At 35.7% G+C, this 144,179-nt stretch overlaps 8 protein-coding genes, 1 long non-coding RNA gene and 4 pseudogenes across 12 annotated transcripts; 5 read left to right on the top strand and 8 right to left on the bottom strand.

The window, feature by feature from the left end:
• Positions 1-10,549: 10,549 nt before the first annotated feature.
• Positions 10,550-10,673, bottom strand: LOC120133241 (annotated as a pseudogene).
• Positions 10,674-10,973: 300 nt separating this feature from the next.
• LOC120133095 (inhibitor of trypsin and hageman factor-like) lies at positions 10,974-11,493 on the bottom strand. 2 transcript variants are annotated; one of them, XM_039149744.1, is made up of 2 exons: positions 11,353-11,493; positions 10,974-11,268 (listed from the first exon to the last, which is right to left on the bottom strand). In XM_039149744.1, the coding sequence occupies exons 1-2, from the start codon at positions 11,369-11,371 to the stop codon at positions 11,075-11,077; spliced, it is 213 nt and encodes a 70-aa protein (XP_039005675.1). In that variant the 5' UTR covers positions 11,372-11,493; the 3' UTR covers positions 10,974-11,074. The 2 variants fall into 2 exon arrangements, with proteins under 2 accessions (XP_039005675.1, XP_039005676.1); XM_039149745.1 differs by having other exon boundaries at positions 10,974-11,269; positions 11,357-11,488.
• An 11,269-nt stretch (positions 11,494-22,762) lies between these two features.
• Positions 22,763-25,477, bottom strand: LOC120133118 (putative pentatricopeptide repeat-containing protein At1g12700, mitochondrial). The gene is made up of 2 exons (XM_039149768.1): positions 25,280-25,477; positions 22,763-25,003 (listed from the first exon to the last, which is right to left on the bottom strand). The coding sequence occupies exon 2, from the start codon at positions 24,950-24,952 to the stop codon at positions 23,093-23,095; it is 1,860 nt and encodes a 619-aa protein (XP_039005699.1). The 5' UTR covers positions 24,953-25,003; positions 25,280-25,477; the 3' UTR covers positions 22,763-23,092.
• A 12,760-nt stretch (positions 25,478-38,237) lies between these two features.
• On the bottom strand, positions 38,238-43,240 carry LOC120133136 (E3 ubiquitin protein ligase DRIP2-like). Its single transcript, XM_039149787.1, has 7 exons — positions 42,942-43,240; positions 42,164-42,263; positions 41,069-41,402; positions 40,462-40,904; positions 40,309-40,359; positions 38,774-38,846; positions 38,238-38,632 (listed from the first exon to the last, which is right to left on the bottom strand). The coding sequence occupies exons 1-7, from the start codon at positions 43,054-43,056 to the stop codon at positions 38,459-38,461; spliced, it is 1,290 nt and encodes a 429-aa protein (XP_039005718.1). The 5' UTR covers positions 43,057-43,240; the 3' UTR covers positions 38,238-38,458.
• A 29,198-nt stretch (positions 43,241-72,438) lies between these two features.
• On the top strand, positions 72,439-76,289 carry LOC120133089 (annotated as a pseudogene).
• Positions 76,290-77,337: 1,048 nt separating this feature from the next.
• On the bottom strand, positions 77,338-81,092 carry LOC120133198 (annotated as a pseudogene).
• A 400-nt stretch (positions 81,093-81,492) lies between these two features.
• Positions 81,493-101,360, top strand: LOC120133091. The gene is made up of 3 exons (XR_005517070.1): positions 81,493-81,636; positions 84,017-84,021; positions 101,351-101,360. It is a non-coding gene; the product is annotated as an uncharacterized LOC120133091 (long non-coding RNA).
• Positions 101,361-102,919: 1,559 nt separating this feature from the next.
• Positions 102,920-104,132, bottom strand: LOC120133090 (splicing factor U2af small subunit B-like). Its single transcript, XM_039149740.1, has one exon. It carries the CDS (start codon positions 103,986-103,988, stop codon positions 103,164-103,166), a length of 825 nt encoding a protein of 274 aa, XP_039005671.1. The 5' UTR covers positions 103,989-104,132; the 3' UTR covers positions 102,920-103,163.
• A 739-nt stretch (positions 104,133-104,871) lies between these two features.
• Positions 104,872-106,398, top strand: LOC120133197 (annotated as a pseudogene).
• Positions 106,399-110,475: 4,077 nt separating this feature from the next.
• Positions 110,476-117,297, bottom strand: LOC120133099 (histone acetyltransferase GCN5-like). Of its 2 annotated transcripts, none has more exons than XM_039149749.1 (14): positions 116,686-117,297; positions 116,510-116,574; positions 116,259-116,339; positions 115,988-116,059; positions 115,442-115,610; positions 114,991-115,034; positions 114,535-114,634; positions 113,217-113,285; positions 112,668-112,722; positions 112,237-112,355; positions 111,699-111,792; positions 110,784-110,993; positions 110,621-110,717; positions 110,476-110,563 (listed from the first exon to the last, which is right to left on the bottom strand). In XM_039149749.1, exons 1-14 carry the CDS (start codon positions 117,280-117,282, stop codon positions 110,491-110,493), a joined length of 1,845 nt encoding a protein of 614 aa, XP_039005680.1. In that variant the 5' UTR covers positions 117,283-117,297; the 3' UTR covers positions 110,476-110,490. The 2 variants fall into 2 exon arrangements, with proteins under 2 accessions (XP_039005680.1, XP_039005681.1); XM_039149750.1 differs by having other exon boundaries at positions 110,483-110,563; positions 110,852-110,993.
• Positions 117,298-125,396: 8,099 nt separating this feature from the next.
• On the bottom strand, positions 125,397-128,903 carry LOC120133113 (protein LONGIFOLIA 2-like). The gene is made up of 4 exons (XM_039149762.1): positions 128,625-128,903; positions 127,091-128,545; positions 126,832-127,009; positions 125,397-126,110 (listed from the first exon to the last, which is right to left on the bottom strand). Exons 1-4 carry the CDS (start codon positions 128,781-128,783, stop codon positions 125,527-125,529), a joined length of 2,376 nt encoding a protein of 791 aa, XP_039005693.1. The 5' UTR covers positions 128,784-128,903; the 3' UTR covers positions 125,397-125,526.
• Positions 128,904-139,730: 10,827 nt separating this feature from the next.
• LOC120133133 (2-methyl-6-phytyl-1,4-hydroquinone methyltransferase, chloroplastic-like) lies at positions 139,731-141,631 on the top strand. Of its 2 annotated transcripts, none has more exons than XM_039149783.1 (3): positions 139,731-140,564; positions 140,752-141,113; positions 141,164-141,255. In XM_039149783.1, exons 1-3 carry the CDS (start codon positions 140,002-140,004, stop codon positions 141,238-141,240), a joined length of 1,002 nt encoding a protein of 333 aa, XP_039005714.1. In that variant the 5' UTR covers positions 139,731-140,001; the 3' UTR covers positions 141,241-141,255. The 2 variants fall into 2 exon arrangements, with proteins under 2 accessions (XP_039005714.1, XP_039005713.1); XM_039149782.1 differs by lacking the exon at positions 141,164-141,255 and adding an exon at positions 141,345-141,631 and having other exon boundaries at positions 139,733-140,564; positions 140,752-141,058.
• A 561-nt stretch (positions 141,632-142,192) lies between these two features.
• LOC120133134 (calmodulin-like) lies at positions 142,193-143,117 on the top strand. The gene is made up of 4 exons (XM_039149784.1): positions 142,193-142,388; positions 142,471-142,628; positions 142,713-142,790; positions 142,885-143,117. The coding sequence occupies exons 1-4, from the start codon at positions 142,223-142,225 to the stop codon at positions 143,017-143,019; spliced, it is 537 nt and encodes a 178-aa protein (XP_039005715.1). The 5' UTR covers positions 142,193-142,222; the 3' UTR covers positions 143,020-143,117.
• Positions 143,118-144,179: the final 1,062 nt, after the last annotated feature.

Raw genomic sequence — 144,179 nt, 5'->3', positions numbered from 1 at the left:
TATCCCAGATTGTCTGATTGCACCAAGATGACGGTACAACAAACTTTAGGCATCGGAGCTAAAGTTGGGAGAGGTCTAGGAAAGAATCTTCAAGGAATTTCAGTTCCTATCAGTATAAAGATGAAAAAAGACCGTTTTGGGCTAGGGTTTAAGCCCAATCTTCAGCAAAAGAACAAAGAGATGAAAAGAAGATGTGAAGACAGAAAGGCAAAATTGAAAGGGGAAGAAATCCTTTGGAAACACATGTCTTTCCCACAGTTGAAGACCACATTCAGATCAGGGGGAATAATTAATGTAGAACAGCAGCTTGTTGAAGCCTTTAAAGAAGAAAAGTTGACGAAAGATCAAGACATAGTCGAAGAAGCTATGAATGGATTATTTATCAACATGATCATGAATGACAACAAGACTGGCAAATACTTGGATAGGATTCGCCCATGTCTTCCTGGAGAAACCCTCACCAATTGGACCACTGAAGATCTTCCTATAGTTTTTAATATTAATGCAGAGTAATATTCAGAACTAATCTTTATGTTTAGCTCAAAAATATGAAAACTTTTTGTTATCTTGTAAAAGAAATTATGTTAAATATAAGAAATTTTCTTTAAAATTTTCAGATGGCAATCATTCTTTACATTTTCTTACATTTTTACATTTATTTATTTCATAAATTTACTATATTCTTTCGGAAATATGTCCGACTTAAATTTGCAGGTGTCACAGTGTTAATAGCATGTTTATTCCTAGATTTAATCCAGTGATAAATTTAGAGCAGCCTATATGTCTGGAAGAAATCAATGGGTGTGAGGATGAACTGGAATGTGATGTTCCTACTGAACTATTAAGATTGGTAGAAAAAGAAGACAAACAAATTCTACCCCACAAAGAAGAGGTTGAGAATGTGAATTTGGGAACAGATGAAGAAATAAAAGAGGTAAAAATTGGTACTACTCTGACAATCCAGATAAAACAAGAATTGATAAATCTCCTTCAAGAGTTCAAAGATATCTTTGCCTGGTCTTATCAAGATATGCCTGGTTTAAGCACAGATATAGTGATACACAAGCTTCCAATCAATCCAGAATATAAACCGGTCCAACAAAAGCTCAGACGAATGAGGCCAGAAATGTTGTTGCAAATCAAAGAAGAAGTGATGAAACAGATCAATGCAGGTTTCCTACAGGCATCTAAATACCCAGAATGGGTAGCCAACATTGTTCCCGTACCAAAGAAAAATGGGAAAGTTCGAATGTGTGTAGATTACAGAGATCTCAACAAAGCTAGTCCGAAAGATAGCTTTCCATTACCCCACATAGACACATTGGTGGACAATACTGCAGGGCACGCATGGTTTTCATTTATGGATGGATTTTCAGGATATAATCAGATAAAAATGAATCCTGAAGACATGGAAAAAACAACATTTATAACCATGTGGGGCACATTCTGTTATAAAGTGATGCCATTTGGATTGAAAAATGCAGGGGCAACATATCAAAGAGCCATGGTAACTTTGTTTCATGACATGATGCACAAAGAGATTGAAGTATATGTAGATGACATGATTGCCAAGTCCAGGACTGAAGAAGAACATATTCAAAATCTGAGAAAGCTTTTCCAGAGATTGAGGAGATATCAATTAAAGCTTAACCCCGCTAAATGCACTTTTGGGGTAACTTCCGGAAAACTCTTGGGATTTGTGGTCAGCAAAAGAGGAATCGAGATTGATCCAGATAAAGTAAAAGCAATTCAAGATCTTCCACCACCCAATACAAAAAAAGAAGTTTGAGGCTTTTTGGGAAGATTAAATTATATATCTCGGTTCATTTCTCAATTAACTGACAAATGTGATCCAGTGTTCAAATTACTTCGAAAGAACAATCCTGAAGTCTGGAATAAAGAATGTCAAGAAACTTTGGATATTATTAAGAAATATTTATCCAATGCCCCAATTTTAGTATCACCAATGCCTGATAGACCATTAATTCTCTACTTGACGGTCTTCGAAAATTCGATGGGATGTGTACTAGGACAGCATGATGAATCAGGAAGGAAAGAAAAAGCTATTTATTATCTGAGCAAGAAATTTACTGATTGTGAAGTTCGATATCCACCAATACAAAAATTATGTTGTGCCCTGGTGTGGGCTACTCGAAGACTCAGACAATATATGTTATACCATACTACTTGGTTGATATCAAAACTTGACCCTTTGAAATTCTTAATGGAATCACCAGCTTTGACAGGCAGAATGGCTAGATGGCAGATGTTATTATCTGAGTTTGATATTGTATATGTCAACCAAAAAGCAATAAAAGGAAGTGTCATAGCTGATTTTCTGGCCAGTCGTGTATCAAATGATTATCAGCCTTTGAACTTCAATTTTCCTGATGAAGATTTGTTATGCATATCCATGAATGAAGAAGTCAGAACAAATGATGAATTTGCAACTTGGAAGCTTTACTTTGACGGAGCATCTAATGCTTTGGGACGAGGAATCGGGGCAGTGTTAATTTCTCCAGAAAATGTTTATTATCCCTTTACGAGTAGACTGGAGTTCTTTTGCACCAATAACATGGCGGAATATGAAGCTTGTGTCATGGGATTGAAAGCAGTTATCGAAAGAAAAATCAAATTTCTCAAGATATATGGAGATTCATCGTTAGTGGTGTATCAATTGCGAGGAGAATGGGAAACAAAAGATCCCAAATTGCTGGAATATCGAAATTTTACCCTCGAATTAGTAAAACAATTTGAGAGAGTTACCTTCAATTATCTCCCTCGAGAAGAAAATCAAATGGCAGATGCTTTGGCTACATTAGCTGCTATGTTTCAGGCAACTAAGAAAGTTGATATGATGCCAATCAAAATGCAAGTATATGAAATTCCTGCACATTGTTATAGTGTGGAAGAAGAGGTAGATGGTAAACCGTGGTATCATGATATTTTGCAATATATCAAAAATCAAAGTTATCCACCAAATGCATCGGAAATTGATAAAAGAACTTTGAGAAGAATGGCTGCTGGATATTTTCTTGATGGAGAGATTATGTATAGAAGAAGCAATGATCAAATGCTATTGAGATGTTTAAATACCAGCGAAGCTCGAAATGTCATTAAAGAAGTACACAGTGGAATATGTGGAACACATGCAAATGGTCTTTCCATGGCCAGAAAAATAATGAGATATGGATACTATTGGGCTACTATGTACACAGATTGCATTGATTATGCAAGGAAATGTCATAAATGCCAGATATATGCAGACAAGATTCATGTACCCCCATCTCCTTTACATGTAATGACAGCACCCTGGCCATTTTCTATGTGGGGAATAGATGTCATTGGAGCAATCACACCGAAAGCATCGAATGGACATTGCTTCATCCTTGTGGCAATTGATTATTTTATCAAATGGGTTGAAGCTGCTTCATACACTAATATTAAGAGGTCCACAGTCTGCAAATTCATAAAGAAAGAGATAGTTTGCCGATATGGCCTACCAGAGAGGATCATTACAGACAATGCTCTGAACCTGAACAACAAAATGATGACCGAACTTTGTGCACAGTTTAAGATCAAACATGCAAATTCAGTGGCATATCGTCCAAAGATGAATGGGGCAGTTGCAGCAGCAAATAAGAACATCAAGAGAATCATTACAAAGACTACTGAAACTTACAAAGATTGGCACGAAAAATTACCTTTTGCTCTATATGCATACCGAACTACTGTTCGAACATCTACTGGGGCAACGCCTTTTTCTTTAGTCTACGGGATGGAAGCAGTCTTACCAATTGAAGTTGAGATTCCATCGCTTCGAATATTGAGAGAAATAAAATTGGATGAATCTGAATGGATCCAATCTAGATTTGATCAATTGAACCTTATTGAGGAGAAAAGATTGAAAGCTATTTGCCATGGACAGATGTATCAAAAACGGATGATGAAGTCTCATGATAAGAAAGTACATCCAAGAGAATTCCAAGAGGGTGATCTAGTACTAAAAAAGATCTTGCCTATACATAAAGATTTCCGTGGGAAATGGATGCCTAATTGGGAAGGGCCATACGTTGTAAAAAAGGCTTTTTCCGGAGAAGCATTGATCTTGGCAGAAATGGATGGAAAAATTCTGAGAAATCCAATAAACTCGGATTCTGTCAAGAAATATTATGCTTAAAAAAACAAAAAAAAGGGAGAAAAAAAAAGAAAAAAGGAAAAAAGAAAAAGGGGGTCAAGGTGAAAACCCGCAAAGGGCATCTTGTAACCAAAGGAAGGATTTGAGTTGAAAACCTGAAAAGGCGGCTCAAATGCAGGTTGATATTAGGCATCCGGCAATTGAATTCTCTTAAGATTTTGATAGTTTGGGAGAAACTTCACATCTACAAGCATTTTGACAACGTTTGAGATCTTCCAGACAAAAGCTTACATCATTACTCTAAATTGTGTCAACTTGATTAATTTAGAAATATTTATGCTTATAATTTGTTGGGACATTTGAATTTTTATCATTCTTATGCTTGCCATAACTTTGAATACAATTCTATCTATTTCAAGTTCAATTTATTTGAGATTCAATTTATTTTTGAAAATTCAATTTATTCTTTTCTATTGAATTAACATAATTTTGAAATAAGTTAAAGATTTCTGAATATCACTTTATGTTAATACTTTTAAATACATGGAATACAAAGTAAGCAAATCATCACCATCTTAAACAATAAGATTGTTATGCTAGATATAACCGACAACAAGGTCGAATCCGCCAAATCTACTCATCAATTGCTCCAACCGATCACCATTCAGTTCTTGCACATCTGTTTTCAAAAATATACTAAGACAATAGAAGGTGATCTTTGCAGCACTGATTCCAGCAAAAAGAAACAAGACATTGATATCACTGGGAAATATGTCTCTATACAGATCCTTGTATATGGTTTTTTAAGGAAACATAGAAGCATTTCCACCTCATCAGGTTCAAGTGGAGCAACTTTATTCCTTCCAACCCATACTAAATTACATTCTCAGCATTAATCAAGAACATACTTCTGGATACTCGAAGGTGGCTCATTGTCATAAGCTTCAAGAGCCTTACAGATCCTTTCTGTCAATTTGGCACTTCCTGTACATGTTTATAAACAGTTCAACTTTGTTCTTGGATCCCATGAAAGCCATCATTTCTTTGTCAATGGAAAAGCATCAGCACATGGAGGAAGCAGAATAAGAGAAAATCTATTCTTAATTGGCAGAATTATGAATATAGCCCTTTTCAGTGTAGTAGCATGGAAATACTTCGAATCTACAAATTCTGGCTCTACATCAAATAAGTGTTGTGATATCTTAGTCCAAACATTAACTGAAAGATGAATTTACCAATAGCATTTTCTGAAAGTGTTCTTTGAGTTATCTGATCTGATTTGGCAGAACCAATCACTGAATTTGGAAGATGAATTTGCTCAATAGCATTTTCTGGAAGTGTTCTTTGAGTTATCTGATCTGGTTTGGCAGAACCAATCATTGAATTTGGAAGATGAATTTGCTAATAGCATCTTCTGGAAGTGTTCTTTGAGTTATCTGATCTGGTTTGGTAAGAACTACAGAACCAATCATTGGAATTAAAAGATGAATTGCATGATTATCTTCATTAAGAAGCTTCTTTTCAAGCTTCCTCTGCTTCTTCCTTTTCAAAAATCATAGCCCGAGTTTTGCCTTTGCTTGTAATTGGGATCATTGCATAATGACTTCCTATTTTTTACCAGAAGAAGTGCATCAGCAGCCTTAGTCATTTGAGCGGCACATATAAAATTTGCCAATTCTGCAATTGATGAATCTGGACCACATTTCTCCAGGGCTATTGAAGCTTCAACCTTTGAGAATCCCATTTTTGTCAAGTATAACAATTTATTCTCCTCATCAGAATCAGAATTCAAGATTTCTCGATATTAGAAGAACTATCGATATCTGTGAAATCATCTTGAAAGGTCATTTCATAATCAGATGAGTTGTTATCAGAATCAACATGTTGCCTGAATGCAAGCTTTTCAAGAGCTTATACTATTGAGTTTTATTCTCAAGAGGTTTTGTGACATTATATCTACATCCACATTTGTCAAAGATGATAGATTCTCTGATTTGAAGAAGACAGATCTATTGGGTTTTTACAATTGAAGAAATACTCAATTCACCAGTCTGAAATCAAAACAACTTAATATTCATGCATCATATTTAGGCATTTGCAAAAATAGATGCATTTTCATTCATTTTTATTCTTGTTGAATTCTGACAGGAATTCCAAAGATTTTAGCGAAGATTTAAATCCATTATTCAATGGATCAATTTTTCCAGTTCGAGTTCATAATGAGAAGAACTCATCTGAAGAAGGAAGAAGAAGTTCATAATGAGAAGAATTTGTTCAACCTTTTTGCTTAAATCTATCACTTGATGGATTATTTTTTCCAGTTCGAGTTCATAATGAGAAGAACTCATCTGAAGAAGGAAGAAGAAGTTCATAATGAGAAGAATTTGTTCAACCTTTTTGCTTAAATCTATCACTTGATGGATTATCTTTTCCAGAGAAAGTTCATAATGAGAAGAACTCATCTGAAGAAGGAAGAAGAAATTCATAATGAGAAGAATTTGTTCAACCTTTTACCTGAGTCCATCATTTGATGGATCAGCCTTTCCAGAGAAAGTTCATAATGAGAAGAACTCATCTGAAGAAGGAAGAAGAAGTTCATAATGAGAAGAATTTGTTCAACCTTTTACCTGAGTCCATCATTTGATGGATCAGCCTTTCCAGAGAAAGTTCATAATGAGAAGAACTCATCTGAAGAAGGAAGAAGAAGTTCATAATGAGAAGAATTTGTTCAACCTTTTACCTGAGTCCATCATTTGATGGATCAGCCTTTCCAGAGAAAGTTCATAATGAGAAGAACTCATCTGAAGAAGGAAGAAGAAGTTCATAATGAGAAGAATTTGTTCAACCTTTTACTTGAATTCATCAATTGATGGATTATCTTTTCCAGAGAAGTTCATAATAAGAAGAACTCATCTGAAGAAGAAAGAAGAAGTTCATAATAAGAAGAACTTGTTCAACTTTTTGCATAATTCTATCACAGAAGGAGATAGATTAGCATCAGCCTTTCTAGATAAAGTTCATAATGAGAAGAACTCATCAAGAGCTTATTCAACCTTTTGAATGACTCTATCACAGAAGGGAGGTTATCATCATCCCCAGCAGAAAGTTCATAATAAGAAGAACTTATTTGGAGAGAGAGAAGAATTTATTCAATATCTCCATTATGATCAAAGTAAAGTCAAATGGATAAAAAATTTTATTATCTTTTCATCTTTGCCCTATTCTTGTTAACACAAGAATGAGCAAAGAGGGGCAGCTGAAGATATTAATTTTTTATCCATTATTATTATTATTATTATTATTATTATTATTATTATTATTATTATTAATATTATTATTATTATTATTATTATTATTATCATTATTATTATTATTATTATTAATATACATTAAACATATATATATAATAATTACAGACCAATTACAACTGGACCGGCCCGGTTACAAACAAACCAGAACCGGTCCAGATTAAACCTAACCCTAATTTCCTAACCCTAATTTCCTCAGCCGCCATCTTCAATCCCAACCGTTGGATCTGGTTTGATCCAACGGTCCACAGTTTGCCAGAGGAAACCCTAGGGTATCTATACCCTAGGGACACGTCCCAGCGCCGCCGCCGCTGCTTCCAGAAGCTTTCACTGCCGACACTTTCTCGCCGCCTCCGTAGCCGCACACGTCTTCCCCAAACGGTGAGTCACCACTGGGAGTCCGGTGACTCACCAAAGAGCATTCTTCGGACCGGTCTGAGACGAACACCGGTGGTGGCTTTTCCACCACCCCAACCTGAAAAAGAAAAGGACAGAGACAGAGAGACACAGAAAAAAAAAAAGGGGAAAAGAAAAAGAAACAACAGAAACAGAGAGAGATACAAAAACTACCAACGATCCCAGTCCACAACAACAGAGCAAAAACAAAAACAGAAGGAAAAAGAGAGAAGAGAAGCTTACCAAGGAAGCCTTGACCATCGCCGGAAGCACTAAACATCGCCGGAGAACCGAAAATACCGAAGGTATTTTCATAGATTTACTCCGATTAGGAGTCTTTTTGGGGAAACAAAGGTTGGATTCGGTTTTAGGGTGTTTAGATCTACGTTTTAGGTGAATTTGGGGAATTTCCGACCACCGGAGGCGGTGGTCGGCGGCAGAATTCACGGCGGCAGACGGCTGCCGGATTCCCTCCGGTGAGGGAATCTAGAGAGAGGCCAGAGAGAATTCTGGCTCTCTCTCTGCTTGAGAGAGAAAAAAAAAGAAATGAAATGGCTGGCCCGAAGGGCCAGCCGGTTTGGACTATATAGTCCTTCCCGAACGACGTCGTTTCGGGAAGGACTATGCGCGTAATTATGAAATAGTTAAACCCCGTCCGCAGTCCTCCGTATTTGTAAACTTTACATTTTAGTCACTAAATTGAATTTATAATATTTATAATTCAGTCTTCGAATTTTAATTTCTTTTATTTTAGTCCTTCATATTAAAATAATATATTTAGGATAAATAACAGATTTAATCCCTTAATTTTAATAAATAATATTTTAATCCCTAGTTTATATTTTTAATTTATTTTATTCTAATATTCGAATTTTAGATAATTTTATTTTAGTCACTAAAAAATAAAATAATGAAATAACATATTTAATCCCTATAATTTTGATTAATTATAAATTAGATTTTTAATTTTATTTTTATTGTAATTTAGTCAGTTATTTTATATGTTTTCATTTATTTTATTGTTTTAGTAGTATTTGTATTTTTATATTGTTAAATATTTTTATATTCATAAATATATAATAGTATTTTTTAAATATTTATTTTTAATATCGAAGAAAAGGACAGTCTTAATACAACTGGATGTCCTATTCTGATATTTTAAAATTAAAAGTAAATAATATTATTTAAATTAATATTTATCAATATCAAGAAAAGAGCTGTCTTAAGGCACCTAGAAGTTCTTTTCGGATATTTTTAAATAAATAAATATTTTTTATATATATAATTTTGAAATAATAGAATTATAAATTAAATATATTTTTGAATTTTTAAACTTTTAATAATATAGACAATTTATAATTAAAAAGTACCAATTTTGGGCGTTGTAGGGGTGCTAATCATTCCCTAAACGTAACCGACCACGAATCCCTTTTTATTATTAAAAAGAATGAATTTTTGGTTATAAACGCAGATCAGTTTATTTTTTTTATTGGTGTTTTATTTAAAACTCTTTTAAAAAAAATAATTTTTAGGTATTCGACCTACCTAACCCAAAAGGCCGATGGCGACTCCCAAATTATTTTCAAAATTATTTATTCACATCCATTTCCCCGCCAAGTATAATATTTCGTGCCCGGACGAAAACCGGTTACGACAACTCAAATGAAGATCTTTGAATAGAGGAATCTATAACATTAGGATCAGCAATTCTTTTTCAAAGGAATTGCATAATTCACTCTTTATTGATTAGTACCGGAGCAACCCGTTTTTGAATCACAACTTCAATAATTTCAGTTTCAGTTTTAGAAGTATCACCAACGGAAGGTATGTCGCAGGATGATTTAAGACACACCAGTTCAAGTAATTATGCTGCAAAATGTGAGGCGCTTATGTACACTGCTTCTGGTCTCAAATAATTCATTTGCGAATAAAAGAAACGTTTAAAATAAATTGACAAAAGAGTTGAAGTTAATTTATGTGATTTATACACTTCTTCCTCTATGGATTCCAACGAAACACTTGTAAATTTTGTAATGGTGCGTCGTGTCCGAAAATACGAAATTAAGTTAGATTTAAATTTTGTAATGGTCTATGGATTTTATTATTGAATTCTTGTTTTAAAAACAAATGAGTCACGGCAATTTTAAGTATTTAAACCTTTTTTATTTCTGATTTGGACCAAGAGTCGTATTCAATACAAGATTGACCGGTGTCAAAGTATTCCACCTTTATAAGATGGAAGAAGTGAGATGTCAAAGTATTCCGCCTCAATAAGAAGGAAGAATCGAGATGTCGAAGTATTAAAAGATAAATAGAGAGAAGAGGGTTTTATCCCTTTTTCGAGAGTTTCTTAATATTGGTTTCAGTTGTGGAGTTATTAGTACTTATAAGTTAGTTAACAGAATAGGTAATTAGTTGATAATAAAGTTAGTTAACAAAATAGGTAATTAGTTGATAATAGATTGTATTTGGTCTTAATATTGATATCAGTTATAACTACTTATAAGTTAATTACCAAACTAAGTAATTAGTTGATAATAGATTTTACTTCTTGTGACATACTTTCTAAAAATAACTTTTAGCCTATCGCAACAGCAATTTAATACACAGATTAGACAATGTTTCAAATAAAAATGTTTTCAAATCTTTTAAAGATCTGAAGGTGCATAAAAGATTTGGGAGGTACAAAAATGGAAAACTAAATTGGGCAGGGGCCGCGCGAACGCAGGCCCCCTCGATCACAAATTATGATGTACATTCTCCCGCTTGGGAGCTGTTAAGCTAGGCCATGGGCCTCCTTGATCGCCCATACGCCTCATCCAGGTAAGTGAGTTTAACGCTGCTACATACATCTGTTTTATAGATTCTCCTAGCACGCAGCTCGATGTGGGACAAGTAACAATTAACAAAAAAGTTTCTGAGACTTCAACTTGCGGGTTTGTTTTCCAAAAGAAGGGCTTCTGTCAACCCTTTTTGCTGTTAAGATAGTACAAGGTTCTGTTCTTTATATTTCTTTTACTGGTTTCGTTCCAAAGCTTGGTTGAAAAAAGTGTCGTTTTAGGGCTAATCAGAATATGTTTTTATTGGAAACAGGATCGAGAAGAACATAACCACACAATGGTGCTGTTATCTACATTAACATACTTATGATTATTTCAATGAGATCGACAAACAACATTAAGCTATTACATTATGTATTATGTTATGGCAATCCATATATAAGCAAAGGATCTTAGCCAATTCTAGGAGCACGTACAACCTGGCCGTTTCTATCAACCCAAACCCAGACCCTATCACACCTTGAGTCCTTGGTGACTGGAGTTCCATCCAGCAACACTATGGCGCCCACATCGGGATTCTCATTCTCGATCGTCGTCTTCGCACTCTCTCCGTTAGTTCCGACCAACTCCGGCCACGAGCTCTTCCCTATGCATTTCAAACAAGTCATTAATTAAACTCTATCCAACCAAAAATGTAAAGAAAAAACAACCTATATAAACTTAGTATTACCAGGAGGACACCCAGACATATTGCTTTCTCTTTCTCGCTTGGATTTGCTGAGTTGAGTGAGTTTCGAGTTGTTTCAGGCAGGAAATGTGTTTGAACTTTATATAGATGGTTTCGAACATCAAAGTGTGAACATCTCGGAGTAAATGGTACCAGATCCCAGCCGATATATTTGAATGCTCATAAAAAGTTTGGCACCGTCCATTTTTGTTTTCAATGCCTGATATTATGGCTAGCTAGCCCTGATTTGGGATTTGGCAAGTTCTTATCGAATTGAATTAAGGTTTCCCATTTATATCAGACTAGATCAAAGCAGGCTGCCAGTTGTAGTTTTCCTTCTTTTTTTAAAGTTTTATCTCCACGCTAATTCCCAGTGTGAACTGCTTCCATTCACAGACGGGATAATATCATCATTTTATTTAATTTATATATAAAAGCATAATTAGTTAGGGATGGGCATCTAACCCGAACCCGGCGGGTTCCGACCTGACCCGATCGGGTCGAATTTTTCTAAAAAAAATTATGTGGTGTTCGGGTCGGGTTCGGGTTTATGGTGAAAAAAATCCTACCCGACCAGACCTGGAAAAAATATATAATTTTACCCTATATATTTAGGAATAATTACAATAATACCCCTCCATATATTATTTTTTTCAATTTAGTCACTGTTTTTATTGAATAAAAATAATATTTTTATTATTTTGGGTCAGGTCGGGTCGGGTCGGTGAAAAATTAATTTCGTCGGGTCAAATCGGGTCACGGGTGGAGGTCCCCTTCTTCTCGGGTCGGGTCGGGTGGACCAAAAACCCGACTCAACCCGACCCATGCCCATCCCTATAATTAGTGCAAAACTAATGATACATTATGTATAGGTCAATGACATTGGATATAGTTTACCTAATAATTTTCTGCTGGTGCTTATAAGCATTTGTTAAGTGAACCATTATAATATGATTATGTAAAACTAAAGCTTCAAATGAGTACAACATTTGAGAAAAATGTTAGTATTCACAGTTGATAAGTAAATAACTCTTTCCACCATATGTATAGTATATGATTATAGAATATCATTTAAATTAAAATTAAATAATTTCATAATATTATAAATATTTATAATTAAATTTAAATAGAAACTCAAAAATTCGACTCGACTTGAATTTTATAAAACCGACTCGAGTCGAAAAAATTTCAAAGCTTATCTCTAGCCACCATAGATGATCTGTTGAGTTTGAATACTTCAATGCTTATCTCTTACCTTTGATATCAGATCGAATGTCAAAGCTTTCAAAAGTCCAAACTTCAAACAAAAGGGAAGCCCATTCAAAATAATCTCCTCTCCAAAAATTCAACGCCTCGGCAATCTATAAAAGACCTTCCCTCCGGATTTGCTTTCACAAAACAAAGAAAACCTAAGAGGACATTTGTATCAAAGAAAATGACAGATTGCAATGGTAAGCCTTTTGCTTCCCTTAGTAGTAGCTCAAATTAACAAATTGCGGGTTTATTTCTCTCAATAATTGTACCATTCAAAATTTTAAATATTTTTTATACTTTTTATTAATAATATGTTTTCATAAATTTTTATAAGTTTATCTCCTAAAATGAATGTTTACCGATGACAGATACAGGGAAGAGTTCGTGGCCGGAGCTGGTGGGAATCAACAGTCAAGTGGCGGCGCACATCATTGCAAAAGAGAATCCAAAGGTTAGCGTCCAAATCGTGAAAGAAGGAATCATGGTGACCATGGATTTCCGTTGCGATCGTGTGCGTGTTTGGGTGGACAAGTATGGAATTGTGAAGATGATGCCTCAAATTGGCTAAGTTATTAGCAGTACATACGGATCAGTGGATTGCAAAAGGCCAGACTATAATAATAGCCTATAAATAAAATATACATGTTTATTAGTTAATTTGTAAAATATAGTACAATAAATGATTTAATAAGTTGAACACTGTAAAAGATTCGTTGGTTGTTTGAATTTATTATTACTGTGAAATTGAAATTTCGTTTAATTATACTGTTTTGGGAAACAAACTCCCTTCAATACTCGTAAATATTTATAATTTGAGAATTTATAATGTTTTTAATCAATTTGGAATATGATTTTTCCTTGATAAATGTTTTTTTAACTTGAAACGATAATAATTTTTATTGATATATATATATATATATATATATATATATATATAATTCTAATAATGAAACCAATCAAAGAAAGAATTTTTTTTTCTAAAAAAAAAAGATGTCTCACGAAAACCTTAGTGTGCTGGCAAATCTTTTTTAATATACCAGAGGCCGACAGCCGAAAAATACTTACCCGATCAGTGTTTTGATCACATTAGAGAGACATGGATCACCTGTCCCTAATGTCGACCTGTGAGAAAGCAACCATGAAAGTTGAGACGATGGTATGAGTTGAAGAATGGCAATTGTAGGTGTTTGGATTTAGATACAGGAAAATAAGAAAGTGAAAGAGGAAAGCATTGAAGATATTTTTTTATTGTAAATGACTTCTATGAATTACAAACTAAACTTGGGTACTTTATAGCCCAATTATAACAACCTAATAACAACTCAAAATAGATTTAACAAACTAACAACTAATAACAATTTATTTCTAACATTCTCCCTACTTTCTCAATTTTCTTGAGCTTTAGAACTTGACTCGTTCAACATTCTCCACTTGGTTGGTTCAACATTCTCCAAACTGTTATTTTGTTCTTTCCGAAATTCTTTCAAAATTCATTTTCCCTTAACTAGGCGGTCTATCGAGAATCGAAAATATTATTCTTTCTTTCGTGCTACTTACTCACCTTCCTTTTCTTTTTCTAAAAGAAAAATCTTCATCCAGAATTTCATCAAAACTTTTTTTTCTTCTTTAGGACTATACCTCTTCTCACTTATTCAAAGCAAGACAGTTAAGCTTCGAGCTCCCGGATGCAATCTGAAGCTTCTCTTGGGCAAGAAAACACCGTATTTTGTCTGGTTAAGGAAGGCAAAGTTGTTAAACTCTTAACCCTCCCCAGAGATTTTTGTCATGAACACTTGACTGTGAAGCTTTCAAGTCTCATGTTACCTTGTGTGGAAGCAGCAGACCATGAAGAAATTACAACAAAGAGTTCTTGATCAAACAAACCAGTAATGCCCAAATGGAGTAAGAAACTAATACTCATAACTCGGCAAATCACAAGTCTCGCTCAACCAATTGATGCCAAACTCAAAACAATTACGAGAGAATGAACCAAGTGCAGTCGTGAAACAAAGCAATCAAATATCAATGTGAACTAAACTGAAAAAAAATCTGATACTTAAAAAACAGCAACACTATTCTGTGTAGCATACCCTTCTATACTCTCATGATCAACATTGACTTCCAGTAGCAATCAGAAATTGTTGCTTCCTTGAGGGGAATTGTGCAAACAACCAAGACAAATAGACGAGCCTCTTGAATCATTGGAAGCTTTATTCTAAGCGGCTCAGAGTCCCAAAATGGACCAAGATGGGATATAACGGAGGGAGAAGAAAAGCATCTCTTTGTAGCAAACAATCAAGAAGATGGTAGGCACAAACTGTTAAGATAACACTTAAGATAAATTCATGGTGAAATTGCAGCAATCGTGAAAAAAAAACAGAAAAGAACATCCTCCGAGAGCACATGAGATGGAATCATCAAAGGCATGAACACATATATGAATCAACGATCGCCATAGACAATTGATTGATGGGGCAGTAACGGAAACAATAGACATCGGCACACCAAGGAATGAACGATCACAACAAACAAATGGAGATACAATGGACACGATGAACAGACAAGACAATGATAGATCTGAATAAGCGAGCAATTTGTAGCAGTGACGGCGAAGGCATCAACAACAACAAGAGCTGCAACGGCGACATCAACTAGCATCAGATGAAGGCGAAAGAAAAGAAAATGATGAAGTTTCAGATTTAGATCGGCGAGAGAATGGCAGATGAATATGATCATTAACGGCGACGGAAGCAGTCACAAAGGCATCAAGACCGTTTGGCCTCTGATACCATGTGAGAAAGCAGTCATGGAAGTTGAGACGATGGCATGAGTTGAAGAATGGCAACTGTAGGCGTTTAGATTTAGATACAGAAAAATAAGAAAGTGAAAGAGGAAAGCACTGAAGATATTTTTTATTGTAAATGACTTCTATGAATTACAAACTAAACTTGGGTATTTTATAGCCCAATTATAACAACCTAATAACAACTCAAAACAGATTTAACAAACTAACAACTAATTACAATTTAAATTTATTTCTAACACGACCTACGTGTTCAAAAGAAAGTGAAGAATACAATTAGTATTAATGATGGAAGAAGGTCCTTAGATTTAGAGAAGACGGATACTATCGCCATGGAGGAGGAACCTGGTGTGGAGGGTATCGATAAGGATAACGGACATGTTGCTGCCACGGTTAACCCGTCTGAGATGGAGGATTGAATTGAGGAGTCAAACGCTAAAAAGGCAACCTATGCTAGTATGGTGGCTGATCCTTTGAAGACGGGGAAGACTCTGAATAGTGGATGTGGAATTAATGATGATGTAGTGATGGTCGTTGAGGAGGATTATATCATAGATCGATCTGGCGAGTTTCCCACGATCAAGTTTTTTGAGAAAGTCCATGATTAGATTGATAGAAGTATGAGGAATGTTATAATTGTCAGACTTCTGGGTCGTATGATAAAATATAATATAAGGTTCTCTTGATTCGTGTGAACGCGATTTGGAAGCCAATCGGAGAGATACATTTGACGAATCTTGACAACAACTATTTCCTGGTTAAGTTTGCGGAGGAGATTGCTTATGTCAAAGTTCTCACTGAAGGGTCTTGGACAATGAATGGAAGCTACCTAACGGTTTAACCATGGAGCAGATCATTTTCCACATCTGAGAAACACCCATCTCATGTTATTGTTTAGTTTCGATTACTGGGACTACCTTATCGCTATACAAAGGACTTGTTTCGATTAATAGCTACCGTTGTTGGAAATGTAGTTAAAATTGATTATAATACACAAGTGGGTGAAAGGGGAAAATTTGCGAGACTTGAAGTGTTGGTCGACTTAAATAAACCGTTTATTCCATGCATTGGAATAGATGGTTTCGAGCAATGGATATAGCATGGATTACAGCAGATATGTCATCACCGTTGAGTTTACGGGCATATACTAAGGAACAATGTGGTGATTGCCAACCTAAAGTAACCGATAAAGACAATGAGGATAGAAACAAGGAGACGAGCAGCGCTAGTACCGAGGAGGAACAAGGGCTTTATGGACCCTGGATGGTGGTGGATAATCGGAGAAGACAGAATGAGGAGCAAACTAAAAAACGGACAGACAAACAAAATGTCGAACAGGTGGCAGGAGGTTCTCGTTATGCGACGTTGAATGATGGAGAGGATACAAACAAGGATGATGAGATGGAAAGAGCTGTCAGTGAAAAGGGAAGTGATATGTCACCGCCTCAGACCATGCAGGAAGGCATGAGGCCAAACATTCTCAGTCAACACGTGGAAAAAAGAGTGGTGAATCGTACTCCAGCCTTTTTGGCTTCGAATCCAGAAAAGAAGACTAAAGCAAATACCAAGATGAGTAACCTGGTGGACATGATTCCTATAGTGACTGGACAAAACGTGGAAGTAATGGAGCATGCTGTGAAAGTTGGTGGAGGCAAGCATAAGGCGCTAACTATTAAAGAACCAAACATGAGGGTTAAAACCGGACATGGAATTAAAATTTCAAAGGTTCGTGATACTGTGACCAAAACCGGGAAGGAAAATGTGTTCAAAAGTGATAAAGCTAAGAAGAATAAGGAACCACAATCAACCATTCGCCCTACGGTGAATACCTGGGTCCATAACATATCATACCAATTGACCAAGGAGGAGGAAGAAATGCAGCATTCGGTGGTTCAAACAAGTACATCGAGTGTGACAACACAGAATGGGAATAATATGGGGGGTCTCCGAAATGATTATTGACAATGAGGTTGGAACTTTGGGAGGGCTTCCTCGGCCAATCGAGTAGTAAGTCTCTATTTCACCTCTCTTTTTAGTTTTAATGACTGGTTTTATGTGTTGGAATTGTCAGGGTGCTGCTAGCCCGACTTTCAAACGTTATCTTCATTCTTTTGTTCGTGAGCATAAGCCTTCTGTTGTGGCTCTTTTCGAGCCTCGCCAGAGTAGTAGGAAAACTGAAAAGTTATTTCAAAGCTTGGGTTTCTATAGTTCTATAGCGTGGAAGCTCATGGGTTTAGTGGTGGTATTTGGATCATGTGGAAAGTTTGTGGATGTTGTGGTTACGCATATTTCGAATCAATTTATTCATACTATAATTGAGATTAAAGCTAATCAAAGACGGACTCATTTTACATCGATTTATGCTAATCCTAATGGTAGTTAAAGGAAGCATCTTTGGAGTCAGTTGGAGGATTTAAACCCCAGGGATTCTATTCCTTGAGTACTTGGCGGCGATTTTAGTGCTATAGTGAATCCGGATGAACGTATGGGGGAGGTAATGGGCATTTTAATGGCATTCGCCCCTTTGGAAATTTTATCCATTTTAAATACTTGAAGAATCTTGGTTTTGTTGGACCGAAGTTTACTTGGATTCAGGGCAATCTTCACCAAAGACTTGACAGGTGGTCGGTTAATAATTCTTGGTGTTTAGCTTTTGTTGATTCTCGGGTCAAGTATTTGGATAGGTTGGGTTCAGATCATAGATCCATCCTTCTTAATGTAGAGTGTGAGAATCAAGAGTACCATAATAGACCCTTTCGATTTTTGGCAGATAGGCAACAACACCCAAATTTTCAGGAATTCCTTAGATTGTAGTGGAAACATGGAGTTAATATTGAAGAGAGTCTTGAAGGGTTCAAAACTAAAGATATAATTTGGAACTCAGAAGTTTTTGGGCACATCTCGTTCTTTAAGAACTTGTTCACTGGACAGGGTGGAAATAATCGATATTATGAGGTTCATGGTAAGTTTATGCGTATGGAAAATCATAAGGTTAATAGTCTTACGCTTGTTACTACGAATGAGGAAATTCATACTGCTATTTCAAATATGGGATCCTTATAAACGCCAGACATTGATGGTCTTCATGCTCTATTCTATCAACAGAACTAGAGTATTGTAGGGGATTCTGTCTGCTCATTTATTCATCATATTTTCGCTAATGGTCATCTTCCTCGACATATTAATTGTACGTTGATGTTGCTTATACCAAAAGTGTCTGTCCCTTAAGGAGTGCATCAGTTTCAGCCGATCAATCTTTGTAATGTGCTTTACAAAATTGTTACTAAATTATTGTGAATAGACTTAAGCCTTTGTAACATTCTTGGGTGTCGGTTTGTCACTGGTTGTTGTATTACAGATAATATTATTATCTCTCAGGATGTCCTTCATTTTATGCGAAGGAAAAATGGGAAACGGGGATGGATGCCGATAAAGATCAACCTTGAAAAAACTTATGACAGACTGGATTGAGATTTTATTGATGATACTTTGATGGATTTTGGGATTTTTGATGATTTTTGGAAGCTTATGAACAGTATCTCTACGGTTTCGACTCAGGTTCTTTGGAATGGAGCCATGAATGATTTTTATGTATGAAGATGCTATCTCAAGCGATCCAAATTGAAATTGATAATGGTCGTTGGTAACCTTTTCGAACCGATAAGAAGCATCTCCCATTTATTTTTTGCGGATGACATGATTCTTTTTGCCAAGACTTCGATTAAGCAAGTTCAGGTAATTCGCTCTGTTCTAAATCGCTTTTATGTTGTGTCAAGGCATAAAGTTAGTTTGCCAAAAACTAATAATTTCTCCTCCAAGAATGTCCATTTAAACTTCCGGAATCATACTAGTGATTCATTTGGTTATACGATAGTGGAGGACCTTGACAGGTACTTGGGGGTTCCTTTACTGCATTCTCGAGTTATTGCTGGCTCCTATCGCTGCCTTGTCCAAATGATGCAAAATAAGTTGACTGGATGGAAGTCGAGAACTCTCTCTCTTGCGGAGCGTATCACCCTCGCTAAATCAATTCTAGCCGCTTTTCCTACTTATACTATGCAAACGGCGGTCCTCCCTAAAAAGATCTGTTTGGAGTTGGAGCGTTTGATTAGATCCTTTGTTTGGGGTAAAGGATCAGGTAATGGGGGCTTTTCTTTGGTTCGTTGAGACAAGGTGTGTCAACCGGTGGAAGTGGGAGGTATCGGCTTCAGACGCTTAGAAGTGCAAAATGAGGCTTTTATCATGAAACTTGCTTTTTAGCTGATTACTCGGAATGATACCTTATGGGTTCGGTTTCTCCGAGCAAATACAAGTAACATGATGAGCTTTCGATGAATACTCGTAACAATAATTGCTCAAGACTTTGGATAGGTATAGGTATTGTTTGGCAACATGTATGTAGTAATCTCATTCGGGTTGTTGATCATAGACATAATGTTGATTTTTGGAGGGATAATTGGATTCCGGATTTGGGCCCTTTAATTAATTATTTCAACAGCAATAATGCGCATAATTGTATGAATTTCGGTGGCAAATATGGCAAATCTGGTCGGGAACTGGAAGTGGAATCTGTTTGAGCACATGTTACTAGTGAACGTGTTACTACGGTTAGCAGCAATTAAAGGTCCTTGTCATGGCTCAAGTAATGATCATTTTGGGTGGCCAAGAAATGAGGATCGAAGTTTCTCTGTTAGAACGACTTACGAGGTTCGGATGATGCCTAATATAGATGTGGGTGATCCCGTTTGGAGAGTGATTCAGCGGTACAAGGGGTTGCAACGTGTGAGGACCTTTCTTTGGCTTCTTTGCAGGTGAAAACTTATGACAAATGTAGAGCGAGTTAAAAGAAACCTCACTAACGATGGAAGTTGTCCTTTATGTGTTGGCTCGTAGAGGATATCGATCATGTTTTTCGTAAATGTTTGGCGGCTGCCCCCATTTGACTTATTTTAATTAAAAAGGATAAGGTTACAGAATTCATGTCCATGGATTTGAGGAGCTAGATTAAGACCAATCTAGTAAACATGAAGTATTTTGCCACGATAAGTGAGAATTGGGGTATCTCATTCGGGGCAATTTTATTGAATATACGGTGTAATCGGAATTCGATTGTTTTTTATAATTCGTTGGAAGGTACTGCTAGCATTCTTGATCGAAGTAAAAGGCTTCAAAATTTGGCGTGCAAGGCCATTGAGACCAAAACAAGGGTGCGCACAATGCAGAATAATACAATCGTTGGTGATGCGGAATAGTAATGGTATGTCTTCTTGTGGTGGAGCTGTTAGGAATCAGGATGGAATGTGGATTATGGGATTTACTAAAGTCATGGGTATTTGTTCGGTTATAGAAGCTGAATTGTGGGGAGTATATGTTGGGCTCAATTGTGCTTGGAATACCGGGATGCGGAAGGTTGCGGCTGAGACATAGTTTACATGCTATTCGGTTGATTCGAGAGTATAAAACTAAAGGTGGCCAGATCTCTATTTTGGATCATATAGCTATGTTGATCAATCGGCAATGGGAGGTCAAATTCCAGCATGTTCTTCGGTCGGAAAATCGAGTGGCGGATTACCTAACTCGATGTGACAGGTCGAATGAAGTGGAAACTCAATTCCTACATGTTCCACCTGATTCGATTCTTGGGATGATAATGACCAAGGTTGTTAGAGAGGTGGGTTCACCACTAGTTGGTTGTTTGCTCAAATGATTGTTGCTTGATTGTATTGTTACTGTACTCTTTTCTTCCGAATAAGTTAGAGAAGATTTTTTTAACGAGGTATATGATAATAAACTCTTTTTTCATAAAAAATAAAAAAGAAAGAATTTAAAAGACTATGTCCACCAAAAACTCAAACATAAAATAAAAGGAAAAACCTAAAGACGTAGTCGAAACCTTCTTTTAAATCTAATGTCATCATCTATAGTAATTCAGTAATCGTCAAAAATATTCCTTTATCTCTATTGAACTAGATGTTTTAGAGATGATAAAGGGGTGGCGAGCGAACCAAAATAAACGTACAAGTTGTTTTGCCAAATAGATTTTAATACATCGACAACCAATCACAAATGAAAATCTAACCATCGAAAGACCACCAATAATCACAAATCAAATATGGAATGAGATTATTTAATAACAAATATTTTACTTTAAAACATCACTATATTATTGAAATTATAATATTTTATAATTGTAAATATCACCGAATTTCATGAATCTTGGTTTATTTACGGGGGAAAACGTTATGCAAATCTTCTCACGTCTAATCATATCAACATCACCATCTTTACAATAATTAGATTATAATTATATGATCTCTCTCTATCAAATATTTTTGTAGTACAAAAATAGATATAAATGTTTTTTTATTCAATCTTCAAAAATTATTTCATAACATTACTTAAGGAAAAGAAAAGTAAAATATGCTCATTTGGAATTTGACAGGTAGGATTTTTTTTTAATTGGAGATCTTATTGATTATAAAGCCCAACTAAAAATTATGTACACATAGTAGAACATGCTTGAGATGTGGAAACAGAAATGCTATATTCCAAATGATTTGGTTTGACTTTTAAGGCTAAGATTTTATCCTATAGTAAGAGTTATGTATAATCAACATTTAAGAGTAATGTATTATCTCCACAAGTAGCAGATTTCTGGGCCAAGAAGATCCTTCAACTTTTGTTTTTTCCTTGGCTGTATCTCATGGTTATTTTAACTATTATTAGATTGGCTTTTCTTTCTTATCTGATACATCACATCCCTGTGCTAGTTCACAATTCATATCATGTTCGAGTGTAAGTTCAGTATATACGAAAATTATCTATTACACAGATCGTGTATATAAGGACGCCATTGCAGCGAACTTATGCATGGGATAAACAATTACACTAATCCCATCTTCATCTCTTTCTCTCTTTCACTATGTAATTCTACTAACCTACCTGCTTCGTCTACTTGCCATCTTTCTGTTTTGTTTTGGGCGTCTATAACACGAACTGTTGCGGGGAATATTGTCTGGTACGAAGCCATTCATCTGAATCTTTAATGTCTTTTGAATGATTTCGGACCAGGCTTCATTCCCCTCAACTTGGTTTTAGATATATATATATTCTTAGCTTCACTGTCCCAAGGATCAAATTTGCATGTACCTACATTTGCTGCAAATAGGAAGTAGAGTTGGAATCAAGAAATCCTTAGCCAATGGATCAGAGAAGCCAAAATTAGTATCCAGATTTTCATGGTTTTTTATATGTCGTCATAAACAACTCTCTCTCATTATGTGGATATCTCATTATGTTGTCACATACCATGAATGGCATTAGCAACAAATAATCCTTAAAAAATATTTTTGACATATATACATACTGCATTAGCAAGTATCCCTTCCCTAGATTTGAAAGCATAAACTAAACAGAAGATCAACTTTCTTGCTTGGACTCCAAGTAAACTAAAATTGGAGCCTCATACAAGCACGATAGCCACAAATGCATTTGCACTCCCTGTTTTTCTTCCATCAATAAGTCTAACCAGATTACCTCCATTATAGATGGCTTTGCACGGACTCAGAATTAGGAGCAAGCCAACACATTTTGAAACTTCCATTCGGTATGCAAGTTTCAGCATAGACCCGCCAACTCAAGAATTTCGCCTGGTAGTCAAGCACGCAAACAAGTTTCACTCGGGCATCATTTAGATGGCTCCTGGACTGGGAATGTTGGAAGCAATTTCAAAGTTTCAAGATAGGCTTTATCTTTTGAAAGTAAATCTACAACTGCAGCGGCAGTGGATGCATCAGGTGACAATTTTTTCTCCACCATTTTATGAAGAAGTTCCACTATTTTTTCGGTGTTATTCTTCCGAGAGAAACCATGCAAGAGTGTATTAAATGTTACAACATTCGGAGTACAACCCTTTTCCTCCATTTCTATTAGCAAACCATTTGCCTTTTCTAGCTGTCCTTCCTTGCACAGAAAATGGATCATTATAGAATAAGTTACAACTGTTGGTTTCAGGACTTTATTTGGCAATCCATAAAATAGCTCCCAAGCAGTTTCAAGTTTCCCTGTTTTGCACAGCCCATTAATAAGTGAATTGAACATTTTAATACTAAATCCAAACTTGCAGTTTTCTAACTTATGAAACAGTTCCAATGCCTCTGGGACACAACCATTTTTGCAAAGTCCATCCACAAAGGCATTATAGGTGCAAGAATCAACCACAATACCATCAAACTGCATTTTACCAAACAGTTCTCTAGCTTCGTCAACCTTTCCGGCTCGGAAAAGACCAGTCAATAAGGTGTTATATGTGATAGTGGTTGCTTTGATCCCTTTGCCTTTCATTTCCTGATAAAGCCTCATAGCTTCATTAACCTTCCGCTTTTTGCAATAAGCATTGATCATTATATTATAGCTAACCACATCTAGTCCATTCTCCTTACTTTGCAACGAAACAAACAGATCCCCTGCAATATCAAGCTTACCAGCCAAGCAATACCCATCCAACAAAGTGTTATATGTGAATATATCAGGATTGACTCCTCTCTGAATCATTAAATCTAACAATTGGTTTGCTTCTTCCATCTTCTCCATCTTGCATAGTGTATCGATTAACACATTGAAAGTGACCACATTTGGACGCACACCTTGATCCAACATAACAAGAAATAGGCTTTTAGCCTCCTTCAAATTACCTATGCAGCAAAAACCATGAAGTAAAGAGCTACAAACAACCACATCCGGAGAAATTCCCTGACTCTTCATTTCCAAGAAAAGTTCCCTTGCCTTTTCCACCATGCCCTCTTTACACAGGCTATCAATAATAATACCATAAATAATAACATTGGGCTTACACGCCCCATTTCCATTAACCATTTCCTCATATATCCGAAGAGCAACACTCATATTCCCCATTCGACACAGACTATTAATCAAAGTCCCACAACTAAGAACACTAGGCTGGCAACCAAAAACAATCATTTTCCCGAACAAGCTAGTTGCTTCATCAACCTTATCCACAACAATCAGCCCTTTAATCAGAGCTGTAAAAGTTACAGTATCTGGTCTATAACCCCACCTAAAAAGCCTACCTAAAACAGCAAAACCGTCACCAGCTCGACCCATTTGACATAAACAATTAAGCATAATATTAAAGGTAATGAAATTAGGCGAAAACCCAATTGAATCCAATCTCTTGCAAAGAAAAACAACATGACTATATTGCTTAATCTTAGCAATTGCACCTAACAACAGATTAAATGATGACATTGGAGGAGGGGGTTGCATTTGGCTCATTTGATTAAAAATATTCAATGCTTCATCGAGAGTAATGGCACCTGACTTGAGAATTACATAGAGTGGTTCGAGGCTTGCAATAGTATCTTTGCTGTGGTCTGAAGATTTGGGATTCTTAGAAGTGGGCTTTTGGCGCGGATTGAAAAGAGACGAAAGCTTGCCTGATAGAGTAGATTTCGCAGAAGAAGAAATAAATGATAGAGCAGCTCCATTAGCAGCTGAAGAAAAGCGGAGCGTCGTTGTGGCGACCATTTCCCGGGATGTTTTAGAAAAAGAGACTTGTTAAACCCTCCGGAATCACGTCTAATAACATGCAAGTATATTAGTGAATAATCTTGGTTTTCTCGGGTCCCTTGGGCATGGCCCAAGAGCCAATAAAGAGAAAATTGAAATTTAATAATAACAGGCAGTAATAACAAATAAGGGAAATAAAATAAAACAAGCAAAACTCTATTTTCCTAGTTTCTTTCCCAATATTTTTCTCAGAGTTGGCGTACCAAAGAGAATCTAAAAAGGACAAGGAAAATGAAAGTAAAACTTAGTTGATCTAACAGTGAGTGAGCGACAATATGAACTAACCCATCGGAAAATTTAAACTTCTTCTGAGAATAAGAATCCGATCGAAGAGATGAACGGAGTTTCAGTCACCAGCGAACTAAAAAGCGCGTTGAATTTCTCTAATTCTCTTCATTGTCGTTTCACTGTTTCTCGAAGATTTAAATTTAGGATGGCGTTGGAAATTAATGGTGCTTTTAGACAAAGGAGAAGCAGACGGGGGGTTTCAGGTGGAAGAAAGATTTAGGCCGACGGCAGCTAAGATTTTTGGGTTAGGGGGTAAGCTGATTCGGGTGTTTTGTTGCCAACCATTGGGTCGGGTTTTGGATAGTCGGGTGAATTTTCATATTATCTATTTTAAATTCAAAATTAAAATTACACACGATTATTATTATAATTATTTTGTTAAACTATATAGTAACCACCAAATTATATCTCTTTTCATCTTAGTTATTATTTTTTTCAATTAGATCATCTAACTATTTAAATGTATTAAATCAAATCACTTTCTTTAACATTTAACAGATAGAAAGTTGACATGATAATTAATAAAATTGATATAATTATACATTTATCTTTATTATTTATGCAATCTATCAAAAAATTTAAATTAATTTAATATATTTAATTTTCCAATGTAAAAACATGTAAATGACATTATTGAGTTTTTTTCTTATTTTAATTTATATTTTATTTAAATATTTTTTCTCCCAAGATGTAGCAGTGGAAATTCAAACCAAGGTCCCTATGGGAGATAAGCATGCCTCTGCCACTACGCCAACAACAGCCGTTATCTTAAATTTTACAACCTACATTATTTATTTGACACTATAACTAATGCCAGAAAAAATAAAAACAAAAGTAGCAATATAGCGACTTAAATTTAAAATTATAAACATATTAAATTTATTTTTATTTTAAATCTTATTCTAATTATTTTTAAATAAAGATAACATGAACAAAATTATTAACTAATGATTACATTTGCTTTGGTGGCTTAATTTTTTTTTTGTATTTCATAATAGGTAGGAATAGTAAAAATATTTGAATCCGACGAGTCTTGATCCGACTCGGTCCAGTAAGGGCGCTTTTTTTAAAAATTTGGTTCGGCGTGGGACAGGACAAGTTATATAATAGATAATTTTGAGGTGGGACGGACTGAGTTTAAGGTGAAAAATTATTGACTTGACTCAATTTGATATAAATTATTAGTTTACCCCTTATATATGTAAAATTTAAAATCTTAGAAATTTCTATTTATATAGTATTATAAAATATATTATTTTTAACCTAAAAGTATGGGCGGGTTCAAAAGTGAAGAAAAGCTAACAGGGCGAGACATGATGGGGGTATAAATAAGGGAAAATTATGCCAGTAGTCTCTTTTGTTTTCAGTCTGACCGACTTTAGTCACTGATTTTTTAATTAAGTGTGTTTGGTCCCTTACGTCATCAGTCCGTCCAGTTTAAGTCACTCGACCGTTAACTTCCTGTTAACCCATTAATAGAACTCTGAGTTGACAATTAAAAAGTAAAATAAAAAAAATCAAAACCCTCCTCCTCCTCCTCCTCCTCCTCCTCCTCCTCCTCCTCCTCCTCCTCCTCCTCCTCCTCCTCGAGCTGGAGCTATTCACTATTAAATGACACCATAGAGAGTAATAGCTACGTGATGAAGGCACTTGCCGCATGTGGATGGAAGACAGAAAAAATAAACTTAAAAGTATGAGAGAGATAAAACCAGCATATATTGATTATGTGCAATAGGTTTATAACAATAGTAAAACTCAAACGAGAAAAATGGAAAAATGGAAAAATCTGGTTTTCTCATATATGGTCAAATAATGCAAAATTGCTGTATATATACAACCATGCTAACCACCATGACTAACAGTTGAAACTAACAGCTAAGCTAACTTCCATAACAAACTAAAACATCTAACTAACAATATAATATCTTGATAATAAGGTTCCTTGACTTCTGGCAACTTTCTGGCATTTGTATCAACTCCATTCCCATTTTTCCTCTATGATCATATACAGGCCAGTTAGCATAAAAACCAGCTTATTCTAGATTATAGAATACTTAAAGTGATAGCAAAGGATAATAACCTTTCTCCGTGAGTCAAAAGCAAAAATAGCAACATCGTTGTTTTTGAACCGACAACAACATCGTCAAAATTCTGTGTCCAAAACAGTAGAATATCTATCACCATTGCAAACTAAAAGAATATTAAAAGAGAAGGCTGCAAGAAAATCACAAGAGTTATTACCTTGAACACAGAAACATCAGTTGCTTCTTACTATCATAATTAAGGCCATCATCCTTCTCAACATATTTTCTTCTGCCACCCTCAATGTTAATATTCTCTTTGGTTTCGAAACCATCTTCACTATCACTGTGTACAAGGTACCTATGACAGTCATCTTCTTCCGTGGCTTCTTCCTTTCTTTTCTTCATTCCACGTTTCTAAACACATAACAAATGAGGGCTATCTTTGATAATCCAAATGAAAGACACAACAACAAATAGCATGAAAGGTAAAGAAAGAACTCCAGAATTGGGCAATTCTTCATCGTCTTTCAATACTTTCGGTGTTTTATCTTTTTTTGTTAGCAACTCAAATGCCCTATCCTTGTTTGAACCCTCGTCATCCTCGTCACTAATGTTATCATTCCTACTGCTAACAGTGTTAATTTTTCTCGTCAAAAGAGCATGATGGTGAAGCTATTCAGCCAGTATAATGAAGATCTCCTCCCCACATTTATGAACGTTGCTTAATATTAACATATATATATTATGATCACAGCTATATATAGGTGAAGAAAGTATGGATTATAATGAGATATATGGACATTAAAATTTAGTTTGCAGGGTTTTTTTGTTGTTGAAGAAAGTATAAAAAACAATACATTAAATATGTTTTGATTGGTGTATATGACATGTAGTTCGAATTGACTTTGACCACGGCGGTCGATGCAATGATGGTGGCCATAGTATACTTGGCTCACAATGGTATCCTAATACAAAATGTCTAGTTATCTGCCAACAATTCGGTGAATTTTACCAGAAAGTGAGAGAAACCGTGGTAGCACCCTTTGTTATTGTTTCCAAGTATTTTCAAGGATTTCAAAGCACTGAATTTAAAGAAGAAGAAGAAGAACGTGGTGTTTTTGAATTTTTGAAGAAGAAGAAGAAACATGTGGATGTTTTTGAAATTTTTTATTATTTAATTGTGAACTCGGATTTTTGTTAATGTGTTAACAGAAGTTAACGGTCAAGGGACTTAAACCGGATGGACCGATAACGTAAGGGACCAGGTGTATTTAATTAAAAAACCGGTTACAAAAATCGGTCAGACCGAAAATAAATGAGACTATTAGCATAGTTTTCTCTATAAATAATATATTTTCAGGCCGGGATCGGGACGGCAAAAAAATTGGCCTGCTCCACCCGTGCCCATCCCTAGTAAGAGGTCAAGGTTTGAGTCGTTTATTGTTACTTTTATTTTAATTTTTTCTGGCACTCTTTATAGTTTAAAATAAATAACGAATTTGTAAATCTTGTGTCGAGTACTAATTTTACTAACTGTAACGTCAGCACTTCCGTTAAATGTTATTGGCAAGTGACATGATTGAATGCATTTAATTACTTAAATAACCTAATTGATAAAAATTTAAAAATAGAAGTCAAATGAAAAAGGGTTATAGTTTGATGATCACTATTTTTTATTATCAATTTTAAAGATAAATTATAAGAATAATTATTAATATTTAAATAAATTTGGTGTTTTAAAAATTATGATTTAATTATCAATATTCTTAATTTATAATAAACTAATCACTTGTCATTAATAATTATTATTGAGGCAACGAAATAATTAAAACGATTATCTGCTATTGTTTTACCATACGAGATGATGACACATATTGATTATCTGACTTTCTGAGAATTACGTTTAAAGAAAAAAAATTAAATAAAAAGGGTTCTCTTTAAATTCTTGTCACTTCTTTTTTAGATGAATTGGATGTTGTTCGTTGGAGAAAAAAGTTCGATCAAGCTCATACAATAGAAATATGGAGACGACGACCAATTCTGGTGGTGAGTGATGATATGTAAAATAAAGGATTGAAACACAGTGACAAAACTTAACATTATACTTTGAAAGGTCAATTTTGAGGAAAAAAATCATATGTATTAATTAAAATACATTAATTCCTTATTCAATGTCAATTATATATCAAAATATCATACTAATAAAAGAAAAATATAACCCTAAATTATAAGTATCACTGTAAATTATTCCTCAAATTTATGAACATTTTAATTTCATCCCTAAACTATAATCTTTATTCTAAATCATCTCCAAACATTTTGGACATTCCAATTTCACCCCAAACTATACATATATACTAATCACATCCTACGTTAATTAAATTGTTTGTCTAAGTTATATTATTAAATATTTGAAAAAACAAAAAAAAAATATGTTAAACTATGATTGAAATTGATTACATATTTTCGGAAGAATTTGGAGATGAAATTGTAATATTCAAAAGTTTGGGGACCAAATTAGATAGGGGTCATAACTTAGGCTGAAACTAGAATGTACAAAAGTTTAAAGACTAATTTAGAATGAGAGTTGTAGTTTAGGGATCTTTAAATTTTTCCAGGAAAATTCCAATAATCCGAACATTTTCAAACCACTGATAATAAGTTTTCTCTAAAAATTCATCCAGTCCCCATAACGTTTTCTCAAAATCACTTAATCTTATACCTCTACACCTCCAAATCAAGCTATTATTGTTTCCTCCCCCTTCCTTTCTTCACTAGTTAGAAAATCCATATACATGCACTGGTAAATAATAAAGGATATGTAGGAAAACAATTGTGCATAACAAAAAGTAAATAAACTCCATACGACCAACACCATATTTTCATAATCCTATCCAGTTGGATCTTGATTATGGATTTCCTGTATGTCAACGAAACTCCAAGCTATTTTTTACCGCTTTAAATTTCAGATTTTAAAATACATTTTTACCAGCTATTTCCTTATTAAGCTCTTAGAGAGTTTTGAGCTCCACTAATCTTTTCAAGTTTCAAAATCCCATCTTCCAGAAGAGACTGAATAAAATGATATCTCAATTGTATGTGCTTCATCCTGGAATGAAAAGACGGATTCTTTGCTAGATGGATAACACTTTGATTGTTGCAATACAAGACATTTTTTTCTTGTTTCTTACTTAACTCTTCCAAGAAACTTTGGAGCCATACCATCTCCTTGTTGGCTTCCGTAACAGCGACATATTCTGCTTCAGTTGTAGAGAGAGCAACTATCTTCTGTAGTTGAGAAACCCAACTCACTGCAGTTCCTCATAGAGTATAGACATACCCTGTAGTGCTTCTTTTGATATCAACATTTCCGGCTAAGTCAATATCTACATAGCCTGTCAGTATCGTATCTCCACCTTTGAAACAAAGTGCTTTGTTTGTGGTATCCCGCAGATACCTGAAGATCCATTTGACTGCTTCCCAGTATACCTTGCCCGGATTATTCATGTACCTGCTAACAGCTCCCACTGCATGAGCAATATCTGGTCTAGTACAAACCATGACATACATCAGACTTCCAATTTCTAAGGCATACGACACCTTCACCATGTGTGCACGTTCTTCCTCCGTCTTTGGTGACTGTTCTTTGGAGAGTCTAAATTGAACACCTAAAGGTGTACTTACTGGTTTAGCATCTTGCATGTTGAACCTGGAGAGTACTTTATTGACGTACTCAGCCTGTGATAACATCAAAGTCCCCAACTTTGTGTCTCTCTTAATCCTCATCCCAATAATCTACTTTGCAGCGCCCATATCTTTCATTGCAAACTGCTTCGACAATTTTTTGCTTCAAGTTTATAATTTCTTGCATGTCTGAACCTGCAACGAGCTTGTTATCAACATATAACAATAAAATAATGAAGTTGTTGTCGAACTTCTTGATGTAGCAACAATGATCTGCTTGGCATATGGTAAAACCACTGCTACCCATGAAGCTATTGAACTTCTTGTACCACTGTCTAGGAGCTTGTTTTAAACCATACAAGCTCTTCTTCAACCTGCATACCAGGTTTTTCTTGTCTGCCTTTATGAAGCCTTCTGGTTGCCTCATATAGATTTTCTTCCTCTAAATCACCATGAATGAAAGTTGTCTTCACATCTAACTGCTCAAGATGTAGATTTTCTGCAACTACAATTTTTAACACCAGTCTGATTGTAGACAGTTTCACGACTGGAGAGAAAATTTCATTGTAGTCATTACCTTCTTTTTGCTGAAAACCTTTGTGTTGAATTATGTTTCGATATAACAAATTTAAGGAAAAATGTTTTTTGGACTTGAATTGAATTTATTCAAAGTTTTAAAAAGGTTTCAAAAATAATTCAAAGTCCATTAAATTCAGATTTGAGCAAAAATGCTAAAGGGTGTCAAAGTGCATCCATGCACCCCTACAGTGCATCCATGCACCTGCCACTAGTGCATCGATGCACCATGTAGTGCATCCATGCACTCCATTTCGAATGCAATTAGTGCATCGATGCATCCTGCTATGCATCGATGTATCATACTGTGTATCCATACACCAAAGCTGCAATGGCTAGTAACGGCTAGTTTATTTGAATTTAGTGAAGGGGTATCGATGCACCATGTTATGGGCAGCCTTTTTGAGTAGAAAAATCATCCCCAACAGCTCCAAAACATCCCTAACGGCTATATACAACATCAAACACATTCCAACCTATAAATACAAGCTAAAGACACTTGAAGAAGTAAGAGAACAACTATCCAAGCAATCAAACACAAGAGAAGAGTTTTTCATTCTTATTTCATCTTTCTCTTGTAAATATTTTGTTCTTGTGAGCTTAATTCTTGTAAACACCTACCTTAGAGAGGTTTTCTTGTTTACATTTCTTATCCTTTTGTAAAGGGGAAAGGTTCTAGTTTAGCCCAAAAAAACTAGGGAGTTGCAAGGTTATCTCTTTGTCCTAAAAAAAAGAACAAATTAGTGAATTTGTTGGAAAATCCTTGGTGAGGAGCTAAGGTAGTGGACGTAGACTTTGGTTGATAAAGTCGAACCACTATAAATCGCTGTGTAATTCTCTATCTTTCAATCTCCTTACTCCCTAAACACAAAATCGTTCCGACTCCTCTTTGCAAACCGTTCTGGTTGTCAATTCGAGCTTCCGAAAATCCCAACACTTTGACAACCAATCTTGCTTTGTAGCGTTTTCTCCCATCGTGCTCTTCTTTGATCCTGTAAACCCACTTGTTATGGAGCGCTTTCTTGCCTAGTGGTAATTCAGCTAATTCTCACGTCTGATTTGACATAAGTGAGTCCATCTCATCTTTCATGGAAGACTCTCACTTGACTAAATCTTCCACCTCCATTGCTTCATCATATCACTTTGGTTCACCATTGTTAGTCAGCAACAAGTAGTGCAAAGAAGGCGAATAACGCTGAGTTAGTTTAGGAATTCTGGAGGAGCGTCTTAGTTCTGGTGTGCCTGGTTCTTCTTGACCTACTTCAGGACTGATCTGAACATCATTTCCAGAAATCTCCTCGAACTCAGCAAATTCCTTTTTTTCAGCTTCGGTATTGGAGCTACTTGATTCTATGGTTAACCTGTCTTTGTACATCACATTCTCATTGAAAATGACATCTCTGCTTCTGATGATCTTTCGATTTTCATAGTCCCAAAATCGGTAACCAAATTCATCACCACCATAACCAACAAAGACACATTTGTTGGACTTAGCATCAAGTTTACTTTTTTTCAACAGAATTTATGTGTACATAAGAAATACAACCAAACACTCTTAAGTGTGAAAGGTTTATTTCTTTTTTGCTCCAAACTTCCTCTGGTATTCTACCATCCAAGGGAACTGAGGGCCTACGGTTGATCAGGTAAGCTGCATTGTTGATAGCTTCAACCCATAGCAACTTGGGCAAGCCGACATGTATCGTCATTCTTCTGGCACATTCATTCAAATTTTTGTTCATGCGCTCTGCTACGTCATTCTGTTGCGGTGTCATGGGAACTGTTGTCTCCATCTTGATCCCATTGTTTGTGTAAAATTCTCTGAATCTACTATTTCTGTACTCTCCTCCATTATCAGACCTCAACTGCTTGACTTTCAAACCATTCTCAATTTCCACCATGGCCTTGCATTTTCTAAAGGTATCAAAGACTTCTTATTTCTTCTTCAGAAAATAAACCCACACCTTCCTTGTAGAATCATCGATGAAGGTGACATAATATAGTGAACCTGCAAGAGATAGAATTGGAAATGGTCCCCATACATCAGTATGAACCAACTCTAACTTTTCAGCCTTGGGTGTCTTGCCAATCTTTGCAATACTTACTTTCTTTTGTTTGCACAATTGCAATCCTCACATACTCCGAAATCTATATTCTTTAGATCCGACAGCTTCCTTTTTGACAAAAGTGTCTCAATCCCTTTCTCGCTCATATGGCCAAGCCTTTAGTGCCATAGGTTTGATTTTCCATCAACATCTGCTGCTGCAATGATATTCTCTAAATTTGAGGTTACATAGAGAGTATCAGTCTTCTTACCACGAGCAATGACGAGTGATCATTTGGTAATCTTCTATTCACGGCCTAAAAAGGTTGTATAATATCCTTCTCCATCAAGTTGTCCAATAAAAATCAAATTTTTTTAGGCCAGGAATATGTCTCACTCCTTTCAGCTTCTAGGTGGTCTGGTTTGGCAACTTTAATCAGATGTCTCCTTTTTCGACGATCTTCAAGGTTTCATCATCAGCTAGATGAATCTTCCCAAAATCACTACTGACATAGTTCTCATGATTTCTTGGCATTGGTGAAGTGGAAAGATGCCCCTGAATCTAAAATCCATGATTCAATCGGACTGTTGACGCTTAGAATCATGGCATTACCTATTTCCTCTGTTACGTTAGCAGATTCCTGTGCGCCAGTATCTTTCTTCAGTGCTCGGCAATCTCTTTTAAAGTGACCCTTCTTACCACAATTATAACAGTTAAATCTTTATTTCCCGTTCTTGATTTTCCCCTTCTAGATTTCGATCTACCCCGATTTGGATTTCTTTCTGAAGTTCTCCATCTAGACTTCGTGTGCAAGGCTGAGGAGTTTGATGTTTCACGCGATTCTCTCCATCAAATTTCTTCACTCAATACCAAATCTCAAACATTGTCGAATTTCAATTTACTATTTCTCGACGAGCTGTTGACTACTGTAACAATAGCATTCCAACTGTCTGGTAGAGATGATAAAAGAATTAAAGATCGAACTTCATCATCGAATTCAATTTCCACGAAACTCAACTGAGTTGTAATTGTGTTGAGTTCATTTAGGTGTTGAGCCACTGATGCCCCTTCTGCCATCCATAAATTGAATAATCGTCTCATCAAGTGAACTTTGTTTGAGGTCGATGGCTTCTCATACATACTAAAGAGAGCTGCCATAAGACCCGTTGTTGTCTTTTCCTTTGCTATGTTGAAAGCAACATTGCGGGATAATGTCAGTCGGATAACTCCGAGGGCTTGTCTGTCGAGAAGAACCCAGTCTTCATTCTTCATGCCCTCTAATTGCTTTCCTAAGAGAGATTGATATAGATTTTTCTGGTACAGAAAATCTTCAATATCCATCTTCCAAAAGCCAAAGTCCGCACCATCGAATTTCTCAATTTTCACATTCCCTTCGTTTGCAGCCATCGCTCCCACTCGAATCTGACTTCTTTTGGATCATTTCTGACAATTCTTATGAACCACCGTATGTTAGAACACCTCCGTCGACAAATTTGTATCGTCGACCAAATTTTACTATTCACGAAATTTATTATTCACGTGAATATTAACCGCAGAAAAATCGAAATAAATTCACCACCAAAAGCTCTTGATACCAGTGTGAATGCAATTTCCCTAGCCTTTCCTTTCCTGCCAAAAGGTCAAGAAAAACTTACAAACATAGCATATTGGCACCAGCAAATTAAATTCACTCATGCATTATCACTACTTATGAAATAGTCAAATGTGTAATAACATTTCCCTAGTTTGGGGCCATAAATGGAAAACAGCTTAACTACAATTTTTTATGTATAGTCTAAATAAATTGCCTCAAGAAAAGATAAGAAAATAAGAAGCTATGTTACGCTAACCCTACATTTTTTTTGAAGTACCTATGCCTAACACTTGTGTCCAATGCATATCCCGAGAAGAGTATGGGGATTTGACCTCGAAATACATAGAAAATGGAAATAATCGAACATACTCATGTAGGACACATACACTAATCTGACAAACATCCTAGTCCAAAAGAAATTTCACTAAGAGGCCAAACCAGTTTCATAGGCTATTTCAAGAAACCTTGGCCTTCAATTATCTTTTATCATTAGTTTTGCATGTTTGTTTTCCATCAACAACATAACTATCCATCAAATTTCTTTGTCCTTTTCTCTTTTTTCTGGAAGGCACATGTTTATCCAGTCTGTTAACCAAAAAGCAATGTTTCACCTTGTGGGTGATTCACACTTGCTTGCCCTGAAATCCAAATTTTCTTCTTTTAGATATAAGTAATCTTCATCGTGCTCTAGTATTTCCACTGAGACTTCTCTGATGATATCGTTGACCCATTGCAATCCATAAATCTCATAGCCTAAAATAGTAATAGTTTGACAAAGTGAGCTAGCTAGCCCAATGAGTACACAACTACTCTATCATATTTCAAGAGATCCATAAATAATATGCATGCAAGTCACGTGTAAGCATATAGGCCACCAATGTAGCATCAACTGTCCGAAAATTAATATTAAACCTCAACTTACTAAAATTTTATGGCATCGATATAAGCATATCTTAAGATATATATATATATATATATATATATATATATATATATATAAAGTACTATACACAAATCAAATATGTTGTCTCAATCATTCAACATTCATAATTGCTAGAGTGAGTGTCATGATTTAACTAAAATCACATAATAAGATCATTCTCGTAGTTGGGTGTGTATCTAGTGTGATATATCACCCTTGTCTTAGTACTATGATTAGGCTCTCCCGTGCAAGTCACTCTAATTATACAGGGATCCCATATGAGTCACCCTAAAATAAATATGATTAGGTGTTCCCGTGTGAGTCACTCTAAACCTACAGGGATCCCGTATGAGTGACCTAAAAATAAATATGATTAAGTGTTCTCGTGCGAGTCACTCTAATTCCTCAGGGCTCCCATGCTAGTCACCTGGAATAATATGATTAAGTGCTCTCGTGCGAGTCACTCTAATCCTTCGAACTCCCTTGCGAGTCATCCGGAATAATATGATTAGGTTCTTCCGTGCAAGTCACTCTAATCCCTCGAGGCTCCCGTGCGAGTCACCTAGAATAATATGATTAGGTGTTCCGTGTACTCCTTGTTTAAAATCCTAACAACTGATTTAAACGGTGAGTTGATTCTTTGCTTATAGTGGTTTGGGGGAAAAGGCCTAAAAGGCAAAAGCGGTAAACAAAAACATTGGTACCAAGTTTATCAAGAAAAAAAAATCAAAAAGTTGGTACCAAATGTGTAGCTGGCTTGGTGCTTGTATTAAGCCATAGTTACTGCTTTCTTTCCCTGGGTTAAAAATTAATGTTCTTTTTGTACTAGTAATGAAATGAGATTAAATTTACATTATAAATTTATAAATCGATGGATGTTGTTACTTGTAATCCATCCTAGGCCATAAATACTATTTCAATAGATATGTAAATGTATTAAAAGTGGACAACACACTGATATGAATCTGTATAAATTTATAGGTAAAATAATCCTTTTGATCATTCAATTTTTAAAAAATTGTAAAATGAATATTAAATTTTAGATTTTATTAAAAGAAATATTGACATTAACTATAGTTAAGAGCTAATGTGGCATATTAAATTAATAAAAATATATCTCATTTGCTCCATCAATTGTGACTAAAATTTTATTTTTGATATTTTTTAATATTTTTAAGTAATAATTCAAAAAAAATAATTTTTTTAAATATATAGATTTACAAATTTTATTTATGAAATTATAAATATATTTTTAAAATTTTATTTAAAACTATTAAACAAAAAATAAAGAATTGAATCACATCGTTTGATAAAAAATGTGATTTTAGTTTTTATAACTGAAATTATCAAATCTCAAAAATTGTAAATTATAATGTCGTAATTCATTTTTTGTTTATCATTTTATATTGTTTTATCAATTTCGTTAAAATTATATTTTACAGTGCCTATATAATATTAATATATATATATATATATATATATAATGAAATATAATTAACAGTTCCTATTAAAAAAAATACTTATTTGCAATCATGTCTGGTGATGGCAGCTGCAAAAGGAGAGATTGGGTTCTCATAAAACTGAGAAATAGTTTTCTTTAAGATTCTAATATGTTTAAAAGATAATATTTATAATGGTTTCAAATCTAATGAATATCTATAAACAAAATTGTTTGGACGTGAGCAACATAAAACAATAATTTTTGCACATCATCAAAAACTGCAAATATGTTTGAGCTTTCATTATGAAATGGTAACATTATGTCTGTTTTCCTTTTTTTCCCTTCATTTTCCCAAAATTCTATCCACGAGGGCCCCTTTGGGTGTTCTGTACTTGTGTTTTTTCTTTACTTTTCGGGTGCAATCGAAGGAAGCCAAAAGTTGCTATTGTGAAAAGCCGCAGCACTATGACATTGACATTTGAGATCCGGAAGCACCAGTCCAAGTTCCCAACAACCTCTACAGCTGCAGGAAAATTACATTCTTTTCTGTTTTTTAATATTTCTCATATTCATATTCAGAATTCGTGTCAAATCTTACATAAAAACCGACTCTTGTAACTGTAAACGGAGAAGCAGAGTCATGGCGTGATTTCAATCATGTCAGTACAGTTAGGGTAGTTAAACCCCCATTTACTTGGCCTCAAACAGTGCTCTATTTTTGTACCCGGAGAATGAAAATAAGCGACTGTCACTCAACCATATGCCTTCATACCAGTGTATCAAAATGTCCTACTCTATTGCGGATGAAGATTGGAATAATGATAATATATATCATCTCTATATATGTATTAAGATTATTGGCATGGCAACGAAAGAATCGAAAGAACGCATTGTTATTGACGGGGGACTTTCCGAGCATACGCCAATACCATCACAAATTCCTTTGCACTAGAACCAGCAGACGCCGCTACACGCTGTGACGTCGATGCTGTTTGTAGCCACAAATCCACTAAATTATATAACTGCAGTGTGGGAAGTACAGGTTGTCCCATGCATTTAATCTCAACCTGCCAAAACAAGCATACATTCATAAGAATAAAGCATCCCATCGCATTGAACCAAAAAGGAAGCTAAATATCATTTTGACCAAATTTCTTCTTAGTGTGTGTGTATCATCAGAGAACATTCAAGGGGAGATATCAACTTACCTCAGCTTCATTGGTGAGATCCAATTTCTTCATAAGGTACTTTTGAATAAAAGAAACAGGCACATTTCCATCCCTGCCACAAAAGAACAAATTTAAACAAAATGGTTAGGAAGAGAGAACCAGGGGGCCCTAAAATGGAAAAAATGTATATTTTAGTCCCTTCAAAATTTATAACATTGTAAGCTATAAATGGTAAATTGCATTCTTTGTCCCTCAAATTTTATAATTCAATCTAGGCCCCCCAGTATACATTTTCTGGCTTCACACTTGGATGGATCCATATCTGAAGTGACACTGACAGATAACTATTGTTAAGTTCAAAATTGTCAGTGGATAGTGGAAACATGGTCATTAATCCATATGGCCGATGTAAAATGTAAATTTTCCATGCTGTGGATTGACCAAAGAGAACAAAAGCAGGCAGGAGTAAGCACCTTTTGTTGAAACAAGTTAGATGGGATTTACCAATGTCTAGTGACAACTGACCACATTACTTGAATTAAAAATGCTACAAATAACATACTTAATTGGCAAAAGAAACAATTACATATTATTTTTATTCACCTCACAATTCACAACCCATTCAGGACATATACGTTCACCCTGTCACTTTTTTTCAGTTTTAAAATTTATATAGAGTAATACTCAAGCATGACGACAAAAGATGTAAGCTTGTCATAATTGCTTTAGGGTACTGATATGGAATCTAATATGGAGTTGGTCGATGATAACTTCTCACTCCTTACAGTACAAGGAATATACAAGTAAATAAAAATCAGGATCGAAGTGCCCCTTTTAATTACATGATCTGCTTGATTCTAACTTGACTATTATGTACCTGATAACTAGAACTAATATCTAGGTAACAATATCAGCAAGGCATGCCCAGATGATTTGGGTTAAAGTAGAAAATGAAAGTAACTGTTGTCATAAAATGGTTTCACCAAATAAAAAAACCAGACATTTTTAAGAGAGCTTAAAGGCAGGGGAGGGGGGATCGTAATCAGTGGATAGAAGCTGGATTAACAATAGGAAATTACTAGCAAGACCTTTTACATATATAACAATCTAAAACTAAAGTTGGATTGTCTAACCACACTTTTATATGCATTTTGCCATTTTATATTAAGCTTACCAGATCTTTGTATAACCATACACACCTAGCCAAATGCTTTCTTGAACATGTTGATTAATATTAACATTACTGAAGATAGCTAACAAAATGCTGTATAAACAGGTAACACTTGATCTATAGTAATGGTTGTTGGCCCCACCATTGCTTTATCTCTAACTATACTCGAGTTAAAACCAATGTCTATCCATCTTACATCAGGACTCTTGTTTTATACACATCAGTTGCCATAAATATTTGGTGTTACTCAGCATATCAGGTCCTTAAGCCAAATACTACAAGATTATGGTACCCAAAAATGGATAACTGACAGGTCAAATTAACAATCTTCAGACAAAATGAAGAAGAATATATATAGCAAGTTATTGCAAGACTCATGAAGGAATTGGCTAAAGGAACTTACTTTATCCTTAGGTAATTTGCAGGAATCTGAGGGAGAGATGCACCTCCTTCCCTGAAAGCAATGAAGTTTTAATCAGTTTATGACCAAGAGAAGATAATCTCAAGAAAACTCCGTTTTCGATCCATTAGATTGAAGGCTAAAATAAATTCTTACTGGTATTCAGAGGCCACTAATGAGAACCAAACAGGACCCATTCTTCTTTCATGCCTTGGACCAGATGCATCTAGCACAGCTTGTGGAGAGATGCCAGAATCTCCAAATCCAGAAGCCCTCTTCCGACGTATCCTGCATAACTTTTTAGGAGTTGCAGTTACCGACACTCCAAGACCAGCAATATTCTTTTCATTCTCAACTTTTGACTTGCATTTGTCTTCCTTATTTTTGCTTTTGCACATTTGAGCTTCAAGGTTAGATACATGGTTAGGTTCTAATTTAGAATCAGAACCTTGTGAACTAGACTTGAAGGGCTTGGTCCTATTTGCAACCTCCACCAAACAATTCAAAGGTTTCCAGAGATCCAATTTCCCATCCCGAGATCCATCACCATTCTTGGCATCTTTATTCGTGTGTTGGCCAGGTTCGGCGGAAGAAATACACTGTTTTTCAATTTTATAAAGACAGAAGATATCAAAAGTCTAACCAAAACATTAACTATTTTCAAGTAAATGGATGTTTGGTAAAATAAGCATTATTAAACAATATTGGACACTGTGAGAGAAAAAAGCCATCATATACTAAAATTATTTAGGCTTCAATGTACCTGTCTTTTATTTTGAGTGAATTTATTTAGTGTTTCAGGTGAGCTTGCACTCTCCTTATGATCCTCCATAGAGTCTTCCTCTTTTTTAAGAGGCCTATCCATCGAAAAATTGGAACCTCGTAAAGCACTGGCCTTTCTGGCAACAGCTTTTGTCCTCCTTCCAGTCATGGTAGTTTGTGTTGATACTTTGGGGGCATTAACCACCAAGGAAGAGAGAGAGATCTCTTTTCTTCTAGTGGGCATTGTAACCAGGGGCGGAACTTCAGGTGCCTTCACTTTTCTTGTTTTAAGAGGAAAGATTTTGGACCTCACATCTTGCAAATTATGGTCTGGTCTGATTTTCAGAAGTATGGATGAATCTCAATACACAACTGTTTCTCACAATTTTTTATTTAACAACATAAAGCATTTGTGGATATTCAACAAAGAAAGATACAAAATGATAATTCAGGAAAACCTAAAAATGTGTGCAATTGTTTTTCCCATTCAGCATATTTTTTCATGGTTTTGCCACTGAACTCGGACAATCTCATTACAGCAACGAGTTTACGTTTGCATAACACAGTTAGATTGTGCTTAGATATTTCGCTTGAAATTGGCTAAGTCACACATATCACATAAATAGGGGAAGACAAATAAGCATCAGGAGATGGAAGAGAGTTTAAGCAAGTATTGGTTGCTAGTAAAGATATCAATGTTCTTCTATCATCTTTACTTGGTAAGAATGAACTCCAATGAGATTCATTGCAATTTCTACTCTTTCCACTTCAAAACATTCATTCCATGCCTTCAAATCCGAAATCTATGGCATCAAAGAAAAACGAAAGACATGTAGGAAAAGCCACTGTCAAACCTCAAAAAGATGGAATGGCTTCTAATTCATAAATATAAATGATCCTAAGGAATACAGAAGAAATCAGTAAAAGTTGCCAGTAACAACTTCAAACAAGGACTCTATTAGATATCTTTCAGAGCATTGACAAGATTAAAACTAGAATTATTACTTTTGTGTAATGAAGAAAAGCATATTAACATGTAATGAGCATATCACAGAGAGAAGGTGGTAGAGGAGAATGATATGTGGATGAAGGATACCTTAATTTCTCAAAAGGAACGCAACCCAAATCGATGTTGCATATCGGACAGCACTCTAGTTCTTCATCTTCTATCTTACCATAAATGCACTTTCTGCAAACTACAAAAATTGAAAAGACTCATACCGTAAATTTCAACAGACTGACGAGGCACTGAAACAAAGATCAAACAATGGAAACAAGCTGAGAAAGTGAAGCAATTGGACCTCTTGTGCAACTAGGAAAAGAGGCCGGTTTTATTATATTTCAAAACTGGAAAATCATATTAAAGTTTGAATCTTGTCACGTACTTGAAAAGCAAATAAGGAAAGCTCTAATGTTTGGAGAAGACTATTGAATTTCAAGTGAAGTACATGATAATAAGAAGCCGCGGAGAATTAAAAATGGGAGCAGCAGAGTTTAAACAAATGGATTCATTATCAAATCAACAGTTTTTCCAAACGTAGGCATTATACATCAGCAAAGCAATATAACTGTTCTCTCTGGTTTTTATAACTAAGCCGTACTCATTACTTTTATATCAAACTAGTCAACCAAAATGCCTTAATATCAACTGGTAAGACGCATTTAGAAGCGAACAAGTCAACAGAAATGGAAAGAAGCGAAATCAAGAAAAACCCAGATAAGAAAACGGGGAAAAAACAAGAGCGTCCCAGATCAGAAGAGGAACAAAACTGAATAATTTGAAGAATTAGGAACAAATGACCTAAAAATGAAGGAAATTTGGAAGGGAAACAAGGGAAGACAAGAGAAATCTCAAAAGGGGAGGAGAGACTCACACGTATGAAGGCATTCAGATATGGTGGTGGCATCTCTAAGAAGCTTATTGCAAAGAGGACAAGTCATGCATGCCGCAATTGCTTCTCTATTCACTTTCACGACCCGATTCGCCATCTGCGTTTTCCGTTTGGCTTCTCCTCCTCACTTTCAATCTCGATAAATAAATAAAAAAACCCTTCGCACTTATCGTATCACCGCATGTCAACGACAAGCAAAAAGCAAAGGAAACTTTACGTGTACATCTTCATTAAAACCAGCATTAAAACCCATGAAAGAAATACTTGTAAAGAAAAAGGGATTAGAAACAGAGAGTTGTATAAGAAAATGGAACGGAAGGGAAGAGATATGGATGCCAAAACGAAATGGGAATGTTTTCTTTTGATCTGGGAAAGGAGATTGAGATTGTAGAGAAGGCAAAGAGAGAAGGTTGATTTTTGACGTGGAAGAAGAAGAATGAGGAGGAGGGATGGTCAGGAGGTGAAGGCACGCGATGATCTGAATCTAACAACAAAACAAGTAGAATAGAAAGAGAAAAGACAAGATTTAAGGGTGCCGTCGACAGGAGGATGAACCTAGAGTTATTTTTTCTTTATGTATTTTTCTTTTTAAAATTTTATATTTTTATTGGTATAATAATAATAACTTTTTAATTTATTTATTATTTATCTAATTAAATTTAACATTTAAAATTTAGAAATAAATTAAACTTTGACTTCAGTAGTATAGAGAATATTATTATTTTTAGATGTCTTAATTCGAGTACATATATTTGTAGAGTAACTTAAAAAATTCTAAATAAGTAATACCTGATAATTATATTAAAGTATTTTAAAAATTATCAAATTAAACACTCATGTATTAACAAATTTAATTTATTTAATAAAAAATCAATTTATTAGTGAAAATGTAAATCAAAATGTTAATTTTTATGAACATTATATCGTATGACAATTTAAATTTGTTTCATATTATTTTTGCTTTTTATATTTCTGTATTTGTTTATTGATATGTTATATAAAATAAATAATATCATATTAATATAAAGTAAACATGCGCTATGTTCAATTGATAATAAATGAATTTTCATATTTATATATTATTTAAATATTAGTATTTAACCATTGGTCAATTAATTTATAATGAGTATTATAAAAAAAATTATTATAAAGTGATTATTTTAATGTAATTTAATTCATCTATAATGTCAAGATTCAAAATTTTAATTTTATTACAAAATTTAATATTCTATCTTATTACATCAACGAGTTATTAACGATTATTTTATTAACATATTATATTTTTAGATTTTCGATCATGAATTTACAGAGTTGAATAAAATTTAAACCCTTAAACAAGTTCAACAAAGAAAGGCTCCTTCCGATGGGACTTTGAATTTTGGGTGAGCGGTGATTAGACCTTAAAGAACTTTGAAGTCGTGAGATCGAGTCTCATGGAAGATATTTCATAATTTAGAGATTTTCTACGGAAGTTGTTCTCAACTTAGTGTTGGGGACAACCTACTATCTTACCTCCCCATATCCTATTACATATGAAAACAGGGAACAACCATTTAAGGGATAGAGATAACCCTATTGCAGGCTCATAATATAGAACTACGTCGTTTCGACTTGAATTTTTGTACTACCAAGTATTAAGATTATTATTGTTATTATATATGTCCGCTTGAATCGTGCTTATTATATTCTATTTATTATGAATTAATGAAAACAAGGAAATAAAGGGATGGTAGGTAGCCGTGCTATTCCTGGTCAACTCAGCACATAATGGGTACGGTACGAGGCAAGGCAAGGCTTCTGGAAAATGACGAAACTACCTGATGGGGCAGACAGTTCACACCACAAACAGCAGATGGGTAAGACAGAACACGAACTTTGTCGGTGTTGCATTAATCCCATGAAATTATGTTGTTTCAAATTTGTAACATATTGCTGGTTCAATAAAAGCATCATTTTTCCATCAAAGTAAAAGTTGGAATTTGTTTAGTAAGCCTTCCATGCTAATTGTGTAGAGAGAGAGAGAACAAATGATGGGTGGCGTGCTTCCAATAACTAACTAATGTGCGGCACACGCAGACACCAGGCCTTGCTATGCAACAGTGTTTAGGTGGGCTACCACATGATGAGCACGCAACAACACGCACCCAAGACATTTACCATGTCTTGTATGTACAGTTGTCACCTAATTTGCCACCTAACATATAAATATATGTGCCAACATAATCAATTAATCATATACTTTTCTTCAGCTGAATACAAGTGACTTATTACTAGAGGAGGAAGGAACCCTGTGGACCATATGGTCCACAACCACTAATTAAGCATTATAATGCATACCTTGTTGTGGTTCACCCCATCCTATACATGGAATACGATAACCGTGCTTCTTTTCATAGTTGGAATTCCAGTTCCCATCCAAGTTATGCAGAAACTAAAAATGTGATCGAATTAAAATATTAAATATTTGACAAGAAAATTTGTATTATTTGTAGTTTAATTAAAAGTATTATAGTATCAATCAAACATGTGGTGTAGTGAGAACAACACATCATTTGAGTTATGATTAGGATGTTAGGTTTTGGGTCTACTGAACATCTTTTCTTCTCCGGTTCCACAGATTTAAACTATTCTATTAGTCATTAAATTATATGATCAATTTTAGTTTATCAATTAAAACAATTGTTTGGTAAAGTAATTCGTTGTTAAATCATTAACAATGAGACTTACATGATAGTTGATTTTATGCATATAACTTAACGGAAAAAAAAGTATGTTATTATCAATTGATTTAAGGGATACATGGTGTTTGTATGATACATGTGCATTGTAAATAAATTAAACATTATATCATTTGTATTTATACAGTTAATTGATTTAATTTTTTTAAATGATTCAATAAATTTAACTTTTTATATTTAAAAATCTATCAATTTAATCTTTAACTACTCCCTTCCTCCCATTATTTTTGGCCTATGTTGACTGAATACAATTTTAGGAGATAAGTTTAACCATATAATAAGTTATATAAAATAATAAAAATGACAAAATTATCTCTAAAAATAATTGATAAATTTAACAGATTTATTTTGATAAATGTAAGTAAAACATATAAGCAATTATTATTAATTGAGGATCAAACAACAATCTATGACAAAATTTATGAATGAGTATTGTCAACACACCTTTTCGTCCTACTAGAATTCAAACTCCTAAAGATAGGATAGAATTTTGCTATGATTCAAAAAATAGGATAGAGTTCTACTATGATTTAAACTCCTAAAGATAGGATCCACAAGCACTATAAATAGCCATTGTAACTCACTATTGTAAGACACGATTTATACACAAAACATAGAGGAAAGCACGGGAAGATACAAAGGCAAAGCTATTGTAAAGGATTCGAAAAGGAAATAAAAGGTAGCATTTTCTTTTTTTCTTTCTTTTGCATGTGCACGTTATTTTTTTGAGATTTAGTTCGAATAACCCAAAACGTGGGTTGCGCCGATGACCAAAATGGGTGGGGTTTCGAAGTTTCGAACCTAGATCTATCCCGAGGCTTATTTTTAAAAACCGGTTTGATTTTCGGTTAAAGGAGGGAAAGAGCTTTTTAAAAATCTATATTAGTCCCTTTATTTATTATATGGATATTTTATTCATTTATTTTTATTATTCATGTTATTATTATTATATGTATATATATATATATATATTAAATTATTTTATTTGATTTTTACTATATTTATTATTATTATTATATATATATTCTTTAATATTTTACTTATAAGTCTAATATTACTATATATATTAAATTATCTTTATCTAGTCGTATATATTTTTTATACTTTAATAGTTTATTTATATACATATTATTAAATATATATTCTTAATTATTTTTATTTGATTATTTCTTTATTTATGTAATATATCTTATAACTTTATATATTTATATTATTTTTTATTATTTTCGTTTTTTTATTCATTATTATTATATTATTATTTTTTTAAAAAACATTGTGTCTTTATCATTATCATTATTAAACATTATATATACTACTAACCTAGAGGGCCCATTTTTTTGTCTTATTTCTTACTAGAGCCCTCCATTTTCGGTGAATTGGGAGGGTAGCTTTTCTATTTTTAAGTATTTGGTGTACATATATAGCTTATTTATTAATATATATATATATATATATATATATATATATATATATATATATATTTATATTTATATTTTTTCCTTTTTTCAAATATTACTATATAATTATTACTTTACTATTTTTTTTCTTATCTTACTTATTTATTTATTTTTCCCTTGTATCTTATTTGTTTTCTTTACCTTGTTTATCTAACACATTTCTCGATTTTTTTAAAGGATATTTTCAAATCAATCAAGGGTAAGTAATTAGGATCGAAACTTTACCTTTTAATTTAACTTGTTATTTTTCTTAATTAAGACAACTGGAAATTACGTAGTACCGAAAGGGCGGTTCAAGGGTGCTAATCCTTCCTTGACCGTAACCGACTCTCGAGCCTGACATATTTCTGGTAAGACGCAGATCAGGTAAGAAATAGGGTATTCGATCAACCCATTTATTTTTAAATAAATGATCGGTGGCGACTCCAATCCACATTTTTCTAAGTCGAAGCCCAATTCCGGGGCCCAACCGAAAGACGGTTGCGACAGCTTGGCGACTCCGCTGGGGACCGTAAGTGAGTTAGGCTAAGGTAATTTCCAGTTGTTTTTTTAATGAAAAGGGTAAGTTTAAATTTTAAGGTAACATTTCGATCCTTATTGCTTACTTTTGATTATATTTTCGAAGTAAATAGTTGTACTGACCGTTTTTTAATGATTTCAGCCCTTAAAGATTTTTCATCTAAAGGCTCTATACCCGAGCTCCGAACCCTATTTAAGTGGGGGTGAAAGCGACGCCTTCGTGTGAATTTATTCTCCGTATGGGCCTAGCAAGTAACCTTCGGGATTCATATACCTTATGCCTTCGTGTGAATTTATTCTCCGTATGGGCATAAAGGAATGTTTCCTCTCGAGTTTAACTTAGTCCACACAAGCCTGTGATGGGTTTAGGACTAAGGGTCTGGCAAGCCCAAGGGGGCACCAGCAAGGAGAACTCGGGTACCATTTTTTAGCACCTAAATCGGGAGAACATGGAGAATTAGAGCCCACCCCAAAACCTCATTCCAAACCCTAAGCTGCTTTGTTTCCTGCTTTAGTTTCTGTTCAAAGCATGTGAACTAGACAAATATGCGGTTAGGATTTGTTTGAAAGTAGCATGCGGGATAGAGATCATGTCCGGGTAGGAATAATAAGCATGTGGGGTAGATATCATGTGGGGTAGGACTTTCATTTTTATGATCGTTTTTTTTTATTTTTTTTCACCTCACTAACTCTTTTCATCTTTCTTTTATTTTATTTTATTTTATTTTCATGACTTGCATCATAAAAGAGGTCATTGATCCACTAAAACGTGTTTGTTAAAATTTGAATAATCTGAATCCATGGACAAAGGTGTTATAATACAAGAGATTAAAAACCCCGAGGTACGACTATGGTCCGAGAAGACTCAGAAGAAAAAGGGAGACAGTCTTCAAGGAAGCTATGTGTCAGAGCTGGTTAGCTACGCCTATATCAGCCTAAAACAGAATAATGTGCAAAGAACTTCGAGACATCTGAGATAGTTGGAAAATGATCGGAAACAGAAGTTCAGTCAGCGGTATGGTGACATTGTATTTTTGCTTCATGTTAAGACCGATGAGCCCTTAATCAGAGTCTTGGTTCAATTTTGGAACCTGGGATACATTTGCTTCACTTTTAACCAGGAGGACATGGTACCTACCATCGAGGAGTATACTACACTATTGCACTGTGAAAGCATTAAACTGGAGCGAGCCTACATCAAACACATCAAGAGTGAGCCTTTCAAGAACGGGCTGGCTAAGATTGCAGGAGTTGATGAAAAATGGGTGACTGACCGACTCCGAAACAAAGGTAACGGGCAAGGAATTGAGTGGATCCACATAAGGGAACTAATGAAGGACCACCCTGATGAATGGAAGACTATAGACCTTTTTGCACTAGGTCTGGATGGCTTGATCATCTTTCCAAAGGTTTTGGGATGCATTGACGCAGCCGTGGTGAAACTGTTTGAGCAACTTCCGAAACGAGTCAACCCAGCACCGACCATCTCAGCCGAGACCTTTTGGTCTCTCAACCATTACCGAAGAGCTGGCGGAGGTAGATTCATTGGATGTGTTCAGTTCCTTCAAGTCTGGATTCACATCCACTTCTGGAAGACTAATGGGGTTGCCTACTGTAGATTTAGCACTACGTATTCACCTTTGAGAGAGTTCATCACCATGACATGACATGAAGGCGCTTTAAAAGAGAAATGGATGAAAGTCTTCACTCATCTTCAGGACCGGGATATTACCTGGAGAGCCCCCTGGTTGTTCCTCAGTGATGTTCTTTTCAAGTGTGGGAATTCTGACACTATGACCCTATTTGGACTTTGAGGTACAGTTGGGTATGCTCCGTTGTTGGCACTTAGACAGTATGGGGCACATCAGTTTGTCCCAGCAACATATGGATTATCTATATCAGAGTTTATGTATCACAGTGACAGTTATAAGAAGATGATCAAAGAAGCAGTCGAGTCATGGAAGAAAGTATCTCGGATGGATGTCTAGAAGATTTAGTCCGAACATACCTTTTATTGTTTTTATATCTCTTACAAGATAAAAACATTTTTGTCTGAATAAGGATTATTTATAATAATGGACACTTTTCTGGATCAATGCCTCGAACATTTCATGCATTCTTGCATTTTGCATTTTTGCCTTTTTGCATTTTCATCTACAATTTTAAGCATTTTCACAAACATGAAATTAAGTCATGAAGGACTCGATGAAGCGAATTTAACCACATGGAAGCAAGATTGTAACATTAAAGAGCCTAATTAGCTGATGGTAGGACAAAGCCGACCATGATGATCTAAGAAAAGAATCCTCGTATCCTAAGGACTACGATGTTGAAGCTGTTAGTTGTTACCACATAAGAAACCCCAAACATTCCTCTAAAAAAACTATAAGGCACTTGTCGAAGGGGGCATGGCATATACCATTTGCACTTAGAGGATTGTTTTGTTTGAACACATCTTTGATCTTTCATGTTTACTTAATCTTTTAAAGGATTGAATTTATGCTACTTTCTAAAGTGGAGCAATTGAACAAATTTTAATCTTTAGTTCTTCGAATATTAAATGAATTAAGGATTCTTTTAATTCTTCAAGAATTATAGATTTTTGACATATGGCAAGATTAGACCTTTCTTACCCTGTCTCAAACCCCATAATAAAATACCTTGATTCTTTGCCCAAAACAACTCGTGGTTATTACCAAAAGACGAAATTTTGACATTACCTCATTTTGAAATTCTTGAACATTGTCTTTATCTTTTTGATACACTCATACCTTTCTTTGAGTCAATAAGATCACACCACTGTCTCTTTTAGACTCAAAAATAGCCTTTCTTACCATTAAAACCCAAGGCATTGAGTTGTTCATTTTAACATGAGCATTCTTCTAAAGAACCAACTTGGGGCATCTCGAGGGGAGCCTGAACATTGAGACATCTGGGAAAAAAAAAGAATTCATTCGAAATAATTCTATCATACATTAATTACACTGTTTTCATGTGAATAGAATTAATCTTGAAAATCTATCCCCCTAGGGATACCTCTTCTGTGAAGATTTACATGTATGAAATGATGAACGACTTTCTTTCTTTATCCCTTCACAACAGGAGAAAAAATATACCCCTTGTGTCCCCTTTTGAGCCTGTAGTATTTTTCTTCTGATTCAACCCTAACCAAGGATCACCCTCCACACTGGGGGGCAAGGTGGAAGAAATATGCTCACATGAGCAAAGACATTGATTCAGATGAGATACCAAGAGGTGAACCAAATGCCAAGTGCGAAGATTCAATCAGAACAAAAAGAGCAAAAAGAAAAAAGAAAAGAAGCAAAAAAGAAGAAAACAAAAAAATAAAGAACAAAAATCAAAAAGAAAAAGGGACAAAAAAGCACATGCAAAGATTCCCTAAAGACAAATGGCACATCAAGCTTCAAACTACTAGATTGATCAAGCACAATCATTCCCGAATCACTTCACTCGAAGATCATAGAGCATCAAGAGAAAGAGACATTTTGAGCAAGACAAGATTAAAGGCATCAGAATGAATTGATCCTTGGTTCAACACCCTGAAACACTTGTTTGGGCCTATTTATCCTTTTCTTTCATAACCATGAACCCTGGCCTACATTACGTGCCTTAAAAGTCCTTTCTAATCATACATGGATTTCTAAACAGGAGAGACTATCTTCATATTTCATCCCGCCCATCAGGATTAATCTTTGTTTGCAAAAAACAATGTAATTAATGTATGATAGAGAAAAATAACAAAGGGGGGTTCAAGACGTAAATCCTGAATAACGTCTTGAAACCAAAGGAGTGTTCGAGTTGAAAACCTGAAAAGGCGGCTCGAATATAAAAATTGTGCAACTGAGGCGATCACACAAATTCCTCGATAAGGCATCACACAATCCGAGTGTGACCATAAAAGCTGGGAGTCGGAGAACACTTCTAGTAGATGAGCATGCAAGCTACCCCATCAAACCTTTGAGCATCAAATGTCAAACCATTTAGCATCAAATAAACAAAAATGCCAAACCTTTGACCAAACACAATAACCTGAGACTTTTTATCCTTTCTTTGCTTGACCATTTCCCAAAAATAGCTTTGATCTTGGCACATGTCAAATAGCTATAATTTATTGAAGGATTAACATTGTAATTAATTCTTTGATATCCGATGAACTCTAGTTTTATGATTTGTCTCAATTGTAAAACCGTGAAAGTGACAATATTTTCAAAACTTTGGATCAAACATCTTTCAAAACTCTTTTAATTGATATTTTCAGAACTTTGAAAATAAAAGAGAAAGAAAAACATTTTTTTCAAACAAGACAGTCTCTCTAGAGTGGATCTTGGTAAATGACATGTGACTCTTAGACATAAAGCTTGTGCTCAGAATCAATGATGAAGCAAGAAATGAGGAACATTTTGGGCATCTTTGAAGATTCAACATCAAATATTGGGGCATTTTTTGATATTGGGGCATCTTTGGGGATTCAACATCCTAATGCAAATTATCAGACCTTTTTCAGGAGATAAAATATAACCAATTCATGTTACATGCATCTTATGCATACATTTTAGAGCATCATATCTATCATTTTCTTTCCACGTACATAATTTTTACAGCTTTAGAGTCAAGTTCGACTTCAAGACGAAGGATACTCGATTCAAAAGCACCTTTACAGATTGATGTCGGTTGTTTAGCTCAGCAGCAAGAAGCTACACTTCAACCAACTCGATAGATAGAAAGATCGACATTCATTTTCAGATTCGACATTTCCAATATAAATTCTGTCTCGCTTGAGACAGTGTCATTTAATGCAGATGATTATCTCATTTGAGATTACTTTTTTAAAACAGACTTTGTCTCACTTGGGACTGTTTTACTCGAAAGAAGAATTATTTCACTCATGATTGTTTTTCTTAAAACAAGATTTGTCTCTCTTGAGACAGTTTCTCTTGAAACATAAACATTGAAAACATTTCCCTTGAAATAAATTTCGTCTCTCTTGAGATAGTTTCCCTTGGAACTAAGTTTTGTCTCTCTTAAGACAGTTTCTCTTGAAACAATTTTCGTCTATCTTGAGACAGTTTCCCTTGAAACAAAACCTTTGAATTTATTTCCCCTAAAACAAATTTTTTCTCCCTTGAGACAGTTACTCTTGAAACACAAAATCTTCAAATTTATTTCCCTTAAAACATAATTTGTTTCCCTTGAGACCGTTTCTCATGAAACAACAGATATCTTTGAGATCGTTTCCCTTGAAACGAATTCTATCTCTTTCAAGACAACTTCTTTTGAAGCATCATCTGAACCGTTACACTCAGCTCAGGCACATACTTGAGATGGTCGAGAAGCATTTCTCAAATCAAAAATAGAATGTGCACATCAGATTTGAACATTTGAAGAATTCAAGATCAGGGATCAAAATTTGAAGATTCAAGAATCAAGATTCCAGACAGGCAACTGGAGATCGAGATTTCTCTCCAGAGCCCCAAGATAACATATGTTGCATATGCATTTTAGGCACACCTAAGAGCATTGCATCCATAGCATCACATATATGCATAACTTTTTCAGGTTTTAGCTAGAGTCAATTTCAACTTCGCGGCGAAGGATATTGAACTCAAAGCGACACGATTTGCTCGAGAGTGGATTTTAACTTCACGACGAAGGATATCTAGCTCGAAGCCAAACTTCACAATAAAGGGGTCTCCACGGTTTCAACTTCACGGTGAAGGGAATTGTGTCCACCCGCAACATACAATACTTGGATTTCAACTTCACGACGAAGGATATTCAAGTCAAGGCTCAACTTCACAACGAAGGGGCCATCTGCGATTTCAACTCCACGAAGGAGGATATCGTGGCACTCGAGGCAACACAAGTTCAACTTCACAACGAAGGGACAACTGGTTGTCAACAAACAACTTCTCAATTTCAGAGCCAATTTCAACTTCACAACGAAGGATATTGGACTCCAGACAACGCAAGTTCAACTTCACGACGAAGGGACCGCTGCCTGTTAACAACAACTTCTCAATTTCAGAGCCAATTTCAACTTCACAATGAAGGATATTGGACTTCAGACAACGCAAGTTCAACTTCACGACGAAGGGACCGCTGCCTGTCAATAACTTCTCAATTTCAGAACCAATTTCAACTTCACAATGAAGGATATTGGACTTCAGACAACGCAAGTTCAACTTCACGACGAAGGGACCGCTGCTTGTCAACAACAACTTCTCAATTTCAGAGCCAATTTCAACTTCACAACGAAGGATATTGGACTTCAGACAACGCAAGTTCAACTTCACGACGAAGGGACCGCTGCTTGTCAACAACAACTTCCCAATCGCAGAGCCAATTTCAACTTCACAACGAAGGATATTGGACTCCAGACAATGCAAGTTCAACTTCACGACGAAGGGACCGCTGCTTGTCAACAACAACTTCCCAATCTCAGAGCCAATTTCAACTTCACAACGAAGGATATTGGACTCCAGACAACGCAAGTTCAACTTCACGACGAAGGGACCGCTGCTTGTCAACAAAATTTCATTCAGATTCAATTTCAACTTCACGACGGAGGATATTGGACTCTGAACAATGCTACTTACTTGGATTTCAACTTCACGATGAAGGATATCCAATTTCAGGCTCAACTTCACGACGAAGGGAATCGTGCACACAAGCATCATCCATCTTTAGATTGGATTTCAACTTCACGGCGAAGGATATCCAACTAAAAAAGGGAGTATATGTCAACAAAGACCTTCGAGTTCGACTACGCTCAGCTCCAAGGCACATCATTTACAGCATAACTCAATGCTAGAAGGGTTATCTGCTATCAAAATTGTCGAGTTCGATTCCATTCAGCTCGATGACACATCAATCGCACTACTTTCCGGTTGCAGTCGATGTTTTCAAGTCGAGAAGAGGACCTGGGTTAACCGTGCCTTAGTGACAAGCAACCATTTTCAAACAAAAGCTATATGTCAATGAAGATTTCTGAGTTCGATTCCGATCCAAGGTCTTTAAACCGAGAAGAAGACCGAAGGGCAACGAGAAGCCACGTTCTGATTCAAATTCCGAACTACGGCTTCAATTTCATATCATTCCAAGATGAACTCGGCTTCACGACGGAAGAGTCATCCGTAACTCAATTCGACAGGGAGTTATTGAAACATCAGAGTCAATTTTCAACTCCACCGAACGAAAAGTGTGTCTTTTAATCTTTGCCCTATCCCCGTTACACGACTATGGGCAAAGAGGGGCAGCTGTCAACACACCTTTTCGTCCTACTAGAATTCAAACTCCTAAAGATAGGATAGAATTTTGCTAGGATTCAAAAAATAGGATACAATCCTACTATGATTTAAACTCCTAAAGATAGGATCCACAAGCACTATAAATAGCCATTGTAACTCACTATTGTAAGACACGATTTATACACAAAACATAGAGGAAAGCACGGGAAGATACAAAGGCAAAGCTATTGTAAAACATTCGAAAAGGAAATAAAAGGTAGCATTTTCTTTTTTCTTTCTTTTGCATGTGCACGTTATTTTTTTGAGATTTAGTTCGAATAACCCAAAACGTGGGTTGCGCCGATGACCAAAATGGGTGGGGTTTCGAAGTTTCGAACCTAGATCTATCCCGAGGCTTATTTTTAAAAACCGGTTTGATTTTCGGTTAAAGGAGGGAAAGAGCTTTTTAAAAATCTATATTAGTCCCTTTATTTATTATATGGATATTTTATTCATTTATTTTTATTATTCATGTTATTATTATTATATATATATATATATATATTAAATTATTTTAATTTGATTTTTTACTATATTTTATTATTATTATATATATATTTCTTTAATATTTTACTTATAAGTCTAATATTACTATATATATATTAAATTATCTTTATCTAGTCGTATATATTTTTTATACTTTTAATAGTTTATTTATATACATATTATTAAATATATATATTCTTAATTATTTTTATTTGATTATTTCTTTATTTATGTAATATATCTTATAACTTTATATATTTATATTATTTTTTATTATTTTCATTTTTTTATTCATTATTATTATATTATTATTATTTTTTAAAACCTTGTGTCTTTATCATTATCATTATTAAACATTATATTATATACTACTAACCTAGAGGGTCCATTTTTTTGTCTTATTTCTTACTAGAGCCCCCCATTTTCGGTGAATTGGGAGGGTAGCTTTTCTATTTTTAAGTATTTGGTGTACATATATAACTTATTTATTTTATTAATATATATATATATATATTTATATTTTTTTCCTTTTTCAAATATTACTATATATAATTATTACTTTACTATTTTTTTTCTTATCTTACTTATTTATTTTATTTTTTCCTTGTATCTTATTTGTTTTCTTTACCTTGTTTATCTAACACATTTTTCGATTTTTTTAAAGGATATTTTCAAATCAATCAAGTGTAAGTAATTAGGATCGAAACTTTACCTTTTAATTTAACTTGTTATTTTTCTTAATTAAGACAACTGGAAATTACGTAGTACCGAAAGGGCGGTTCAAGGGTGCTAATCCTTCCTTGACCGTAACCGACTCCCGAGCCCGACATATTTCTGGTAAGACGCAGATCAGGTAAGAAATAGGGTATTCGATCAACCCATTTATTTTTAAATAAATGATCGGTGGCGACTCCAATCCATATTTTTCTAAGTCGAAGCCCAATTCCGGGGCCCAACCGAAAGACGGTTGCGACAAGTATCAATACTAAAGTGTGAAATATTGATACTCTAGCTTAGGTATTGATACCCACTCAAGGTACGATGCATTTTTAAGTTTTAATATTTTGGAAAAACAGTAAGAAATTCAGCCTGGTATAGATACCATCGATCAAGTAGTGATTTTTTTTAGGTATCGATAAATAAGCAAAATAATAATGCTATAATTGTAAAAAAGAATATATTTTTTTATTAAGAAAATGTGGATGTTGTTGTTTGTTGACTTTTATAATATTAAATGAAATAATTTTAAAAATCAAAAGAAATAAATTTAATGAGACGGAGAAATATATATATCTTAACTTTTATCATATTCTCGTCACCTTACGTAGTTAAAAAAATAGACTAAAACTCAAATTTCATACTCCATCCATCATCCTCAACCATGATCATCTCATCACAACATCAAACACCAACCTTTAGTCAAACCCCCAACTTTATCATCAACCAACCCAACATTGCCACCCTTGATGCTCACCATCATTGTCGCACCACCAAACCTCAAACACTACCATCAATATTAATCCCCCTTATAAACCCAACCCATTGCCATCATACATTATCCGAACCAAATCGACTGTAACCCCTTCTTGCCTGGATCATCAAAAGAACTGCATGAATCAGTAATCTTACCTGAATCATCAAAAGAACTGCATGCATCACCAATTGTGGTAACATTAATGCTAAGCGGTTCTTTCTCTTTCTTGATCTGTAATTGCATGAAATGCTTGACACCTCTCGACTTCCTCTGCTTCCCTCCGCCTTGCACGCATGGGGATTGCCTATACAATCAAAATGCAATGGAGATAAGGGATTCCAAGGATAATGCTATTAGCCCATGAGACAGCAGCACCCTTCCTATTTCTTTTGCCATATAAATCTGAGCTTGATTGTTTCTATTTTGACATTCAGAAATGAAACTCCACAAATTCCTGTATTATTAGAATACTGAGATACCGGAAGTTTACTCAGCTGGCCCCGTTGTGGAATCAGCCGCCCGGTTAATTCATTATACAAGTCAGTCTGCACCAAGAAAGATAGGTTGGACAATGATCATTCTAGGATTTGGCCCTGCGACCTGTTATGTGATGCATCAAACACACCTAAATTCCTCAGCTGACCAACTGACGACGGAATCTCTTTAATTATGTGCTAATTCAAGAACTTGTAAAGCCATCATTTTCCCTATTTCGTCCAAGACTTTCCCACGAAGCTGGTTGCAGTGGTAGATCCACCCTTAGTTTCGGACGAACATATATCTATTATGAAATCTGAATTTTTTCCCGATTAATTATATATTTTATTAATTTTATCATTTTTAAAATTTTATTTTTATTCACTTTTATAAAAAACATTATATTATTAATATATTCCTCCTCAAAAATATTTTTCAGTCCGTTAGTGGCTTGTAGACTGCCCTATATTACATCATTGTAGAATCATGTCTTTTCAAGTTTGGGATCTGCAACGGTCTTTACCAGCAAACTCCAACAGCCCTCTGTCGGGTTTTTTTTTTTTGTCCAATTTGGCAGCCTGAAAAAAAAATACGGAAAAAGGGCATTTTGTATTTTAATTTGGACGATATTTATTATAGTATAAAGGAAATTTATCACTTCGATGTGATGAATTTCCTATGATAGATTATTTTAATATACTCGAATGAGTGGGTCTCACGTGGGCTATTAATTTATTGTATTTATATGAACTCATCACGTTGATGTGACGAGTTCATTAAAAAATTATTATTAATTTTTTATGTATTGTAAAAAAAAATTAAATTTTAAAATTTTTTAAAAAATAATATACAGGAACTTGTCGCCTCGACGAGTTCCTTCGAATTCAAAAAAAATAATTGTTATGTAGCTGTTGGGCAACAGTCACAAGGGAACTCGTTAAGCCGAGGTGACGAGTTCCTCCGGATTAAATTTTTTAAAAAATAAATTAATTACAGAGTAAATTAATAATTTTATTAAAATAACAATGTTTACAAACTAATAAAATTTATTTATATTTTCTAAGTTCTTGACGATGCAGAGAAGTGGTCGAATGATCATGGTGTGGGGCTCGTCGAGTACACCGGGGTCGTCAACCTTGATTGTCATCATCGTCGTCGTCTTCATCATCTTCATCTTGGGTTGGTTGTTGAAAAAAAAGATGTGTACTTAACACACTCTGAGATTCACCTTCGAAATACGTGGATGTGCTTATGGTATTTAACGCTATCATTGAAGTTATTGAATCGACTTGGATACCTTGTTGACCATATATGATATGATCTCATTCATCCTGAGTCGGATGTTCTGTAGAAGATGCTTGAGTGTGTTGGATTGCATCCCAAGAAGGTCCAACCGAAGTCAGCTAAGTCTCGATTGTAGTATGATATGAAGTATAGAAACTGAAACTAGCCTGAGATGCATAATAGTAATATTCAGATGCAGATGTTGAAGCAGAAGAAGAAGATGATTTGTTCGACTTGGCGAATCTGGCCTTGTGTTATTCTCATTCTCTTATCTGATCCGGTATCGTGATATATGGTCCATCGGCATAATCTTGTAACGCATGAGGACCAATAATTGACGTTGATTCCACTGCTCAATGTAGAAAGTGTGCTTCATCGGCCAATCATCGTTATGTTTCCCACGTAAATCAATTCTATGGAGGTCATTCATGTCTCATATTTACGTAGGAATCAGTTGATAAGACGCAAACTGTTGTAACACTCTATCAGCGGCGTGAATCTCAATAATCGAAAAAATGTAATATAAGTGTCACTACGCACCATAAATCGGAACCCTAAAAAATCGATAGTAATAACCGGGTAGATATTGTTGTTGTAATACAGAAGCCAACAAATTGTACATATTAGTTATAAAAGTTAATATTCAAAAAATAAAACTAAGAACTAATATTTATCACATGTCGACCGATGATGTCGATCCACATCTGTATATCTTTTTGTCGTATCTAATAACTTTGTCTTCGTTATTTTATGGTGACATCTAAAAAAATAAAAATTATTAAAAACATAAGAAAAATATATTTTAAAAACCATTAAAAAAGCGAAGTTGAAAATTTACCTTGCAGCCATAGGAAACTTGACCGGGGCTGTTGTAAGCGGCGTAAAAAATGGCAATTAATACCAAGCTCAGGATTGCAACAATATTAGATAACCTGCAACATTGGCTTTTGGACCTCGCTGGACGATTACAACCTTACAAAGCTCTCGATACAAAAAAGCTAAAATCGTCAAGCCCCCAACTGGTATTACAACACTCATGGAAATCATTTAATATGGGCGATTATTGAGTGTACATCAAATTACTGGATTTATCTGATAATAATATCCCTCCGATCAGTTGAAGAAGATATGCTCGGGATGTAAAAATAACCTCCTCCTTGGTAGAGTTGTCTGTCACTTGAAATTCGGACTCCAACCACATCATCCGTATCCGATAGTCGACAATTATCTCAAATGGTGGTTGTCTTCCCAAAACTTCGTGGACCAAAGTGATGCGGTTGTAATTGTTCCGCCTGACGACGACGACGCCATTGACAGGAACACCGAGTTGGTAAGCGACGTCTTTAAAGTAATAGTTACTTCACCATTCGAAAAATAGAAAGTGTGCATCTCGGGCATCCAACGTTCATCAGAGCCGAAATCAACACCGAGTACACCCTTAAAGCCACTTAAAAATATGGTTGGATATAGATCAGATTGTTGAAGCTATATCATCATCTGCTTATGCAGATCTCTCGATGTCATCCCATGCTGACGAATGCTCAGTTCTTCTTTTGGAAGGATTTCGACTGATGAAATATGAACATTATTGAGGTGTAACATGTAATATCGAGAAGCCATTTTTCAATATTTCTTTAGGAAGTTAGATTTTTACTAGGATGCTGAAAAACCTAAACCATTATTTATAACCCTAACTCCAACGACCATCTTCAAAAAAAACTAGGGGAACTCGTCACCTTGTGACCAATGATTATAAAATAACTAGTTTTTCAATACATAAAAAATAATAATAATTTTTTAATTGACTCATCACCTCAAAATGACGAGTCTTTATAAATACAATAAATTAATTGTCATGTGAGACTCATTCATCCAGATCCATTAAAATAATATTTTAAACTAAAAGAAAAGGTGCCTTATTTCCCTATTTTTTCCAGGCTGCCCTATTGGGCTAAAAAACGCGCCCTCTGTCACCTTTACCCGAATTCCCAACATTCTGATAAAATAGACCAGATATGCAAACAAAGCTTCATAGCGTATATAATAATTTTTTAAAAATAGAAACAATTAATTTTATTAAAAAAAGAAAATATATTAAATTATAATAAAAATTTACAATCATTTATTAGTGTTTTAAATAGTTAATATTTTATAGTTAATTTCTCATTGTTCATTATATTTTGTTATTTATTTCGACGTTTCTATTTGTTTACTATGCAATACCCTGAATTCTAAAATTACACTTAAAAGTTGAAGTTCTGTAGTTTTTTTTCTTCTTCAGAATCATGGGTGACCTAGTGGGCATGAAAACGTAGACGTGGAATTTAGTCAACATCTTTTAGAAGGTCTAGTCAGCAGTTGCGTGAAGACAGAAGACCCAGCCGCGAATGCAAATTTAAATTCAGGATTTATCTTTATTTTTAGGATTTAATTTCAAGAATTATCTTTTAGGATTTTTAATATTATTTTAGGATTTTTCAGGAGACTATAAATACCCATCGGGGTAAGTCTGAAAGAGTATCTCAAATTCATTTGTTCTTTCTTTCTATAGTTTTATAAAAGTTTTTTTTTTCTTTTTTTTTTCTTTTTCTTTACATTTTCTTTATTTTTCTTTAAAGGTTTCTTTATTTTTTTTAATAATGCTAAGTATGATTTCTATCATGCTTAGCTAAGTTTTTCATAGCCCAAGGCTGAAGCGATATTCAATTCCTAACGTGAGAATTGAAAAGCACATCATACATTCGAGTTAAATTTCTTAATTTTCTAGAAACTAGATTGGCGTATGGACTTTCTTAAAATCAAAACGCTTTCACTTCAAAAATAGATTTTGGCTTGGAAGTTATGGTTTATCGTTGGGATTATAAAATCAATTGATTTGAATTCCCTTGAGCACACTTTGCGATAGCACGCTAAGGGGAAATTGGGATCGAGTTCGAATTTCATAGAGAAAACATAATTCAAGTTGGGCTTTTCAAAGCGCTTTTAAATTATTTTGAGTTAACAACGATAATCGCATTTAATCCGAGGGTTTGAAGCAGGAAAGTTCGACATGATAAAATATAAGCATCATCTTGATTAATCATGGAAATTTTAAATCCAACCATTAGTAAAAGATAAATGAAAACAACTATTAAACGAATGAAAAAGTGCCAAAAGATAAATGAAAATGTGTCATACAGGTAAAATTATAAAAAATTAGAAAATAAGATAAAAATAGATGTGATATAAGAAAATAAAAGAAAAATAAAGAATATAAGGGAGGACAATCAACACCAAAGTTAGAACCGTTGTCGGTCTACAAAGATAAAAGGAAAAAAGGTAGCGTAGCACACCATAAATGAGAGAAAATTAGATCTTGTTTTAACGAAGTTTATGATATATATATATATATATATATTTGAATAATTTCTATTTAAGGGGAGGGTAAGGAAATTTTGCTCATAATGATATTGAACCATAACCTATGAATAAAATATAATATTTTTAAAATAGATGAAAGTGTATTGAAATCAAATTTAATTGGGACAAATGTTTGCCATGCTCAGAAATTAATTTAGGGTTTTGAAAATGTTCAATACGTATGTTTAACATAAATATTATATTTTTTATGGAACATAAATATTATATTCGATTAATAAAATTGGTACGTAAATTTGTTTGTTGGGAATCTAATAGTATGGTCGACAATTAACGGTCGGAGACCAAAATAGCATAAATATAATAACACGGTGATCAATGATGTAATTTGCCCTAAAAGAAATAAAGAAGGAAATCGATGGAAGAGTGATGCCAGTGAAAAATTGAAGAAGGCATTAAAGAAATCATGAAATTTGAAGGTGTTTAGGGGATCATTAATGAAAGAGAAAATCGCCTCAGTGACCAAAAAAAGTTATAATATACGATTTTAACTAACTTTTTTTGGATTTGCCAAAATGACCAACAAAATCGCAACGCGAAATAAAAATAGCAACGCGATCCCCAGAATCGCAAATCAGTTTCCAAAATCGCAACGCGATTCTTGAAAATCGCAATGCGATAGTCAAATTCGCATTGCGATTTTCCAAAATCGCAACGCGAATATGAAAATCGCAACGCGAACACATAAATTGCAATGCGTATCCGTAAATCGCAACGTGTATCCGTAAATCGCAACGCGTATGGGTAAATCGCAATGCGTATCCGTATATCGCAACGCGTATCGGTAAATCGCAACGATAATACATAAAATCGCAACGCGTATCCGTAAATCGCAACGCGATATTTAAAGCGCCATTATAATCGCTACGCGTATTTTATTTTCAAATTACAAAAACGAATATTAAGACAAAATCCCGTAATCGCAACTCATAACCTAAAACCTAAAATCACAACTCAGTCCCATCTCCATCTCTCACTCTCTACGGCGAAGAAATCCGTCCCCATCTCCGAAGATTTCCGTCCCCATCTCCGGCGAAATCCCTCACAACCATTCACGGTCAGAAATCCCTCACAATATTCAGAAATGGAAAATCAACCTCCGAGGGTTAGTTTTTTTAATTATTTTTATTTTAAAATGTTTGCATTATTGTAGGTTTTTCATATTGAAACTGATGATAAGTTTACTGGTCATCTCAATAATAGATTAACCATTTCACTTAGATTTCATTTCGCGTTACGATTCTCTCGTTGCGATTTTCATTTCGCGTTGCTATTCTCTCGTTGCGATTTTCAAGTTAGTATTTGTCTTTGTCTTTGTTCTGTCTTTTGGTTGAAGTAATGCAATCCATTCAAGTTTCAATTTGCAGAAGAGTCGCAACGAGATAAATGAAAATCGCAACGAGAGAATGACTGTCGCAACGCGAAATGACAATCGCAACGAGAGAATCGCAACGCGAAATGAAAATCGCAACGAGAGAATCGCAACGCGAAACCAAATCGCATTGCGATTTTTATTTCGCGTTGCGATTCTCTCGTTGCGATTTTCATTTCGCGTTGCGATTCTCTCGTTGCGATTGTCATTTCGCGTTGCGATTCTCTCGTTGCGATTTTCATTTCAACCAAAAGACAAAACAGTGTTGCAAATTTTAGTTTCAAGAATAAACTACTACTTTTTATGTTTATTGTTTTTGGTATATCTTCACAGTGTAGTTTTTGGTATATCTAACTTGGTATGTTTATTGTTTTTGTAGAAATTTTTTCGGCTCAATTGACCTTGAGAAATAAAGTCAGCCTGGCCACTACAATTGCTTCGAAGCTTTCACCTGCTCAAAGACAATTGTTTGAGGAAACCTGCTTCGGGCCATGGCTGAGAGTACAGCATCCGGGTGGAGATGCTAATTTGACCCATTTGTGGCTTCAGACCATGACATCAAATCTACCCGACAGTATACAACGTGGTGAGGAAGAGATATGGTTTCATTTTCCACCAGCGTATACTTGCTTTGGGCGGAAGGAGTTCTGCTTAATCACTGGTCTACGATTCGGACACGATGATGTAGGCCGGTACACTCGTCATATCGCCCGCCCATCATGGTTATCCCGGGTTTTTCCGGATGAGTCAATGGAGAAGCCGAACCTACATGTCGACGACCTGAAGAAATTGTTTAATAAGAAAGCTGGTTTCACTCGGATGGATGACGTCGATGTTGTCCGAGTATGCCTTCTACTACTTGTGTATGCCGGCTTTTTAGGCAGAGAGGCCAGACAACCTATTCATCGGGAGCTAATAATATTGGTAGAGGACCTGAATGCATGGAATCTGTTTCCGTGGGGTTCGTATATATGGAAAGCTACTTGGACTAAGTTGTCGTCTGCCTTTGATGACTGCAAAAGTTTGCGGGGCGATGAGTCCAAATACACTTTGTCAGGCTTTGTTTGGGCCTTTAAGGTAAGAATTTCTATATAATGTTTCTAAAATTATAATTAATTATTTAACAATTACTAATTTTGTTATTATATTGTTGTAGATTTGGATATTCGAGGCTTTCCCCAGCATGCGTACATATGCAATAAAAACGTCAAATGATATTCCCAGGGCTATTTCCTGGAAGAGGAAAACTCTGTTGGATTGGGAAGACTTAATACCATATGCGACAATAAATAATGTAAGTTAACACAAATACTTTCATATAATATAAACTAGTTATTAATAGTAGACGTTTAACTTTGTTTGAGTTTTATATTTTAGGAGGCCAACATTCCATTACAAAGACTGACACCACGGAGGAAGAGCTTGCCACTGATTGGTGGCAAGCTAGTCAGAGTTTTTTTGATGGCACGGATGATGAGCAGCATCCACTTCCTCCAATTCGAGAGCCATCACCTCACCTAGAGCCATCACCCGATAGACCCGACTATACACCTCTAGAACGAGAGCCATCACCTATCCCGTCACATCATCGAGCCTCTTCTCCACCATCACCTCATGATAGGCGACCGGCAAAGATGCCACGACTCCTATCTCCCTGTTCTCCACCTCCACCTCAACGGGATGAGTCAAGGGAGTTACGTGATGAGGTCAATGCCTTGCGTGAGGAGATCGGTACTCTACGCGATAACGATGGTGCATGGCGTGTGGAGGTGTCAACTTTACGTGGTGAGGTTGCCGCTCTACGTGAGATGATAGTATCGTTGCAGAATGAGGTTCATACTCTACGCAACGAGGTAAGTTTAAGATTTTCCATATTTAACTTAATGATAAATTTACTCGTAATTTCACTTAGATTAGCCATTTCACTTAGATTGCTTAGTAAATTTATTCGGTTGCTGCCAATTCTGCTAAACTGTGTATTCTTTAACACTGTGAAATAGTATTTGTCTTTGTTTTGTCTTTTGGTTGAAAGTAAATTTGTTCGGTTGCTGCCAATTCTGCTAAACTGTGTATTCTTTAACACTGTGAAATAGTATTTGTCTTTGTTTTGTCTTTTGGTTGAAAGTAAATTTGTTCGGTTGCTGCCAATTCTGCTAAACTGTGTATCTTTAACACTGTGAAATAGTATTTGTCTTTGTTTTGTCTTTTGGTTGAAAGTAAATTTGTTCGGTTGCTGCCAATTCTGCTAAACTGTGTATTCTTTAACACTGTGAAATAGTATTTGTCTTTGTTTTGTCTTTTGGTTGAAAGTAAATTTGTTCGGTTGCTGCCAATTCTGCTAAACTTTTTATTCTTTAACACTGTGAAATAGTATTTGTCTTTGTTTTGTCTTTTGGTTGAAGTAATGCAATCCATTCAAGTTTCAATTTGCAGAAGAAGAAATAGTTTACTTTCGCAACACGAAAGTTAAAATCGCAACGCGAAACCAAAATCGCAACGATTGCGATTTTCATTTCGCGTTGCGATTCTTTCGTTGCGATTTTGGTTTCGCGTTGCGATTCTGTCGTTGCGATTTTCATTTCGCGTTGCGATTTTAAGTTTCGTGTTGCGAAAGTAAACTATTTCTTCTTCTGCAAATTGAAACTTGAATGGATTGCATTACTTCAACCAATAGACAAAACAAAGACAAATACTAACTTCAGGGTATTAGTTTGAAACATATTTTCTTTGTTATATGATGCATTTTGTGAACTATGATAGAATAATGACTTGGGTGAATACAATGCAAGTTTGAAACATATTTGTCTTTGTTTTCACTGTTTAAATATCATGTCTGTTTATTTATTGATTTTTGTATTTAATTATTTAGCGGCCCGATAGAGTGGATGCTTTACGTCGGGTTATGCTTGCACGACGGAGTTCACGCATCAGACAGCGTGCACGTGCTATTAAGTCTCCGTACACCCCAATAGTGCGAAGACACCGCAAGAAGAAGCCCGACTCGCCTGTCATCCCTCAAGAGTCCACTCCTATCGTTGAAGAGGCCCCCCTATCATTCCTCGAGAGTCCCCTCCCACCGTTCAAGAGGCCACTGTCATCATTGAAGAGGTCCCTCCCACCATTCAAGAGCCCGATTCACATGGCGTCATATGTAGGCTTCTTGAGAAACCCTCTGACGTGCCGGACATGATGGATTCAAGTTGGCTCTCGTATGAGTTACGGCCAGTACCATACCGGTATCTGAAGAGGAGAGGGAACAACTACCGGACACAATTCTGGATAACACCCTTTGGGCTAAGACCGCTGTTGATTTTTATCTACATGAGCAGAGCCAGGGGTGTTTCACTGACATATGCAAGCTCACCGATGATATCTATTTGTTGCTTGATCGGTCTTGGTGGGCGTATTATTAGGGGTCGAAGACAATGGCTATTTCGATGGGGGGGTAAGTCTTATATTTTTCTTATATTTCAATTTGATTAATTTTTTTTTAAATTTATGTAAGTCACTAATATATGTCTTTTTTTGTAAAACAGCATATCGATGCGTGGGTGACACGTCTTCTAATAATAAGAAAACTTAAGAAAAATAAAAATATACGATATACAATTATGCCGACGTCTTTTCACGCCGTTCACTTGAAGAATGCACGAGATGAATCATTTGATTTGGGCAATGGACAAGCTAAACTTTATCCTGCATGGTGGGAGGTCGATAAGGTTAGTATTTATTTAGATTGAGTTTAAAGGTTTTATGAAATAAGTGCGCAAATGAATGAATTATTACTTATGATTGCAGGTGTTTATCCCTGTTTTGGAACGTAAACATTGGATTCTCGTCGAGCTTCAGCTCCCATCCCTTAAGACAATAGTGTATGACAGCATGATAAATTACATATCATTGGCTGATTTAAGAGATGTTATTAAGGGATGGAGCTCTCATTTGGCTAAATTCTTGGATGCGATCAATATTGGACTCGTTCTGGAAACAAGAAGCCAAAGAAGCTCAATATTACAGTTATTAGAGACGAGACCGCGCCACAACAAACGAGCGGAGCCAGAGGAGATTGTGGTCCTCTCGTATGCTTGGCGTTGGAGCGTTTGACGACGGGAAGCATCAAGTATCTACCTCCCACCGATAGAGATAAAGCTGCAGTAGGCTTGTGGTTTCGGCATTATATGGCTAAATCGATATATACGAGACGCTGCCTACCTGCATCCGCGTTATAAAAATGTCCATAAACAATTGGTAAGTTTATATACTTTTGGTTTGAAAATGTTTGGTTAAGTAACTAGAATTCAATAATTTGCTGTTTGTAGGTTTAGATGTGTAGAAAGTGTTGTTTGAACAAATGTTTGGTTTCTGCAGGTTAATCTCATAAGTGAACTGCGTGAAAATGATGTCGAGCTGCAAAAGTTGATTCAATAGTTTAATTGATTGTTTTTTGATTGTTTAATTGATTTGTAAAAGTTGATTCAATAGTAGATGATCGGAAATAAGAATTATTGCTTATTTAATTGATTTGTAAAAGATGATTTGTAAAAGTTGATTTGTGTAATTGATGCGAACATAATTCTTATTTGTGCTTGTTTAATTGATTGAAATGTAATGGTTGATTTTGTTGATTTCAATCTGCATTATGTTGAAGGCAAAAATGACTATCGCAATGTGAAATGAAAATCACAATGCGAAATGAAAATCGCAACGAGAGAATCGCAATGCGAAATGAAAATCGCAATGCGGAAATGAAAATCGCAATGCGTTTATAATTTCGCATTGCGATTCTCTCGTTGCGATTTTCATTTCGCATTGCGATTCTTTCGTTGCGATTTTCATTTCGCATTGCGATTTTCATTTCGCATTGCGATTTTCATTTCGCATTGCGATTTTCATTTCACATTGCGATTTTCATTTCGCATTGCGATTTTCATTTCGCATTGCGATTCTCTCGTTGCGATTTTCATTTCGCATTGCGATTTTCATTTCGCATTGCGATTCTCTCGTTGCGATTTTCATTTCCGCATTGCGATTTTCATGTTGGGATTTTCATTTCGCGTTGCGATTGTAATTTCCGTGTTGCGATAGTCAAATGCATGCCTAATAGTGATAACAACTGAATAACAAGAGTTGGTTAAGTCAAATGGTTGGCCTGAGTCATTAATTCAACTGAAAATGTTAAAAGTTCACACATAAAATCCACATAATACAACGTTTGCATTTAAAAATCACCTAAGTTAACAGTCTCAAAAGGTGAAGCCAATTGTGATTGGGATTTTAAAGATGATTGCCTTTTGCTTGACACCATATGAGCTTTGGATTTTGATGAGGATCCATATTTTGGTAGAGGAAAAGATGATTTTGATGGCACTGGTGATCCACATGTCAACCTTGTATGACCACTTTCCTTGCACCGACTACATGTCGATCTCTTCTTCTCTTCACCCTTAGACGGTATACGATCGTGACTTTTTGGTCGGCCAGGTAGCCTTCTGTCCATGGCTGGTGGCAAAACTGTTTGTAAGTCATCTGGTATGTCCCACTCAGAAGGATGTGGAATAGGGTAGACAATCTCGGCATAAGTCTGTCGATAAACTTCTGTAGTGTAGCAATCCATAGCGTATGCGCTTGAATCATCTTGGTTTAAATGAAGAGCAACTTTTATAACATGGCCACACGGATAACCAGATGTTTGCCATTTCATACAACTACACGTCTTTGCATTTAGATCGACTAGCCCATTTAAGTTATTATCCAGTACTTGAAACAAAGTGTTTGAACATGGTTCAACTCTCCATGACGTTGACTTCACAACACGTTTCGTTATCTTTTTTTCAGTCCATGGTGTAACACGATGTTCCAATGTTCCTGTAAATTTAAATAAACAATACTTAGTAAATATATAAATATGATAAGTTACGAATTCAAAGAAATAATACCTGCATGGTTTCTTTTCTTGTAGTACCACTGTTGAATAGAGGCTCGAAAAAACTCCATTAACATAGTAATGGGTAATTTCCGGGAATGACGACTTAGAGCGTTGATTGATTCTGCACTATTAGACGTCATGAAACCATATCTTGCTCCAAGTTGATGTACTCTTGACCATCTTTCAAACCCGACATCTTCTAGTGTTTGAGCACACTGAGGCAAAACACGTCTTAAACAATTTATATGCTTATTGAAATCCACTTCCCGATAAGCTTTTACAGTCTTCCAGTATGTCCATTTGTGCTTTTTTATACCAGCAGACCTTGATTTTAGATTTCTATACAAATGAACACCACAAAGTCCATGAAAAGCATCTGGGAAACACCTTCTAACAGCGTTGTCAATTGAGTTTGCCCTATCGGATATGATTGTCAGATTGCTAATAGGACCTATGCAATCCCTAAGATGCCCCATAAACCATGTCCATGAATCAGAGGTTTCAGATTTGCCAACCCCGTAAGCTATTGGCAATATCCCATTGTTAGCATCCATGGCTACTGCTAATAAGTTTACTCCAAGGTATCGACCTTTCAAATGTGCTCCGTCAACTATAATAACTGGGCGCATGCAAGTAATAAACGAACGAATCTACAAAATAATATACACAAGAAATAATCATTTAAATGTGAAATGCATGTAACTAACAAAAATGAGTCAACAAAATTATATTGATTTACTAACCGTAGCACCAATGGCGATAAACAGCAACTCAAAGCGTCCATCTCTATCTGTTTTGATATGAGTTACCGACCCAGGATTTTTCAGCTTTAAATTGTGACAATAAGCCGGCAGTTGGGCAAACGATGCTTCTGGCGACCCCCTCAACAATTCCAAGGCATAACATTTGGCTCTCCAAGCTTGAGAATATGATATACTAATCTTGAACCGAGCATTCATGTCAGTCATAATTTCATGTCCCCGATATACCCTGCCATTCAAAACATTAACTCAGCCAGAAACCACCCAACACCTTTTTGTTTGCCTGTCTATGGTGAGGAAAAACTTGGGTTCTTGAACATGTATGTTTATCAATAAAAGTCCTAACTTGAAACATTTTGCAATCTTTTATTTTCTTTGCAATCATACGCCACGTACAGTTTTTGTCAATCATACACCTTGTTTCGAAACGATCTTTGCTTGATTTGTTAACTTTTAGTTGATAGCCATCTTCCACACATTTCGTATATAAAGCTATCTTCAAGTCTTCCTTTGTATCAAACAATCATCTTTCTTGATACGAATAACTTTTGTGTAACAATCAACTGCTTTCTTTATCAACTCTTCTTCCGGTATCTGAAGTAATTCTGGCATATTCCAGTTATACGCCCGTGGCATTTTCTTTTCTTCGGGGACTTTTTCTTCTTCTTTTTCTTCTTCAGGATTATATGAATTACAGAATGGATGTTCAACATGTTCATTCACAGTCGTAACTTCCTCCTCATTATCATCAACATTACATTCTTCGGCAACGGCTGTTTCATCATCAAAATTCGGGTATTGACCAATATCAATATCATTACACGCATGGTCTGTTTCTTCTTCTGAAACATCATCAAAATCCGTGTATTGACCAATATCAAAGTCCGGATATTGACCAAGACCAAATTTCGAATACTGACTAGTACTCACAATTTTTTCTGTTGGCTCATCATCGTCTAACTGGTCAATACGAAAACCGGAATTTGGTGCTGAAAGTTGATTGGGATTTGGATTAGAGAAAGGTTGTGGGTTTTGAGAAAAACTTAGTTGATTACTACCCGCTACTGACCCAACAATACTACTTCTAGGTTCAACAACATACAATGTAACATCATCTTGTGAAACCCTAATGTAAGCAATGAATCGTTCAACATCTTCATTGTCGGTTAACAAATAAACTTTACCATTTCTCTGATAAGATAGCCTAAATCCACTTAGGGGCTCTAAATTCAATTTATTTGAAACACGTAGCATTAGAGTTTCATAAGTTAACTTTTGTAAAGACAATTTTAGTTGAAGATTCATGGGTAAAGGCATATATTGTAAAACACCATGAACATTATCCCATGACCCTCCAAAACACAAATCTATCCAAACATGATCAACATTAGATGATTTCATGGTTGTAAATTAATTTACTAAACAGACGAGCTGCGAAACTAAAACCTGTTGCCGGATTGGGAAGGATGTCGTTGGATATAGGAACGGATGTCGCCGGAGAGAGTGATAGATAGAGATGGAATGAGTTGCGATTTAGGGATTTAGTTTATGATTTCAGTGTTATATACCCAAAATTTAAGTGTTGTGATTTACAGATTCTCGTTGCGATTTACGGATTATCGTTGCGATTTACAGATTCTCGTTGCGATTTACGGATTATCGTTGCGATTTACGGATACGCGTTGCGATATACGGAAACGCGTTGCGATTTACGGATACACGTTGCGATTTACGGATACGCATTGCGATTTATGTGTTCGCGTTGCGATTTTCATATTCGCGTTGCGATTTTGGAAAATCGCAATGCGAATTTGACTATCGCATTGCGATTTTCAAGAATCGCGTTGCGATTTTGGACACTGATTTGCGATTCTGGGGATCGCGTTGCGATTTTTATTTCGCGTTGCGATTTTGTTGGTCATTTTGGCAAATCCAAAAAAATTTGGTTAAAATCGTATATTATAACTTTTTTTTGGTCACTGAGGCGATTTTCTCTTAATGAAAAGCTTGGGATTTACAATGGAAGAATAAAAGAATTGCATCCCTTTCATTGCCTCTCCCATAAAAGATTTGACAGATTATTTTAGAGAGACCAATGAGAAGAAGACGACTCGTAACTTCTAGGATCCATAAAATAATTTCACCTCCAGCATTAATAGACTTTCCCGCAGACACGTGAGCTATGGCCAGGACATAACAAATAAAACATAATCCTCAATCTCGACCATAACGAGACACAAGATTAGACTGTTTACTCAGTTTTCCCCATATTCAACGGCCGACAGTCCTCTTCCTTGTATGAATGACACTGAGATCCGAAAACGTGAAAGAAGCTCGAAAGCTACACTTCTCCCTTTGAAAGTGCGGCATACCCCTCAAAACGCTACTTCTTTTTCTTATGTAACTCATGTTCCTTGTTACCAGAGCATCGAATTCATGCCTGTTTGAATCTGTGCATTGTGTTTTTCGGGAGAACGATTAAGAGACCACTAGTGAACTCAACAAGCAAATCTTGCATTTTGTTTTTTCTGTTGGAAGTTCCTTTTTTTTCTAATCTGTAGATGAAGAAGAATCATCGATGGCAGAGGATTCTGATCCTCTCATTGCTCTCTTTCTCTGTTTGCGCTCCAATCGTGTTGGTCTCTTGGAGATTCAAAACCCTAACCTCCTTCGGTAATCTTTTTCAAATCTGTTTAGCTAAATTGCTTGAAATGAGAATTTGAACTACTTTATAATTAGTGGAATAGTTGATCAGACGAAAAAGCCAATGAGCATTTCTTAGCAGCTTTCCTACTTTATTTTAGCAGCCAATCGAATGCACTTCATTTAATTTTGACCTTTCGTGATTTGATTTCTTCTTTTATTTTTGAAAATTTCTGATGTTGACTGATCTTGTTTTGTTTGCATTTTTTATTCTGTAACGGCAGGCCTGAAGGAGTTTGCGGAGGAGGATTATCCCAATGTTGTATGGATCTCTCTTCCTTGGATGTGTTCTTCCCTTTTTGGATAAATTTCTAATGGGGTTTGCTTTGTTTGATTCAGAAGCATATGGCAGATGTTTTAAGACTCAATTCCGTTGAACAGGTAGCTTTAATACTGATGGATTATTCTGATTTGATCATTTTATCTTTACACGTTTCTTACAGCTTATGGATTGTTGCTGTGTTACATAGGAAACTTCCGAAGGATTAAAAGGTCCAGAACTAGATGTTTGCAAAGACAAGAATTTTAGTTCTGTGGTTAGACGCAGTTCTTATGAATATCGTGATTCAGATCGATTTGGGAATGCACAAGATGATTTTAAATTATTAGGAGCAAATGGTTTGTAATACTTGGGTGCATGTAGTGTCTCTTATCATAGAATTATAGTTTACGGAGTTGAATGTGACTGTGAGTTGCTACACTTTCTGAATTCAGAAACTAATGAGAAAGGAAAAGATGAACATCAAATTCAGCAGACTATAATACAAATGAACTCTAGAGAAAAGGTGCGTATGAATTCGAAGTATCATGAGATGGTAAACATTTGAATGTAATTTTAGACTATAGACGGTTGCAGTGACGGGGTACAGCCTGGTTGTTTTCCAGAATGGTCGGAGCAATAGTGAGTCAAGTTATTTTTTTTTTGTGACATATGGTAATGGTTGACACCAACTTATTTGTTGCAGGAGCAACTCAATCAAGAAGTAGGTAGTCAGGATCAAGTTTTGCAGTTCCAGACATTCAGTGTTGTGGATGAGAAGGTAAAGCAGATGCGAGATCAACTCATTACAGCAAAGGCGTACTTAAGTTTTGCACCACCAAGTAGTAACGCTCGCTTGATGAGATCGTTGCGAGCTCGAATCAGAGAGTTGGAACGAGCAGTTGATGAAGCCAACAAGGATTCGGATTTTCCAAGGAGGTAAAGAAATGGACGATTTTTAATAATAATTTGACCAAAGCATTTTATATTCAATAATAAACTTGAATTCTCGACTAGTATTAAGTAAATAAGCTTAGATTTGGGGTTGAATTTCTTCAGCTGAACTTTATAACTGAAAAACGGTTAAATTCTCAGTGTTTCACAGAAAATGAGATCAATGGAGGTTACTTTAGCCAAAGCAAGTAGGGTATACCCTGACTGCTCTGAGATGGCTACAAAACTTCATGCCATGGCTTATAATGCTGAAGAGCTGGTTCAAATACTGAAGAATCAAGAGTCATATCTTCTTCAACTCGCGGGAAGAACTACCCCTAAAGGCCTTCACTGCCTCTCCATGCAGCTAACAGCTGAATTTTTTTGCTTCAACCTGAGGAAAGGCAATTTTCTAGCCAACAAAATTTGAATGATCCAGACCTTTATCACTATGCAGTTTTCTCTGACAATGTTCTGGCTTGTTCAGTGGTTGTTAACTCCACAATTTCCTCTGCAAAGGTAAACTGCCATTGTCCATTTTACAGTCTTTGTTGTTGTGTTATCACTTTCATTAAATTTGAATCTCTGCTTATGTTATGATGTTAAACATGGTTTTGCTCATTTAAAGTGTTTGTTATCACATTCACATAAACAAAGTTGTGTGTTAATTCTTGCATTGATTATGCGGTTTTGTGTCAATTGATACTAATTGATGCAGTTATTATGATGAATGATATTGGCTTGAGTTTTTGTGGCCTAAGCTTTCCAAAATTGCAATGGTGTTCGTTTACCTTTGCTTCTTTACTCCCATTTATTTTGACGAGTTATATGCGGTCAGTTCAGGATTGAGCCATTGATTTTTACTGATAGCGGATGTAATATCCCTGATAATTTATATTGGTTATGCAGGAGCCTGAGAAAATTGTTTTTCATGTCGTGACCGATTCTCTCAACCTTCCGGCAATTTCAATGTGGTTTTTATTAAATCCTCCCAGCAAAGCTACAATACATGTTCAGAGCACAGATAATTTTGATTGGTTGTACGCCAAGTATAATTCAACATTGAGGGAACAAAAGTCTTATGATCCAAGATACTCCTCCGCCCTTAACCACCTTCGGTTCTATCTGCCTGAAATCTTTCCAGCACTGAATAAGATTGTACTCTTTGATCATGATGTAGTAGTGCAAAGAGATCTAACTGAAATTTGGAGCGTTGACATGAAAGGGAAAGTAAATGCAGCAGTGGAAACTTGTCTGGAAAGTGAAGCCTCATTTCATTCAATGCACATGTTTATGAACTTTTCAGACCCATTTTTGATGAGGAGTTTTAATGCTAATGTTTGCACTTGGGCATTTGGTATGAATTTGTTTGATCTTCGTGAATGGAGAAGAAAAAAGTTAAGCATGCTCTACCGAAGTTACTTGCAACTGGTATGAGCTTATACTTTCTTTGTATTTGCATGTTCTTTATGCTAATATTATATGCTTGTGAATTTATTTTGATTCTATAGTTCTCTGAAGCTGCACATTAATTCCTCAAAAAGATGGTCAATGTTATTGGGTGCTTAGGTTATATTTGCCTATTGGAAGCGAATGAAATTTCCCTAAAGATCTGCATAAAATTTCAATATAGAATCGTCTTTTCTTACCCCTTTTGCGTGTGCATGTGTGTTTGAACTGTTGGTAAAATAATCAATTTGTATAAAAGATGCATCAGCAGCTTTGTGTTGGTGTGGCCTGTGAATGATATATGCAAACAAAAATCTCTACCGTTTAGTCGGTACTTATTGGACCCTAAAATCCATATCGGCAGTTAGGTATATTCATAATAGTTAGATATACAACATATTACATGCTGTGCATTTCTCAGGCTTATTCGTCTCATGTTCTGTAACAGGGACGTAAGAGGCGATTGTGGGAGGCAGGAAGCCTGCCCATAAGTTGGATTACCTTCTACAACCAAACTGTGGCAATAGAAAAGAGATGGCATACACTTGGGCTTGGTCATAACTCAGGCATTGAGCAGGGTGATATCGAGAATGGTGCAGTTATACACTATGACGGATTCATGAAGCCCTGGTTAGAGAGATAGGAATCGCGAAATACAAAGGCTATTGGAGCAAACATTTGCAGTATGACCACCCTTACTTGCAACAGTGTAATATCCATGAGTGATCGAAGTTCATGTCATACAACTTGAATTCTTCGATTCATACCTGAATTACCGGTGATGTCTCTCCGAAACTGCTCCTTGGCTTTCTTGCTTTTCTTCTTTGAAATCTAGATCTTCTCTTTCTGTGTCTATCAATGTTCCTACCTCAAGACCCTGCTGTCTGTTGCGCATGATTGTTTTGACCTGATTCTTTAACGCTCTTCCTCCTGATTTTCCGAATCGAGTTTCCATTCGTGTCTCAGATATAGATCATTTTAGGGATGGAGTCGATTTACGGGCAAACAAATTTTTGCAGGGATGCTGGCTGCATTGCAAGTATTCATTTGTACATAACTGATATAGCAATTCCAGTAGCTTGAGTTGAAGCATACATTCTGGAAATGTAGTAGGAATTAAATAAACTTTTATTACGGGATGCCTTGTTATCATGTTATGTAGATGTTTCAGTCTCGGGGTTGTGGAACTTGTTCTTAATTCCGAGGATGCATCTTTTATACGAATTCATTATTTTATCAAAAGATTGTCTCTTCCCCTTCTATTTTGTTTCTCTCTTGGCTATAATTTTCTTCTCAGAAGTGAATAATTTTTTGAAGTTTAAGTGTAAACCACTGTAATGATTATTTTCCTTTCAGTTTTGATAATTTTTTTGTTATTGATTTTTTTAAAAATTACATTTTGGTTACGTCATCGATATATAAAATTTTGATCACTTCACTTATATTATCGAGTGTTATATTTTGGTCATTAGACCGTTAGTTCTAACTAGTTTGATGATAAATTAATTTTTAATTTGACTCGTACACTTTAGATATCATTTTAACCCCTAAATTTCATGCCATTGAAAACCACACTCGCATCTTCCTGATCGGGTTTTCATGGAACTTACAGACTGTGGGAAGACAAACAAAGTTGTTGGTTTGCACATGTGTGGAGAAGATTCAGCTGAAATTACACAGGTGCAAGCCTTCACCTAAACCGGTGCTTTCCATTTCAAGTTTGCAGCCTCTTTTTCTGATGTGCGCCGTTGTTTACCAGTGACTAGCTTTTGAAATTATTTCTTTTTTCTCTTCAATTAGAAGAAGATAGTAGTTTCTAGTGTCGAGATGACAAGCTTATTTGCTTGAGTTATGGGTGTGTATCTTGATGGTGATCATCGAGGTTCGGCCGATCAGGTTGTATCCAAACGGCCATCCTGGTCCCTTAACAGTCCCTTGTTCTGGTATTGCCTCCAATATGGTGGAACCAAATAATGATATTTCAAAAAGTCAGAGGCTTTGTTCACCAAAGCAAGGTCCCTTCCACTTGCCAGCACAAATCTATGGCCTTTCCCATGGTATCTACATGCCTATTAAGCATTAATATTTAATGAATCCTTGGTAATGAACTTCGGTTGTAATCTTGAAAAAAAAAAACATAGTTTACTTGGTTGACCAAATAGGTAGTTTACCCAAAACAATAATACCCTCATTATATTATGACCAGTGCTTAATAAAAAGGGCAACTCATTTCAATCGTCGTTATGGTGAAAATGTCTCCTGCAGGTATAGACCGTAAAATGGAATTCATTTCTATCGCAGTTATTGTGAAAATGATACAGCACCGCACTGCACTGGCGGTTTTCAATTTTTAGATGCCATCGTTTTCAAATCCAGGAAAATGACGGATACCTTTTTAGGTTACGAAATTATTGAAACCCGCGGGACCACTAAATAATCACGTTCAATTCAAACTACAGATTAAGCATAAGAAACTGACCCGTCAAGTAAATGCATGAGAGCTTCCAGGTTATGCGCGCATGACAAATCGCCGGTCTGTTTCAGAAACGGCGAGTTTTTATGATCCAATGCCAGTTCAACTCCGACATGAGAATAATTCCATGGTAACCTCTCAGCCAGCTTCATCAACCATGGCGGCACGTTTTCGTTGAAGAACAACCCCGGCGATGTAGGGACTATATCATGCACGTTCACCACCCTCAACTCTTTAACTCCAAGCAATTCCATCCGTTCCTTGACCCTCACGTTACCTACTCTAGGACCCGAAAAGGAGAATACAATCACCGGCACGGCTCTCGTATCTTGCAGCACGTTTAGACCCATTTTGACGATGTCGTAAGCGCTGAGAATCACAAGGGCGTTGCCTAAACTGTGACCGGTTATCGTTAAGCTTAGCTCTTCGTCTTTGTACATTTCGACAAATTTTTTCACTTCAGTTGAAATTTGTTCCCTTGCTGATAACTTGCAGAACCGGTAATTCTCGTCTTTGTTGGTGTAGAGATCAATGAAGCCCGATTTCACTTTTACTGTTGAATCCGGCCATGGGATTTTGTTTGAAGATACGTGTTTGAGGAAATCCATTAAATCTGCAATCCACTCTAGGCGAGTCACGGTTCCCCTCCCAGCGACGGCGATGTCGCGGCGGCCTAAACGTTTCAATGTTTCGTTGTTGGAAACGGCGACGTATCCGATCCAATTCGCAGTCTCGCTCCACACTTTGGGCCACCAAGATTTTGTCGAAATGATTTTTTTCTAAAAGGTGAAAAAGGGTGAGATTTTGAAAACCACATTAATTCTTAATTGTCTCTTTTTATTTTAAAAACTTATGCGATTTAAAAGACCTATCGTTTCGAAAATTTTTGAATTTCCTTTACTATCGAAAAATACGGTTCGAAGAGTCGCCACCAATATTTGATTAGGGTGTGATTGGGCACCCAAAAATGCTTTGTCATTTTAAATAAAAATTAATTTTAATTAAAACAATAAATTGAGGTCTGCGTTACCAAAATCCGAGTTCGGGAGTCGGTTACGTGTGGGGAAGGATTAGCACCCCCACAACGCCCTAAATCGGTACCTAGTCGATTAATTAACGTCTTTGCAATGAACTTTACAAATTCGAATTTATTTTGATTTTTGATCCCATAAAATAAAAATGTAAATTTAAAACATTCAAAAGCACTCAAAATAATTAAATTAAAATTACCAAGTCGTTTTAGAAAGATAAAGAATGTTCGATTATTTACAAATATCGAGACCAGATCTTAAAGATATAACAACCTTTTTCTCGATATATTTAAATAAACGAACATTTCTTTTTCTCTCGTTCCCAAATTTTAGGTGACGAATCAATTTTTTTGTTTCACTTTCGGGATACACTTTTATTTTAAAATCATTAAAAGCGGACCTCAAATCAGTTATGAGTGCCCACTTAAAACAATTTTAAATTAAAAGGGTATTACCCTTAATCCAATTATGTAATATGTTGAGTTATGCAAATGAGGCTATCATGCAATTTATGAAAAAAATATGTCATACCAAAAATTAATTATACAAAATTAAAAAATAAAAATACAACGTGACATGCAAAAAATTATATAAAAATCATAAATTATGCATATTGACATATTATGTACATATGACTCAAATATAAAAACAAAAACATAACATGCTAAACTAAAAATTTAAAAAAATTGTATGTACATATATATAAAAATGACCAAATTTAAATTCTAATTAATTACGAGGCCATAAATTTTCTAATTTTAATCAATATCCAATAAAACTAAATAATTAAGAAACTAAACAAGGAAACATGAAACCAATCAAAGTTTAGGATTAAAGCAAAACCTATATTAAACTATAAGGACTAACCCATAAAATAAACCTTTAACCTAAAGTATACATGCCAAATTATGGCAATTTACGGCATTAACCTAAAACTAAAGTGGAGAGCAGTCTCTCACCTAATGCTTCCCTCTCCTCACATTTGGTCTCTCGATCGAGACCCTTCACAAAACAGAACCACCACATACTGTCGCTCTTCACTTTCCCCTCCTTTACTCTCTTCTTCAACGGCGCCATTCCTATCTCTCAACCCTCTTCCTCTCTTCCACGCTCGGGCGTAAACTCACCCAAAGATGCCATCGTCGCGATTCGGCCATCACTTGCGGCCAGAGAGATAAAAACCGACCTAATTAGTCTTAAACAAACCTTCATCTTCTCCCAAATTTCAGATCCGTAGCCTAAGAACGAAACTAAATCTTAAATGCCCTAAATCTAAGTTTGAATCCAGGATTCTCTCGACTCCGGCGACGTTACAACTCCGACGAAGGGACCTCAACGATTGTCTACTTCTCTACTTCGACAGTAAACTAGACTCACTCTATTTCCTTTGTTTTGAGTTTTGAATTTATATTGAAAGCTATTAAAACAAATATATAAAAAATTGCAAATGAAAATAATCATAGAAATAAAATCTTACAGGAATTAAATTTTGAGTTTGCTTTGTATTGCTTTCGAAAAAGGTAAGGTACCCCTGTTATATTGCGTACTCTTTGAACAGCTCGGGCTAGGAATAATACTTACACACTCTTTTTATATTTGCTTTGTTATAGAAAAAAAACGAATGAAGGATTTTCTGGGCCTTTGTTCTTGTGCTTTTCTGATTTTTTACAGAAAATGGTCTCTGCTTTTTCTCTCTTTTTCGTGCGCTTTCTTTTCTCAATTTTTGTTATGATCTCCCCCCCCTCTGTGTATGTGATTTTTTCTCCTTTATTCCTATAGCAGTTAATTCCGATCAAAACTAACCCCCCACGTTTTTTTTTTATTTTTAACTTCCCAAAACTGCTTTCATTTGCAAATGATATAGGCCCAGACAAATTAAGCATCTACAGATTTCTTGAAGAAATTCGGAAGGTTAATGTTTGATGTTGCGAAGAGATACTTGGAGAGCATGTAACCATGGTCCGCCATGGCTAGGGAGTCAAAGAACCGACGAGGCGTGAACCTGCAACTTCCATAGTATTTGGAAAACGGGTCAAAATCGAAAGCATCGTAACAGGCCTGTGCCATCTCGCCGTACCGAATCAGCTCCGATCGGAGAAGAGGATCCTTTGGATCTAACATCCCGACCCAATCCTAATAACCAAGTGCTTTTCTGATCATCCTTTCTTGTCTTTGTCCATAACAAATACTAAACTTTGTCTTAACACATTTTTGCCTTGCTCGCGTCCTGCTTTAATAAAAATTTTCCCTTGCTGAGCAAATAATAATAATAATAATAAAATAAAAAGTCAACCTCTAATCATTCAGCAAATCCATAAGCTTTCTTTCATTTATGAAATCCTTCAATATTCCTTGAGATCCACAATTCCCTTCATTTTTATTTCAATTTATACAATTAATTACTATATAAATTATATACATGAAAAAAATAAGGTTAATCTTGATCGAATATTGAATATGCGTACCGATAGTGAAAGAACTTAACATTTTGGCAAGGGCATCAGAGAGTTGCTGGTAACTTTTGTACATCCTCAAGTCCACTTTCCGGAGGAAAGTTGCACCGTCCAGGCTCACCTTAACAAAGGCGGCCTTCTCACCACCACGGCTGCCGGTGCTGCTCTTTGGGTGGATAGCATGTTCTTTCGGAATGACAGGACTGGTGGCCACCCCACAACTTGGGCCCTGAAATGTTAAGACAAGCCTAATTAATTGATGAAACCATGGTATGTTGCTTATTTCCTCTACGTGTATATTTTGTGTTGTGGAAGACGGCTATCGGATAGAGCAAAATCGCAACTGATAATTTGAGAAAATAAAATTGAAGATAAAGAGGACACAAAATTTACGTGAAAACCCCCTAAATAATATAGGATAAAAACCACTGGCAACGGTAGAATAATTTCACTATGAGAAAATATGAATTACAACCTCTCTCGATTTACCAAGGAGAAAACAATGATAATTCTCTCTTGAAAAAAAGAGAGAAAATAACTCTCAAGAAACTCTCTAGTGTTGGGAGAAAGCTAGAATGGTTTGGAATGGTTTTGAAGGTAAATGAGCTAGGGTATTTATAGTTGAAGCTTAGGGACTAATCTTGTAAATACCCTAAAGTTGAAATGACTAAATTTGCAATTTACCCATTACAAAAATTCAACAAAAGTTGCTACCCCTTTTTTTTCTCCACGCAGTACCGAAAGCTGCATTTATTGTGCGCACTTTCGGTGCATAGTCAACAATCTCCTACTTGAAGATTTGATTGGAACAATCATATCTTCACACCATTCTTTCTACCTTGTACCATCATGTAGCTTACGTCTCTGACAGACCACAAGAGGATCAACACCAGTTAAATTTATCAGCATTGATTGCCTTCGTCGTGAAATCTGCTATGTTGTCTTTGGTATGGATCTTCTGCATATCTACCGTCCCTTCTTCCACCTTTTCACGAATGAAATGGTACTGAACTCGTATGTGCTTTGTCCTTGAATGAAATGTTGGATTCCTTGCTAGATGCAAGACGTTTTGACTGTCACAGAACTAAGAGACATACTCTTGATTGTGCCCAAACTCCTCCAATAACATCTTCAACCGAATTGCTTCTTTAATGGCTTGTGTAGCTGCTACATATTCTGCCTCTGTTGTGGATGTAGCCACAGCTGACTGCAATTTTAAAACCCAGCTTACAGCTCCACCAGCAACTTTGAACACATATCATATTGTAGATTTGCTTTTATCCAAATCCCCTGCATAGTCAGAATCTACATAACCATTGATTAGTAAGTTTGATCCTCCGTAATATAATGCAACATTTGAGGTCCCTTTGATGTATCTCAGGTTCCTCTTTACTGTATTCCAATGCTCTTTGTATGGATTTGCCATGTACCGACTAACCACTCTCCCTGCTTGTGCAATGTCTGGTCTTGTGCATATCATAGCGAACATTAAACTTTTCACTGTTGATGCATACGGTACTCGAGACATCTTCATCCTCTCTTCTTCACTGCTAGGACTCATACTAGAGGATAATTTTTAAGTTAATAGGAAGAGGGGTAGAAATTGGCTTACAATCTTGCATGTTGAATCGTGACAAGATCTTCTTCAAGTAATTCTTTTGTGAAAGTCAAATCTTCCTATTACTTCTATCTCGGTGAATTTGCATCCCTAGAATCTTGTTTGATGATCCCAATTCCTTCATTTCAAATTCCCTAGCCAGTTGTGCCTTCAATTCTTCAATATGATCTTTGTTGGGTCCTACAACCAACATGTCATCCACACATACAACAACAATATAACAAAATTGTTATCACCAGACCTCTTGAAATATGCACAATGGTATGCATTAAGTTTGTTGTATCCAAGGCACATAATGAAGGAATCAAATCTCTTAAACAAACACCTCGGCGCCTGCTTTAGACCGTACATAGATTTGTTCAACCTGCAAACCAAGTTCTTCTTTTCTTTTTCTTCAAAACCTTCAGGATGGAGCATGTAAATATCTTCTTCAATATTTTCATGAAGAAAAACTGTTTTAACATCTAGCTGCTCTAGATGTAAGTTCAATGTAGCACACATTGCCAAAACTACTCGAACTGTTGTTAGTCGAACCACAGGAGAAAATATTTCATTGAAATCAATACCTTTTTTTGAGCATATCCTTTGACCACCAGTCTTGCACGATACCTCTCAACTTGATCGTCACCATTTCGCTTGATTTTGAAGACCCATTTGTCACCAATTGGCTTCCTTCCTTGTGGTAGTGGCACAAGGTCTCATGTATTATTTTTATGAAGGGTTTCAATTTCTTCTTGCATCGCCATCATCCACAGTGAAGCATCTGAGCTGTTTATTACCTCCTGGTATATTGATGGCTCACCGTCCTCTGTTAAAAGACAGTATGCAATATTACCTTCTATAACATAATCTAAGTGCCAATTGGGACGTCTTCTCACACGATCTGATTGACGAGTTGTTGGAGCTTCAGAACTCTCTAGTTCTTGTTCATCATGTGTTGGTTCTGCTTCAGAAGAATCTCCTTATTCAAACTCTTTTTACATATGTATCTGTGTAGACTTTGAATTTTCAGTGATACTATCTTCTTCTTTTCTTTGTAGCTTATCTTCTACAAATATAACATCCCTGCTAATGATCACTTTGCGGGTAGTAGGATCCCACAAGCGATACCCCTTTACACCATCACCATACCCCAAGAATTTGCATTTCCTAGACTTTGGATCCAGCTCTGAAATTTCTTGGGAGTTGTACATCACATGCACAATACTTCCAAATACATGGAGGTTTGAATAATCAGCTGGTTTACCAATCCACATCTCCATTGGTGTCTTCAGCTCTATTGCAGTTGATGGAGCTCGATTCACCAAATAAAAGGTGGTATTGATTGTTTCTGCCCAAAATGATTTTTCTAGGCATGCATCCCTCAACATTGCTCTTGTTATTTCTAACAAGGTTTTGTTCATCCGCTCTGTCACTCTATTTTGTTGAGGAGTGTTTGCCACTGTGAACTATCTTTTGATGCTTTCATTCCTGCAAAAGTCATTAAATTCTTCACTTGTGTATTCTCCTCCATTATATGTTCTGAAACACTTGATCTTATTTTCATAATCAAGTTCCACCAGCGCTTTGAAGTTTTTGAAAGTGGAAAATACATCTAACTTCTTCTTAATAGGGTACACCCAACATCTCCTGGAGTAATCATCAATAAATGAGACAAAATATTTTGCTCCGCCTAGGGATGTAACTGGTGCTTTCCATTCGTCAGAATGAACCAATTCTAGAACACTTTTGCCTCTAGAATTTGACGTGTTGAATTTCAATCGGTACTGCTTACTTGTTATACAATGCTCACACAAGGTAAGTGATACCTTTATTAAGCCTGGAAGTAGATTTTGCTCCACAAGGACTTTCATTCCTTGTTCTGACATGTGTCCAAGTTTCCGATGCCATAACATTGCAGAATCTGAACTACATGAGGCAACAGAGGCTTCTGCTTCTAGCAAAGTTTCTCCCTTCAACATGTACAAGTTTGTAACTATCTTTTCGCCTTTCAGCACCACAAGCGCTCCACGGAACACCTTCATGATTCCATTATGTGTTTCAATCTTGCTTGCATTATTATCTAACAATCCGTAGGATAATAAATTTTTCTTCAGGCCTTTTACGTGCCGCACATCTCGAACAATTTTAATTACTCCATCATATATCTTCAATTTGATGGTCTCCACGCCAACGATCTCTAAGGCATGACCATTGCAACTATACACAGATCCTCATGAGACAGGTTCATAATGATGGAACCATTCTCTTCTTGAGGTCATGTGATATGTTGCTCCCCGAATCAATGAGCCATATATCTGCAAATCGTTTTCTTCCTTCCATGGTGGCTGACGCTTCACAGTAAAGAGCATCTCCATCATCTGAAGTGTTTGCGGTATTGCCTTGTGGATTGGAGTTTTTATTTAGACTCCAACAATCCTTCTTCAAGTGACCCTTTTTTCCACAGTTGTAGCACTTTAAATTCTTTTTTCTTCTCGACTTTGATCTACCATGTTTGTGACTGCTGCTTTGGTCACGTTATGTTGATCTCCCTCTCATCGTTGTCAACGTTTCTGCTTGTTGCAGATTTACTTGTCTGTCTTCCTTGTTCTTGCGCCGATTTTCTTCTTGTAGAACAACAGATGCAATGTTATTGAAGACTAGACTGGTGACATTGTTATTTGTCAAGCTGATGATGAGTTGATCATACGAATCATGTAGACTTTGAAGTAGAAGTTCAGCACGTTCTTGTTCTCCTATTGCACATCTTAAGGATGTAAGCTGAGAAAATAACGTGTTCAATGTGTTTAAAGTGCTCTGTCACTGAAGTAGATTCTGGCATACAGAGAGTGTACAATTTCCTCTTAAGAAAAATTTTATTGTGCAATGATGTGGCCTCATACAATTTGGTGAGATGATCCCATATCTTCTTAGTTGTCTTCTTCTCCTCGATGCTTTACAATACTTCATCTACTAATGCTAGATGAAAGTTTGCCATATCATTCTCATCAATTTCGATCCATTTGTTGTCATATGTGAAATCTACCAGCCTTTCACTGATAGCTGCTAGACAACCGTCTTTCCTCAGGATAGTCTTCATCTTCAATTTTCACAATGAGAAATTTCTCTCATTAAATTTTTCAATATCAAATTTTGTTGCCATAGCTTCTATTACGGATAGCTCCCACTATTTCACTATCGTGAATAGTTCTCTGAAACCTTCAAAGAATGGGTATACTAATTGTTGCGGAAGACGGCTATCGGATAGAACAAAATCGCAACTGATAATTTGAGAAAATAAAGATAAAGATAAAGAAGACACAAAATTTACGTGAAAAACCCCTAAATAATATAGGGTAAAAACCACGGGCAACGGTAGAATAATTTCACTATAAGAAAATATGAATTACAACCACTCTCGATCTACCAAGGAGAAAACAATGATAATTCTCTCTTGAAAAAAAAGGAGAAAACAACTCTCAAGAAACTCTCTAGTGTTGGGAGAAAGCTAGAATGATTTGGGATGGTTTTGAAGCTAAATGAGATAGCGTATTTATAGTTGAAGCTTAGGGATTAATCTTGTAAATACCTTAAAGTTGCAATGACTAAATTTGCAATTTACCCATTACAAAAATTCAACAAAAGTTGTTGCCCCCTTTTTTTCTCCACGTAGTACCGAAAGTTGCATTTATTGTCACACTTTCGGTGCATAGTCAACAATTTGAAATTAAATTCAACTTTGGTTTTGAGTTTACGTATTTTAACTCGGATTCCTGTTTGATTTATCAATGCTATTAAATGGAACTGAAATAAAATATTTTATTTATTAATTGACTATATGAGAGGGTATTTTTTCTATTCATTATTACATTCATCACATCAAAATACAAATATTTGATTTTATTAAAAAATTTAATGATTCATTTCATTAATATATATATCAAAAAGAGAAAATCGCCTCAGTGACCAAAAATGCCTTATAATATACGATTTTAACCAACTTTTTCCGGATTTGCCAAAATGACCAACAAAATCACAATGCGATCGCTAATTCGCAACGCGATCTCCATTATCGCAAATTGGAGTTGCATTTCGCGTTGCGATAGTTGGAAATTGCATTGCGATGGTCTACAGTGTCGTTGCGATTTTCCCAATTCGCAATGCGAATAAGTAAATCGCAACGCGAATTGGGAAAATCGCAATGCGATACTGACTATCGCAATGCGATAATACAAAATCGCAACGAGATACTGACTTTCGCAATGCGATAATAAATAATCGCAATGCGATTTTCAAAGCGCCATTAGTATCCTGGCCAAGTATTTTATTTTTAAATTCCAAACACGAATATTAATATATTGGAACACTGAACCGTCCACAGTATATCCCGTAATCGCAACTCATAACCTAAAACCTAAAATCACAACTCAGTCCCATCTCCATCTCTCACTCTCTCACCCATCTCCGACGAAATCCGTCCCCCATCTCTGGCGAAATCCGTCTATCTCCATCTCTCATAGCCACCCTCACAATCAGAAATGGAAAATCAACCAAATCAACCAACGAGGGTTAGTTTTTTTAATTATTTTCTTTTTGAAATTTTTGCATTATTATTAGGTTTTTCATATTGAAATTGATGATAAGTTTACTGGTAATTTCAATAATAGATTAACCATTTCACTTAGATTGCTTATTAAATCAACCGAGAATCGCAATGCGATTTTAGTTTCGCGTTGCGATTCTCTCGTTGCGATAGTCAAATTCGCATTGCGATAGTCATTTTCGTGTTGCGATTTTCATTTTCAGAAACTATTCTTCTTCTGCAAATTGAAACTTGAATGAATTGTATTACTTCAACCAAAAAACAAAGACAAATAAGAAATTCGCAGTGTTGCAAATTTAAGTTTGAAGAATAAACTACTACTCTTTATGTTTATTATTGTTTTTGGTATATCTTCACAGTGTAGTTTTTGGTATATCTAATTTAGTATGTTTATTGTTTTTGTAGAACTTTTATTCGGCTCAATTGACCTTGAGAAATAAAGTCAGCCTGGCCAAAACAATTGCGTCGAAGCTTTCACCTGCACAAAGAAAAATGTTTGAGGATACATGCTTCGGGCCATGGCTGAAAGTACAACATCCCGGTAGAGATGCGATGCTGACACACCTGTTTCTTCAAACCATGACTAGCGATCTACCAGAGACTATACAACGTCGTGATGAAGAGATATGGTTTGATTTTCCACCGGCGTATACGTGTTTTGTGCGGGAGGAGTTTTGCTTAATCACCGGTCTACGCTTCGGACACGATGATGTAGGTCGGTACACTAGACACATTACCCGCCCATCATGGTTATTCCGGGTTTTTCCTGAGCTGGAGAGGCCGAATCTACACGTGGAAGACCTGACGATATTATTGAATAAGAAAGATGGTTTTACTCGGTTGGATGACGTCGACGTTGTCCGAGTATGCCTTCTAATTCTTTTGCATGCCAGCTTTTTAGGCAGAGAGGCCAGACAACCTATTCCAAATGATCTAATCAAATTGGTAGAAGACCTAAATGCGTGGAACTTGTTTCCGTGGGGCTCGTATTTATGGAAAGCTACATGGAATAAGTTATCGTCTGCCTTGGATGATCGAAAAAGTTTGCATGGCGATTGTTCTAAATACACTTTGACAGACTTTATTTGGGCCTTTAAGGTAAGAATTTTTATATAATGTTTCCAAAATTATAAATAATTATTTAACAATTACTAATGTTTGTTATTATATTGTTTGTAGATTTGGATATTTGAGGCCTTTCCCGCCATGAAGACATATGCAATAAAAACTTCAAATAATATTCCCAGGGCTATTTCCTGGAAGAGGAAACAGACCTTGCAATGGGAAGATTTACTACGGTATACGACAATAAATAATGTAAGTTAACATAAATACTACCATATGTTTATAAACAAGTTATTACTAGTACACGTTTAATTTTGTTTGAGCTTTTATATTGTTAGGAGGCCAACAGTCCTCTACAGAGGCTGACACCCACGGAAGCTGAGCTTGCCACTGATTGGTGGCAAGCTAGTAAGCATTTTTTTGATGGAACGGTTGATGAGCAGCCTCCACTTTGGGAGCCATCACCTCGCCCAGAGCTATCACCTCACCCAGAGCCATCATCTGATCGACCCGGCTATACACCTCCACAATGACAGCCATCACCTATTCTGTCACATCATCGAGCCTCTTCTCCACCATCACCGCAAGATAGGCGACCGGCAAAGATGCCACAACGTTTATCTCCCTGTTCTCCACCTCAACGGGATGAGTTAGGGGAGTTATGTGATGAGGTCAATGCCTTGCGTGAGGAGGTCGGTACTTTACGCAAAGACGATGGTGCATGGCGTGTTGAGGTGTCTACATTACGCGGTGAGGTAGCCGCTCTACGTGAGATGGTAGCATCGTTGCAGAATGAGGTTCATACTCTACGCAACGAGGTAAGTTTAAGATTTTTCATACTCGTAATTCATTCGGTTGCTGCTAATACTGCTAAACTATTTTTGTTAGTATTTGTTTTTGGTTTTGTTTTTGTCTTTTGGTTGAAGTAATGCAATCCATTCAAGTTTCAATTTGCATAAGAAGAATAGTTTACTTTCGCAACACGAAAATGACTATCGCAACGCGGAAATGGCTATCGCAATGCGAAATGAAAATCGCAACGACAAAATCGCAATGCGAAATGAAATCGCAACGCGAAATGAAAATCGCAATGCGATTTGTGTTTCGCGTTGCGATTTTGTCGTTGCGATTTCATTTCGCATTGCGATTTTGTCGTTGCGATTTTCATTTCGCATTACGATAGCCATTTCTGCGTTGCGATAGTCATTTTCGCGTTGCGATTTTAAGTTTCGTGTTACGAAAGTAAACTATTCTTCTTCTGGAATGTTTATATATGTTGTCCTTTTAAATGTTTATATAAGTGCTTACTTCTGGAATGTTATCTGAGCATTTTGTGAACTATGATAGAATAATGACTTGGGTGAATACAATGCTAGTTTGAAACATATTTGTCTTTGTTTAATATTATGTCTGTTTATTTACTGATTTATGTATTAATTTTTTTTAGCGGCCCGATAAGGTGGATGCTTTACGTCGGGTTTTCCTTGCACGACGGAGTTCACGCATCAGATGACGTGGACGTGCTATTACGTCTCCATTCACCCCAATGGTGCGAAGACTCCGCAAGAAGAAGCCCGACTCACTGGTCATCCCTCAAGAGTCCCCTCCAATCGTTCAAGAGGCCCCTATCCTCCCTCAAGATTCCCCCCACCGTTCAAGAGGCCACTGTCATCGTTGAAGAGGTTCCTCCCACCATTCCAGAGCCCGATTCACATGTGGTAATATATCGAAGTATTGAGAAACCCCCACCGGTTCCGGACATGATGGATGAGAGTTGGCTCTCGTATGAGTTACAGGCTAGTACCCTTCCGGTATCTGAAGTGGAGAGGAGACAACTACCAGAAATAATTGTGGATAATACCCTTTGGGCTAAGACCGCAGTTGGTTTTTATCTGCATGAGCGGAGCCAAGGGTGTTACACTGACATCAGCAAACTCAACGATGAAATGTTTTTGTTGCTTGATCGGTCTTGGTGGGGTGTGCTATTAGGGGTTGAAGACAGTGGCTATTTGGATGGGGAAGTAAGTCTTATATTTGTCTTATATATGATTTTGATTAATTTGTTTAAAATTTAATGTAATTCACTAATATATGTATTTTTTTGTAAAACAGCATATCGATGCGTGGGTGTCACGTCTACTAATAATAAGGAAGCTTAGGAAAAATAAAAAAAATTCGCTATATACAATAATGCCGGCGGCTTTTCACGCAGTTCACTTGAAGAATCAACGAGATGAATCATTTTCGTTGGGCAATGGACAAGCTAAACTTTATCCTGTATGGTGGGAGGTCGATAAGGTTAGTGTTTATTTTTTAAATTTTTTAAAGGTGTTCATAAATAAGTGCGCAAATAAATGAATTATTACTTATGATTGCAGGTGTTTATCCCTGTTTTGGAACGTCGTCATTGGCTTCTCGTCCAACTTCAGCTCCCATCCCTGAAGATAATAGTGTATGACAGCATGATCAATTACATATCACTGTCTGATTTGAGAGATATTTTCAAGGGATGGAGCTCTCATTTGGCTAAATTCTTGGATGGGATTAATTATTGGACTCATTCTGGACACAAGAAGCCAAAGAAGTTCAATGTCACAGTTGTCAGAGACGAGACCGCGCTACAGCAATCGCCGGGAGCCAGAGGGGATTATGGTCCTCTCGTATGCCTTTGCTTGGCGCGTTTGACGATGGGAAGCACAGAGTTTTTACCTCCCACCGATAGAGATAGAGCTGCAGTAGGCTTGTGGTTTCGGCATTATATGGCTAGAGCAATATATTCGAGACGCTGCCTACCTGCATCCACGTTATGAAAGTGTCAATTGTTAATTGGTAAGTCAAATGCAAGTTTTGTTAACATATATACTCCTTTTGGTTTGAAAATGTTTGGTTAAGTACCTAGAATTCAATAATTTGTTGTTTGTAGGTTTTAGATGTGTAGGAAGTCTTGTTTGAGCAAATATTTGGTTTCTGCAGGTTAATCCTTAAGTGAGCTGCGTGAAATGGATGTACGGGGTCACAAAGTTGTTGATTCATTGATTCAATAATTGAAGAAGAAAATAAGAATTATATTATTTTTGATTGTTTAATTGATTTGTAAAAGATGATTTGTAAATGTTGATTTGTTTAATTGATGTGTACATAATTCTTATTTGTGTTGAAATGTAATAGTTGATTTGTTGATTTTCAATCTGTATTATGTTGAAGGCAAAACAGACTATCGCAACACAAAACTGACTATCGCAACGAGAGAATCGCAATGCGAAATGAAAATCGCAACGAGAAAATCGCAATGCGATTTTCATTTCGCATTGCGATTTTGTCGTTGCGATAGCCATTTCGCGTTGCGATAGCCATTTTCGCGTTGCGATAGCCATTTTCGCGTTGCGATAGCCATTTTCGCGTTGCGATAATCAAATGAATGTCTAATAAGTGATAACAACTGAACAGATCATAGCAATGTTCAAACTCAAGTTACTAATACATGCCTAACTGAAAATGTTAAAAGTGCACACATAAAATACACATAATGCAAGTTTTGTTAACATATATACTCCTTTTTCATTTCGCATTGTGATTCTGTCGTTGCGATTTGCATTTCGCATTGCAATGGTCAAATGATTGCCTTTCGCAACGCGATTCTGACTTTTGCAACGCGATTCTGACTTTCGCAACGAGATAATACAAAATCGCAATACGAGTTTCAAAGTTCGCAACAGGTTTTAGTTTCGCAAGCCAAATTTTTTGTGTATATATCTACGCAGCAGCAACAACTCATAACCTAAATCCCTAAATCGCAACTCATTCCATCTCCATCTATCACTCTCTCCGGTGACATCCGTTCCTATATCCAACGACATCCTTCCCCATCCGGCAACAGGTCTTAGTTTCGCATCTCGTTTGTTTAGTAAATTAATTTACAACCATGAAATCATCTAATGTTGATCATGTTTGGATAGATTTGTGTTTTGAAGGGTCATGGGAGAATGTTCATGGTGTTTTACAATATATGCCTTTACCCATGAATCTTCAACTAAAACTGTCATTAAAGAAGTTAACTTATGAAACTCTAATGTTACGTGTTTCAAAGAAATTGAATTTAGAGCCCCTAAGTGGATTTAGGCTATCTTATCAGAGAAATAGTAAAGTTTATTTGTTAACCGACAATGAAGATGTTGAACGATTCATTGCTTACATTAATGTTTCAAGTGATGATGTTACATTATATGTTGTTGAACCTAGAAGTAGTATTGTTGGGTCAGTAGCGGGTAGTAATCAACTAAGTGGGTCTCAAAACCCACAACCTTTCTCTAATCCAAATCCAAATCAACTTTCAGCACCAAATTCCGGTTTTCGTATTGACCAATTAGACGATGATGAGCCAAGAGAAAAAATTGTGAGTACTAGTCAGTATTCGAAATTTGATCTTGGTCAATACCCGGACTTTGATATTGGTCAATACTCGAATTTTGATGATGTTTCAGAAGAAGAAACAGACCCTACGTGTAATGATTTTGATATTGGTCAATACCTGAATTTTGATGATGAAACACCCGTTGCCGAGGAAGATGTTGTTGATGATAATGAGGAGGAAGTTACGACTGTGAATGAACATGTTGAACATCCATTCTGTAATTCATATAATCCTGAAGAAGAAAAAGAAGAAGAAAAAGTCCCCAAAGAAAAGAAAATGCCACGGGAGTATAACTGGAATATGCCAGAATTACTTCAGCTACCGGAAGAAGAGTTGGCAAAGAAAGCAGTTGATTGTTACACAAAAGTTATTCGTATCAAGAAAGATGATTGTTTTGATACAAAGGAAGACTTAAAGATAGCTTTGTATACGAAATGTGTGGAAGATGGCTATCAACTAAAAGTTAACAAATCAAGCAAAGATCGTTTCGAAACAAGGTGTATGATTGACAAAAACTGTACGTGGCGTATGATTGCAAAGAGGATAAAAGATTGCGAAATGTTTCAAGTTAGGTGGGTTTCTGGCTGAGTTAATGTTTTTGAATGGCAGGGTATATCGGGGACATGAAATTATGACTGACATGAATGCTCGGTTCAAGATTAGTATATCATATTCTCAAGCTTGGAGAGCCAAATGTTATGCCTTGGAATTGTTGAGGGGGTCGCCAGAAGCATCGTTTGCCCAACTACCGGCTTATTGTTACAATTTAAAGCTGAAAAATCCTGGGTCGGTAACTCATATCAAAACAGATAGAGATGGACGCTTTGAGTTGCTGTTTATCGTCATTGGTGCTGCGGTTAGTAAATCAATATAATTCTGTTGACTCATTTATGTTAGTTACATGCATTTCACATTTAAATGATTATATTTCTTGTGTATATTATTTTGTAGATTCGTTCGTTTATTACTTGCATGCGCCCAGTTATTATAGTTGACGGAGCACATTTGAAAGGTCGATACCTTGGAGTAAACTTATTAGCAGTAGCCATGGATGCTAACAATTGGATATTGCCAATAGCTTACGGACGGGGTTGGCAAATCTGAAACCTCTGATTCATGGACATGGTTTATGGGGCATCTTAGGGATTGCATAGGTCCTATTAGCAATCTGATAATCATATCCGATAGGGCAAAATCAATTGACAACGCTGTTAGAAGGTGTTTCCCAGATGCTTTTCATGGACTTTGTGGTGTTCATTTGTATAGAAATCTAAAATCAAGGTCTGCTGGTATAAAAAAGCACAAATGGACATACTGGAAGGCTGTAAAGGCTTATCGGGAAGTGGATTTCAATAAGCATATAAACTTTTTAAGACGTGTTTTGCCTCAGTGTGCTCAAACACTAGAAGATGGCGGGTTTGAAAGATGGTCAAGAGTACATCAACTTGGAGCAAGATATGGTTTTATGACGTCTAATAGTGCAGAATCAATCAACGCTCTAAGTCGTCATTCCCGGAAATTACCCATTACTATGTTAATGGAGTTTTTTCGAGCCTCTATTCAACAGTGGTACTACAAGAAAAGAAACCATGCATGTATTATTTCTTTGAATTCGTAACTTATCATATATTTTACTAAGTATTATTTATTTAAATTTACAGGAACATTGGAACATCGTGTTACACCATGGACTAAAAAAAAGATAACGAAACGTGTTGTGAAGTCAACGTCATGGAGAGTTGAACCATGTTCAAACACTTTGTTTGAAGTACTGGATAATAACTTAAATGGGCTTGTCGATCTAAATGCAAGGACGTGTAGTTGTATGAAATGGCAAACATCTGGTTATCCGTGTGGCCATGTTATAAAAGTTGCTCTTCATCTAAACCAAGATGATTCAAGCACAAATGCTATGGATTGCTACACTACAGAAGTATATCGACAGACTTATACCGAGATTGTCTACCCTATTCCACATCCTTCTGAGTGGGACATACCAGATGACTTACAAACAGTTTTGCCACCAGCCATGGACAGAAGGCTACCTGGCCGACCAAAAAGTCACGATCGTATACCGTCTAAGGGTAAAAAGAAGAAAAGATCGACATGTAGTCGGTGCAAGGAAAGTTTTCATACAAGGTTGACATGTGGATCACCAGTGCCATCACAATCATCTTTTCCTCTACCAAAATATGGATCATCATCAAAATCCAAAGCTCATATGGTGTCAAGAAAAAGGCAATCAAAATCGCAATCATCTTTAAAATCCCAATCACAACTGGCTTCACCTTTTGGGACTGTTAACTTAGGTGATTTTTAAATGCAAACGTTGTATTATGTAGATTTTATGTGTGAACTTTTAACATTTTCAGTTAGGCATGTATTAGTAACTTGAGTTTGAAAATTGCTATGATCTGTTCAGTTGTTATCACTTAATAGGCAATCATCTTAATGTCTATCGCAACGCGGAAATTACTATCGCAATGCGAAATGAAAATCGCAACGAGAGAATCGCAATGCGAAATGAAAATCACAACGCTAATTTTGCAATGCGAAATGAAAATCGCAACGAGGGAATCGCAATGCGAAATGAAAATCGCAACGCGAATTTAATTTTGCGTTGCGATTTTCATTTCGCGTTGCGATTCTCTCGTTGCGATTTTCATTTCGCATTGCGATAGTACTTTTTGCCTTCAACATAATGCAGATTGAAATCAACAAAATCAACCATTACATTTCAATCAATTAAACAAGCACAAATAAGAATTATGTTAACATCAATTAAACAAATCAACTTTTACAAATCACCTTTTACAAATCAATTAAACAATCAAAAAATAAGTAATAATTATTAGAGAAAATAACACTTCTACTATTGAATCAACTTTTGCAGCCATACATCATTTTCACGCAGCTCACTTCTGAGATAAACCTGCATAAACCAAACATTTGCTCAAACAACACTTTCTACACATCTAAAACCTACAAACAGTAAATTATTGAATTCTAGGTACTTAACCAAACATTTTCAAACCACAAGCCTATAAACATACCAATTGTTTATGGACATTTTTATAACGCGGATGCAGGTAGGCAGCGTCTCGTATATATCGATCTAGCCATATAATGTCGAAACCACAAGCCTACTGCAGCTCTATCTATATCGGTGGGAGGTAGATACTTTATACTTCCTGTGATCAAACGGTCCAACGCCAAGCATACGAGTGGACCACAATCCCCTCTGGGTCCTTTCGTTTGTTGTGGTGCGGTCTCGTCTCTGCTAACTGTAATATTAAGCTTCTTTGGCTTCTTGTTTCCAGAACGAGTCCAATAATTTATCGCATCCAAGAATTTAGCCAAATAAGAGCTCCATCCCTTAATAATATCTCTTAAATCAGCCAATGATATGTAATTTATCATGCTGTCATATACTATTACCTTAAGGGATGTGATCTTAAGCTCGACGAGAAGCCAATGGTTACGTTCCAAAACAGGGATAAACACCTGTAATCATAAGTAATAATTCATTCATTTGCACACTTATTTATGAATACCTTTAAACTCAATCTAAAATAAACACTAACCTTATCGACCTCCCACCATGCAGGATAAAGTTTAGCTTGTCCATTGCCCAACGCAAATGATTCATCTCGTTGATTCTTCAAGTGAACGGCGTTAAAAGACGTCGGCATAATTGTATATCATGTATTTCTTTTATTTTCCTTAAGTTTCCTAATTATTAGAAGACGTGACACCCACGCATCGATATGCTGTTTTACAAAAAAAGACATATATTAGTAACTTACATAAATTTACAAAAAAATAATCAAATTAAAATATAAGAAAAATATAAGACTTACCCCTCCATCGAAATAGCCATTGTCTTCGACCCCTAATAATACGCCCCACCAAGACCGATCAAGCAACAAATAGATATCATCATTGAGCTTGCATATGTCAGTGAAACACCCCTGGCTTCGCTCATGTAGATAAAAATCAACTGCGGTCTTAGCCCAAAGGGTGTTATCCAGAATTGTGTCCGGTAGTTGTTTCCTCTCCACTTCAGATACCGGTATGGTACTGGCCGGTAACTCATACGAGATCCAACTTGAATCCATCATGTCCGGCACGTCAGAGGGTTTCTCAAGAATCCTACATATGACGCCATGTGAATCGGGCTCTTGAATGGTGGGAGGGACCTCTTCAACGATGGCAGTGGCCTCTTGAACGGTGGGAGGGGACTCTCGAGGAATGATAGGGGCCTCTTCAACGATAGGAGTGGACTCTTGAGGGATGACAGGCAAGTCAGGCTTCTTCTTGCGGTGTCTTTACACTATTGGGGTATACGGAGACTTAATAGCACGTGCACGCCGTCTGATGCGTGAACTCTATCGTGCAAGAAAAACCCGATGTAAAGCATCCACCTTATCGGTCCGCTAAATAATTAAATACAAATATCAGTAAATAAACAGACATGATATTTAAACAGTGAAAACAAAGACAAATATATTTCAAACTTTCAACCAAAAGACAAAACAAAGACAAATACTAACTTCATAGTGTTAAAGAATACACAGTTTAGCAGAATTGGCAGCAACCGAATAAATTTACTTCAACCAAAAGACAAAACAAAAAGACAAATACTAACTTCACAGTGTTAATAAACAGTTTAGCAGTTTTGGCAGCAACCGAATAAATTTACTAAGCAATCTAAGTGAAATGGTTAATTTAAGTGAAATTACAAGTAAATTTATCATCAAGTTAAATATGGAAAATCTTAAACTTACCTCGTTGCGTAGAGTATGAACCTCATTCTACAACGATACTATCATCTCACGTAGAGTAGCAACCTCACCACGTAAAGTAGACACCTCCACACGCCATGCACCATCGTTATCGAGTAGAGTACCGATCTCCTCACGCAAGGCATTGACCTCATCACGTAACTCCCTTGACTCATCCCGTGGAGGTGGAGAACAGGGAGATAGAAGTCGTGGCATCTTTACCGGTCGCCTATCATGAGGTGATGGTGGAGAAGAGGCTCGATGATGTGACGGGATAGGTGATGGCTCTCGTTGTAGAGGTGTATAGTCGGGTCGATCAGGTGATGGCTCTGGGTGAGGTGATGGCTCTCGAAGTGGAAGAAGTGGAGGCTGCTCATCATTCGTGCCATCAAGAAAACGCTGACTAGCTTGCCACCAATCAGTGGCAAGCTCAGCCTCCGTGGGTGTCAGTCTAATTAATGGAATGTTGGCCTCCTAAAAATATAAAAACTCAAACAAAGTTAAACGTCTACTATTAATAACTTGTTTATATATGATAGTATTTGTGTTAACTTACATTATTTATTGTCGCATATGGTATTAAGTCTTCCCAATCCAACAGACGTTTCCTCTTCCAGGAAATAGCCCTGGGAATATCATTTGAAGTTTTTATTGCATATGTCTTCATGGCGGGAAAGGCCTCGAATATCCAAATCTACAAACAATATAATAACAAACATTAGTAATTGTTAAATAATTAATTAAATATAATTTTGAAAACATTATATAGAAATTCTTACCTTAAAGGCCCAAACAAAGCCTGACAAAGTGTATTTCGACCCATCGCCCCGCAAACTTTTGCGGTCATCAAAGGCAGACGACAACTTAGTCCAGGTAGCTTTCCATATATACGAACCCCACGGAAACAGATTCCATGCATTTAGGTCCTCTACCAATAATATTAGCTCCTAAGGAATAGGTTGTCTGGCCTCTCTGCCTAAAAAGCCGATATACAAAAGTAGTAGAAGGCATACTCGGACAACATCGACGTCATTCATCCGAGTAAAACCATCTTTCTTATTAAACAATTTCTTCATGTCGTCGACGTGTAAGTTCGGCTTCTCTATTGACTCATCAGGAAAAACCCTGGATAACCATGATGGGCGGGTGATATGACGAGTGTACCGGCCTACATCATCGTGTCCGAATCGTAGACCAGTGATTAAGAAGAACTCCTTCCGCCCAAAACAAGTATACGCCGGTGGAAAATGAAACCATATCTCTTCCTCACCACGTTGTATACTGTCGGGTAGATCGCTAGTCATGGTCTGAAGCCACAAATGGGTCAAATTAGCATCTCCACCCGGATGCTGTACTCTCAGCCATGGCCCGAAGCAGGTTTCTTCAAACAATTTTCTTTGTGCAGGTGAAAGCTTCGAAGCAATTGTAGTGGCTAGGCTAACTTTATTCCTTAATGTCAATGAAGCCGAAAAATTTTTCTACAAAAACAATAAACATACCAAGTTAGATATACCAAAAACTACACTGTCAAGATATACCAAAAACAATAAACATAAATAGTAGTTTATTCTTGAAACTAAAATTTGCAACACTGTTTTGTCTTTTGGTTGAAATGAAAATCGCAACGAGATAATGAGAATCGCAACGCGGAAATTACTATCGCAACGAGAGAATCGCAACGCGAAATGACTATCGCGACGAGAGAATCGCAACGCGAAATGAAAATCGCAATGCGATTTTGGTTTCGCGTTGCGTTTTTTTATTTCGCGTTGCGATTCTCTCGTTGCGATAGTTATTTCCGCGTTGCGATTTTCATTCTCGAAACTATTCTTCTTCTGCATTACTTCAACCAAAAGACAAAACAAAGACAAATACTAACTTCACAGGCTAAACAGTTTAGCAGTATTGGCAGCAATCGAATGAATTTAATAAGAAATCTAAGTGAAATGGTTAATCTATTATTGAAATTACCAGTAAACTTATCATCAATCTCAATATGAAAAACCTAAAATAATGCAAAAATTTCAACAAAAAAAAAAAAAAAACTAACCCTCGGAGGTTGATTTTCTATTTCTGAATGATTGTGAGGGATTTTTGATTGTGAATGGTTGTGAGAGATTTCGTCGGCGATGGGGACGGAAATCTTCGGAGATGGGGACGGATTTCGCCGTAGAGAGTGAGAGATGGAGATGAGACTGAGTGTTGTGATTTTAGGTTTGAGGTTATGAGTTGCGATTACTGTGGACGGTTCAGTTTCCGATTTATTAAGAAAAAATTCGTGTTTGGAATTTGAAAAAAAAAATATGCGTTAATACGAATGGCGCTATGTAAATCGCGTTGCGAAAGTCAGAATCGCTTTGTGAAAGTCAGTATCTCGTTGCGATTTTGTATTATCGCATTGCGATAGTAAGTATCGCATTGCGATAGTCAGTATCGCATTGCGATTTTCCCAATTCGCGTTGCGATTTACTTATTCGCATTGCGAATTGGGAAAATCGCAACGACACTGTAGACCATCGCAACGCGATTTCCAACTATCGCATCGCGAAATGCAACGCGAATTTGCGATAATGGAGATCGCGTTGCGAATTAGCGATCGCATTGCGATTTTGTTGGTCATTTTGGCAAATCTGAAAAAAGTTGGTTAAAATCGTATATTATAAGGCATTTTTGGTCACTGAGGCGATTTTCTCTATCAAAAATAAATTATTATTATTGCTATTATACAAACACGTGTGTGCGGCAAGAATAGTTCAAATCATCTTGAAAAAAATTAACATTTTACAAATAAAAAAATTATATGAGTAAAAATAAATGATTGACAGCAAATAGTTATATATGTATAAATAAAGAGTTCATAATTATAAAACCACAAACATGTATATGCCATTATGTGATCATATCACAAGTAATATATTACTTGAAGACCTAATGTTCTTCGGACAAACATAAGTAATAACGTCAAAGTCTTAAAGGATATTATGGAAGATCCTACTACTTTTCTTTCTCGTATGCAATAACCCTAATCATCCCATTATTAAGCATCTCCATGTTTCCAAGGAATATATATATATAAAGGGCATTAAGCGTAATTACTTGGGAGGTGGGAGTTTAGCAGGATCATTGTGAGGAGGGAGAAGATTCTTCTCTTTATCATCGTCTGAAGAGGAAAGGTTAAGCTTCAAATCAACGGTGTGGATGAAGCCTCTCTTCCTTACAAGCTTGCCACCTTGTCTCCTCATATCCCATTTTCCCCTTCCCTCTAATTGTATTTATTTGAGTAGGCTTTCGAATAATAAGAAAGTAAAGGCTTGTAATGACTAATAACCAGAGGGTTGAAGATCATATATATTGTAGAGTAATACAAGGAGTAAAGTAAAAAAAGAGACCGAGAACGACTATGGCAGAAGAGGACACTGTCGGACCTTTCCGGTTTTTTTTATAATCACTTGTATTTGATTTATTGATAGATAATGGAGATGTGAATACGATTATTAAGGAGTCTAGTGTTTCTTTCATTAAACTATTTTATTTCATTCACAATTATTAGAATTTAAACTTTTAATCTTAATTAATGAGTTTAGTGTCTAGTTCCAGTAAAATAATTTATTATTAGTGATTTTTCCGCTTTATTAATATATGAAGCGGTGGATCGTGGGTTTCTACATTTTGCTATACTCTGATATGCCACGTGGTTAAACCTGTGAAGCTAAACTCACATAATTAGTATTAATATTTTTTGTATAATTATTAAAAATTAGAATTACTTATATATATTTATTAATAGAAAGTAATTGTATTAAATTTTCATATTATATTTAATAATATATATATAATTATATAATATTAACGTTAAATGTCAAATGATTAAAAATTATGTTAAAAATATATTGTCTTGTACTTATCAAATTAATCAAAAAAATGTTTTTTAATAATATTATGTTCAAAATGTTTTCTTAACCAATGACAATATATATTTTTACATATATAAATGCTTGAACTCATAATCTCTAGAAAGAATAATATTTTTAACCTATAAGATCATTTAATATATGATTTGAATTTTAAAATAATATAAATAAATTTGAATGAAATTGACGAGTTCCAATAACGTAATAAGTGCATTCATGCATGCACAATGTAATATGTGCACATGTACGCATGTTAATATTAGGATGTTGGCTTCCATCCTGAACTCCTGGGGCAAGTACAACGAATATAAGATCGCTCTTGTTCCGTATGAGAGAAATGCACTCAAAAGAAAGCAGAATAATTCCAACAAAGTTTCTCTTCGAATATTGTCATGAATATTTCTCAAGCACATAAACTAAAAGGCCATTGATTGACTCTTGTGAAGGTGCAAGGCATAGGGAGAGTATCCACACGAGGAAAGAAGAGAAAAATGCAACTTCTACAAAGAGTCGACTTAAAAGAACACATTGGCAGTTTTGAACACGACACATACCAGCATACATGGTGGGCTGCAAATCACCAGTGGCTTGACTCATGATCTTCTAGGGAATTCTTTGACAAATGAAAATAATTTTTGAATTCTTTCTATGAAGGTCTCTATCCTTAAATTCATAGCAATGCACGTAAGTGACGGCAACATTGAGATGCAAATACCCAGGCAGTCCCGTGCTGATTCAAGAGTTAAAACTGTGTAAAGCAATGCATATAAACATAATTGAAAAGGGGGGAAATGAGAAGGATTGCTTCTTCGCAAGACAGTAGCAGTGAGGCTGAGCAAGCAGAGCAGTAGCTCTTCCCTGCTAAAGGAAGTAAAATACGATCAGCCTGAGGCAGATTTACAAGTTCAACATAAAATAAAACAGCAAAGACAAAGGATTTAATTAACAAAACTATTAGCAATAGCATATAATCTTCTTTAAGGAATGATAGCCTCTCACAAAGATAAAAGTGAGAAGAAAATAACTTGGAATTTTAACCATCGACTAAAATAAAAGAAAAGTACCAGAGATACAAGTAACACGTTTAAGACTGTCAGTACAAGAAAAATAAAAAGAACATGAAAACTAAAAATGGTTCCATCATCGCTCAAAATGAAGACTCAAGTTAAATCCAAGTACCATACTTAAAAAAGTCCAATCCAGGTACCAAGTACAGAGTTGCAGAAGCATATAACAAAAACATGACGTGAATCTAAAAGTAGAAATACTTACCAAAAGGGGGAAAAGTGAAAATTTAGAAACAAACAAGCTCTCTTACTCCTCTTCCCTCTCTCGATTCCATTGTTCAATCCTGGCTCTCCGCTCCTCACTCCCTTCCCTAGCAGGTGGAGGGCTTCTGCTTCGCCTAGGACTCCCGTGTTTTCTCCTACCGCTGCCTTCACGGTCATGCCGGTCAGATCTTCGCCCATTCCTACCGCGGTCACGGTCCCTGGGCTCTCTGTCACGCCTGTGGCGTGGACTGGCACTCCTTCGGCGTGGACTGGCGCTCCTGCTCCTACTCCTTCTGTACTTGCGGTACCTCCCGAACAGCTTCCTTCTCAGCTCCTTCCCAATTGCCTTGACGTGCATAAAATTACAGTAACCCCCACGGTTACAGCTGTTCTCCTCGTATTGTCGACAAGTGGCCTCGCGGAAATCAGTGACCGGGGAGAAATCTGCAATGATAGGCCGACCGGAGTAGAACCTTCCTTGAAGAGCCTGGAGTGCGGCCGCTGCCTGGTCCTCCTCCCTGAACTGAACATACACATTTCCGATCATGTGATCGGCAAGGTTGTCACAGACGTTGAGGCTCTCGATCTCGCCGAACTTGTTGAGCTCCTCGAAGATGTCCTCGTAGAAGTCCTCGAAGTGCTCTTGAATCTTGCGGGGGTCGATGGTCTGGCCTTGGGCGTCCACTCCGGGTGTGATCATGTCGGGGCGCTGGTACATATTCGACAGGAGGAGAGTTGGAGAGGTAGTCGGACGATTGTGGAGCCGTGAGCACCTGTCCCCGTGTCGGCATGCTCCAATCTTGAAATAGAAGGGACAATTCACACGGTCCTTCTCGGTGCCGAAGATTGAAGCCAAGTGTTCCGCCATTGTGGGTGCAAGGAAAACAGGAAGAAAACACAAGGGCAGAATATTTGTAAATATAAAATGTAATTAAAAGCCACTAATCAAATTGAAGGAGAAGGAAACAGTAGAGTACGGTTAGGGTTTTCGAAGCCTTAATTTTGGAGTTTCTGGAAGGGAAGGGAAGGGAAGGGAAGGGAAGGGAAAGAAACATATTTATATCAATTTCCCTGCTTGTTTACTGATGTTAACATATTTCTTTACGACGAATGACATGAATATTTCTTTAGTTTGTCTCCTTCTAGGTTAATTCCAACAATGATATTTCGGTTGATAGGTGAATTTTTGGAAAACATTTTTTCTAAAAATTTCGGTATTGCTGGGCAGCTGGAGTCTTACTGCATATATGATATACCATCTATGGTCACAGACGAATGTTGAATTTTGTCTTGAGAGTAATCTTTTAAAAAATTTAGACGAACTTATAAAATTTTAGGATGCTACAACATGTTATCAATAGAAAATATAAAAAAATAAATAAAATATACGATAATTTAAAATTTTTATGAAGACGGCTATCCTCGCCCGATCCCCTTGATCCATCCCTGGTTATGCCGAATGATTTAGTAAGGTATATTGTTATGGAGTGCATGGACTGCCATGTGATTCTATCTCCCATTTATGCTAGTTCTGAAAGAATGAGGAAGGAAAACAAGAAGAAAGATGGAGCATAGACAAAAATAGAAATAAACTACTTTACTAGATTTGATTAATTTTAGTAGTTAACAATAAACTTCACTAGGCAGTCAAACAAGACAACACTACCCTGTTTATATAGCGTTTTTCTTCACTGCTATATTTTCCTTCCAACTGCTTCTTCCAATTGTCTAAGATTTAAACAATTAGGACTATGCTGGGGAACTTTATAGCTCTTCGTTAGAGTTCTTCATGCATTAATTTGTTATACCTTTTCCTATAACTACTTCAAATGATAGATATCTTCTACAATTCTAGGTTCCTCAAAGGGACAAGGACAGGGTGAAACTGATATCACGCCCTCAGGAATTCTGGCCGAGTTAACTACACACAAAAAAATCAGGGGTGCAAGTGAGGCAAGCCACAGGTGGATCATCTAGAGAAGACTCAGATAGTGATGAACTTGAAGGAGATACTGAAACAGCCGACATGGATCCGGCTGATGCGAAACGTGGAGGAGGTATAAAGTGGTTTTCACCTGTCATTACCCCACGTGTAAATTAACAAATTCACACTGAACTAAATTTCTAATTTGCTGATGTAATCACACGTGACCCTCTACTAATTATTGAATCAATGATGGATCAGAATGCGGTCAAATCGAGAATCGGCTAGACGCTCTAGAAGAAGAAAGCAAGTACAAAGAAGCACATGTTTTTCCGCCATGTTCCCCTTTCCCCTTGATGGTCTCATTGATTATTTTTTATTGTCTTATTTGATCCTCTAAGTGGTTTTTCTAGGTTGGTCAACTAAGAGTTGAACATTCCACATTACTTAAGCGTCTAACTGACATGAATCACAAGTATGGTGAAGCTGCAGTTGACAATAGAATTATGAAGGCCGACATTGAGACTTTAAGAGCAAAGGTAAACCATCACCGTTCTAATTTTGCATTTTTCTCATCATGATCTAATTGTCCTGCCGTTAGTTGATGCGGAGTCCTCCCGAAAGTCGAAAACTTACTTGCAGGTATATCCCCAGAGAATTATTATCCTGACACCACAACGTTTTTGGTCTGGTTTAAAACTTTGTAAAGCCATGAGCAATTCATTTTCCTTCAGCTAAGAGTTAAGGCTTTAATTGGTAGACATGCTTGCATACTATACTAATAGGTTCTCTCGTTAATTTTTTTTTTTTTTGGCAATTTATATGTGCTCCATTTCAGGGATCTGCTGGACTTGTCTAGTACTTTTGTGCTGTCACTTCGATGGAGTGTTCAATTGTTCATAAAATTAAACTTATTCACTTCTTGTATGTCTCTCTAAGTTTACACAATGGATAGACATGATCTATTTCGCTGAAATTACCCTTTTGGATGTCAGATGCAAATTCCAGTGTTTAGACTGTTGCCAAATGAGAAAAATAATCAGGCACATTTATGGTGGAAACTGTTGCAGGAATTACTATAATTCTTTTAACTATTTACTTGTTATAAATTACTATTGATTATGATTAGTGCAACTTCAGTTCTGGGTTATCAGGTTGATCATTTAATTCGAAAATTTCAGGTGAAAATGGCTGAAAAACAGTTAAGCGGGTGACAGGGATCAATCCTGGTCTTCTATCCAGACCCAATGCACATAGTGTAGGCATCCCTTTTCTTAGCAGCCCATTGGAAGCATCCACAGCTGCTCCTCTACCATTCCAGTCAAACGCTAGCCAGTTTTTTCACCTGATATGAATTTACAAACTAAAGTAGGAATGAATAATTTCAATGAAACATCTACATTACAGCGTAAATCCAGCGTGGGGTGTGTTCAAGATCAGATTGACCCTGGTGTCAGTGCACATGAACCTATGCCTGGTTGGGAGACTGGTCATGCGGCTGACGGGAACCACAAGATCAGATTTAGCGCCCCTCTTGTTTTCTTGTTTTTGTTTTTTTAGACGCTCAATTATGGCTAATTCGATTGACGGGTATTGATCCTCACTGCATTTTTGTTTTTAACATCTTCAGTGAGTGACTCGTATATGTATCATATAATGGCTGTGCCAATCGATTTCTTGAATAAACTTTCCTAACAAACTTCTTATCAGTTCAAGGTGCTAAATTTGCTGATAAGGTTACCCATCTCAGGTATTAAAAGTGGATCTTTGATAATGAGTACTAGGGTTGCACATAATTCGGATTTCAATCCGATCCGGATCGGTTTTTATCCGATCCGGTTTTTTCCCATAGAAAAAAAAACCGGTTTATAAAATAACCGGTTCGGTTTCTAACCGGTTTGGAGGGCCGGATATCCTAACCGGTGTAACCGGTTTCGGTTTTAAAAAAACCGGTTTTTTTAAAAAACCGGTTATAAAAAAACCGATTTTAATATTCCAGATTGCTCATAGGGAACCGATTCCCCCCAAGGGGGTACCGATTCCTCACTGAATGGTTTGGCTCCGAGATTTCCAGAATGCTCGGAGGGAACCGATTCCCCCATAGGGGTACCGATTCCCCCCTATTCAACGGTCGAAATATTTGAATTTTACACTTAGGGAACCGATTCCCTATGAGAGGGTACCGATTCCCCCACGCTCTAAGCATTTTTATTAAATGTTTTCACACTTAAACGGCTATATTATCTTCATTAATTATCACTAACGTTCAGAAGTGATTCAAGGTGTATTTAAGCAAGCTTAGAAGTCATTGATCAAAGACAAGAAACATCAAGCAACTAGAATCAAGAGAGAATCAAAGAGAAAGCATCAAACCTCAAGTTCGATAAATTCAAATACTTAATTGAAATACTTAATTAACTCAACATAATTGAAATACTTAAATACTTCCAAGTTTGATAAATTCAAATACTTAAAACTTCCAAGTTCGATAAATTCAAATACTTAAAAACTTCAAGTTCGATAATTGAAACAAAGTTTACGATAATTGAAATAAAGTTATAAAATAAACTACATTGCCATCTCTTCTTCATCATCTTCGCCTTCTTCGTTTGGAGGGGATATTCCAAGTTCGACTTCTTCAATGTGTAAGTTTGCTTCCAAATCGGCATCAATTGCATCTTCTAGGGTAGTGATATGTTGCTTACGAGCCGCTCCATCCAAATAATCCTTTAAACAAATGCATACTTCCACCGACTCGGGACTTAGTCTTGATCTCCGTTGCGATATAACCCTGCCACTAACAGAAAAAGCGGATTCCGAAGCTACCGTAGAAGCTTGGACGGTTAGTAAATCACGGGCCATGGCGGCTAGAATCGGAAATTGTGCTTCCTTTTCTTTCCACCAAGCCAAAATATCCAAACTTTCAAACTCTTCAAATGTCATTTTTGATAGAAAATCGCATGACATATAATTTCCCAACTCGCTACTTGGGGTGGTAGTACGTGATCGTTTGGATTGGGAATTTACAAGAGTGTTAAAAAGATTCAAATTTATGTTACTTGGACGTCTACTAGATGATTCCGCATTCATTCTCATTTGATCGTGTATTACACTACTTGATCCGTATTTATTTAAATAAATTGCAAACATGTCTCGAAAACATTTGTTAAAATAATTTATTTGGTTTTGGACAAAGTTGGGTTCATCATCGGTTAGATTAAAAGCAAACGCAATTTGTTCAATTAGTGTTTCAACCCCACCAACATTTAACGTTGGGTTTAAAGCGGCGGCACAAGTAAAAATGGGGGGAATCTCCTTAAAATATTTTAAAAGTTTTTCCTTCATTGCAAAGCCAATTTCTTGAAAAACTTCGGTTTCAAATTCAAAGTCATTTAGTCGGGTAGCCAACAAAAATATTTGATTAAGAACCAACGGGCTAGTAGGGTAATAAACACCGGATAAAAAAGTTGTTGCATTTTTAAAAACCTCAAGTAAATCGGTTATTTTGGCTATAGTTTCCCAACTCGAATCCGGATAAATGTCTGGGACATGACCCCTCTCGAAAAGCCGATCATGAAATGTTTGCAATGTTTCCCTTTGCCTTAAGGCAGTATGCATCATCATCCAAGTTGAGTTCCAACGAGTTGGACAATCCAAATTAGGACCCAAAGCTTTTTATTAACAGACTTACAAAATCGTTTATAATCATTTAGTCTTTTGTTGTTGTTACAAAGAATCGATTTTATCATTGTTTTAAATTCTAATCTAATTGGCTCAATAACCTCCAAACCGGCTTGCACGGATAAATTAATTATGTGTGCAACGCAACGGGTATGAAAAAACGCACCGTCTAAAATCGGTGAAAGTAATATTTTTAATCTTGGAATCGCGTTTGTATTATTCGATGCATTATCAAAAGATATAGAAAAAACTTTATTTTCTAATTTATAAAGACAAATTACCCGTTTTAAAAGTGTAAATAAATTAGCACCGGTATGCGGCTCACCGAATAATTCAAACGCGATTGTTCTTTTCATCATTTGCCAATTATCTTGATCTAACCAATGTGACGTAACGGCTAAAAAAGAATTTCCGGTATTATGAGGGGAACTCCAAACGTCACATGTAAGCGACACACCATAACGGTGTTCTTGGAATCCTAAAATCATTTTTCCCTCGCCGTACGCCACATTTTTATAGCATCTCTTCTAAGGGTAGTACGACTTACTTGAGTATAACGTGGTTGCATTAGTTGTTGAATTGTTGTCGTGAAATCTTCATCATCAAAGTGGTCGAACGGCAATGCTTTTGTAATCACGAACTTTGTAAACGCTTCTCGTAATTTTTCGTTGTCGTAAACAAAAACACCACCTTGCGGTGTAAGATTCGATTGACTAGGATCCGATCTTGAGCGAAGTGCCTTGCATGATTTTGTCAAATGGTTCTTCAACGTTGTGTTTCCTTCCGATGCAAGAAACTTTAGACAAAGTTTACAACGCGCCCTCCTCGAGCCATTTGACATCTCACATAAATCGTAGTGATCCCAAATATCTTTGTTTCGAGTGTGTTCGATCACTCTCACGACTTCAAGGTTTCCCACGACGGAAGATTCAGCAGTGTTACTCATGATGAATAAAAAATTACAAAACTAAGATTTGAGAGATGTTTAAGTGTTGTGTAATAAGATTTGAGAAAGTTGTAATCAACCAAATACATCCCCAACCTATTTATACATGTTTAGGGTGGTAAAATGGTAATTTTTTAAAGAAAAAACGGTCAAAAACGGTCACAAACGGCTATATTAACGGCTAGTTTTTTAAACCCAGACCGATTTTTTTTTTTCGGATAAAAACCGGTTTTTTAACCGGTTTTTTTCAAACCGATTTTTTATCCGGTAAAAAAACCGGTCTAGGTTTTTTTCTCCAAACCGGTTAAAATAACCGGTTTAAAAAAATCCAATCCGGTTAAAAAAAACCGGTTTTTCCCAAAACCGGTTTCGGATATTTTTTTCGGATATTCGGATATTCGGATTTTTTGTGCACCCCTAATGAGTACTAAAAACAACACCGCGGTAATTGGCAATGTTGCAAACCCAGACTTGCACAAAAGCGACATCTGATGCTAGGGGATGAACTTCTAAAATTTTTTAGGAGATGAAGCTATAAATTTCTAGGGAATAGAAACAAATTATCAGTAGAAAATACAAATAACATCTAAAATATAAGATAATTTAAAAAATTTAGGATAACTTCCCCGGTCCATCTCTGGTAATATCAAAGATCAATTGTTGGAATGATCACCGAGTCATACCATTATGAGCTCAATCTCAATTTGGGCAGGTTTGGAGTCATTGTTTTCCTAACCTACTCAACAAAGCCAAAATTAGCATATATAAATTAAGGAATTTAAATTATCATGAGCTATTATTATTCATTCATACATAACATTACAAGGGGAACATGTTGGAATTCCCCCAAAAAAACATTATAGATAAGCATATAAACACTAATGTTACATAAATTGTCCAAATGGGACAGTTGGAATATCTGAAATCCGATCTCCTGGGATCATGATAAGACCAGAGCATGTATATGCATTTGAGTCCCCCTTTACTGAATTTTAGTGTTAGATTGGAGACCTGATTGAACTTTGCTCTGGAAATGTGTTTCCAACCTGCAATCAACAACGGTAGACAAATAAATAAAGATAACCGATTAACATGAGGAAATGATATCATGCCCGTTGAACATTGATAATAATGATGAAAGCAGCAAACACACACACAAGCAACAAGGAAGTGATCATGCCTGGTTGCGCATTTATAGTAAATAGTATCGGGAGAATTATACGTGCGTGCATTAGCAAACATCCTCTTGGCATCAGCCACAAACATCTCAAGTGTTACATAGTATTGCTCCGAATCAACTCTTTTTGACATAGTCTTCAGATCTGCATTACACGGATATATAGTCCAGCATAACAATAACTGCTGCATGTAAAAGTTTTAACTCGGAGCCAGTGGCGGATCTAGAAATTAAAAAATGGGGGTCCAAAATTTTATTGCTCCATTCTAAAAATTTTGGGTATGCAATTTTTTGTTTCTATTTTCATTAACAAATTAAACCAGATTTAACACTTTTCTCGAAATAATGGGTGTGCAGTGGCTCCCCTAGGGAGCCACATACATCCACCCCTGCTCGGAGCATCTTTATAAACAGGAGCATAACATAGCATGAGATATAATTTGATGATAGTATTCTATACAATCTGAAGCTGTACTCAGCTTGGATGGTGGTTTATTATTGAATACAAAGGATTTGCATGACCCGTCGAGCTGTAAATATTCGTAATAGAAACTAGAAATTTCAGTCAGGTTATTAGACAAACCTTCATGGTACTTGATTCAATATTTCGATTCCCAAATAAACTATGAAAATTTAACGTCATTATTTCTCAAAGCAAAAAATGTATAACTAAATATCACGCAATGCTTTCATAGATTTATAGTTTTCCACTTAAGCGAGATTTGCCATTGCCTGCAGGCTGCAATCACTTGTAGTTGCTAAGAGAAAAATTCTAAACAACTTTCCCACTCAAACCTAAACCCATTTGACAGCTACACCATCTTATGATAGTTGTTTATATGAACCTTACCCATGGGATCTCTGATGATGTCATAATAATCAGGTACATCACGAGCATCAACTGGCTCTTTGAATGGCCAGGCATCGGCATGGTCGTGCATTGACTGCATGAACAACATCACTTTGATTAGAATCCAAGGAAAATTATGAAAGGGTTTGCTCATATAGACATCTGATTTCAACCAAACACTTGGAGAGAATCAAGTTAACATGTTGAATTGAGTAAATGCAAAATTAACACTTAGTTAACCAGCAATTAAGCCATTGCAAAGAATCCTTAAAGTTAGTGGAAAATAGCTTCCCCTGCGTCTTAGACATCGATCCATTGGGTCCCTATGGTGTGTTTGATTGCTAGAAGGGCACATGGATGCTTTTTATACAAGCCTCTTAACTACATTCATTTGCAACATAAGGAAACAGGATAATGATTATTAAGAGTTATACCCAAAATTCATGTGATAGGAAAATAAGCATCAATTAAACATAATTACAAGTGCAATAATGAAGATATATGCAGATGATGACCAATTAAAAGTTTAGAAAGTTGCCTTCAGAAGTGAGCGCATGAAACCAGTTAAGTGTTTCTGATTTGTGGTGTTGTCTGCAGACACAATTAAGGATCTAAATCGTGTATGACCCCATTGATCAGGAGTCCATCCGGCTTCCTCTGTTACCAAATTAATACAAATTTAGGATTTAGTTAGTTAAAACTTCCAGCGGGCTGGCAATCTTTGAATATGTATGAATATTCACAACAAAAACAAATAGGGGGAAATTGCAAATTGTTAGATAAAAGATAAACTCAAGATACCTTCCATATTGAAAATTAGAAGCTTATCTAAAAGGAACAAATATATATTCAGCCAAATTGTCAAGCCAGAAATATTGATGCATATAATTGCAATACAGTATTGATATAAAACATGGAAAAGAGAAACAAGTATCTGATATAATTGGCAACAACGGCCAAAGAACTTACTCAAACCAGGAATATCCTCAACTTTGACAACTCTTTTAGGAATACCAGCTTCTTTCTGAATCAAATGAATCTTTCATTACTGCTATGTTTGAAATAGTTGTGCTTAATTTGCAAAGGCTAAATCATAAAACTACAACAAAGGAAGCTACAGCAGGTAAAATAATTAGACCAAAAGTGAAGTGGGAAACGATTGTGCACTTCACCATACCCAAAATAAGACAACCAGTTTCACTTGCTGATTAGAACACAAAGAAAGATGAACAAATTCAGTGACAAGAATACAGAGTCCAGTAAACAGGAATGCCATTTAAGAATGAGCAACAATATGATGCAATACACGTACACAAAACAAAACAAAAACCTAGAACACTTAGAAAATACGTAACTTTTCAACAAAAATATGATGCCTTGATTAAAATTGAAGAACCAAAATAAAACATGAGAAACTCAATATTCTATTTGTGATACTGAATATGGCTCAAAGCCTAAAGACTCTTACAGAAAATGTAATCTACTAAAAGAATGCAAAGCGAATGAATCTACATGTACCTTCAGAAAATCAATTCCTGGATAAACAATTTGACAGTTCGAGAGCTCCCTAATCTTTTCATCAATTGCCTGATAATCCCAAATACGAAAGAACATGTTAATAGAAGATTGAAGAAATAGCCAGAATACACATACGAGTAGCGAGAAGGAAAAGATAGTCGAAAAAAAGAAAATTGATTAAAGGTTCTTGGTTTATAGCAGATTGGCTATTCAATTTCTTTACCCACCACTGAAACTGTATACGTTAAATTTTGATTACATATGTCCGCATTAGCTTTTGATCAAAGTCAATAGGTTAAGCAAGTTCTGAACAGATACTACCTTGTAATCACCCCAGAATATTAAAAAACAAGAGTCGATTGTTCAGTAATCCATTCACAATGAAATCAAAAAAGGTGCTATACTGGGACCTAATGTGCATCCAATGAACTACCGCAGGTCAAAATATGGAGAGTATAACACTTTGGATAGTAATCAGTGTTACACTTGAACCCAATAAGCATCCAATGAACCACTGCAGGTCAAATAAGAGGAGTACAACGCTTTTTATGGTAATCAGTGTTGCAGGCCTCTACAAAGTTCTTCCTGGTGAAGACAGCAGAGTATGCCATAGGAGACTTCAACCCTAAACGGTCCCACATCAGATAGGGAATCCGGTCTTATTTTATGGACCTTGAACCCAACTTTTCAGGTGAATTTTGAGAAGAAAATCATGGAATCCAATAGACAAATTGAATAAATACATCAGAACTCACAAGTCACAAGTTCAATTGGTCCTTATGCATCCAATGAACTTCCGCAGGTCAGATAAGGGGAGTACAACAACTTTGGATAGTAATCAGTGTTGCAGGACTCCACAAAATGGCTACCTGGTGAAGACAACAGGATATGACATAGGAGATATCAACCCTAAAAGTATCCCACATCAGATAGACAGTAGGAAATCCGGTCTTATTTTATGATAGATTTTGAACCCAACTTTTCAGGTGAGTTTTGAGACAACTTTGGATAGTAATCAGTGTTGCAGGACTCCACAAAATGGCTTCCCAGTGAAGACAACAGCATATGACATAGGAGATATCAACCCTATAAGCATCCCACTTCAGATAGACAGTAGGAAATCCGGTCTTATTTTATGATGGATTTTGAACCCAACTTTTCAGGTGAATTTTAAGAAGAAAATCATGAAACCCAATGGCCAAATTTAAACAATACCTCACAACCCACAAGTAGAATCGATCCTCACAGAGTTATGAGAACACCCACCCACCCCCAAAAGATAAAAAGGTTTCATTGATAGAGTGAATAATAGACTGACCTGCCGCTGACGATGAATCATGGTTGATAAATCGGTATATGGAAGCTTGGGGTCGATTTTACATTCCATGAGGACACCTCCATCATAGTCTTTAATATACCTAGAAAAGTGAAGAAAAGTTATTCACAACCTACAAAGATATCAAGGACATCGCTAACAAAGAATAGAGGAAAAAAACAGGTCCCATTAAAAGGTTAACACAAAACCCTGCCTAAAAGAAAAACAAAGTATTCCACAAAGGATAATGTCATTTTAGTTCTAGATACCCCATATTTCCATTTTTAAAAGAAAAGCATGCATCCTCAGCATTTCAACACTCAATATGGCATATAACAGGGAAAGGGTTTCTTTTACTCCTTGATTGCTTAGTAAAAACACAAAATAAGTGGCCCTTGAGCCCTAAGGATGGGGAGGGAAAAATAAAACCAAAGTGATATTCTAGCATGCTAACCATACCCTTGCCATCGATCCCTCTCCAAGTGAATCTCTTTGGTAAAGCCCTGCAAGTAGATAAAAATTGATAAGTCCCTTAAGACCACATTTATTGAATCAGATGATGCAAATTATTATACAAAAGAAGCGACTATAAGGAACCATAATTCTTTAGCTATATATCTTGCAGATCATTTGCACATAAGTGACTAAAAACCATAACCACCTTCGGCAAATTCATGTTTAATGCATTCAATTTAACTGAACTGGATTGGACCATCTTCTTGGAAGCGCCCTAAAAACTTTCCTTTTAAAAAATTACCAAATTTTCTTACAAAAAGAAGTCCGCCAAAGTCAATTATATGCTTCATAGACTTGGGGGTGGGGATGTTTTACTTCTATAAATTTATGATACATAAAGAATGTAAAACAATACAGCAGTGCAACCACACACTAAAATGTGTCTACATCAGACCTGTTTGACAAAATAACCAACAGCATTATTGTCAGCATATGTTAGAAAATGAGTTAGTCCATCAATGTCACGAGCGTGCTGTTTTAAATGATTCATCAGTCTGGTGCCATAACCTTTGTCTTGTTCATTTGCTGTGATTGCACAAAAAGCTATTTCCCCAAACTTTTGGCTGATATTTGCCACCAAAACAAGTATTAGTGAAGAGAACAAATGAAGCATTCACATCATAAAAAGAAAAATCTAAGGTTATCACAAAACACACAATAGTAAAGCCTCATAATAAATAAATAACAGATAATAAGATTTGTCCTGAAACTATTGAAAGAGATGAGCCACACTGTGATTATGCATGTTTCTCTTAAGAATCTCAAATTTTTGTATTACACTATGAAATAGCACTTAATAATAGGGAAGACACACTAAAACAAAGTTTAGCAAAGAACAGAGCCAAAAGAGGAAAATACACAGCATAAGGAGAAAAAAAATTGATTTGACTCACTATAACATAAGACCAGGAATGCAAATAATATGCAGGTAAAATATTACCTGACATATGGGCGATATGTGATGCCACCAACAACCTGATTCCGCCTGATAATCATCACAGACTTATGGCTTCTACAAAATCCAAGTTCATTACATTAAAGAAGTACAATATCCCGGCTAGAAACAGCAGGAGGATTAACAAAGATTATCAATGTCAACCACAGACGGATATGTGTAAGATGACTGAATGTTTGACCCAACAAAGAAATCCATGCAAAAAAGTGGTTTTCCACCTTGAAGTGTGTAGCTTCAAAAATTTCTATCCTGATACCTGTCCATAACAAGGCGAACAATGTACTCTTTAGGCATATTGGGTAGTTGTCTTCCAAATATATTCTTCAATCCAATCAACCTTAGAAACCAAAAACAAAAGCTGAATTTTCCATCACCAGTTCATGAAGGGAGTATGGTGAGTTACGAGATAACCATGGTCATCAATGGCTACTAATAACGAAATAAACTGTGCATAATCCAAGAAGAAAAAACGTGACATGAATGCTTAAGGCAATTAGAATTAGATACCAAACCATATGCTCATCAACACCATCGTTTGAATAGAAAACAAACTTGAGTCTTCCCGCTTCTTCCTGCAAAATGATTTTTTTTTAAATATTTTGTAATTCACAAGAGAAACAACCTATTAGAACGAAGACACATTCTTTTTAATCATTGCAACAAAAAAAAGTTGTAAACTTTACCTCTCTTTTCAAGTTCTCTTGTCTAGCACTATAAGCTCCACTAGTCTGCATATTCTCAGTAAATATCTTAACGTCTTCCTTCGTCGAAGTCCCAGCCATTGTGCTCCCAACTGCTGCGGTAGCTCCAGTGGGCCCAACTGACCCTGACCCTGGTGCTCCCCCGTCTTTTACTCCATCTGCATTTTCAATCTTAAACGTGGTATTTTCGTTCATGAAATTCGTGTTCCGAACCGAACCGGAGCCTCCACCTCCAGACCCTAGGCGAGAGAAAGTTCGGATGGAGGAATCATTGTTTTGGTCGAATAAGTCCTCATGGTTGTCCACGGCGACGTTCTCTGAGTCGTCAGCATCAGAATCAGAGTCAGCACCGCGTGCGGAGATGCTCTCGAGGTCGTCATTGGAGGTCAAAGCGCCGTCTCGAGTGTCGGCGGAGAAGGACGACGGAGGGAACGAGGAAGGAGGCGCGTGGTCTTCGGACGCAGCAGCAACGAGTTTACGCTTGTGGAGGGAGGAAGTAGCAGAGGCGGAGGCAGAGTGAGACGGGGAGGAAGTCTGGGAGCCGCGAGAGCGGTTCGGTGCGGTTAAATGGGAGTCCATCTCCCGCAAACTCGGATTTGAGTCAACTCGATGCCGATTATGATTCTTTTCACTTCATATATTGTCGGTGACTGTAGTGTAGAGTTTTGTAAAGCAGCTCCAAACTTGCCGGATCGACGTCTGCACTGTTCGGCGGCGTCGATTCTCCCTTTTTTGGGTTTGTAATTCGTAATTAGCCCAAAACGTTGGGTCAATATTTATATATCTACATTCTATGTTTGGACCCATCCCTTCCATTATTAATGATATTGTAGCCCTAAAACATGGATTTGGCCCTTTAAAATTAGGTTAAATTATAAATTTGGTAACTGAACTTTACTCTATATACTATTTCACTTGTTATACTTGAAATCTTTTCAATTTTCTTATTGAAATTAATACATTATATTTTTTTGTCACTCGTTTTCTCACTAACGGTATTATAAATGAGCTTTTATATAGATGCAAAATAATGTTATTTTGATAAAAAAAATTGTTTTATTAAAACATTGTCGTTTTGATGCCGATAATTATTTAACGACAGAGTGATAAAAAAATCTCAATATATTAAGTTTAGTGTGAAAATTAAAAACTTTTAAAGTTAAATGTGCAAAATAGGATAGAGAGTAAGTTTAGTGATGAAATTTGTAACTTACCCTTAAAATTATAGGTAAATTACAAATTTACTCACTGAACTTTACTATCTCTACTATTTCACTCTTTCTACTTTTAGTGTTTTCAATTTAATCAATGAACTTTATACATAAGATTTTTTTTGTCACTCTACCGTTAAATAATTAACAGTCTTATTACCTAGCAACTTATACCAAAACGATGTAATTTTGGATCTCTAAAAAAAATTAAATCAAAACGATGTCGTTTTGGTTTAAATGAAAAATTATATTTTTTTCTTTGTTTCTTCTTCCTTCTTCACCTCCCTTTTTTCTCCATTTTCTGTCTTCAACTTGAACGAACCAAAGCACGCTTCAAGCTCCACTCTTTTCTTTATTGGGCTATTCATTTCTAATGATGAGAGACTATTTGAGGATTATTATTTTATTCTTTGTTCTCAGTTCCGAGGCTTTAATAGTTTTAGGGTTACCTTGTAAAATCGTTTTGTTAACCTTTGGTAGATGCAAGCAACAGTGTCAAAGTGTTTAGACAGACGACGCCTCCACCCGAAAACCATGGTTCAACTATCCTTTTATCGCAACGGTAAGCTCTTTCTCCACTCTCTTTCTTTAGCAAATTTTTTTTCTTAAAAAAAAAACTTTGATCTGCTTTGAGTATTTGTCATAATCGTCTTTTCCGGACACAATGCCGCCACGGAACATTTTCAACACTACACTATCTTGTATACTCGTACTATTAGCCGTTGAAGTTGTGTTGTCATGGATATAAATATCACCGTTTTGGAGAACTCTTCGCACGATCAGGACGAGATCCAACAACACCTCCAGGTGCCAAGGTTGGCGAGCAGCAAATGGGTAGTGGATAATGAAAATAAAAACGATGGACATATAGTTTTCATCAACATCAAATCATAAGAGAAACTTCAAAGTCCAAAAAACCCAAAATAAGATATTCAACACAAGCTAGCCAGCTAGGTTGCAAAGTTGCAAATTATTAGGATGCGATATGATTATCAAACTCAACATATTATCGAACCACCCAAACCACACTTAATAGTACATATAGGCATCTCTCTTTGTCTCTCTAAATGCCAGAGGAATGTAAGTAGGGCGTGAAGCAGCGGCACTAGTTCCAGTTTCTCTCTTGCCTTTTGTCTTTTTGGGTTCCACCTTAGGCAGCAAAGTTGCCGATGAGTACCATCTCGGGTGGACCGGAACCCTATGACCCTCCGGTTGATGACTTCTCTTCCTTTTCTCCTCCATTTCATTGTACCACCTATTTTGAAATGTTGCCAATATTATATTATGTTATATAAACTATTATAGTAATGTATGTAATGTATGAAAGATGATGTATGATTTTCTGGTAGGAGACGAACTCGGGATATTTGGCTTTCAGATACTCGTCAACCATCGGTGGAGGAGCTATAATTTGTTTTAATCTTTCATAATCCACTTCCTCGGATACACTATTGTCGTAGTTTATCTGCAACGACAAAATTGAAGATATGTGTACTACACTACTGTAGAATAATAGTGTATGAAATTTTTCATGTTTTCAGATTAAAAAAATGAAAATTTCAAACCTTGAAGAGTTTGGTTTCACAGCAGTAACTCACAACCTTACCCATACATCCTTTGTTATCATATTCTTTATTTACCAAAGCTCCCATCCAATTTTCAGGTTTCACAATCGTCGGTTTAATCACAGGGAAGGGTAACATTCCACTTGATTTTGGTTCAGAGTTTGTAGCATCATCCAGTAAGCTGCTCTTCACTTGGTTTGATGCTGCATTATAAAAATTGAAAATCTCATGAATTACCAAGGAATGTATATGACCATTGATACCTTATATGAACAAGAGTTCTGAATTAAGTCATATACACTATTCAATCATTATTTTGTCTGATTCAAAACTTGGCAAAAAAACTATAAACATTTAAATAATTGTTGATCTAATTCATTCACGCACAAAATCTAATAGTATATGTCATACGTCATGTATCTTTTATTCGTTAAATTAATTATATATCACGTGTCAAACTAACAATTAATCAAATAGAAATTTGACAAAAAAAAGGTATTGATGTATAAATAGATATCGATCAAATCAGTATAAAGTATAAGTTTGAAATAAAATCAAATCAAAACATAATTCAACATACAAAAATTTACTTTCAGACTATCTAGAAACACGGATACAGTAAATTATCAGTTCAATATAAGATTTCTATATGCAATATTTTAATATCACTAAAAGTAAATCTTCAATTTACACATTAAATTATGAAGAGAGAGTGAAAGAAAATTCATAAAAGAACAATGAAGTGAACCATTTAGAATGCTTTGTGGCATCAAGATCTTACCTGTAAGGCTGCTTTTGGCATTCACAACTTCACTCATTTTCAGATGAAAACTTCCTAAGAATTGGATCTATAAATCAAATCAAAGGATTATCAAGAAATTAGTGATGAACAATAAATATATTGTATTTATTTTAAATATATATATATATATATATACAAGGCAATCAAAATATTGATAATTATGAAATAATTTTTATTTGGTAAAATGACACTGAAAAATTAATAATTGGCCAAATTTAATGAGTGCTCTGTTACAAACGACACATGCATTTGAGATTCTTTGCTGGAGTGTGCAAAAGGCATTAAATGTACAGGTGAGACTTATAGGGCAGTTTTTTTAACCTTGGGGATGCGAGCCCCACCTACTTGCACTGAAGCTTTTAGTTTCACATGATGAATGTGTGGTTGGTAAAACTTAAAGTTTTACATATGGCTTATTACAGTAAAAGAAATTTTACTTTAAATTCAGTGACTAAAATAGAAAAGATGTAAGAAATGATTCTCATGTTACCAAAATAGGACAAATGTTTTATGTTCTCTAAATGTACATTTGAAATGCCATCCCATTTTGGTTTTGCTTAAAATGCAAAGTTAAAAAGGCATAATTGATTGAAAATATGACTTTTTGATAATCAAATTGAATAATTTGTAAATATTGTATCCAGCTTGAAATTCTTGGAAAATTGATAATCCTTTCGTAAAATCTGGGAGGTACATGGATTTGGGGGTGTAATTTACCCATTTTCATTGTAAATATGAAAAATGGCAAAAATATCACTTTGTCAAGTTAAGGGCTCGAGAACTCACGCCCTCCACCTCATCAAACAACTGTTTCGCCATCTGGGCTAGGAACCATATGTGCTAAAATATTGAACCTAAGTTTGAGGTTTATAAACCTCTCTTTTTTCCCCATCACGTGGAGATTACATCCCTCCCATCTGTTGTGCCTTTTTTGAACTTTCTTTATCTCTCTGTTTAACCTCATCTAAGTACTGCACCAATCGATTAACGTCATCGTGAATCTCACTGCCACCATCATTATACTCTTTGTCGGCCCGATAAAAATCATATCTGCAATATCTTAAATGATATAATCTTAAAAAAATATAACATCTTAACTTCTAACATTTTGTTCTTAATCAAATCCAATCGGAAACCAAACTCTTCTTTAAATATGTTAATATATTGTTTTATTATCTTTTGTATCAAGCTTGGAACGTATACTCTTAAGAATATGAATAAAAGCTCGACAATCGAACACCTTAAAGTGTTTATATGAAATCATCTTATCTATCTATATTTACTTCATAATATCTTCATCCACATCACTAGAAGGAGAATGATTGATGATAATGAGATAGCATTACTGATTCCCCTAAAAAAAGTGATTTAGACAATTTAGAATTGTAATGCATGATTTAAACTCTTCTTTTAATGACTCGGTTCATTCTTGGAGCCATAATATTTAATTATAATTATGGTGTTTTAGGTGAAGTCTTTTCGATCTTAATGTCATAAGATTTGTAATATATTATTCTTAATGTCTTAAATATTCGATCTTTTGTTTTTAATAAGAATACTCAAACTTTTCTTGAATGATTATCAATCAAATCAACAAAATATAAAGCATCACTTACTCACGTTTTAGTCATTGAACAAATATTTGTATGTACTAAATCAATAATGGGAAGTTCTACCGTACTACAACCTTAATATACGGTTAAGGAAAGATGTTATCGGTTTTGTTATTATTTTTTTAACAAAAAGGGTAAAAAATTACCTAAAACATTATTATTTCTACTTTTTTTATTATTGGACGCTTTACCAAGCTTGATAATATATCTGGTAAAGCGCTACCTAAAACATTATTTTTCTACCTGATATATTACCAACCCCGGTAAAGATTCCAATAATAACAAAACTGGTAGCACCTTTCCTTATCAGTAAATTAGGCTGCCGTACGTGAGACTTCCTTATCAATAATATATCTTTTTATACGTGGTTGATTGCTTTTACAAAATAAAATTTGATGTTATTTGTTATATATATATATATCATAACTTCTTATATCATAGTTTCAAACTAGAGACATCTAAGATATTTTAAGGATTTTGAGCGAAACTAAAATAATAAGTTTTTATAGAACAAAAGTATATTTTATTAATTTGAAAATTAATATAATATTATATCAATAAATCTTAGAAAAATGATTAAATTAGGGGTTTAAATTATAAAAGTAAAAAAGTTAAATTGAAAATTAAGAGACTCAATTATAAAAGTAAAAGTTAATATTAAAAAATTAAGAGTTTCAATTATAAAGTTAAAAAGTACAATTGAAAAAATTAGGATCCTCAATTATAAATATAAAAAATAGATTAAAAATTTAGGGGCTTCAATTATAAAGGTAAAAAGTGAGATTGAAAAATTTAGGAGCCTCGACTATAAAGGTAAAAAGTGAGATTAAAAAATCAGGGCCTTAATTATAAAAGTAGAAAGCGGGATTAAAAAATTGGGGGTCTCAATTATAAATGTAAAAAGTGATACTAAAAAAATTAGAGGTTTCAATTAAAAAGGTAGAAAGTGAGATAGAAAAAATTAGGGGTCTTAATTATAAATGTAAAAGGTGGGATTGAAAAATTTATGGACATCAATTATAAAGGCAAAAAATAAGATCATGAAAAGTAAGGTATTAATTATAAAGGTAGCATATGTCTAATGTCCTCCAAAATGATTTTATAGTCAATACTAGTCTTCAATATGACATTTTCAATACACATGATCTTGTTTGTTACTTGGTTTTTCATTTTCACTGGATCATAGTCACCACTTTCGTATGTTGAGAAAAAAAACTCCATGTAAGGTTACATAAAATTTATGAGCAATCACCACAAGAAATTTTAGATAATTAACTTCACCAAATAACTACAAGGATGATAAATCCAACTTTATTCATAGTGCATACATTTCTTTTTCTTCTACTTTGGGACTAAAGACACAGGCTTTGCCACATTCAAAACTCAAAAGATGTACCAAAAAGCCTTGATAATTGAGATATGAAGGAAGAAAGGGCAGGCCATCCAACGGCAGTCACCAGCTTCCCATCAGACATACACCCTTTAGTCTCCTCCACCCATCTTCACCATTAGCTTCATTCCATGGCTGCATGCACATCTCTTCCCCTGATTTACATGATTCATTAATGTTCAAAGCCCATATATATGTATACATACATGTAATTAATCAACAAGACATTGCATAAACAAATAGTGATAGTGAGAAATCACCTTTAGAACACCCGCAGCAGCTAGGAGCCATTGCCCTTGCCCAATACCAGCAATACAGAACTATTGAGGATAGCGTTGCCCCTATACACATGGACTGTTGCAAAAGTTGAGGGGGATAAAGGCCTGGCCCAGTGAAAACATGGTCAACAAGCCCTGAATCATAGAGATTGAGGCCCACACTTAAATCGGGAAACTATGGATTGCTTCGGCTCTTTCGTTGTCACACAAGCCCCAAAGAAGAACAAAACGTTGCTTTCAAGCATTGCCCAACAGAACATAACAGTGCTTATTTAGTGCATCTTAATTAAAAGGCTCTGCCATGACATTGATTTCATTTTCGTCTCTTCAACAAAGTAAACGACAACAACATCAAGCAGGGTTGGAGGAAGATTAAAAGCGTTTTTATTAATAATAAGTTTGCTAACGACCTAATAGCAGGAAAATAAATAAAAGGAAGGCTTGCCCCCAAAGTTCACTTCATCCTTAGCAAAGATTGCACTCTGTTATCAATTTCGCCACCTACAAAATTAAGGCTCTACCTGTTGAGATTTAATGATGTAGTATTAGTACCCGACTGTGTGCCCTTTATTTTCTTCTCTATTGGTGGATGTTGAGGGAAAGACGAGCTTATAGAATTCTACGGATGAAAATATATAAATAAATTATTAATAAAAAATATTTAAAATATATAATAATATAAAATTTCAAGACTAACAACTACCTACAATCGACTTTCTCAATCCATCCCAATATATACGAACAATGGAGTTAAGAAAATGACGTGTGATGAATGAATTTTACGTCCATTGTTTTATTACAATATCATGCGTAAGTGCGTGTTAAATGCCGGTCGTGATATGAAAGTGGTAATACGTGTGAGCCATCGAGAGCATGCCTGCTATAATTGCCCATAGCCCCACTGTGTCATCTTCTTCCTCTTGAATTTATTTGATTGAATTAATGAAGGAGGGACAGAGAGTATAACAAAATTTACTCTATGGTGATTTCCATTTTACAGTTGGCTGAACAGCGTTCCCACTTCCCATTAGAAAAAGAAAGAGTAGGGCAGTGGCCCTCAAATAGTAACCTTAACATCAAAGTCCTCCGACACATCAGAACCTATAAAGTTACTGTCATGTTTCTATTATAATTATTTTTTTTTTTACAGTTGGGGTGTAGTCCCCATTAAGGAAAAAGAGTTACAGGTAATGGCCCTCAAAAGGTAACGTTAACATCAAGTCATTCGGCAAAGGGCTCCTTTGCGTTTCTTTTTTAAACTTTAAAACAAAATTTATTTAGAGTGAAGAAAACAAAATGAACAAATCATCATCCTTCTTTACTAGATATAAGAATTGAGTGAGATAAAACAAATTTTAAATTTTCTGGATCTAATCTAAAATATAAAATATATATTCTATCTCATCCATCTCGAAAAACAATGTTTTTAAACTCATATTTTTCTAGTAATATATATATATATATATTGTTGACTCGAATTTAAAATTTTTAAAAAAGACTTTTTTAAATTTATAAAACTGCTTAATGGATTATACACCCATGTTAAATTCGTTTACTTGAACAAATAATAATAATAATAATAACACCACTCAAATTAAGGTTCAATCCTTAAGGTATAGTTGGTACTAGTAGTATGATTATCCGTCGATGGAGGACAAAAGTCATGTTCTAACTTTGCTTTACAATGACCCAATTTTCGTAATTACTCTTTTTATATGATTATTGTCAAGATAACTCACACGAGCTTCACAATAAACATTTTCCCATTGTGGTAACCAAAATTAACCCACCCTTGTTTTACAGCTCGTAAAAGCGATCATTAGATATGCCTGGATTTCAGGTAAATCAAAGATTCGATGAGAAAAAGTGTTAAATATACATAAATATAAAACTACAAGAGCTAATAAAAGTAAGCACGAGAGGAATAATTTAAAAGGCCACCCTCTTTTTTTTTCAAGTCACTATCAGAACACCAACTTCCTACGAAATGCTAGGATATTGTCATTACTTTCCCCGGCCAAAGCAGCGACGTCTCGTATGGTTTCGCTGATTATGTCTCGAAATATTAGCCGTTCGATGTCGAGGACCGTTTCGGACATCTCCGAGGGACAACCTTTCCAACCGTTGATGGCATCCTCAGCAAGGTCCTTTCTTAACACACCACAAATGATATCAATCAAGTCGTCTGAATCGTTACTCTCTCGAATTTTTTCGAATTCGGACCAAATTTGTGACAATGACATCTCCCCACACCCTGAATTCGCAAAGGAGATGAGCTTCCATGGCGGTAATTGCTTCTTTCGGTTGAGAATTTCATTGACGGTGTCGAATATCAGCTTCCTTTGGAGTCTAGACACTTTGGAGGTGTCTTTGCCCTTCACGTATTGTTGTTTCTCGAGCAGTAAAAAGACATCAGTGTCATCATGCAAGTAGCTTGATGCTCTGAAGATATCGGAAATGTAAGTAAAATCACAATCATCTTGGGATTTTGATTCCGGGGATAAGATTGCAGGACTCCACATTTCATCCTCTGATTCACCAAGTTGATCTGATGATTTCCAAGACAGACAATAAATGAGAGAGAAAATGTTAAAATCCCAGTTCAGGCTTTGATTGGAAAATTTGCACAATCCAAAAAACAGTTCTGTTTTTAAGCCTAGTGTCCATCCCACCATTGATTGATGAAGAAACAAAATCAACATCAGTACGGATTGTAGATTAAAACATACTGACAGAAGATGATGTATAATATAAGAAAGATGAAATTCATCGTCGCTTTCACTCGATTTCCCATATGCACATAGTTCAACAATTTTAACAGAGAAGTGGGACCATTTTCCTACAATAAACCAAAGAGACAGCATGGGATACTCTGAAATGAAAATCTAATGGATCTGTCAGGCAAAGCTCAGCAAAGGATATGGCTTTACCGGGATTTTACCCGTAAATACTGTTTCGCAGCAAATGGAAGATGTTTCAGACTTTCAGTCACTTTTCCTATTTATAGTTGTTTTCGAGTTTGACCCAGAAATTTTTCCCGCCGGCCGAATAGAAATGCTAATTAAACGAATCAAAGTCCAAGGCTTTTGAGTTTTGAATTGGACTCTGTTTGACTAAGAAGCAGAGTCAGGCCTAGGGCTAACCTACAATAGTACATACGTCAAATGCAGAATCTAGCCAATCTAAATTAGTTGGTAGAATTCTTCACTTTCCCATAAAAGATTATGTGCCCAAGAAAAAGCAGCGGTAGAATTTTCTTTTTTTTATACCTTTGAAATCGATGCTCCTTTTCATGACAGGGGAAGGAGACGACTCTTCCTTGTAAAACGACGAATCAAGTACGGAGACTGGACTCGGCTGCAACTCAGTCGAGGCAGCGGCCATCTCTGCAATGTTTTGAAGAAGCATATCGCATCTTTCCAAAAGGCTCTTCCCTTCCTTCGATCGCTGTAACACCCGAATAAATTACTGGTTTAAATGAGTATGATAATTAAACAAATTTAATAGTAATTTGAGCAATTTTTTTACCTCCGTATCAGACTGAGAGGACGTGCTAATGCTATTTTCTGAAACTGTAGATGTTTGATCCTCCGCCGGAATAAATACCTTCTCTTCATTATCGTAAATCTCAGCTGTTGGTTTCCTGTTTCTGGGTAATTTTCCGGTCGTCTGATCTAATCCCGCTCTTCTCACATTAACCCGAGGGGACTGAACCGGGGACACTCTTCTCTGCTCTACATTGCCATTTCCTCTCCTCTGTGTTTCAATACTCAGTGGCCTTCTGTTGGGACTCCTGACGCCACATTCACTTCTACCTGGAGAAATCGAACCCTTACCTCTGCTTTGGTTTCGAACATTCCGTTCAATCTCCGGCTGATTACGTCTCGGACTCATAGTCGGCGTTGACTCAATATTCAAGTTCCGGCGAGGTCCAGGTCTTGAGCGATAACTTGGAGGAGGTGAATCTTTGCCAACCCTTCTGACGGCTGAAGCCGCTGATCTTCCCGGTTTGATAACGACAATTGGAGATTGTTCTTGCTGATAAATAAAGTTCCTGTTATTCGTTTGGCTTGGAGCTTTCTTAGAGTGTAAAAGGCCTTTGAGCTGCAAAGCTTCGAGTATTAGCTTGAGAGTCTCGGGATCTTTCAATGGCTCATCGATTCCTCTGCTCTTAAGACGTTTCTCAATCTCTCCGGATACGGAAACTGTTTGTTTTCTCTCGGGAAAGAAATCTGCTGAATCGTAGAAACATTTTCTTCGGTCCATTCCTCGATCTGGAGCTTGAACCGGCTCAGCTCTAGCATTTCGTAAGCTTTCTGATCTGCTCGTGCTTACACGATCTTCTTTGTCTCCATTTTCTCGTACGGCATTGCTCAAAGCCCTTCCGTTTTGGAAATTTGGTGGCTGGCTTTGTTTTGAATGGATATTCACTCCTTCAATGAAACGTTGCTGAAACAGATCTCGGCCTCTTGCTTCTGACGCGGATCTTCGGAGCTCCACTTTTCTTTCCGGTTCAGGATTGGAATCCAGTAACGGTTCCAGTCCCATGAGTCTGGCGATTACACTTGGTGACCGTCGTTGTTTGTCGTTATCATCCGCCTCATCTTCTTCCCTGTTACTTTCGCATCGGTTGGCAGAAAATATGGAGGCGTTCGTACGGATCTCGCGGGGCTTTAAGCTTCCTTTAGCATCAACGACGGCTCTGCTATCAAGAGAGAGCCTTGGAGCTTCTTTGGAGAATTTCCATGGCGACCTTGCGCTTCCTTCTTTGAATTCAAAAATGGGAACGGGAAGAGATGACTTGCTCTGATTACCGGTCGGCTTAGCAGCTTCCGGCGCCGGGTATCGGAGCTCCGATGTAGCCGGAGATTGCTTCGAACGGTCCGGTGATGCTGCTACTCGACCTTGTGGCTGCTTATCTAATTCTCTCAATATTGCTGGTGTCTCGACGGTCTTCCCTTGCTCCGTTATCGTTTCACTTGCCTGAAAAAAGATAAATCAATAAAACAAGAGAAACCAACTTTAAAGAGAAAAACAGAGATTTCGAAAAAGAAACACCAACCGGCGTCGGCATGGGAGGGAGGCGCTTAGTAGAGTAAAGGCGTTTGGCAGAAAGAATCTGGTGACGATCAAAGATCTGAAGGAAACCAGCCATGCATCCCATTTGCTTCCCAATTTGTTTCTCAAGATTTTGCTCTGGCAAAATATTACCCGTCATCATTTTCGTTGATTGTTATTTCACCCTCAAAACAGTCGTCTTCTTTGTGACAAACTTAATCTTTCATCCTCAAATATCCCTCCGTGAATGGATGATTGCCACTTCTCTGTGGCTGTGGGGGCTTTGCGACAGCGGTCTTTATACGCAGCTCCCGCTTCTCTGGTCTTTAAAACAACCGAGGGTGTGGGGGCAAGTGAATATATATATATATATTGATTAAAGCGAATATGGAGGTACGTTGCCTCACCTTTTCATAAAATGACAAATTAGTACATTAGAGCGAAAAGGGTTTGGATGCCCAAGACAATGTGGCGCACACGCTGTACAGCTGCAGCCAATGCTTTGTCATAACGTGTCATTCGAATGTTACCTTCATTTTCCTGCATTTGCTTAAGGGCTATTAAATGCATGATAGTTCGGTTTGTTTTAATATTCAGTTAAAGAAATATTTTATTAAAATTATTATTATTTTTTAATATTTTTGATAAAGTATTATTTAAAATATTATTTTTTACTGTAAATGTTATTTTCGCTAACTAATTTTCGGTAGAATATAATATTAAAACTTTTGATAGAAAAATAATATTTTAGGTAGCGTTTTACGAAAATGTTAAATATTTTAGGTAACGCCCGATATTAACATTTTTTGTAGAAAAAAAATAATATTTTAGGTTATACTTTACTGCAAATATTAAATGGAAATATTAAAAAAAATATTTTCGATATAGCATTTCCTTAATCATATATTAAAATTGTCATTAGATATCTCCGGTTTAATAAGCCGTCCGACTCTTCATATATGTAATGTTTGTATTGATAAAAAATAAATAATCTCCCATGTTTACTTCGTATTTATTTTGATTTTAACATCAACATTGCTAAAATAAATAATGTCACTTTTGGCCAATAGAAAATTATTGATACCAGTATTTAACTATTTATCTCTTTTAATTTGAATATAAAATCATAAACAATAATTTTATAATATTAAATATTGATTTTTTAAAACGTTGATTTTGCTCGATAACAAAATCGGAAAAAAAATAAGAATTGATTTTCTGTTTATTGAAATCTTTGATTTTGTATTTAAAATTAATCTGGATTTTAACATAATTTATTTTATTACTATTTATAATAGAAATCGTTTGGAAATAATAATTTTGTTACTGATTTGTTTTAAAATTTTAGTTTCTAACTAAATTTTGTTGATAAAATGACCAGAATTTTTTCTAATTTCATAACTTAAATGAAAATGGGTAATATCATCAATTCACCTAACTCACAAACTGGAGTATTGGTTCTACTCATACTTTGAATTAAAACTCAATGGTGTTTATGGTCATTACACACAATGAAAAACTTATAATATTTTATGGATAGAATTTCAAGACATGACAACAGAAGATGTTGTTCTATCTGGTCATGTTAAATTTGACCACATATTGGATGATCTTCCTATTATTAGAGATGATGATGGAAACGTTGTTACCTCATTTACTGCAGTTAAGGTTTGAGAGCATTTTGAATTTCTAATTCGGAACTACATCTTGAATGAATTATTGAATATACTATACAAAGTGTATGGTACACATAAAATGGATAAAAATTATGGATGGTATTAGATTGTAGATGCGAGATGGAAGATGTTGGTATTAAAGAAATTTTAGTGAGCTTCATTGATAATACCAAAATGTATTTTTACATGTATAGAGAAATTTATTATCTATAAAGAATAAGTTGAAAAAAAAAACAATTTAATAAAAGGATTAAGATATTAAAAAATGATAGTGATGGTGAATAAGTTAAATCGTTATGCACAACACAATGTTATTCATGAAGTGACATCATCGTATTATTCTAAATCAAATGGAGTAGTCAAACCAAAAAAATCAGACTCTAAAAAAAATGATAACACGATACTTGAAAGTTTTGGGTTATCACAAAACATGTGGGAAAAGAGAAGTTATCATGTCAACTAATTATCTTTTAAAAAAGTTTTTTAAAAGAAAAATAATAATACACTATATAAGTTATATAAAGTTCGAAAATCTTTCTATTAACACTTGAAAATATATAAGGGTGTCTTGCTAAGATAATGACCTCATTACCAAAGCAAATGAAAATAAGTTATAAATGATAGATTGTATTTTTTAGCTATCCTATTATCTTAGAAGGATACACCGACACTAGTTAGTATTTGATATTAAATATACCAAAGGTATAAGTGAATATGTTTCACATTAGTATAAGGAGTTATGCCATGAAAATTCTCAACAAAATGATTGCAATCAGATCCCAATAGAATTTAAGTTTGTAGCTCTAGAAAAGTTTGGAGAATAAGATGGATGGCTATAAAATTCCTTGAGGATATTCTTCAATGAATGAAATTTATGTCCACAATATGCATATACTTTGACTAGCAAAAAGTTTCATGTATAATGGTAAATTGAGACATGTGTTGTCGATAAAATACCGTTAGATAATTGGTCTCAAATGAAGTTATCACTATTGATTTTGCAAGATCAAAGGATAACAAAGTAGATCTATTAACCAAAGGGTTAATTCGAGTAAAGTTAAGAAAACATATAAAGGGATGTGAATCAAGATCATGAAATTTAAAGTATTTATGTGAAAGAAAACACTACCTAGTTGATTTGAGAACTCAAGATCTAAGTTCAAAAGGATAATCTAATTGTATAAATCGTGTACGGTCATTATGGGGGTCTCTCATCCTAAGTCTGTTTCTATGATTTAAATAGTGATCAAAGTAGTATATGTTAAGCAAAAATTTTAATGATCATTGTGTACTTCAATAAGTCGAGCAACATAAGTCACCTATGTGAGAGTGAAGTGGAGCCACTTCAAAGAGACTATTAAGCATAGTTTTTTTCAAACTCTTGCAAAACAAAGTGATGTTCACAGCTATATGTGTAACATCCTAAACCCGACTGGACCTAAAGTTCCACATTGGGCTACCAATGCAACCCTTGATCCTCAAAACATGTTCATTTTCTTTTGAAATGCACTGAATGATATCATAATAAAACAAACAATTGTTATAAAAACATTTTACAAAACCAAACCTCTATGACGCACAATTTAACTCAAAGTTTCATTTTAGGTTAAAAAAATTCCCTTTTGAGAGCGTTAATTGCGTTAACTAATAACCTTCGTCTATAGAGTGTGTGTTTTGTCCCTAAGTGAAATATTAGGGCCAAAATGCTCCAAAAGAAATAATAAGAACCAAAATGATTATTTTCGAAATTTTGAGGTCTATTTTTGATTTTATGCCTAAATTTTAAAATAATATTTAAATATTATTATCATTATTTTATTTATAATTTATTCTCATATTAATGATTTTTCTAACACACATATCATGTACGCATACATCAATGCATTTTCGTTAGAGAAGTAATAGAAAATAAATAATTAAGCCCATTGTTTATCATTGCTGAAAGACACAACGCAAGAATAACCTTGACCGAACCAAAACAAACAAACAAAAACAGCACTTACAACGCAAACCAGTCTGACCAGTTTGCCAAGATGGGTACTTGATCACTGCACTGCCAGAACTTCCGTTATAGATGGCTGCATTTCTCACTAATTACTGAACAAAGAAGACCTTAGCATATTGACACGTGTGCAAGTATAGTACAATAAATGTGACAACCTTACTACTTTTATTTATGGAAAAATAAAACCCTATTTTCACTCTCAATCCTTTAATTTTATTTATTTATTTATCGCTGAGCTCGAAATGTTAATGTTTCCAATTTAGAGGATCCTATGAGGTAGGAGCAACTTTCGCCACTAAGATCCTTGTTGCTGTATCAACTTAGGTGTACTGTTTGTGACCATAACAGAACAGAGTCAACTTTTGTGGAGGCACATTTTCTCTGGCATGGGGTAAATTGGCATACGGGTTCTTAAATAATGAACATAAGTGGGGTTTCCAAAACTTGTAGAGGATCAAGCTGAAGCTTTTCCCCCATGTGACTTCTGTACACTATACTCATGAAATTGCAACAATCCCTTTTCACCATGTGAGAGGCGCCTGTGTTGCTCTTTTGTACGCTGCCTCTGAACTCCGACCCATATCTATACATCTCTCTATACAGGGCCTAAGATCTATTTCATGTGTCTTGTCTTCGATTTGAATCTGATGCTAATTATTATGTGACAAGAAAACTGAAATAAAGTATGTTGAACCTATCTCTTTTCTTTTTTCCTTCTTTTTTAATGCAACCCACATGCATTTCAGATCTGAGGCAAACCCTTCATCTTTATAACTTTTAATAATTACGATCTCAGTCCACTAACTGCAATGGTAAAAAGAAAATCCCAGTCAAAATAGACAAATAGCACAGTTTCCAATCTGAAAAAAACTCCCATGTTCTTTCACCGACCCTCCTCTGCATACATTCCTAAATCCCAAGTTCTAAAGAATTAAGATAGAAAGGAAGTTTACTATTTTTAATCACTTAGTAAAAAGAAAAAAGTTAAATGTTTTTTTAACAAAAGAAAAGGGTTTTACTAGTAGATAGCTATAGGAGGAATATTGAAACTAGTCATGGGAAAATGTGCATCAATTTATATTATGTGTTATTCTGTGAAATGCCTCCCATATGCTGCTGTCAGAGAAGGCATTAGCCGTGTCGTATATTTTAAGCTAAAAAAGGGTTGATTGGGCTAAATGGGATTTGGGGAGTGCCGAATCAATCACGCAGAGATGGGGATTCTGATCCCTCTCTGGGGTTATGTAGTTGGACCACTTCCAACACACACCAAAGTTACGCATGAAGATAAGGTTTTGTTATCTGTTATATTCGATTTATACATGGTAATAATATTGTGTTTCTTTCGGATCTTCTTTGTAAATTATATGTATATTATGATTCCTTATCTATCATCTTCTATATTTCTCGTTTATAATTCTCTATTTAAACTAAAAGGATTGATGTATAAAAACTGTTATAATCCTATTTCCCCTGCCAATAACATTAAATATATTTTTGTCTTCGTATAAACGAAGAGCTGGTTAGATAAGAGCAGATTATGAGTTGGAAACCTGTCATTTAGCAGGGAAGGTTTAATCCATTGTCTAGTGACCACCACGAATAAAATAATGCAAAGTTCAAGTATATATGTTGGTGAACAAGAGTCATCGTCAACATTGGTCAAAATCTCACAATTACCTAAATCTGATAGCACATGGCTCATCATTATTATCTCATAAAGAAATTGGGAACTGAAACCGGAAGCAAGCTATTAATTAACAAAGCAACATCCACATGACTTGAACATCCACACCGCATTGGAATAGTAATGGAATCAAAAGCAAAAGAACTTCAAAGAGGGCAACCAATCTGGTAGTGAAGTTTTTAAGCTATAGTGGGGTTCATTCTCCTTAGACAGTAAACTAGGAATGTGGGTTATTATATTAATTAATTAAAACCACTGATATCATGTGCCTAAAAACACACAAAAGAGGTGATGAAACAGATGCTTAACGTTAACGGTCTTTTATGTTACAATTTTTTTCAGGTCTTGTCGAAACGGGGTTTAATGATTCTGTTCTCCACTTGCATGGCAAGTAGCGTAGCTTAGCCAGCTGTTTCCCAAAGTAAAGTTCCCCCACTTTCACATGCCTTTCTTTCCCTTTGTTTTACTCTCTCGGAGCGGAAAGCTGAATGAATTGGTTGCGTTCAAGTATACAACAGCATTAAGTTAATGTCGAAACCGTTTATGAATTATTATTTTATAAAGAGTTTAATTTTGAGAGTATGTGTTTAAATAGTTTGGAGTCTGAGTATACGTAAAAGATTAGTAATACATTTATTTAAATCACACCTTATCTTGATTTTTAAAAAGTTATAAATATGAATTTAAACTTAATTTATAATCAAACACAACCCTCCGCCATCAAGTTATCGGTTTAAATAAGAGTGTAAATGAAACGAGTTTGAACGAATAAGGTCGTTCGTGTTCAACTCGTGTTCGTTTAAATTTTTAATATTGTGTTTGTGCTCGTTTATTTATTTTTGAAAGTGTTCGTATTCGTTTATTTATTGTTCACGAACATGTTCATTTAATGTTTGAGAACATGTTCGTTTATATGTCCACGAACATATTTGTTTATATGTTCACGAATGTGTTCATTTAATGTTCGTTTAGTGTTGTTTTAGTGTTTGTTTATTGTTCGTTTATATATTCGATTTTTAATTTCATTTGCAAGCTAAAGAAAAATAATAAAATCACACCACTGGTACTTAAACTCCTTAAAATACATATTTTAAAATGCAACTTTTATCTTGTGCTCTATTTAATCCTTATATTCACCAATATTTAAAATATAAAAAAATAAAAGGAAAAGGAGAATCGGGTAAACGATTTTGTTCATGAACATAAATGAACGAGTTGATAAACAAACTCATAAACAAGCTTATAAATGAGCTCATAAACGAGCTTGTACGTGAACATAAACGAACCGAACACATCTCTGATTGTGTTTGTTCATTTATTAAATGAACATAAATTTTCTTGTTTATGTTCATTTAGTTAACTTAACAAATAAATATAAATAAACTGCTCACAAATAATTCACTGAATGCTCTATTTATTTACACTCCTAAGTCTAAATTGCTCACCCAAAGGATGCGTGTTCTATTGTTGGGTCAATAAGAGGGCAGCGAAAATGGGCATTTTCTAAGCCGAGGTAATGGAAGGCCCACTGTGCGTCAACCGGCTTCTGGAATTAGAATGAAGGGTGGAGAAATAGGACGGACATGAGACTCGAATTCAATCAGTTTTAATCCGTTTCAATTTTATTGAGTTTTTTTTAAATAGGTTTGAGTTGGATCAGATCGAATTTAAGTTTTGGGTGAACATATTTGACTTGACCCGAAGAATAATGTAGTTATATATATTAAAGGATAATTACACTAATATCTCATTATATATTATTATTATTTTAATTAGATTTATATTTATCAAATAAAATGATATATATATAAAATTCCGATGCTGAGTCAGCATTTCCTTCTTTGTGTGACAAAAGAGACTTACCCTTGTTTCCTGTGGAGAAAGTAGAGCTTCGTGCTTACAAGTCAACAATGGAGGCATGGTTTATTTTATGTCATATAACTTGGGAGCAGGAGTCCCTGTTAACAAATCTCCGGCCTTAACATTTCAGATGAGGAACACCTACTCCAGCTGGGACACCTTCTGTCTTGCAAGTGTATCTACCTATGGAACTGCTCAACCAGTGACAGTTTTGAGATATGAAAGCTGTTGCAGCTAAATGTCTTGCAGAGTGATTTTCATTAAATTGATCTCTTATTGTCCTGAAACAAGTTCATAGAATTTATAATCGGCTAAACTATGGAAATAACTTGGGGAAGGGACAAAATGAAGACAAGAACCATCCGTTTAGAAGCTCATATCTGCAGTTGATGTATCTGATATACAAATTTCATCCGGAAAAAGTAAATTATACAGAGCCACTCAAAATCTTGGGTATTTCACACTTTTGAAAGAGAATTGAAACTATCTATTAAGATAACAACTAAGCTGTAACATTTTAACATGTCTTGGCAACAAATGCCTCAAGTCATAGAATCTGGCATCTGCAACTTTGGAGTCTGGGGGCCTTCAAACCATCTATCCCATGATGGGTATATAGGACCATTTGTTATGTGATCAGAACAAACACAAACATTAGAGGGGAAAACAAGCATTTTCATGGTAGAATTCGGATATCAGTATTTTTTAGCATGTTTATAGACTCTTTATGACCCATATATTCATACATAAGATTAATAAGAGTTAGGGTCTTCATTAGGGTGTTTGGGGTAAGAAGTTGGCATTTTTTGTGCTCAAACCAGGGCATTTCTGGGCATGAGTATCGGTATTGGAAGAACAGTACTGATACTATTCTTTAGCTAGAGTAAAACAATAAAATTTTGTGAAGGTAGTATCGGTACTCCTTCATAGGGTATCGATACCATGGGTAGGGTATAGATACTCCTCATAAAAGTATCAATACCTAGGTATTTTTTAGAACATCGAAGCCAAATTTGGTATTGATACCCAAACAATATCGATATCAGTACTGATACCCCCAATAGGGGTATCGATACTTATATATTTTTCAAAACATCGAAGCCAAAATCGGTATCGATACTCAGACAAGTATCGATATCCCAGATCAGGAGTATTGATACCCCAACCAGGGTATCGATACCAACTCTTATTTCTCATCCTAAAATTTACCAGTAGTATCAATACCCATAGGTTAGTATTGATACTGAGGGACTTAGTATCAGAACCCACAGACAGTTTTTGGGAGAGAATCCTAAAAGTTTAAAGGATAGAATTGAGGGATCCCAGAATACGATGAAATAAAACTACAAGTGAGAATAGTGATTAAACTCAGAACAGTTAGAAACAATAACAACAAGGATGACATAAAACTAGTCTTGTTTGATAGTCGGGACACAGTCAGGACACCCAAGTATCGATACCCTAGATTAGAAGTATTGATACCCCAATTAGGGTATCGATACCAACTCTTATTTCTCAGCCTAAAATTTTCCAGTTGTATCGATACCCAGAGGTCAGTACCGATATTGAAGGCCTTAGTATCGGTACCCACATACAGTTTTTGGGAGAGAATTCCAAAAGTTTAAAGGAGAGAATTGAGGGATCCCATAATACCAGAATACCATGAAATAAAACTACAAGTGAGAATAGTGATTAAACTCATAACAGTTAGAAACAATAACAACTAGGACGACATAAAACTAGCCTTGTTTGATACTCGAGACACAGTCAGGACACCCGAGTTACTTTAGCAGAATACGACAGTCAATTAGATATCCAGTCAATGCCAAGGCACTTAACTGCCAGCTAGGCACAGATGCCCCAAGACTCGACGAAGTAAGTTGGTCTTCGATGTAGTTTCGGATCTCACCCCATAATACCCGAGGGTATTCAGGCAGGCTAGAGGAGTGCGTGAACTCCGAGATGCAAAACCCTTAGTTGCACCATGACGCCTGCCACAACATAGTAGATCAGCATTGTTCATAACTTTATACTTGTGCCACTAGCTAGTGCATTTAGTGAACACATTTAGTATAGTACAATTATTAGTGAGGCACTGAGCTCGTATACTCAGAGTTTAGAATGTGTTTCCGTACGTAGGTTCTTAGGAGGTAGTTCCAGAGGAATTATCGTCATCAGGCATTCTGATACAGTAGTTTTAGACCAGCTGAGATATTCATAGTACGCATTGAGTCATTCCTAGAGGGCATGTATTAGTTATGAACTTTTTTGTATTCAATCGTAACTCTTTTGATTTAAACTCGGTATTGTATTATTTTGATATTTTGGGGGCTTCCCCGTAATTGTAAACGATATTGATTGTGTTTTATTTTAATTTCCATGGATGGATATTTATCATATGTCTTATAGTCAGTTATTTTAAAAGAAAAAATTTAGGTTAGCCACTTAAATGGTCCCATGTAACATCATGATCCAGTGATCTTCGGGTCGGATGAAATTAGGGTGTTACAACTTTAGTGGCATATTGCGGTGTGCGACGTGCATTGTAGACTCATTCCTAGTTGGATATTGTTTTAATATTTTTTTGATCTAGATCTATCCACATATTTTAAATGAGTAAATTATTCAAGTGTACATTTTTTATGGAGACGTGAGTCAAGTCTCATTCAAAGTTTTTAACTATCGAGGATTCTTTAGATGTACATTCCTGATGTTAAAATAACTCAATACTCATCTAAATATCTAAATATTTTTATGACAATGAGCTTATTAGTTCAGCATTCATCATGTTTTTCATACGCAAGTTGCATATTTTAAGGATCACAATGAGACAATGATATCATCGAAAGAGTCTTAATAAAAATATTATTGTACAATAACGACGACTTCGTACCCATGTAAAAGTTATAATTTGTAATTTGGTAAGATTATAATATTTCATTTATGTATTGAATTTTCAAATAATGAGCTTCGCTATTATAAAAATGTTATGCTGTTTATATCTTATACAACTCTTTTAAATGTTAAGTAAATAATTTTGAAGAAAAATGTTGAACACTATGTGATACTAAAATTTTCCGAATTTGAGATTAATTGAATTAGGGTATTACAACAAATGTGTCGGTAGTCAATCATTACCAAGTAAGCTGCGGTGAAACTAGCTACACCAGATGACAAATGAACAACATATCCTCCAGAGTTCTTTTTGTTTTGCTTGGAAACCGATATTGTTTGAAAAAAGAATAGTTCATTCGACAAACTTTTTATTGTATATTCTAGTAAGACCCCATTTTCAATGAATCATTGTGAACTTGAGATGATATTGAGAAATGGGATGGGGAAATTGGAATCTTACATTGAAATGAGCAGTGTTGAGCTGCAGAAAAGTGATGTTGCCCATTTTCAGGAGAGAGCTAACAATGAAACTAGGCCTTGGATTGGATTACTCGATTTAATGGTAAGAGGCCAATGGCCCATGGTATTTGAGGCTTCGTCTTCGAAGGCCTAAACTATTTGGGGGGGGGGGGTTTGTTATAATTAAAGGTATACAAAACTTGATTTAATTTAAAAAATATTAATTTAAATCGACTTGTAATTTTACAAATTACGAGCATAAATCACATCTCTTACAAAATTAACAGACTTTTACTTGTATGTCATTCTCACTATTATATGAACTTTGGACAAATGGAACAAAAAGAATGGGAACACGTATTGGATTGGAAACGTGAGGAGCGTATGAGTCAACGAAGTCACGAACCATGATCGACAAATAAACAGGTATTCATCTTCTGCTGATTTTTAGTTCTTATTTCTAAACGTTTTAGCCATTAATTTCTAATCACGCACATAACCACATAATTCAAGCAAAGTAACAAACAAACAAAAATTAGAGAGAGAATGTCTTAGAATCCACTAGGGAACAGAGTCCAGTCCAAATCCTGTGGCTGTGGTGTCCGTTTCCCTTAACTCGAGTTTGAAGTCTCAACCAAAGTTGCTGAACACCAGACAATAAAAGAGTAAAAACAGCAATACCCCCAAAAAAGGTAACATCTTTGGTCCAAACTCATCCAAAAAATTGTATTTGCTCAAAGTTTTCAAGTAAAGATTTCATCTTTTTTTTATTTGTGGCTAGTTTTTGCTTGCTTAATCCATGGCTTCTTCCATGCTCAGCGGAGCTGAAAGCTTCACTCTCATCAGAGGGGTAACCCCAAAAAGGATTGATTTTTTAGGGTCAGGTTTTCACGGGGAACACTTGTCCAATCTGGGTTTTATCTCTAGTACTAGAATCTCCAGGCCATTAACAACGATGGCCCCTAAGTGCAGCTTATCAGCATCAAGGCCTGCTTCACAGCCAAGATTCATACAACACAAAAAGGAGGCTTTTTGGTTCTACAGGTTCCTGTCAATCATTTATGACCATGTGATAAACCCTGGTCATTGGACTGAAGACATGAGGGATGATGCACTGGAGCCGGTTGACCTCAACAACAGGAACATGATTGTTGTAGATGTTGGTGGTGGAACTGGTTTCACTACTTTGGGTATCGTTAAGCATGTGGATGCTAAGAATGTTACAATTCTCGACCAATCTCCGCACCAACTCGCCAAGGCTAAGCAGAAGGAGCCCCTCAAGGAGTGCAAGATAATTGAAGGTGATGCCGAAGATCTCCCCTTCCGTACTGATTATGCTGATAGATATGTCTCTGCTGGCAGGTAAGTTTTTTTCCAAACTATTTGTCTGCTTGAAATGCACTTCATATGTCTTCACAATAAGATGTAAATTTCTGATTTCTTGTGGTTGGATTACGCCCTTTGTTAATTGTCATGCATGATGGTAAAATTGCTGTCCGGTTTGCATGGATAATATGGAGGAGAGGATAACTTGGTTATGTTTTTTCAGCATAGAGTACTGGCCAGACCCACAGCGAGGCATCAAGGAAGCATACAGGGTGTTGAAACTAGGAGGAAAAGCTTCTCTAATTGGTCCTGTGTACCCTACATTTTGGTTGTCTCGCTTCTTTGCGGATGTTTGGATGCTTTTTCCCAAGGAGGAAGAGTACATTGAGTGGTTCGAAAAGGCTGGATTTAAGGATGTTCAACTCAAAAGGATTGGCCCTAAATGGTATCGAGGAGTTCGTAGACATGGTTTGATCATGGGATGCTCCGTAACCGGTGTTAAACCTGCATCCGGGGACTCTCCTTTGCAGGTAATCACTTTCTTACATGATCACTGTCTCACTGCATGCATCATATATCTCATACATCCAATGTTATGAGCAAAGGATTTGATATCTAGGCCAAGGGTATTGTACATAGTTCTCCTCAGATTTTGTTAGGCTACAATTACACCTCAGAACAGCCTCGATTTCACCGTCTCCCGGATTGTTGAAAGTCTGGTTATGCCTTTGGTGTTGCCAGCATTAATTCTCAACCATCACTCAAATTTTATCGTGTTACTGAACTCTTTCGTTTTTCATTCATCGTTCATTTCAGCTCGGGCCAAAGACGGAGGATGTATCGAAGCCAGTAAACCCATTTACATTTCTCTTACGCTTTTTACTGGGTACCATGGCAGCAACGTATTATGTATTGGTCCCTATCTATATGTGGTTAAAGGACCAAGTCGTACCGGAAGGTCAACCAATCTAAACAGCCAGCGACCAGGGCTACTGCCACCCTTCCTAGCTGCATATATTTCTTTAGGTACATCTTATGTAATGTAAGACACCTTGTAGCTATGTGAGCTTTTTGTATTTTCTTAACCAGTGTTATTTGATCCATCAATCGATAAATCGGAACCGGTCTATTATGGGAACTACCCTCCTAATCTAATTTGGTCTATTTATAATATCAAGATTCAAATCTTGACTTTACTTAAAGAATCTAATATCTCATCCAATTAAACAAAAGGATTTTGGATCCGTGTGAAACCCGAATCATATGTCAAGAAAAAACCTTAATGTTTACAAAATCTCTTTGACCAGAATTAGTTGAATTCCTTTGTCTCTCTTGCCTTTCAAATGTAATTTAGAATAAACAAATGAAAAGAGTCGGGTATTTATACGACACAAAATATTAATCTATCAGTATTAATAACCGAGCAACATAACACGATTATAATAGCAGAAATGCAAAGTCGGTCCACTCGTTAAGATGAAGTCAGGGTGTAGCTGACATTTTTAGAGGGAATGCCAAGTCCCGGACATGGAGCTTTTCATTGAGATTTTAAACCTTATTTTTTTCTGGTAGTTTATTCAAGGCTCCATTAATTTTTGTAGAAAAATTAATGCTTTGAAATGAATTCAAAACTCAAGCGCGTTTGACTATTTCCAATTCCTTTACCAACTCTCCATTTATATGTGATCTGACATATGAACTTGGCACCTTATTCCTTTCTTCTCTTCATATTTCAATCAGCCTTCATCAGTTTTTGCTACCAAATTCAGCTGAAGGAAACCAGCATGGCAGATACAATGACAGAAGATCAACTTTCCGAGTTTCGCGAAGCTTTTAGCTTGATCGATAAAGATTCAGATGGTATATACACCTTAATAATACTAAAGATTAAGTTTACCAGTTTCCCTTTTTTTCTTACAACATCTATGTTGCTGTATTGCAGGCTCCATAACCATGGAAGAATTGGCAATAGTGATCCAGGCATTAGATGTAAACGCTACAAAAGAAGAAGTTCAAGGCATGATAAGTGAGGTTGATGTTCAAGGAAATGGGACCATCGATTTCGATGATTTCTTAAACATTATGGCAAGAAAAATGAAGGTAATTAAACCGGTATATTTTCAAGTGTAGACCATTTTTTGACCTTATAAAGTGGAGAATGATGCATGTACAATAATCTCACAGGAAAATGTGATCGATGAACTACAAGAAGCTTTCAAAGTATTTGACAGAGATCAAGATGGATTCATTTCAGCAAACGAGGTAAAAAAAATAACAACATCCAACTAATTTATTTGATTCTTCATTTAAATTTGAGGAAATTAATGTTTGATCAAATCCCATCTGTGGGTTGCAGTTGATACAAGTGATGATGAATTTGGGAGAAAGGCTGACAGTGGAAGAAGCAGAACAGATGATCAGAGAGGCCGACTTAGATGGTGATGGACTAGTCAGCTATGAGGAGTTTGCAAGGATGATGATGGCCTTTTGAAAAACCTCTTAACTCAATTTGGAATTATTGTCGACTCTTTTTTTACTTTTTTTCTTTGTTGGGGAATGGAGATTCTTCTTCTTATTCTTCTTCCCCTAGATCGGCACCTTATGCCATATACTGTAAATAACTGTAAGCATTGATGAAGAATGAATATACAAGTTCCACATATTCACAAATAGTTCAAGCATGGGAATGTAATTTGATATTTCAAAACTATATATATATATATATATATATATATATATATATATATATATCGATAATAATATTTTTTATTTCTAATATTAGATTACTAATGAATTTAAGTAGGAGGCTCATAACTCGATTTTAACTGAATTAACTTATCGAATTAAAAAATTCAGTTAATCAATGGTTAATTTGAGGTTCGATCGGATTAACGATTAATAATTTTTTCAAACTTTGATTACTAGTTAATTTAGTTCAAAATCAATTAATTAACTGATTTAACTAAATTATTTAATATATTATAAATATTATTTATATATTACTCAATTTTATGAGTCTTTAACTTCAGTTATTAATCAAATTAACTGACTGAATTAACTAAATATATTAAATATGTATAATTTATATTATTTATAAATTTCGATTAACTAACCGAACTTTATTCAATTCGATTAGTTTAAAGAAAATGATTCAATTAACGATTGAAAAGAAATTTGGTCAATAAATTTTAGATAGTTCAATTCGACGAACTGGCTGATTGAACATCCAAACTATAACTTAGACTGAATCAAACGAAGAATATAAAATTTTAAACCGACTCAAATAGCCATACCATCTTGCTCTACTCTTAAAGCATGTAAAAATTCAAAGTACACGTATGCTAAACAGGAAAAATTATTATTATAATTTATATTTTATGAATTAAAATATCTCGGTACTATACTCAACTTGAAGTCAAGTCATTTCACACTATATATTTAGGTCACTTAAAGTTCAAGTGGTTGGAGTTGAATTTAAATTTAAATGAACAGGGTTAAATTTTCGAGTTTGGGTAAAAATGTATGGTTCTAATCTCACCCAAGGCTTGTCATTTTGAAAATTGGAGGGTTTTATTGGGGTTGGATAAGGCTAGAAGAGCAAAAGGAATTAGAGACGATGAATTACGTGTATTCAATCAGTACGTGGGATTT

Source organism: Hibiscus syriacus, unplaced genomic scaffold (assembly GCF_006381635.1).
Source record: "Hibiscus syriacus cultivar Baekdansim isolate YM2019G1 unplaced genomic scaffold, ASM638163v2 tig00110577_pilon, whole genome shotgun sequence".
NCBI lineage: Eukaryota > Viridiplantae > Streptophyta > Magnoliopsida > Malvales > Malvaceae > Hibiscus > Hibiscus syriacus.
Note: the sequence above shows the minus strand (reverse complement) of the source record. Positions and strands in the feature narration are given on the sequence as shown.

What these genes read in the sequence shown, in the direction of transcription:
- LOC120133090 (XM_039149740.1), bottom strand. Translation starts at nt 103,988, where the DNA reads ATGGCGGAACACTTGGCTTCAATCTTCGGCACCGAGAAGGACCGTGTG.
- LOC120133113 (XM_039149762.1), bottom strand. Translation starts at nt 128,783, where the DNA reads ATGATGACGGGTAATATTTTGCCAGAGCAAAATCTTGAGAAACAAATT. An exon ending in TCCCTCCCATGCCGACGCCG is followed by an intron (nt 128,546 to 128,624) that starts GTTGGTGTTTCT and finishes ATCTTTTTTCAG; the next exon opens with GCAAGTGAAACGATAACGGA. An exon ending in AAGGAGCATCGATTTCAAAG is followed by an intron (nt 126,111 to 126,831) that starts GTATAAAAAAAA and finishes GGAAATCATCAG; the next exon opens with ATCAACTTGGTGAATCAGAG.
- LOC120133099 (XM_039149749.1), bottom strand. Translation starts at nt 117,282, where the DNA reads ATGGACTCCCATTTAACCGCACCGAACCGCTCTCGCGGCTCCCAGACT. An exon ending in TTGGTTATTTTGTCAAACAG is followed by an intron (nt 115,035 to 115,441) that starts GTCTGATGTAGA and finishes ATCTACTTGCAG; the next exon opens with GGCTTTACCAAAGAGATTCA. An exon ending in TGAGGATATTCCTGGTTTGA is followed by an intron (nt 112,356 to 112,667) that starts GTAAGTTCTTTG and finishes ATTTGGTAACAG; the next exon opens with AGGAAGCCGGATGGACTCCT.
- LOC120133133 (XM_039149782.1), top strand. Translation starts at nt 140,002, where the DNA reads ATGGCTTCTTCCATGCTCAGCGGAGCTGAAAGCTTCACTCTCATCAGA. An exon ending in AGATATGTCTCTGCTGGCAG is followed by an intron (nt 140,565 to 140,751) that starts GTAAGTTTTTTT and finishes ATGTTTTTTCAG; the next exon opens with CATAGAGTACTGGCCAGACC. An exon ending in CCGGGGACTCTCCTTTGCAG is followed by an intron (nt 141,059 to 141,344) that starts GTAATCACTTTC and finishes CGTTCATTTCAG; the next exon opens with CTCGGGCCAAAGACGGAGGA.
- LOC120133134 (XM_039149784.1), top strand. Translation starts at nt 142,223, where the DNA reads ATGAACTTGGCACCTTATTCCTTTCTTCTCTTCATATTTCAATCAGCC. An exon ending in TTATGGCAAGAAAAATGAAG is followed by an intron (nt 142,629 to 142,712) that starts GTAATTAAACCG and finishes ATAATCTCACAG; the next exon opens with GAAAATGTGATCGATGAACT. An exon ending in GATTCATTTCAGCAAACGAG is followed by an intron (nt 142,791 to 142,884) that starts GTAAAAAAAATA and finishes TGTGGGTTGCAG; the next exon opens with TTGATACAAGTGATGATGAA.
- LOC120133136 (XM_039149787.1), bottom strand. Translation starts at nt 43,056, where the DNA reads ATGGCGAATCGGGTCGTGAAAGTGAATAGAGAAGCAATTGCGGCATGC. An exon ending in ATCTGAATGCCTTCATACGT is followed by an intron (nt 42,264 to 42,941) that starts GTGAGTCTCTCC and finishes CAATTTTTGTAG; the next exon opens with TTTGCAGAAAGTGCATTTAT. An exon ending in TTAGTGGCCTCTGAATACCA is followed by an intron (nt 40,360 to 40,461) that starts GTAAGAATTTAT and finishes CATTGCTTTCAG; the next exon opens with GGAAGGAGGTGCATCTCTCC.
- LOC120133118 (XM_039149768.1), bottom strand. Translation starts at nt 24,952, where the DNA reads ATGGTCGCCACAACGACGCTCCGCTTTTCTTCAGCTGCTAATGGAGCT.